Source organism: Erinaceus europaeus, chromosome 9, assembly GCF_950295315.1.
Source record: "Erinaceus europaeus chromosome 9, mEriEur2.1, whole genome shotgun sequence".
NCBI lineage: Eukaryota > Metazoa > Chordata > Mammalia > Eulipotyphla > Erinaceidae > Erinaceus > Erinaceus europaeus.
Genome location: NC_080170.1, coordinates 29,355,920 through 29,500,098, shown reverse-complemented (window position 1 = coordinate 29,500,098; position 144,179 = coordinate 29,355,920). Strand labels below are relative to the sequence as shown.

The 144,179-nt window shown below is 39.3% G+C and overlaps 2 protein-coding genes across 3 annotated transcripts; one reads left to right on the top strand and one right to left on the bottom strand.

The window, feature by feature from the left end:
* Nucleotides 1-21,129: 21,129 nt before the first annotated feature.
* On the bottom strand, nucleotides 21,130-24,562 carry PAQR9 (progestin and adipoQ receptor family member 9). Its single transcript, XM_007524073.3, has one exon. It carries the CDS (start codon nucleotides 24,088-24,090, stop codon nucleotides 22,984-22,986), a length of 1,107 nt encoding a protein of 368 aa, XP_007524135.1. The 5' UTR covers nucleotides 24,091-24,562; the 3' UTR covers nucleotides 21,130-22,983.
* Nucleotides 24,563-52,517: 27,955 nt separating this feature from the next.
* U2SURP (U2 snRNP associated SURP domain containing) lies at nucleotides 52,518-108,897 on the top strand. 2 transcript variants are annotated; one of them, XM_060197555.1, is made up of 28 exons: nucleotides 52,518-52,685; nucleotides 65,434-65,478; nucleotides 67,160-67,291; nucleotides 70,166-70,264; nucleotides 72,911-73,025; nucleotides 73,468-73,601; nucleotides 78,046-78,113; nucleotides 78,901-78,995; nucleotides 79,070-79,102; nucleotides 79,194-79,276; nucleotides 81,087-81,252; nucleotides 81,418-81,629; nucleotides 82,561-82,604; nucleotides 85,745-85,849; nucleotides 87,261-87,331; nucleotides 87,518-87,677; nucleotides 89,065-89,227; nucleotides 90,439-90,518; nucleotides 91,528-91,615; nucleotides 93,075-93,197; nucleotides 94,219-94,375; nucleotides 95,446-95,541; nucleotides 96,112-96,178; nucleotides 100,311-100,470; nucleotides 101,479-101,589; nucleotides 105,022-105,140; nucleotides 106,402-106,578; nucleotides 107,542-108,897. In XM_060197555.1, the coding sequence occupies exons 1-28, from the start codon at nucleotides 52,641-52,643 to the stop codon at nucleotides 107,678-107,680; spliced, it is 3,087 nt and encodes a 1,028-aa protein (XP_060053538.1). In that variant the 5' UTR covers nucleotides 52,518-52,640; the 3' UTR covers nucleotides 107,681-108,897. The 2 variants fall into 2 exon arrangements, with proteins under 2 accessions (XP_060053538.1, XP_060053537.1); XM_060197554.1 differs by having other exon boundaries at nucleotides 79,070-79,105.
* Nucleotides 108,898-144,179: the final 35,282 nt, after the last annotated feature.

The window sequence follows — 144,179 nt, the reverse complement described above, 5'->3', positions numbered from 1 at the left end:
CTGGATCCTTGAGCAACTGTAATGTGCGCACTTAACCAAGTGTGCCACCGCCTGGCCCCCCTTGGATCCTTTTTAAGTGTTTATGTGATACATTGGCCCTGTCAACTAGCAAACTTTACGTTTGGTAAGACATATGTAGCACAATGGAAAGGAGGGATTTTCCATTGAGATGTTATATTTGACATCTTTTATATTTGGCCTTTTCTCTAGGACTTAAAAGAGACAAAAGGATAACACCATTTTTTTTAATTAATGAAAAAAAACAGGAAATTAGGATATCTTTTTCTTGTCTTAGAGTTAAGATAGGGTCATGACTTTATAGTTGGTGTATTTAATATACACATATTATCCATAGAAATATGTATTTCCTTAAATTCATTTATTTTTATTGTACCATATTTCTGTGTAATTAGTAGAAGAATATGATATTCTAAACTGATACTTATATCCAAACCAACTGATACTTATATCCATAGTGGAGTAAGAATGAACTAATACAGTGAAGCACTGAATGAAGAATTAGAATAAACACCCACTCTGGACATCTTGAATTAATGATATAGTTCTTGGAGGATTATATTTGTAGGGGCCGGGTGGTGATGCACCTGGTTGAGTGCACATGTTACAATGCACAAGGACCTGAGTTTGAGCCCCTAGTCCACACCTGTCTCTCTCCTTCCCTATCTCCCCTTCCCTCTCTATTTCTGGTTGTCTCTATCTAATAAATAAAGATATTAAAATTTTAAAAAATTGTATAAGTCTTCTCCCTGGCTTTCCATTTTTCACATGTATTTTTATAGCAACATAATATCAAGAAAGTCAAGAAAGGGTGGAAATTATACGAGCAGGCAGAATATAGGACCTCTTTACTAATCGTAGAATTTTAGCAAGTACTTGTAAATTGCAAAAGTAATCAGATTCTCATCCTTTTTTCTCTTTTCCTTTCTCCGTTTTCTTCTCTCCTTTCCTCTTCTCTTCTCCTCTTTTTAAATACTTTTATTTATTATTGGATAGAAACTAAGAAATTGAAAGAAGGGGAGATAGAGGAGAGAGACAGAGAGACACCTGCAGCACTGCATCACCACTCGTGAAGCTTTCCTCCTGCAGGTGGGGGCCAGGGGCTTGAACCTGGATCCTTTCACACTACAATGTGAACACTTAACTAGGTGCACCACCACCTGGCTCTTTTTTCTCCCTCCTCTCCCCTCCCCTTCCCTCTCCTCTCCTCTCCTCTCCTCTCACTTCTCCTCCCCTTTTCTCCCCTCCCCTCTGCTCCTCTCTTCTCTTCTCTTTTTACCAGAGTGCTGTTCATCTCTGGTTTATGGTATCAGGGACTGAACCTGGAACCTCAGACCTTGAGACTTGAAAGTCTTTTACCACTATACTATTTCCCTGACCCATATTTTGCAGCTTTTTGTGTGTCACCACTCTAGGCTCACTTTTTCAGATAGAATGACAGAGGCAGAGAAAAAGAGAGAAAGGCACCATAGCATCAAAGTTTCCTTTAGGGTGTTAAGCACACGTGGCACTAAAGCTCAAGGACCACGCAAGGATCCTGGTTCGAGCCCCTGGCTCCCCACCTGCAGGGGGGTCGATTCACAGGTGGTGAAGCAGGGCTCCAGGTGTCTATCTTTCTCTCCCCCCACTCCCCATCTTCCCTTCCTCTCTCCTCTCTCCATTTCTCTCTGTCCTTTCTAACAATGATGACATCAATAACAACAAGAACAATAACTACAACAACAATAAAAAACAACAAGGGCAACAAAAGGGAAAATAAATAAAGTTATAAAAAAATTTTTCCTTTAGGGTGATAGGAACAGGCTTGAACCTGGGTTGTGCCCATCACAAAACAAGCAAACTGTCCTAGTGAATTATCTTGCTGGCTCCAGACTTCTTAAATTGCACCTTCCTTTAGAAATTTTTGCAGGTTGAGAAAACATTTTGGAGGCCAGCAACTAGTAGCGGAATTTTTAAATGATAAAGAAGTCACTCAAAAAACATTTAAAGAATTCCTATTCAGTCTTATGATTCTGTATATTATTTGTGCCTATTTAAGTTTCTGGTCATTAGGGACTGAGTCTCAGTATGAAATTTATAAAAACTGGCCCAGGGAGTTGGGCTGTAGTGCAGTGGGCTAAGCGCAGGTGGCACAAAGCACAAGGACCGGCATAAAGATCCCGGTTCGAACCCCGGCTCCCCCCCTGCAGGGGAGTCTCTTCACAGGTGGTGAAGCAGGTCTACAGGTGTCTGTCTTTCTCTCGTCCTCTCTGTCTTCCCCTCCTCTCTCCATTTCTCTCTGTCCTATCCAACAATGACAACAACAATAATAACTACAACAATAAAAAACAACAAGGGCAACAAAAGGGAATAAATAAATAAAATAAATATTAAAAAAAAATTAAAAAAAAACTGGCCCAAAGAGCATGGGAGAAATCATAATGGTTATGCAAATCATACTGGTACTTTTATGCCTGCAGCTCCAAGGTCCCCAGTTCAATCCCCTACACCACCATAAGCCAGAAGTGGTCTTTCTCTCTGTATCTTTCTCTCATTAAAATAAATAAATAAAATAATTTTTTTATTTTTTAAATATTTATTTATTTATTTATTTATTTTGCCTACAGGGTTATTGCTGGGGCTTGGTGCAAAAACTACAAACATAACACCCAACCAAAAAGAGGTGTGTACTCCTATGTTCATAGCAGCACAATTCATAATAGCTAAAACCTGGAAGCAACCCAGGTGCCCAACACCAGATGAGTGGCTGAGAAAGCTGTGGTATATATACACAATGGAATACTATGCAGCTATCAAGAACAATGAACCCACCTTCTCTGACCCATCTTGGACAGAGCTAGAAGGAATTATGTTAAGTGAACTAAGTCAGAAAGATAAAGATGATTATGGGATGATCCCACTCATCAACAGAAGCTGACTAAGAAGATCTGAAAGGGAAACTAAAAGCAGGACCTGATCAAATTGTAAGTAGGGCACCAAAGTAAAAACCCAGTGGTGAGGGGTAGGCATGTAGCTTCCTGGGCCAGTGGGGGGTGGGAGTGGGCGGGAGGGATGGGTCACAGTCCTTTGGTGGTGGGAATGGTGTTTATGTACACTCCTAGCAAAATGTAGACATATAAATCAGTAGCTAATTAATATGAGAGGGGGAAATCAATTGTATGTCTCAAAGTTTCTCGAAAGACAAACTGAATCTTTTTAATATATAGGCTATGTATTTGATATGCAGACTCTCTCAAAAGCCTAGACCAAGTAGATTAGAAGCTTCCAATAGCACAGCTATATACAAGATACCGGGTACTGTCCAGCAAACCATAACAAAGGGACTTTTCGAGATTCGACTTCCGGAGGCGGAGCTACGAGCAGCAGATCGCTTTCTCTCCTCTCCTCTCCTCTCCTCTCCCGGATCAACTAGGAATACCAAAGGAGACCACCCGGACCGAAACAAGACAGGACTAGAATGACCACAGAAACCCAGTAAATCACCCGTGAGTACAAACACGCGTGGCTGGTGACAGAGAGGAGAGAGGGGCCTAAGGAGAGATTAAGTGACTGCTAACAGTTCCACAGTTTGTCAGTGGAGACACCACCTCCAGTCTGCTCCACCAACAAGGGGACAGCTGAAGGGAGGAAAGGACTCCCCAGAGACTCACCAAGTGCAACTCTGAGTCTCCATTGCTACTACCCTCAGAATCTGGAGCAGCAACAGGGAGGGACACCAGGGTACAGAGATCTAACCGGGAAACTCAGGAGAAGACCTATACCTCGGTGGCATAGCTGAGGGGCTGTGAAAGTCTCTTTGCATAACCACTGGATTATCTCTGCCACACCCTGCTTTATCTCTTGGTCAGGAGTCAGTGATTAAGCTAAGAAGCCTATTGATAGTTTAAAAGCCCTCAGGCTCCCATAGCCTACAGGGGGAAAAAAAAAGGCTTTTACACCACTGAACTCCAACTCAGGGATTGAAAAAACTGTTAACTTATATAAAATGGTTAAAACAACAAGAAAAAATATTGGCGACTCGAACCAGGACAAGAGTCCAGCTAAAAGTCCTCCAGAGGCTGAAGCACAAAATAACGAGTTCAACATCCAAACATTAGCCAAGGAAATAATAACAGGAGTGAGTAAAGAATTTGAAAAAATTGTAATCAGAAATGCAGGAACAACAAATGAGAATATGGAAGAAAATTCTAATAATCTCATGGTTATTAGAGAGCTGAAAGCTGAAATCGCTGAGCTAAGAAGGCAACTAGTTGAACAAGCTAAAACAGTATCAGAGCAGGGCAACAAAATAGATGAACTCCAGAAAGCAGTAGAGGGCAGAGAGAATAGAATCAATGAGGCTGAAGACAGAATTAGCAAGATTGAGGATGAATTAGAGACAACTAAAAAAGAAGTAAGAGATCTCAAAAAAAGATTAAGAGACGCTGAAAACAACAACAGAGTCCTATGGGATGACTTCAAAAGAAACAATATACGCATTATTGGCTTACCAGAGGAAGAAAGAGAAGGGGAGGAAGAAAGCATTCTCCAGGCCATAATAGCTGAAAATTTCTCTAGTCTAGACAACACCAAAGACATAAAGATTCAAGAAGCCCAGAGGGTCCCAAACAGAATTAACCCAGACCTAAAGACACCAAGACATGTCATACTTAGATTGGAAAGGAATAAGGATAAAGAAAGGATCCTGAAGGCTGCAAGAGAAAAACAAAGAGTCACCTACAAAGGAAAACCCATAAGATTAGCAGCAGACTTCTCCATACAAACACTACAGGCCAGAAGAGAATGGCAAGATATCTATCGAGTGCTCAATGAGAAAGGCTTTCAACCAAGAATACTATATCCTGCTAGATTGTCATTCAGACTAGATGGAAGCATCAAAACCTTCTCAGACAAGCAACAGTTGAAGGAAGCAACCATCACCAAGCCTGCCCTGAAAGAAGTTCTGAAAGGTCTCCTATAAATAGTCAGACCACCACAAATAGGACATATATCAATACACTCTAAAACTCTACAAGAATGGCGTTAAAATATCTTCAATCTTTGATATCAATAAATGTCAATGGCCTGAATTCACCTATTAAAAGACACAGAGTAGGAAGATGGATCAGAAAACACAACCCAACAATATGTTGTCTACAGGAAACTCACCTAACGCAACAAGACAAACACAGACTTAAAGTGAAAGGATGGAAAACTATCATTCAAGCCAATGGCCCACAAAAAAAGGGCAGGAACAGCTATTCTCATATCTGACATGATAGACTTTAAAATAGATGAGATTAAAAAGATAGGAATGGACACTACTTAATGCTCAGAGGATCAGTCAATCAAGAGGACTTCACAATTATTAATATCTATGCACCCAATGAGAAGCCATCTAAATACATCAAACTTCTACTGAAAGAGCTACAGCAATATATTAACAGTAACACAATCATAGTAGGGGACTTCAGCACCCCACTATCTCAACTTGACAGATCATCCAGGCAGAAAATCAGTAAAGACATAAGGGAGCTAAATGAAGAGATAGATAAACTAGAACTATTTACAAAATTAAATTTACAAAAGTAAATTCCAAGTGGATCAAGGACTTGGATGTTAGACCAGAAACTATCAGATACTTAGAGGAAAATATTGGCAGAACTTTTTTCTGCATAAATTTTAAAGACATTTTCAATGAAACGAATCCAATTACAAGGAAGACTAAGGCAAGTATAAACCTATGGGACTACATCAAATTAAAAAGCTTCTTCACAGCAAAAGAAACCACTACCCAAATCAAGAGACTCCTCACAGAATGGGAGAAGATCTTTACATGCCATACATCAGATAAGAGTTTAATAACCAACATATATAAAGAGCTTGCCAGACTCAACAACAAGACAACAAATAACCCCATCCAAAAATGGGGGGAGGACTTGGACAGAATATTCACCACAGAAGAGATCCAAAAGGCGGAGAAACACATGAAAAAACGCTCCAAGTCTCTGATTGTCAGAGAAATGCAAATCAAGACAACAATGAGATATCACTTCACTCCTGTGAGAATGTCATACATCAGAAAAGGTAACAGCAGCAAATGCTGGAGAGGGTGTGGGGTCAAAGGAACCCTCCTGCACTGCTGGTGGGAATGTCAATGGGTCCAACCTCTGTGGAGAACAGTCTGGAGAACTCTCAGAAGGCTAGAAATGGACCTACCCTATGACCCTGCAATTCCCCTCCTGGGGATGGATCCTAAGGAACCCAGCACATCCATCCAAAAAGATCTGTGTACACATATGTTCTTGGCAGCACAATTTGTAATAGCCAAAACCTGGAAGCAACCCAGGTGTCCAACAACAGATGAGTGGCTGAGCAAGTTGTGGTATATATACACAATGGAATACTACTCAACTGTAAAAAATAGTGACTTCACCGTTTTCAGCCGATCTTGGATGGACCTTGAAAAAATCATGTTGAGTGAAATAAGTCAGAAACAGAAGGATGAATATGGGATGATCTCACTCTCAGGCCAAAGTTGAAAAACAAGATCAGAAAAGAAAACACAAGTAGAACCTGAAATGGAATTGGAGTATTACACCAAAGTAAAAGACTCTGGGGTGGGTGGGTGGGTGGGGAGAATACAGGTCCATGAAAAATTATGAATTAAATAGTGGGGGTTGTATTGTTAAATGGGAATCTGGGGAATGTTATGCATGTAAAAAAAAAAAAAAAAGAAGAAGTAGAAACGCAAAGCAGAAATTGACTGAGTTTGGAGTATGGCACCAAAGTAAGAAAGCAGAAGTACACTAGAGTTTGCAGTGAGTACCTCCCTAATACTTCCTCTCCACTTTTCCAAGCTTTGGGTCCAGGATTGCTCAACAATTTGTTTGGCTTTGTATGTTAACTCTCTTTTCAGTCACCAGGTTCCAGATGCCATCAGGATGCCGACCAGACTTCCCTGGATTGAAGACCCCACCAATATGTCATGGAGCTCAGCTTCCCCAGAGCCCCACCCTAATAGGGAAAGAGAGAGGCAGACTGGGAGTATGGACCGACCAGTCAACGCCCATGTTCAGCGGGGAAGCAATTACAGAAGCCAGACCTTCCACCTTCTGCAACCCTCAATGACCCTGGGTCCATGCTCCCAGAGGGATAGAGAATAGGAAAGCTATCAGGGCAGGGGGTGGGATATGGAGATTGGGCGGTGGGAATTGTGTGGAGTTGTACCCCTCCTACCCTATGGTTTTGTTAATTAATCCTTTCTTAAATAAAAAAATTAAAAAAAAAAGGGACTTTTCAAAGTTAACCCAATTAACAAATAATGTGATGATAATATTAACTATTGATTGTCTTTTTGAACCCTAAGACAGCAGGAACCTCACATCTTCACTATAGAGCCCCTACTTCCCCCAGTCCTGGAACCCTTGGATAGGGCCCACTTTCCCATATGCATCTCCCAATCCAAACCAAATAACATTGCATCTGCCGATCACAACCTAACCAAAGCAACGATTGCTACCTCAACATGCTTCACCTCAGAATGTATCCAGAGACTTCACGTGTGGAATGACAACCCTTCAGCTTCATTACTCGGGTGAGACCTTTCCTTTAATAGTACACTCTAATTTCATCTCAGGTAGTTCACTTTCTAACAAAGTCCCATAACCTAGATATAGACCAGTTTCTGTGAGAGAGAGCTTATGTGCACACGTATCCATAAACTACTGCAAAATATATACCTGAAAGCAGGACTACACTAGAGTTTGCAGTGAGTACCTCCCTAACACTTCCTCTCCACTATTCCAAGCTTGGGATCCATGATTGCTCAACAAATTGTTTGGCTTCATATGTTAACTCTCTTTTCAATCACCAGGTTCCAGATGCCACCAGGATGCTGGCTAGGCTTCCCTGGATTGAAGACCCCACCAATGTGTCCTGGAGCTCAGCTTCCCCAGAGTCACACCCTACTAGGGAAAGAGAGAGGCAGACTGGGGGTATGGACCGACCAGTCAACGCCCATGTTCAGCGGGGAAGCAATTACAGAAGCCAGACCTTCTACCTTCTGCAAGCCTCAACGACCCTGGGTCCATGCTCCCAGAGGGATAGAGAATGGGAAAGCTACCATGGGAGGGGGTGGGTTATGGGGATTGGGTGTTGGGAATTGTGTGGAGTTGTACCCCTCCTACCTTATGCTTTTGTTCACGAATCCTTTCTTAAATAAAAAAATTTTAAAAAATAAATAAATAAATAAAATATATTTTTTTAAATATTTATTTATTTATTTATTTATTTATTTTGCCTACAGGGTTATTGCTGGGGCTTGGTGCCAAAACTACAAATCCACTGCTTCTGGAGGCCATTTTTTCCATTTTGCTGGATAGGACAGAGAGAAATTGTGAAAGGAGGGGGAAGATAGGGAGAAAGAAAGATAGACACCTGCTTTGCTGCTTGTGAAACGTCCCCCTGAAGGTGGGGAGCAGGGGCTCAAACCCAGATCTTTGCGCAGGTCGTTACATTTAGTACTTTGTGCCCTCAACTGAGTGTGTCACTGCCCAGCCTCCAGAAAGAATATTTTTTAAATGTGGCCTGGGAGATGGCAGTGTCTAGAGTACTGAACTTGAAAGCATATGGTCTTGTGTTCAATGCTGAGTAGTATCATGTGTGTCAGAGTTACTGTGCTTTGCTTTCTCTCTTTCCTCCTCTCTTGTGTTATAATGTAAGTCAAATATTTCAAAAATTGCATAAGCTACAGTGATGCACAGACACAAGTTATTGCTGTGGGTACTTTTATTTTACTTTTTTTTTCTCTTGATATAGTCTAAGTTCCTTCACATAACATTAAGAGGGAGAAAAAAAATATCCTGTGCAATTCTCTTCTTAATGTTAGCTTTTGGCTTTGAAACAGAACCAACCTTTCTGTGTCTGAACTAGAATCTACTTTGCCTTCCAGTGGAAATTAAAGGTGAAGAAAATCAGAGGTGGTGTACCTGGTAGAATACACACATTACCATGAGCAAGGACCTGGGTTCCACTGTTGCAGATGTCTTTCTCTCTTTCTCTACCTACTTCCCCTCCCTCAATTTCTATCCTATCAAAATAAAAGAAAAAAAAAAAAAGGCAGCCAGAAGTGGTTGATTCCTAATGCAGGCACCAAGCCCCAGTAATAACCCTGGTGAAAATAAAAATCAATCAGTCAATCATAGGCCAAACAGACTGCTTGCTAATGATTGGGACCTAAAAGGCCTTGACTTCCTACTTCTTGCACTCCTGATCATCTTTTCTGCTTACTCTGAGTATAGTTTAGATTAGCTTTTAGGCAACAAAATCCATTCAAGTCAGTGAGGTTGAATGGGGCTTTACTAGCTACCGTTAGTTGGCTTACAAACCCACTGGAAGAATTGGAGGAACAGACTCAGGTCGAACTTACAAGAAAAAAAAAAATTGCAATGCTTCAGCCTTGGTTTAGAGAGAGCCATAGGAAGTGGCAGGACCAAACTGCTGACCAAAGCCTTCAAGGGCATGAATATAGATGATCTGTACTCACACTGAAAAAATGAAGAGAAGCCGGTAAAGAAGATTGTGAAACATTAGTCAGAGATGTCAGAGGGTATCCTGGGAGCACAGAGTCACTGAGGTCAAAAAGAATTGTAGGAGAAGAGAAATGCCAGTTAAAGAGGAGGTTTCTGGGAGTCTTGTAAGAGTCATTCTGGTGAGCTTCATGAAGACAGAACAGTAAGTTTGGGGAGTGAGTAGGAGGCATGCCAACAAAGACAGTGTACACCATTAAAAAAACAAAACTGAGCTGTGAAGAAGAGCAAGGGTGTGGTATTAGCTAGTGGCAAAGCACCATGAGCGACTTTTCCTCTTTCTAGAAGATAGGAGTGTCCAGTAAGATGTTTTAAATATTCCTGGGAAGAATCCTGTTGAGTAGAACTAATTGAACATACAGGAGAAAAATGTGTGGTTTCTGAAGACATCAGAAGTGGTGGGATGGGAGATTGGAGGAGAAGGCAGATGTGGGAAAGCCAGAGATAAGACTTGCCATAGAGAAGAGGAGAGAAAGTGATTCCAGAAACACAGGACAACTGTCAAGCCTGAGGCTCCAATGTCCTAGGTTCAATCCTCAGCTCCACCATAAACCCAGGTTAAGTAGTGGTCTGGTATAAATAATAATAATAATAATAATAATAATAAAATAAATAAATATAAAAAGTATACTTTAAAAACAAGGTTTTATGGGCTGAGAAGAATGCAAAATCAGTAGTGCAACAGCCTGAGGTCCTAGGTTCAATCCCCAGCACCACTATAAGCAGAGTTAATAGTGCTCTGGTAAAATAAAGTATTAAAAAGATCTAACATACAAATTCTGGGGGCCAGGCAGTGACACACACATTATAGTGTACAAGGACAAAGGTTCGAGCCCCTGGATCTCCACCTGCAGAGGAAAGTTTCATGAGTGGTGAAGCAGGGCTGCAGGTGTCTGTCTCTCTCCCTCTCGATCTCTCCCAACCCTCTCAGTTTCTCTCTGTGTCTATCCAATAATAAAATAAATATACTTAAAAAGAAAAAAATTCTGAAGTGTGGGACTTTGGTATTGAAGTTGGAATTAAGGTAGCACAGATCCTGCCATCCAAATCTGGAGATTGGCAAAACCATGTATCAGTTAAGATCAGTTATTTATGGGCTGGGAGATAGCATAATGGTTCTATAAAGAGGCTTTCATACCTGTAGCTCTAAGGCTCAATCCCTAGCACCACCATAAACCACACTGAGTAGTGCTCTGATAAGAAAAAAAAAAAGTTATCCCCCATGCCTGAGATTCTAAGAAATGTCTGATTATGAGCAATAAATACAACTTAAACCAGATCATAAAATGAAGGAAATTTATGGTCAGAAAATAGATGATGGATGGGGGAGAGAGCATAATGCCTGACGCTCCAAGGTCCCAGGTTCAATCCCCTACACCACCATAAACCAGAGTTAAGCAATGCTCAAGTAAAAATAATAAAAATACTACTACTAATAATAATAATAAACAAACAGCAGATGTTAGTTTATACCAGTAACAATGGCAGGAGAGCCTCGGGGGCAGTAGTGCCCACCTCCCATATATGGTCTCCTCTGCTCTGGGTGAACTTCTTAATGTCATCCCTACACACCTGCCTTAACTGGCAAATTTTTCTCTTCCTCAATCATCACCACTAAATGAACATTAAACAAAAATTAAAAAAAAAAAACACTGAAACACAAATGAATTAAGATACAAAGCTCTAAGTGTCGTTTTCGCTGGGTTATGTTGTTTTCGCCGGGCTGGCTTCATGGGCGGGTAACAGACGACCAGGGACTCATGGTTGAGCTGTAGGCAGTATCTCTTTATTCATGCAGGACGCAGCACAATCTAAGACGAGCTAAGCTAAACTCAAGGTACCCTAAAACTCACAATGCTGTCTTTATATATACTTGCCAAGTAGGGTGGAAACAGGATGTGACATAGAGAGGGTGGAGAGAAAAGTGACTGGTGAAAATCAGAGTGTGACAAGGAGGGGATCAGGGTGTGACAAAGAGGGGGCGGAGAAGGCGAGAATCCTATCACTGAACCACCAATGCCCTGGAGGGAGTGCTTTATGTAAAAGTGATTTATGTAAATAGACCAAAGCTTTGAATGGGATTAAATCTATCCCTATATAAGCATATGGTTAAGCAGAAGCCAGGGGGAGCTGGCATACTATCCAACATCTAAGTACTATCACAGGGTAAGAATTGAAGCTGAACCTCCCTCATTAAGGATAGAGAACTGGTAGATTCAACATCTGCCCAGCAGCCAGGGAGGTGGCAAGGTAGGAGAGTAGCTGCACAGGACTTACCAGCACTACATATACCAGAGTGAAGCTCTAGTGCCCCCCTCTCTCTCTCTCTTTCTCTCTAACAAACACACACACACACACACACACACACACACACACACACACACACACACACACACGTCTCACCAAGTTTCCAGGATAGGCTGAATTGCACTCTAGGGTCACAAGTCCCCTAGAAGAGTAGAAGTGGACAGGAGAGATAACACAGTGGTTATGCAAAAGACTCTCAAGCCTGTGGCTTTAACTTCCCAGATTCTATCCTCAGCACCACTTTAAACCAGAACCTAGCAGTGCTGTTAAAAAAAAAAAAAAAAAAAAAAGAGTATGAGAGATAGGAGAAGTTTTATTACTTGGGTTATAGAAATATTTTCTTAAAAGGTGGTTATAAAGGAACTCATAAATTTTCCACTGTTTAAAATTGTAAAGCCTAATTAACTAAGGGTGTTTCTTCAGGAATTACTTTATCTCCAACTGCTGATTTTTATGAAGGGAATCATGATTTTTCTTACCACATTTATTAGTATTTTACGTATTTTGTTGCCTTTTTTTAGGAATAATTTGTTTGCTGAAGGATATCTTCTGAACATAGGCAGAGGAATACAAATGTAGTCTTAAACAATATGCTTACAAATAATTTATTCCTATCCCTTACATTTGTTTTTCAGCTAAAAAGATGCATAGTTATAGTATTTGTACAGAATTTCATATTCAAGATTGGAGGGAACAAATATCTCTGAAAACCAAAATCATAGTTGAAAGCGAACTATACAATTGAAAGGAGTCACAATTTTCTTCAGCTACATACACAGAACTGAGCAAAATGTTATCTAGTCCTATGGATCATTTGGCTTTGTGTTACAAGTAATGTGGAAGTATGATTAAATAATGATTTTCGGGAAGAATACACAGATGACCTGAAACCTTATCATAGGATGTGCATGAATGTACAAATATCCTGAAAGAGCCTCTCTTCATGCTAGTACAGCTGGAGTGAGTGTACCCTAAGAGGTAATTGAACAAGCAGTGCGGGAGAACATTAGTTTCTTTCTCCACACCTACATTATCCTGTACTCTCCCTTCTTCCTCCACTATTACCATTAAGTGAGCAAAAACTTCCAAAACAAAAATGGTTCTGCAAAAGACATTCATGCCTGAGGCTTCAGAGGTCCCAGATTCAATCCCCTGCACCACCATAAACCAGAGCTCATCAGTGCTCTGAAAAAAAAAAAAATACAAAACAGAAAATCAGACTCTCAACCTCTCAATCTGTTCCCTATTAAATCCTCTCCAGCTTATGAGCTGAAGAGGAAATGAAGATGGCCCTTTGATTGAATGTCTTTGAGCACAATGGGGAAGCTACGATACATATACAGACACATACACATACACATACATATACACACACATACATATACATATACGAAGGGAAAGAGGGAGAGAGAGAGAGAAGGAGAGGGAGAGAGAGAGGGAGAGACACCTGTGGCTCTACTTCACCACTCATAAAGCTTTCCTCCTGCAGGTGGGGACCAGGGGCTTGAACCCAGGTCCTTGTGCACTGTAATGTATGTGCTTAATCAGGTGTGCCACCACCTGGCACCACTTACATATTTTGTACATCCTAGCACAGTCTTCATATTCAAAATCATGGTTTCTAAATGGATGATTCCATAGCCCCCATGTCCACTTGGTCGATTCCAAATTATATTCCTCCATGAGGATAATTTCTGGAACCATCCGTTCCACCCCGGTTCCATGGCTGCCAGTTCTTAGCAACATCGCCCCGCCAGATATTCGTCGGGATGCCGGCATCATCTAAGTTCATTTCCCACGTCTACGCTCGACCGGACCTGCCAATATACACGGATATCTTCGTTCACCCTGTTCAATGCTTGACGTCTCGTCACCCAATCTGGTCCCCTACGCCTACACTAAACTTCTCTGTTCCAGTCTCTTGGAAACAGAGCTGGGAGTCAGCTGAGGTAAAGAACAAGCACCTCATCACAGACCCCTGCAAGCGTCAACCCGGCTTTGACCTAGCACGTTATGATTGGGTCCTCCTCAATCGCTATCGAACAGGCCATGGCCAGTGCGCCGCTATGTTCCATCGCTGGGGAGCCAGAGACGACCCTAACTGCCCCTGCGGCTACAGACAGACTATGACCCACATAGTCAACGACTGCCACCTCTCCAGATTCAAAGGAGGTCTCGAAACTTTACATCAGGCTCAACCTGACACTGTTGACTGGCTACGGAAGAAGGGCAAACACTAGAAGAAGAAGAATGGATGAGCCACATAAGGCAGATGGTTGGAGAAGGCCTGAATACACATCAAGACCTTGGCCTTCCATCTTCAAGGCTGAACCTGTGGGAAATGAAGGCTTCTAGAATGTTGGATGTAGTCAATAAGAAGGCTAGGCTTGGAGGAGTTAAATGACATTGCAGGCTCTACGCAAATACAGAGCAGCCTGCACAAGTCTTATCCTGGCTGACAAAGCTAGAACTGCTCCAAAGGCCAGGGAGCAGAATGAGCAGGCTGTATGTTTTACTGGCTGTTATGCACTGTGGTTATACCCTTGCCAAAGTGAGATATGCTCATCCCTTATTGCCTTGGTATGCAGTTGCTTGCCTGGTGCAGTTGTGCTCAGGGCTTCCATAAAGAAAGTCATTAGTAGAAAAACTGGCCTTCTGTGCTTTGGCCTTGAGGAAAGTGAATTTAGTCAGGTTTCTAGTTAGACTTGTAAAGACTTAAATTTAGCAGTGTTTGGCTGGAGAGATAGTATAATGGTTATGCAAAAAAAACACTCATACTTGAGGCACTCACTGTCAGGCCCCAAATTCAATCCCTAGCACCACCGTAAACCAGAGCTGAGCAGTGGTCTGGCAAAAAGCAAGCAAACAAACAAACAAACAAATAGCACTATATATACAATTTAGCATTTTTGCATACTTATGCTCTCCCTGGTCTGCTTTCTTGTTTTTCAAGAACTTTTTTTTTTTTTAGCTATTCTTTAAACTGCACACTATTTACATTTTTAAAGAACTTCTAGATCTTTATCATTTGGGTAAGAAGAGCTCCAGGCAATTAAACTCCAAGGACAAAGATAAACCAAAAAAACAAAACAAACAAAAAACCTCAGGCTTTCCAAAAAGCATTAGTTCTTTCCTATGTGCTATGGTCTGCTTTTATAAATAGTGACCACACATTTTTTAAAGATAAACTGAGGTGATCTGTGAGGTGGCGCAGTGGATAAAGCATTGGATTCTCAAGCATGAGGTCCTGAGTTCAATCCTCAGCAGCACATATACCAGAGTGGTGTCTGATTCTTTCTCTCTCTCCTCCTATCTTTCTCATAAATAAATAAATAATTTTTTTAAAAAGATAAACTGAACATTTAATTTCTTTTCTTCTTACTCTTTTTTTGCATTTAAAAAATAAGTATTGCTTTCTGGGGCCGTGTGGTGGTGCACCTAGTTGACCGCACATGTTATAATGCACAAGGACTCTGGTTCAAGGCCCCATCCCCATCTGCAGGGTAAATGCTTAATAAGCAGTGAAGCAGTGCTGCAGGTGTCTATCTCTTTCCTTCTTTGTCTACCCTTTTCCTCTGAATTTTGTTGTTTCTATCCAAAAACAATAAATAAAATATAAAAAATGTTGCTTTATAAGGAGAGATAGAAAAGAAGACATAAAATGAATGTGGTCCTTTTAGACACAGGGATCACAGAGAACACTCTCAGTGAAACAGATAACAGAGGTGCAGGGCCATCCCTAAGATATAGTAAGCTAATTGACTAAAAAGCCCCTTCCCCCTGCTTCTATGCAAATGCTTATTGCATATTTTAGGTGGACTTGTAAGGCATGAGAAAGGTGAGGCAGAGAGTAGATAGCATAATGGTTGTGCAAACAGACTCTCAAGCCTGAGGCTCCAAAGTCCCAGGTTCAGTCCCCCATACCACCATATGCCAGAGCTGAATAGTGCTCTGGTTAGAGAGAGAGAGACAGAGACAGAGAAAATATGAGAATGGTGGACACTTTCATACACTTTTAGAATACTTTTACACATTAAAAAAATCTTTGAAAAATGCCATGTTTGGGATAGCTTCCAGAGATTGATTAAGAACAAAATACATTAAAATTCATGCATTAGATTTAAAAGCATAATACATTGGGCAAACTTTCAGAAGCTCACAGAAAAAGCAGCTTTTCCATTGAGTTCAATAGTAAATAAATGAACATTTTGTCACCCATCAATGTGCGTTCAGAGCTTTCAAAAGTCACATCCTGGCCTCTGATCTATAAATAAACACTTCTACAAATTGCTCACAGACTTGCAAGAAGCTGTTATAAAGCCAAAAAAAAAAAAAAGTACACCCCAAACCAAAAAATAAAAAAGCCTAAAAACTAGTGACAACTCTGCAAACTTGAAATACAATACATATTCCCAACAACAGCAACAAATAAACAAAAACTTGTATTGCTTTTTTGGAAGAGTGACAAAGAACTGACACCCTTTTTTACAATTAAGAAAGAAGTATGCACAATAGACAAAATCTAAGAAGGAATAAAATCTTCACTCGGTGCTCACAAAGGAACAGTTTCAACCAATGAAAAATGTTTCTTAAAATTTATTTGTTTTTTTCTTTTTCTTTTTCCTCCCACCCCCTGCTTTTTCTCAAGCATATATGCCAGAGAAGATTGGCAGTCCTTAAAGGAAATCATTCAGAAAGTGATTTACAATTGGTTGGTACTAGCCTCTAGTAGCCTTTTTGTCTTATGCCTTAATTTTACAGAAGCAAATTAAGCCAGAGTGAAAAGTGATCTACTCAAAAAAATACTAGTTCTCAGGTCAATTGCTACAGGATACAGATAGGCTGCCAGAGAGAATTCCTGGTTTGTTTAAATGCCAACACCATCAAGGTTCACATGATTTTCTTGGGATAAAATTTAAAACTTGAGCAAGACTGTCCATAGTTGAACTTGCTGTCTTATCCTGTTTTTGTTTTTTAACAGGTGGGTTTAGAGGCAGATATGGAATGTTGACCCAACCCAATATTTAGGCCCAAAATGGCTGAATTAAAAAAAAAATCATAAAATCCAGGATATTGGCCAGCATGTTGGAAATCTAGACTCAGTAAGAATTCAGAATGAATGTGAAAGTTTATAAGGTAGTATAACAAAACAATATCAGAATACTTATTTGCATTCTGGTTGTTTCAATTTAATCTATCTTGTCCTCTCCTCTTTATACCTTTTCTTACTGTCATTTTTCAAAACTTTTAATTTTACTTTAATTCCTCCAGACTTATTTAAATTTTTTTTTGGGGGGTGTCTTTTTGCCTCCAGAGTTACTGCTGGTGCTCAGTTCCTGCACTATGAATCCACTGCTCCTGGTCGCCATTTTTCATTTTATTGGATAGAAAAAAGAGAAATTGAGAAGGGAGGGGGAGAAAGAATGGGAGAGAGTTAAGAGAGACGCCTGCAGATATGTTTCACCACTTGTGAAGTGACCCCCCTGCAGGTGGAGAGCTAGGAGCTAGAACCCAGATCCTTGCGCTTATCATTGAGCTTGTGCTGTTAACCTGGTGCGCCACCATCCAGCCCCTGAGTTATTTAATTTTCTAAAGATATTCTTTCATAGTTTACAACACAAAAATCTTGAAAGAATATCAGTTCATCATAGTTAATATTTAGAGATTTAAGCATATGAGCTCACTTTTTAAGTCACTTTTTAAAAAATTATTTTTTGAGAGAAATATAGAGTGTAACCAAAGTACTGCTCAGCTCTGGCTTATGATGGGGAGGGAGTTTGAACCTGGGATTTTTGAGCCTCAGGCAAGAATGTCTTCCTTCCTTTTTTTTCTTTTTCTTTTTTTTTTTTTCCCCATAAACACTATGCTATCTCCTCAACCCTAAACTCACACTTTTTTACTTGATCATGCTACTTAATGAAATTCAGACAATTGATAGCGTCACATCTAAGCACTTTGGATGAACCCCACGTCCTAAGGTCATAAGTACCACTAACTTTTCAAAAGTGATTGATAAAACAGAAGTGATAAAAAAAAAAAATAGAGGGCCAGGCACTGATGCAGCCCTTTAAGTTCACATGCTACCATGTGCAAGGACCCAGGTTCAAGTCCCTGGTCCCCATCTTCAGGGGAAAAGCTTCATGAGCAGTAAAATTGTGTTGTAGGTATCTCTCTTTCTATCTCTTTCTCTCTCTCTGTGTGTGTGTGTGTGTGTGTGTGTGTGTGTGTGTGTGTGTATCTATCCAATAAAAACAAATAAAAAGAAGTGATAAAATTTTCAACTGTATGTGCTTTTATGCTTGCTGGCCCATTGAATTGTTATGAAGACATTACATTTTCAAGTTAATTTTAAGAATAAAATTAACCTAGGCTAAGGAAGAGACAGAAAAAAAGAAAGCTGATTATGGGTAAGTATGCATATCAATTGAAATGAGTCTAGTGTTGTTGTTAAAAGGAAGAAAAAAGGGGGCTGGATGGTGGTGCACCTGTTTGAGCACACATGTTACAATGCACTAGGACCCAGGTTGAAGTCCCCAGTCCCCACCTGCAGGGGCAAAGTTTCACGAGTGGTGAAGCAGGACTGCAGATGTCTCTCTGTATCTCTCCCTATGTCCTCCTCCCCTCCTAATTTCTGGCTGTCTCTGTCCAATAAATAAATAATTTAAAAAATATATTTAATTTTTTAATTTGAAAAATAAATGAAAAACAAAAAAGAAAAAGCTCAGTGGTTTAGAGCAAGTCTGTTCTCAACTGAAGTCAGTTTTGGTTGCTGGTCAGAGGCTTGTGATGGGGTTATTTCACCAGCAGACTAAAGGAGAAGGCTTGTAATAATATGCACAGATCCTTCCTGACATTATATATGGAGTAGTTGCTGAAAGATCACTAAAGGGATTATGTGAGTGAGTGAATGAATGAACAAAAGTCAGTCAACTCAAATGGGCAACAGAGTAGTTATCAGTGGCAGACTTCAACAGATGATAATCCAAGATGATAAAAATAATTTAAGGGCAGGAATAGATAGTATAATAGTTATGTAAAAAGACTCTCATGCCTGAGTCCCAAATTCAATGCCCTGCATCACCATAAGCTAGAGATGAGCAGAGTTCTAGTAAGAAAATAATAATAAATCAAGTGTTTGGTAACATTTTATGGATTGCCAAGTTTTTTTTATTTTGCAAATATGGTAGTCAACTAAAACCCCACATGTGCGTGTGCATGTGCGCACACACACACACACACACACACACACACACACACATTAATTTCTTCGGTTACTGTTTGTGTGCTTGACTAGGCACCATAGTCATGCCAACTAGTCGGCACAATTGAGTTTGCACCATCTTGATAGTCTATGCCAGTCTGAAAGCTAATTATGTCCCCTTGGATCTAAATTTGAAGTGGAGGCAACTCCTGTTGTACCTAATTCTTAAGATAGCTTTGTGATGATTAACTAAAGTGATGAAAAAGTCTGCAAACAAAAGTCCTTGTGTCTGGTCACTGTTATCCTCAAATTCAGCACCAAATCAGGAGAAAAAAATTATGAAAACTACCTCCATGCCCCAGGTTTTTGCATTTGTAGAACCGACACCCTAGAAATAGCAATATGAATCAGGTGAAATGTCTTCAGACTGGAAGCACTTTGGAGACAGGATTTATGAATGGAAACATGTGAAGGCCTCCCTGACCAGCTCTGAAGTCCCATACTTTCTTCCTGAGCTATTTATAGAACGTGTAAGGCCAGGGAAAGATCACATTTATTTTTGTAAGCCAGTCATACTGTGATTTAAGAACCCACTTCCTCTCTCTGAGAAGGGCATTCTCTTTACCTGAGGGTGTAACTGCAAGGACAGAAAGACAGGGAAAGAAGGATTTGCCCCCGGCTCTCCCAACTCAATCATCCTGAGTCAACCCAGAGACCAACCCACCAGTCAAAAGGCATTGTAGTACAACATCTTCATTTTCCAGGCATGCTTCTGTGATGTTGTTCCTTACGATGTCATCTAGATCATGATTAAGAAGAAAAAATAAAATACATTGCATAATAGGTTTCAAAAGTCCACTGCCAAGATAGGCCATGCAAAGATAATGAAATACATTCTTACTTATCTAGCACTTCAAATGGCTGAACTCAATAAAAGAAAACTGGACTTTAATTGTCCAGTTTAAATAGAGTGTGAAAAAAGATTTTTTAATGCTATTTCATTTTGATTGCTGTATTACCCCCTGAAATAAGTAATGTAGTTGTAAAGTCTATTACATATTTCCATACAATTGCAGAGGTTTGGTAAACATTTGCTGACTGTGAAATGTCATTTATCTTAATAGAAATCTAATATAATTTAGTAAATTATATCAATAGCTACACAAATCATTCCTGGCCTTATATAATGTATAGGGTACCTATTTGCATGTCTAAAATGGAGCCAAATCACTTATTTCAACCAGAATGTCTCTCTTCAGCAATGTCATAAGTGGTATATCAAAACTAAGATAGATGGGGAAATGGAAGTGGAGAAAATGCAGGAAGAAGGAAAAGAGTCTTCATCCCTCTTGAAGACACTAAAACTTTGAGGAAAAAAGTACGTCATCTCACTGGGCTCATGTATCATAATTACTTGAAAATGATATGGGTATAATTTTATCCTCAAGTGGCCTTCACTTCAGGACAAAGACACAAGGAAAGAAGAGAAACTCTTTGAGCACAGATCTCCAACAAAAGAATATCAAATAATAAGGCCAGGGAGATGGCTTAGTGGTACAACACATGCCTTATATTATGTGAAGCCTTGGGTTCAGTCCCTGGCACTGTATGTGACTGAGCAGTGCTTTGATCTCTATTGCTTCTTAAAATAAGCAAATAATTAAAAAATTTAAACAACAATTACAGGTTTACTTTTTGCTCTCAAACTCATCAGTCCTTTTGAGAAACCTGTCTCTTGACTGAAAGTTCCTTCAGAAAGAGGAGGTGGCATTTTACAAGGAAGCTACAAAACACTCAACTTGTTTGTCTAGTTTCCAAACAAGCATTCTTTAGGGTTCTGAAAGAGGCAACAATGACATGCAAATAATTCTGCATGTGGAAAAATCCTGATTCCCACAGTTGTCCTTGAATTTGCATACTGAGTTAAATTACAGCTTGGAGGTAATGTATGTGGCCAGCACAAACCCTCAGCCTCTGTAACCTTAACAGAAATCCCCTTGCATATTGCAAAGGACAAGACACTGATGCCCATCAGCAAATAAACCAAGTACAATATATTTGCAATAGTATTAAGAGGATTAAACAATAAACACATGGAAAGTGAACTTCAGTGTGCAAACTAACACACAAAGGGACTACTGGTTCCTCCAGGGACTTCTCTATTTACAAACACAGAGGTGATAACAAGCATAAATAAAAATAGAAATATTTTTAGGAGACCCAGCCTACCATAGCTAAGTATCCATTTACATTAAGTGCTTGATCTAAATAATATTAAGAACTCAACCGCCCCCATTCAGTGCCTAATTTGACTCTTATCCCAAGGATTTGTCAGAAGTGTGATAAGTAAATAAGCTACCTCAGTGGCCAGTGTTAATCTAGAGTTGGGATCTCAAGCACAGGTTAGTATTTTGAAGAAATGCCTTAAATAACACAAGCCAATGGATTCTTGGAGCTCAGGGGTGTCATCAAAAAACAGTTAACTATTTAGGGTGATTTCCATTAATTTCCACAGTCAGACTTCAGTACTTAGGCAGGCAATATAATAATCTTACCTAGCCCCTCCCTCCATTCAGCTACAACTCAAGTTACATGTCCTTGACTTTCATAATAAAACTGAAAAATTTACTCTGGAATATTATACTGTAAATCTGAAGTAAGGATACATATATCAGTCTAAAGTGGTTTTCTCTCGCCTTCCTGGATGGCTGCACTAGGAACCATAGTCACATGGGTTCTTGTATGTCCTGAAGCTACATCTGGTCCTATCAATGACTTAAAATCAATACCATCTTCCTTCCGTTTTGGCTGGAGTCAAGGGCTTGATTTATAGTAAAGTAAGGAAAGTTTACTACTACTGCTCTTCCCACAAGAAACTGTGTTTGAGGATCAGTCGTTTGGGTGTTGCTTCAAAAGGCACATTTATTCCAGTGGCAATTTAAATAAGTAGAGAATAAAAGGATGACACTGAAAACAGACAAAAAAAAAATAGGATGGGGTTTTGTGGAATACATTAAAGTCAGCAGGAATCTGGGATCCATACAAACCACTGAGCTCCCCACCAATAGTTTTAACCAGAGTCCCTAAAGTGTTATAATTCACAGTTGTATAGTGACACACACAGGCCATCAGAAAACACTGTTAAAAAATTAATAATAAAAGCAGTTGAGAACTGTCAAGCAGCTTGCCCTGATGTCCAGTTCGAGTGTAGGAACTGCAGAAGATCTGCAAACAAATCATAACTACATGACAAAGAAAATTCAGTGCATATCACAGGCTTTGATAAATTATGAAAAATCATTATATATATTAATATTTAAACATCATGAGAAACATTTTGAAATAATTGTGTTCACATTCCATGCATTTTCTAGCAGATGAAGCCCTGGGTTTGTGTCTTTGTGCAAGTTTCCTACCAAGCTCCTTTCTTTTGACAAATCTAAGCATTCTTGAGACTGAAATGGAAGTACCCAGGGATTCTGTCCACGTACCCACCCCACTGCCTCCCTGACCTCACAAGGGCTACTACTGGTCATTACCCATGCCACAGAGGAGGACTGGAAAATCACACGTTTGGGGTTTTATTTGCTGCTCTTGGAAAATCCCTGAATATCACGGACACCACTTGAATTTTTTTTCCAAGGGCAAGAACCTGTGGCCCACTCCATTCTGCCTGACCGACTTCCCTTTCCCAAAGTTCCAAGTGCACTGAAACACCCCCACCCCCAACCCCCTGGTCACCTTGGACTTCTCCCCTGTGGTTTTGCAGCACCCTCCTTGAGCAAAGAAGGAAACATAACAAAACTTGAAAACAAATTAACAATAGCAACAACAGAAATTCCAAACAAATAGGTGGGCGCACCAACAGCCTCCACTGAGGCCGGAGGCTCACTTTTTACTGCAGAATTCGCTGTGGTTGAGGAACTTCCTGATGACCAGCCCCAGACACACCACCAGCAGCAGCATGTAGCCCACGGTGCCTGAGAAGGTGGGTGCTGCGGGCGGCGCCTTGAGGAACTGGCGCAGGCCCTCTTCCACATAGTGCACCTGGTCATAGATGCTGAGGAAGGTGAAGATGTGGAAGAGCTGGTGGCTGTGGCCAATGATGTCGAAGAGGCCGGGCTGAATGCGCTCGGGTATCTTGCTCACGTTAAAGAAGGCAGCCACCACCAGCCAGAAGTAGCGGCGGTAGAAGTGCACGAAGAGCGTGGGGTTCTCGCCGCGCAGGTCAAAGAGCCAGCTCTCCAGCATGATAGGGCAGGCCATGCTGAGCGGCATGATGAAGACAAAGGTGCGCAGAGCGAAAGGGTAGGAGCACCAGTCGGTGCGGCTCTTGCAGCAGGCCACCGTGCAAGCCACGGCCAGCAAGAAGGCCACGGGCAGCACGAGCGCACGGTAAAGGGCGATCAGACGCGTGCAGTCCACGTGCCAGCCCAGGCGCTGTTGCACATAGGGGGTCATGACTCTCGCATCCAACAAACTCAAGCTGGGCAGCAGATAGTAGTAGTAGGCCACCGTGCTGCCGAAGCCATAGTAGCTAATAGACGCATAGTCCAGGTAGAAGAAGGCGGCGCGCAGGCGCAGCGACAGGCAGCTGAACACGTGCGCCGTGCAGCTCATGGCGAAGGTCAACAACACCCCCGAGGCGTAGCACCACAGCGGCAGCAGCCACGGGTGGTGGAAGGGCACGTCGCCTCCGCTCAGGAAGAAGAGGTGGCCGAACTTGCTCAGGAACAGCAGCAGCGGGATGAAGTGCGTCCAGAAGTTGAGTGTCTCGTTGGTAGGCTTCAGCACCGAGGCCAGGCACTCCTGCGCCGTGCACGGCAGTCGCCGGTAGCCCGACAGGATGAAGCACTCCACGAAGTCGTCAGGCACCTCATCCCAGCGCAGCAGCGGCTTGGCGGACGCCGGGGAGTCCTCGGAGGCGGCGGCCTTGGCCGGGGGGTCGGGAGGGCCCTTGGTGCCCGCGCCCCGGGTATGCAGGCGGCGCGCCATGGTGCCCCGGGCTCGGTTCGGGCGCGCACCGGCGACCTCTGGCGCCGGCTCCCGCGCGCTCTGCTGGCCCCGCCGGCCGCCGTCGGAGTCTTTGTGTTCGCGCCCGAGGCGTCGCTGTAGGCTCCAGGGGAGACCCGAGCTCCAGGGCAGCCGTTCCTGAAAGAAAGAAAGGGATGGGAGAAAATCAATGTGGATGCAGCGCGGCGACGGACGGGAGCGCGCGGGAGCTCGGCGGCCCCTTCCTGCTCCCGGCTGTGGGCTGTTGGCTCCCGGCCGCCCGCGCTGCGGCAGGGGCGGCCGTGGCGGTGGCGGTGGCGGTGGCGGTGGCGGTGGCGGTGGCGGTGGCGGTGGCGGTGGCGGTGGCGGTGGCGCGGCGGACTGCGGCGGCGGCGGAGGCGCTGCGGTGACTGGGCATCGCGCGGTGCGAGCGCAGCCGCCGCCGCCCCCGGCGCGGGAGGCGGGGATGTGGGAGCCTGGGCGCTAGAGGGAGGGACTGAGAGAGGGAGGACGCGCGCGCGGAGAGGGCGGGGCGGGGGCCTCCCCAGCTTGTGTTTCGCGGCCGCCTAGGGGGATAGGGTTGTCCGCGGTCTCGTGTTCCGTACCATCCCCCTCCCAGAGCCGCACAGCCAGCTCCGACCCGTTAATGATTGATGTGGGGGCCAAAGGCTGCTCCAGGACTCGACCGCTTGGCCGCGCTGAGGGCGAGGGTCGCCCGCGTCCGGGTTCCAAGCCCGACAGTCGCGCTGGCTGGCATTCGAGAGGACACTGGGGAGCCGCGTTCGCGGTCGTGGGGAGGGGGAGGAGGAGCAGGGGGAGGCCGCCCGACGCGCGGGGACTTGGGCTGGGCGGAGATGCGCTCCCAGCAAGCTCTGGAGGTGGCAGAAACCCGGGTGCGGTTGGGGCGCGGGGTGGGGGGGGTTACGTTGGGATCGCATCAGGGCTTTGCGGTTGTCAGGTACCTGGAGCTGCTCTTCCTCCCCCACCCCCCCCAGCCCTGTGGCACGCGTGCGTGTGTGTGTGTGTGTGTGTGCGTGTGCGCGCGCGCGCGCGCGCGCTGGCTTCCCACTCAGCATCACTAGAGGACGGATTCAGGATTCAGGGGTGTCACTAACTTCCTCTCTCTGGTCCCTGTCCTGTTCATACTAGCTGTACCTGAAGCGGCCGTGTTAGCCAGCCGCACTTCTCCCCCGGGCCGCAGCTCACCTCTCATCCTCTCATCCTCTCGTTCTTGGTTCTTTTAATTAAGAATTTTGCCTGAACCCCTAAGTCCAGGACACTCTGTTCAAATCCCACGTTCTTACGAAAAATCTCAGACAGAAACCCAGAGTTTACAAACGCCTCAAAAATGGTCACAGCTGAAGGCCTTGAGGACTTCAGGAAGGAGGTTCATTCTAGTACGAACTGAAAAGGGAACAATGAAGCCGAATTCGTAGAGATTCGAAGGGGTGACTTGGGAAAAACTTCTGCATAATTAACCAGGAGCACCTGGCAGGCAGGCAGGGCGAGGTGGGGTGGCTAGAAGCTAGAGGGACAACTGAAGAACCGAAAAAAATGTTGTGCTATATACTACGTTGTGAAAATAACCCCTTAATTATTATTCTTACTATTTGTGGTGAGATGGTGGGTGGCTAAGATTCTCAGTCTCTTAGTGGTGCCCTGGAGATGTGACTGAGTATGACTTGCATCGCTGGCCTGCAAGGCATGGTAACCAGAGCCAGAGTTCACAGTGCTTTTCTCATTTACATCTCTTAGGTATTGTTTTTCCCATTGGAAAGACACTGAAGTGGAGGTGCCACAGCAGTGAGTAGCAAGACCAGTTGCTAGAAAGGGGATTTGAACCCAGGCAAACTGCTTCTCAACATCAGGTACTTAAACCCCCAAGCTGCTTTTGCTCAATGGGAACTAGTAGGGAATGACAGACTAGTTTTAGGTGAAGGTTTTCATTTTCGTTTTTATAAATGAATGGCTAGCTTTCTCACTACCAGTAAATCCTCCAAGTAGGTCAACGAAGATTTACTCAGAGGTGGCTCAAGAAGCATTTAAGTTATGGATGAGAATTATTTATAGCAGGAATCATCCAGTATTGTAAATGTCTCAAATGACCTTTAGGAGTACTAGTAATTCTGTCTAGACAGTTCAACCTTCTTAAATGTTTTCCATTAGGAGCTGGCCTAGCACTTTTACACAACTAGGCCAAAGGTAAGTTAGTCTTGTTGTTTTCTGAACTTTCAAAAAAAAAAAAATCCTGGTTCCTGCATTTAAAATAAATGAGATTTTGCTGTAGCTCCCTAACTAGTATTAGTTCCCTAACTTGTATTTTGTTAGTGTTTTTTTTTCTGCTGCTTATAATCTTGTTGAAAAAGCAAAATTTAATTTTCTTTTACATCTGCAGAAGGACCTGTGCTAATATATAAAAGGGTGTATGAGCCATCTATTAATTAAACCTTAAGAATAAGACTGAATCCAGAGAACAGAAAATTTTTTTCATGTTCTTTTTGTTATTCCACAAATAATCTGTGCTGTAACCTCTATTTAAAAAAACAGATGTTGATCCTATAATAACACCCATATTTACCAACTTTGTAGTTGCATAATCAACTAACTTACACAATCAGGACAAACATAAAGCAAAAGTTCACATCTAGATATAATAATAGAAACGGACTGTAACTAAATGTGCAGAGACTCTAGTTAGACAAAATAACACTTGTCTTTATCACTAAGAATGATGAGATTGATTGTAATAAAATAAGACCTTTAACTCCTATTAACATATAGTCTCATAAATCACTAATTAATACAAAAAATACAGACCTTTAAAATATTTGATAAAGCAAAATAAATAAATAAATAAAGGGTAACATTAACATTCTTTTCACTTTTTAGGTAGAGGTGAAAGGAGAGAGCAAAAGAAACCACCCACCAAAGCTTCTTTCAATGTAATGGGGCCAAGCTCAAACCTGGTTTATGCACATGGCAAGGTGGCACACTATCCAAGTGAGCTATTTTGCTGGTTCTCATTGACATTCTTTTTATTTATTAGTTTTTTTTAAATTATTTACTTTAATGAGTGAGGTACAGAGAGTACCGCTTAGCTTTACTTTATGGTAGTGCAAGGGATTGAACCTAGGGCCTCTGAGCCTTAGGCATGAAAGCTTTTAGTATAACTATTATGCTGTCTCCCCTGCTTCTTTACCTTCATAAAAGTATTCAGGATGTCTTTGTGAGTTCTGCTGTTTTTATCATGTGTCTACCACATGAATGGGGTTCATGGAAGTCCTCTGGTGCTAACTTCAACAGCTGTCCTTGTGCCTTTTGAAAACTGAGTAAAAAGAAATGAAAGAAGCAGCAAAATTTATTTTTTAAAAATGCCAACCAGTATTAGAAATTTTCTTTAATAACTACCAATCTACATAATTAATTTTAAGCTTATTCTAATAGTTACTTTAAAAGTAATTTTAGTATGTAAGTGCTTTTAAATAAGTTAATATTTAAAATATGCTTCTGAAACTAATTTCTTTAAACTTGATTTTTCAAAAAAAATTTTTTTTTTGTTTAATGTTTCTGAGATCTAAAAGGTACTTTTCCAAGCTAGGTTTTATAGTTTGTTTGAACTCTGGTAAGCTAACTCCTTGTCAGAAAGAACCATGCTCACATCCCCTGGGTTTGGCTAAAGAGATAGAAGGCCTGGGCTGCTTGCCATCCCCTGAAGGTGCACTGGGAGATAAGGTATCTCTAAGGTAACCAGGACTGAGTACCAGGTTCTTGTCAGACAAGAATCATCAACATTGCACTGGAAAGCTGGTGCTGGGGTTAAAAGAGAGAAAGCAGGTAGTTCTCCCAAGTGAAAGCTTGTTGACCCAAGACCACACTTCAGTGATTCCATGGAGGCCCTCAACTTGAGGGTATTGAGGGGTCTTATCTGAAAAATACAGCATTTCTAGGAACTGTAGTATGTTGGATAATGCTTTTTCCAATGAACTGTAAAACCTGTCCGGGGGGGGGGGGGGGGGGGGTGTCGGGCGGTCGGGCGGTCGGGCGGTGGCGCAGTGGGTTAAGCGCATGTGGCGCAAAGCACAAGGACCGGCCTAAGGATCACGGTTCGAGCCCCCGCCTCCCCACCTGCAGGGGAGTCGCTTCACAGGCGGTGAAGCAGGTCTGCAGGTGTCTATCTTTCTCTCCCCTTCTCTGTCTTCCCCTCCTCTCTCCATTTCTCTCTGTCCTATCCAACAACGAATTGCGTCAACAAGGGCAATAATAATAACCACAACGAAGCTACAACAAGGGCAACAAAAGGGGGAAAAAATGGCCTCCAGGAGCGGTGGATTCATGGTGCAGGCACCGAGCCCAGCAATAACCCTGGAGTAGGGAAAAAAAAAAAAAAAACCTGTCCCCCCGGGGAGTCGGGCGGTAGCGCAGTGGGTTAAATGCACATGGCGCAAAGCCCGTGGTTTGAGCCCCCGGCTCCCCACCTGCAGGGGAGTCGCTTCACAGGTGGTGAAGCAGGTCTGTAGGTGTCTATCTTTCTCTCCCCTTCTTTTGTCTTCCCCTCCTCTCTCTATTTCTCTCTGTCCTATCCAAGAACGATGACATCAGTAACAACAACAATAAGGCAACAAAAGGAAATAAATAAACATTTTTTTAAAAAACCTGTTCCCCACTCTCTAATGTTATGGTAGGGCTGAGAGAGAGCTCACCCCATAGGGCATATGCCTTATGCATGAGGCCCTTGGCTCGAACCCCAAGCACCACAGGAGAATACCCATGGGTGCCACCCAAGGGAACTCCCCAGATGGTGGAGTAGTGATGTGGCCTCTATCCTCTGTGCATCTCTAAACAAACAAATAACAAAGAAAAGTGGTCTAGGAGACTGATAATCAGTGGAACTGTGCATACTTGAGACCCCTGAGTTCACTCCCAAGTTCTACTTGGGGAGGGAATAATATTTTCTCTACTTTGATTTCTAGCGAAACAAACTAATCAGCCAACCAAAAAAAAGATATTATGGACCAAACCTTGTTTAATTGCACCCAGGACATGATAGGAAGAGAACTCTGTCCCTCTACTCAGCAGATGCAGTCTAAACAGTCATGTTATCATCCGGGTTAGACGAGGTCACTACTAAATAATGGAGTCTGAGCTTCCTAATGGGACAAAACCTTCTGGCTGGGAGAAGTACAATCTGAAGGCCCTGACAGAGGGCTGACTGAGAAATGTGGTGACTGGGTTCTCCTTTGAAACAAGTCAAGGAGATTTGCTCAGGATGTGTTTACCTTTCGACATTATATGCAGAGAGTGACAGTTCTTTTTTTTCTAATTTTTATTTATAAAAAGGAAACACTGACAAAACCATAAGATAACAGGGGTACAACTCCACACATTTCCCACCACCAGAACTCCGTATCTCATCCCCTCCCCTGATAGCTTTAATATTCTTTATCCCTCTGGGAGTATGGACCCAAGGCCATTATGGGGTGCAGAAGGTGGAAGGTCTGGCTTCTGTAATTGTCTCTGCTGAACATGGGCATTGGCAGGTCGATCCATACTTCCAGCCTGGAGAGTGACAGTTCTATACTCTCTTCTCTCCCAGCAAGCTTATCTGTTCCTTGACAGGGCTGTCCAAAAATGTGGTGTGGAAGAAGACTGAATAATATGAAGAATAAAATGAAACAACTTCTGTTTCAAAAGATCTCACCTTTTAAAATAGCTATTCTCTGGGAAGGTCTTAGGATGTATTTAATGAAAGCAATTTATCATTATTATGTTGGGATATGGAAGAATGTTAATACATTTTGATAAGGGTACCTGGTGGAAACTATTCAGTGTACTTCTTTATGTAGTCGGCTTTCATCTCCATTTCTAGGCCAGGCCCAGACAAACTCCTATTCCTGTCTCTCACATTACTGGAAGGGGTGTTTCAGGGTCCCCATCTAGCAGCTAACATTCCCCAAGCTCTGATCAGACCTGCCTAAACCTTCACACTCTCCCATAGCTTCCCTGAGGTTGTCTTCATTCTGGTGTAATTTCTCCTAGTTTGATCCTTCCCTGGCTAGAGCCTATGTTGTCTTCTAACAAAGGCTTTCTGTCTCCATGTTATTTTCACTCTGACTGTGAGTTATATCTTGGGAAGAAGACTGTTCTTGCTTTTGGTGGGGCCCCTTAGGTAGACTTTATTTCTTTAACTTCAGGAACAGATAAATATGTAAACCAGGTTATTGGATTCCTAACCCTCATTATTCATTGGCAGTTTTTCTTGAAAAGCAGAGTTATGCATATAGTTAGTAGTCAACATATTTGTGTAGGGAGAGTGTTTTAAATATTAGGAGGCTTTTGGGGCCCGGTGGTGATGCATCTGGTTGAGTGAACATGCTACAATGTACAAGGACCTGGGTTCAAGCCTCCAGTCCCTACATGCAGAGGGAAAACTTTCCAAGTGGTGAAGCAGTATTGCAGTTGTCTCTGTCATTCTCCCTTTCTGTCACCCCTTCCCTCTTGATTTATGGCTACCTCTATTCAATAAATAAATAAAGGTAATTTTAAAAAATATTAGGAAGCTTTCAAAGGTCAGAACTTCAAACCTTTGAATCTTAGATTAGCAATGTTAGTTAATCCTCTAACTCATCTAGTTCCACTGTCTGAGTAGTTTACACTTATTGATCAGATATTAAATCCTTGAGGTAAATCTACTTTCCCTGTTCCCAGATAAAAAAAAAAAAAACAGGCTCTAGCAGTTCCAGAGATGGTGCTGTAGATAAAGCATTGGACTCTCAAGTATGAGGTCCCAAGTTCAGTCCCCAGAAGCACATGTACCAGAGTGATGTCTGGTTCTTTCTCTGTCTCTCCTACTATCTTTCTCATTAATAATAGAATCTTTAAAAAAAACAAAACAAAACAGAAAAACAGGCTCTGGGGGCTTGGTGGTGATGCATCTGGTTGAGTACACATGTTGCAATGTCCAACGATGACGGTTTGAAGCCCTGGTCCCCGCCTGCAAGGGGAAAGCTTTTTGAGTGGTGAAGTAGTGCTGCAGGGGTCTCTCTGTCTCTCTCCCTCTCTATCACTCCCTCCCTCCCTTCTCGATTTCTGGCTCGTGTCTCTATCCAATTAATAAAGATAATACAAAATTTAAAAGGAAAAGAAAACAGGCTCTGAGATATTAAGCAGTTGGAGCTGTCAGATGTCAGAGCTGCAGCTAAAGTTTGTTAATTAAAAGAAGAAAAAAAAAGCCATTTCTTCACTGAGCGTAGCTTCCTGAAAGATTTGAACTTTTCCAGTAAAAGGATATATTACTTTACATGGCCTCCCTTGCCATTTCATGTTACTAAAAAAAATTATTATTATCCAGAAATATTGTTGATAATTAAATGAACACTACTGACCTGGAAAAATAAAATCAAAACCTGGTTAGTTTTTGGTCCAGCACAGTCATAAGTGTTACTGGATGTGGTCACCAAGGGGATCTGATTACAGTGCTTTCCAGATGAGTGATGTGAAGAATGGCATGCATGCCTGTGGCATGTAGCAGCCATGGAGATTGATTAGGCATGACTGGGAGGTACGTTTATTCGAGCAGCTTCTTGTAAATTAATAACATCTGTTGTTACCAGGAGCGTTGCCATAACTTTGATTGATATAGAGGCAAATAGTGGGTTCCAGGATTTTATCAATGGTTCTTGCTCCTAGCACAGCATTGTTGATTACAGGGGTTGATTAATAGAAAACGGGAAAAATACTTTGCTAGGCTATCATTTTAAACTGAGTACCAAGGGCAAGGTCTTTCATTTGCTGAGCTTTGTTTGGCCCTCAAGTCAACTTACTTGCCTTTGTTTTTAAAACATTGGAAAAACTTTCCCTAAGTTTTTATTGCCATGTTTTTCCCTTCCTCTGTGTCAAATGTCTGTTTATTAAAAATATTTATCAACATAATTATCTCCATCCCAATCACTAAACTAATTGAAGGCCTGTGTGTGTGTGTGGTTTTTTTTTTTTAATTTCTTTATTGGGGAATTAATGTTTTACATTCAACAGTAAATACAATCAGTTTTCCTTAACACATATAATTCATTCCCCCCACAGTAAACAAGGAACTTTTCCCCCCTAGGAATATACCTGTTCTCCTGATCATCCACTGGCATGTTCCTTTAAGCCCTATGTTCTGAAGGTTCTGTGGCCTCTGTACCTCCCTGTTCCTCTCGCCCTGCTCCTTCAGCCTTCCTTCCACCTGCCACCAACCTCAGCTCTAGTTGCCTCATTCTCATATAAGTAACTCCAAGAGTCTTTGAATGATCCTAGAGACAGGCCTTGTTGTTTGTTTACCGTGTGTGTGGCGAGTAGCAATAACCCCAGTGTTGTACAAAGGTGGTGCTGGATGCCCGGCATGGAGTGACAGAGGAGCAAACTATGGAGCACCACCAATGAAAAAGTCAAAAAAAGCCTCTCAGTGTAGCACAAGTGAATTCACCATCTGTTCAGTGCAACCATTTGTAATTGCTTAACTCATCTGGCCATTTTAAAGTAGGGTGCATTTCAATGCTGTTTCAAATAAGCTATCAATGTTTCTAGTAATATGGGATGAGGACACCTGCACAGCACTGATCTCCACTTTACCCTGACCCCAACCCCGTGGGGGTCAGAGCTGGGTGAGAGTTCAGCACCATCTGGCAAGCAAACCACAGAGAACTGAGTCATGAGTCAGCCACACTTAACCTTGCTCAAAGAGAAGCATCAAGCTGATTATTTGTCTCTTGGCTTGCAGCTCGTGTTCTCCGATTTCCCCTTTACTCTAACGGTGCTCAAGCTCACTTGCTTTTAATTAATAAATGGATTCAAGTGCGGGAGCATAGGCTGTGCTTTGCTTTTCCACTTTGCATTGCATGAATGGTCATGTCTGTGCTTTTTGATTAACCTTATTTAACTGGGTCTATGTGGGGGAGGAAAGGGCACAGAGATTGAACAACTCTGTGGGTTACAATTCTATTAGCTATTCCCAGACTGGGACTGCACTGGAAGTCCTCAGTGAGCATTTCTAAAAGGCCCTTCAGCAATGCACATATATTCTCTCTCCTGTCATCAGGCTCCACTATAATAATCTTTTAGGGGATAGAGGTTAGACCAGGTCTACTAAATGCCCACAGCACTTCATTTTCTCAAATTGTGATTTTTAAACTAATGTAATTCAAAGAGGAGTGGAAGTGGGCTTGCCAAAGCAAGAGATTTGTGAAAATCAGAGTACAGCCTTCAGCAATTAAAGGGAAAAAGTTTCTAATCAAGAAGGGAGTGGAGATGGAAGCAGGGATGAGGGGCTTATATTTTCACTTGGATGATTTGTAATTTAGGAAAACAGTGGTAGTTTCACACTGTGTCAAAGGTTGTTTGGACTAGCCTGCACAGAATGTCCAGCATGGGTGCAATAACGGTATAGGAAGGAGAACAGAGGCAGAGGGAGGAGAAAACCCATGTGAGATAAGTGTGGAAATAGCCAGCCTTAGATTTCCAAATTGAAAAGTTACTGTCATTTAGGCTCGTGGCTTCTAATTCTAATTCTCAGGCTCCTGATGGACAGCAGAAAATCATCACTCCAAATGGGTATTTTTCCTAAATCTTGCACCGTGTGGTTGGTTAGTTCATGTAAGAAAAATTTTTTTACTCTAAACTCATTATTATTGTTTATTTTTATTGTCACCAGGGTTATCGATGGGGCTCAGTGCCTATACAATGAGCTCACCACTTCTGATGACCATTTTTCCTTTCTCCTTCTTTTTCTACCTTTCTTTTTTTTTTTAATTTTTTAAAAATATTTATTTTATTTATTTATTCCCTTTTGTTGCCCTTGTTTTTTTTTATTGTTGTAGTTATTATTGTTGTTGTCGTTATTGGATAGGACAGAGAGAAATGGAGAGAGGGAGGGGAAGACAGAGAGGAGAAGAGAAAGATAGACACCTGCAGACCTGCTTCACCACCTGTGAAGCGACTCCCCTGCAGGTGGGGAGCCGGGGTTTGAACCGGGATCTTTATGCCAGTCCTTGTGCTTTGCACCACCTGCGCTTAGCCCGCTGCACTACAGCCCGACTCCCTCTACCTTTCTTTTTTATTAAAAAGGACAGAGAGAAATTGAGAGAGGAGGGGAGATAAAGAGGGAGAGCTAGAGACCCTGCAGACCTGCTTCACTGCTCATGAAGCTTTCTCCTTGCCAGTGGGGAGCAGGTCCTTGTGCTTAGTAATGTGTGTGCTTGCTTAATCAGGTGTGCTGACGCTTGGCCCTACTTTATCACCACCACCACCACCACCATCATCATCATCACTATAATTATTATTGATAATGGTGGTAATGGTGCTGGGATCTCACTCCTGTGTGATCCCACTGCTCTCAATAATTCTGCCTTCTTTCTCCCTTTCTTTCACCAAAACATTGCTCAATTCTAATTTATGGTGGTGCAAGGAACAGGACTGGGACTTCTGAGCCTCCAGGATGAACACTTATTATATAAACTATTGTGCTATCTCCTACCTCCTGCCCTGCCAACTTTATTTTTTTAATTTCATATATATATATATATATATATATATATATATATATATATATATAGAGAGAGAGAGAGAGAGAGAGAGAGAGAGAGGGAGGGAGAAAAGAGAGGCAGAACAGAGAAAGGAGACACCACAGCACTGTCCACTATTCATGGAGCCTTTACTGGTACTGCTCAAAATCCAGTTCCCTGCACATGGTAAGGTGTCCATACACTATGTGTATGGATCTATCTCCCAGTTTCTTTAAGGCTGAAACTGAGTGACGTAGGAGAGGATATGGTGGGTAAAGCCTTGGATTCTTAAGCAGGACCTCCTGAGTTCAATTCCTGGTATCACATGTGCCAGAGTGATGCTCTGGTTCTCTCTTTCTTCCTCTCACTCTCATAAAAAGCTAAATAAATCGTAAAAACAGACACTAAGTTGCAGCTGCTACCATGATGCCAACTTGACTTGCCTGAGCAGATGACCTCACCAGTGCATCCTGGAGCCCAACCTTCCGAGAGCCCTACCGCACTAGGGAAGGAGAAACAGGCTGGAGGTATGGACTGACCTGTTAATGCCCATATCCAGAGAAGCAGAAGCCAGACCTCCCACCTTCTGATCCCTATAAAGAGCCATACTCCCAGAGGGATAAAGAATAGGGGAACTTCTAATGGAGGGGAGGGAATATGGAACTCTGGTGGGGGGAATTGAATTGTATGGAATTGTGCCCCTCATCCCACAATCTTGTTAATCATTATCAAATCACTAATAAAACAAAAAGAAATTGCAAATTTTTATGTGTCCTGGCACTGCTTCCCAGCACCAGGCACCAATCATTCATTCCAAGCTTGTTCTAGCCCCAAGGCCTTTATTTTTCTTTTAAACAAACAAAATAAATGAAAAATACTGCTAGTTAGCACTCTCCCTCATTCCTTCCTCTGGAACTGTACCCATGTGCCAATTCCTCTAAATAATGTGAATGTGTCAGTAGCAGAGGCTTTGTGTGACTGTCCCTGCACAATTACCTGGCTGAGGAAACAAGGAAATAATAGACACGAATGGGCCCTTAGTGCAGGTTTGGGCCTGTCTGCCAGAATGAGGTGGGCTGTCATCTGCCCCTGGGCCTTTGCACTTATTTCTTTCTGCCTCTCCTGGCCTCAGATGCTTTCCTCCCTGATAGTCTCCCCTCCTTTCCTTCTCTGCTCAATATCCCTGCCTTTCAGAGAGTGCCATTCCTCACCTTCTTTAAATGACTGCCCCCATCACTCTGCTTCCTCCCCTTGCTTTTCTTCACACCTTGTGACCTGTCAGTCTACACTATATGACACACTGTATGCATTTTCTCTTTCTTCCTCTCCTGCTGGAAAGCAAGCTCAGTGCACGCTGGAGCTTATCTCATGTACTCTCCCCAGCACCCGGTCACACAGTATGCACCTAATCAACATTTGTGGAATGTTTAAGCCAGCCCATCCCAAGATTTTCGAAGCCCAGAGTGATACTCACCTCAGAATATTAATGTTGACTCTGCTTAGGAGATCTTCTCTAATTAAACAGCCTCCCCAGCCCTGAACTGCTAAACCAAAAATAGAAAACACAAAAGCTGTTGGTGTGAACCTCAGTGACTGGGGTTTCTGCACATCAGAACCAATCACTCGGGGATTGTAGCAACAAAGCAAACCCTCCACAGGATGCATGACCCACCACCCATGCAGAGGAGACATGTTCATTGGTGGACTAGCAATTTACCTGGAGAGAAACCACAGATTAATGTGGGCTATTACGACAGATAAGACACAGAATGCTTGCTTGAACTTGAAAGGTCAATTCTACCAAAGTGGTTTGTATCAAGGGGAATTCCTCCAGTCTCTTCTATAAATAGCACCCTTCAGCACCCATGCTGCTCAGTGGGGACTGTTTAGGATTCTGTCCCACCAAGGGTTCCTGTTTGCGGAGAGACAAAGAAGCAAATGCCAGTGCAGACACAACATCAGAGGTGTGTAAAAAATGTACCCCACTTTGCCCTGGCCTGGGCTTTCAGAACTTCACAGGTCTTCCTCCTTATTTCCATGCACTTGAAATTTTGCAAATGTGATCATGTTGCACCCTAGTGCCTGCATATGATCCTTGTTCTTAGCACAAGTATTATTGATTACAGTGGTAGATTGCTATACAAACGAAAAGATTCTGCTATGCTATCTGCTCATTCTTAGCATCCGGGGAAGGAAGACTTGATGACTCTATTTGGGCCTCAGTTAAACTCGTTGATTCTATGTATGTATGTATGTATGTATGTATGTATGTATGTATGTATGTATGTATGTATGTATGTTCTTAATTTTTGCCACAGGATTACTGGGACTCTGCAGACTACACAATGGCTCTGTCACTCCTAGAAGTCTCTCTCTGTGTGTATTCATTTTTCTTTTGATAGAGAGTGATACAGAGATAGGGAGGGAGGGAAAGAAAGAATGAGAGACATGTTCAGCATGGCTCCATTGCTGGTGAGGCTACCCCCCCACAGCTAGGGTTTGGGGGGCTTAAACCTGGGTCCTTGCCCATGGTACTGTGTATACTCTACTGGGTGTGCCATCACCTGGTCCTCACCTTATTTTTAAGGTAAGTTTGTTTGTCTAGTTTATAAGGCAAAAGGAAGAGAGAAGGAACCAGAGTATCACTTTAGCATATGCAGTACTTGGAATCAAACTTAGGACCTCATGTTTGAGAGTAGCACTCGAGCACCTCCTCAGACCAGTTCCTTTAATTTTTAATGTCATAATTTTCCTGTCCTTTGAGGTAAACATAAATATTGACAGAATTATCCCAGTGCTGGTCACTTAACTAACTGAATGGTGTAATATATATATATATATATATATATATATATATATATATATATATATATATATATTTAGAGTGTATTTCAGATATTGTACATTCATCTTGCACCCTATGGATGTGGAAGTCACAAGGGTTTCAGGTTACTAATAAGAATCTTCTCTCCACATTTAGTTCATTTCTATGTCATTTACGAGGAACTTTTTTTTTTTTTTTCCTGAGAGCATACTTATTCTCCTGCTCACCTGTTAGCATTCTCTCTAATTGCGATCTACACTTGCTTTTGACTCAATATAAGAGTGGCTTGTCAGTTGCTTTTTATTTATTTAAAATATTTTATTTATTAATGAAAGGGATGGGGGGAGGAGGAGGAGAGAGAAAGAGAACCAGACATTACTCTGGTGCATGTGCTGCTGGGGATCAAACTCAGGACTTCATGCTTGAGAGTATAATGCTTTATTTACTGTGCCACCTCCTGGACGACCTTACTTATTTTATATATATATTTACCAGAGAACTGCTCATCTCTAGCTTATAGCCGTGCTGAGGATTGAACCTCGGAGCTTTGGCGCCTCAAGCAGCCTTTTATTCTTCCTCAATTTCTTTCTTTTACTTGTTTATTTTGAATACAGACAGAAAGAAATTGAGAAGGAAAATGGAAATCGAGAGGAAGAGAGAAACAGAGACACCTGCAGGACTACTTCATTGCTTGTGAACCTTTTTCCCCTTGTAGGTGGGGACTGGGGGCTGGATTTGATTTTTGACTAGAGAAGTCTAGAAAAAAAAAAGTTGCATTCTAAACCATTAGTAGTGTTCTAAATTATCTTCTAATCTCTCCCAATATAACTACAGATGTTTTATATAATTATAGTCCTTGTGAGAACCCCATCTTATGTTCTATTCCTTTTTTTTGCCTCCAGGGTTATTGCTGGGGCTCTGTGCCTGCACCACCATCCCCCACCCCTTGTTGCCCTTGTTGTTTTATCATCGTGTTTTATTATTGTTGTTATTGATTCATTGTTGTTGGATGGGACAGAGAGAAATGGAGAGAGGAGGGGAAGACAGAGGGGGGAGAGAAAGACACCTGCAGACCTGCTTCACCGCTTGTGAAGCTACTCCCTTGCAGGTGGGGAGCTGGGGGCTTGAACCGGGTTCCTTATGCCAGTCCTTGTGCTTTGCACCATGTGCGCTTAACCCGCTGCACTACCTCCTGACCCCCCTTATGTTCTATTCTAAGTATAGTCATTTCTATGAATTAACAGTGCAAATCTTTTCCATTTCAAAATTCTCTGTAGTGTTTTTGCCCATATTATATCACAGGTCTCCAGTGGAAGTATTTGGGGGTGAAAAGCATCTATCATGATTATCAATTGTACTTTTATGAGGATATCTTTGGACATTTAAAAAAGATTTTAATTTATTTTTACTAGTAAGATTGAGACAGACCAGAACACTGCTCACCTATATCATATGGTTGAGCTGGGGATTGAACCTGGGGCCTCTGGGGACTCAGGCATGCAAGTCCTGTGGTGTAGTGCTGAGACACCTGCCTGTCCCCATCTTTTTCTTTTAGATTATTCCCTTGGTTTAAATTCCTCCAAATGAATTGTGAACAGTTTAGTAGCTCCTGTTATGACTGACACACTTACTGGAGATGCTTCTGTTCACTTCCTTGTCAATCCAAAGTCCATTCAGGTCTCACACTTCACCTTTCTTAGGAATAGGCCCACACCTTTGCCCTGGGATCTGACTACACACATGGCTTATGTGCACTAAGGTTTCAGCAAGAGGCAGAGAGAGTCCAAGTTGGACAGACTGACTCATGCTGGCCTCTCTGCCCAAGGCTGTCCTCAGCTCCTGAGACAAGGCAGAGAGAAGAAAAGCTGCTTCTCTTTCTGCAGAGAAAATATATGCTGGGTGCTCATGAAAGAAGCGCCGAGTAAGGAAGGACTCCCCTATGTACAGTAGCTGAGTCTGCCAAGTAGACTGTTGCAGGTCTTTTTGTAATAAGAAGAGATAGTCTCTTTTTCATTCACCGACTGCTTTCTGTCTTATTGGTCTAGATAGTACCATGCAGAAGCCAGGACAGACTCATGTCCTCAAGTTGTGTATAAATCCCATGAGGGTGAGGACCTATCCAGTTGTGCTTCCACTCTGTGCCCACCACCTGATACCATGCCTGGCATACAAGAAGTTGTTATATTAAAAACTGAATGAATGAATTCCTAAAAATAGGAAACTTCCAATACGCAAGGCAACTCCGTCCCTTTTTTCCAGGGGACTTTCTATTTAATTCACACAGAGAACTTAAAATAATAGTTTAACGGTGGCAGCTTATTTAACAAACTGAAATTCCCTTGATGGAAAGTTCAGTGTGAACAAAGGGAAATTTAGCCCAGAAATTTCCTTGTGAATCATGACTCCATTGGTGACTTTCAGGGAAACTGCAGGATGGTTTTGAATCTATCTGGGGCATTGCCCAGGTGGAGGGAATGAAGAGCTGTTGAGTGATTGATGCATCCAGTGCTCTCACTCTAAATGGTCTTGATGAATTAATCATTAGAAAGCATGCAGAACTCCACCCATATTTACTTGCCAGCTCCAAGATTCTGTTTGAACCCCCCATCCCTTGAATAATACTGAAAATAGGTATTCTTCCAGATATTTTACTTAAAACGAATTTACCTATGCTATGAGTAGAGGGATTTTTTTTTCAATTCTTTAAAAAATATTTTATTTATTAATGAGAGGGATAGGAGGTGAGAGAAACAGAGAGAGAAAGAAAGGGAGGGAGAGAGAGAAAGAACACCAGATATCACTCTGGTACATGTGTTGCTGGCAGTTGGACTCAGGACCTCATGCTTGAGAGTCTAATGTTTAATCCATTACCTCACCTCCCAGACCACTTCATTTTCAATTTTAACAGGTTGTTATTAATATGTGGGAAAATCTATTGGTTTTTGATCTTATGGAATTTTGATACCTAGCCATTTTCTTTCTTTCCTTTCCTTTTTCATATTTTTAACATTTATTTTTCCTTTTGTTGCCCTTGTTTTTCTTTTATGGTTGTTATAGTTATTGTTGTTATTGATGATGATGTCGTTGTTGTTAGATAGGACAGAGAGAAATGGAGAGAGGACAGGAAGACAGAGAGGGGGAGAGAAAGATAGACACCTCAGACCTGCTTCACCACCTGTGAAGTGATTCCCCTGTAGGTGGAGGGCCAGAGGCTTGAACCAGGATCCTTATGCCGGTCCTTGAGCTTTGTGCTACGTGCGCTTAACCCGCTGCACTACTGCTCAACTCCCCTTTTTTCAATTTTTTTTTTTTTTGCCTCCAGGGTTATTGTTGGGGCTCGGTGCCTGCACTATGAATCCACTGCTCCTGGAGGTCATTTTTCCCATTTTGTTGCCCTTGTTGTTTATCATTGTTGTTGTTATTATTGTTGTTGTCATTGTTGTTGGGTAGGATAGAGAGAAATCAAGACAGGAGGGGTAGACAGAGAAGGGGAGAGAATGATAGACACATGCAGACTTGCTTTACTGTTTGTGAAGCGACCCCCCTGTAGGTGGGGAGCCAGGGGCTCGAACTGGGATCCCTGCGCTGGTCCTTGTGCTTTGCGAGATGTGTGCTTAAGCCGCTGTGCTACTGCCCAGACCCCCTCTTTTCAAATTTTTATTCTAGTAATTCTGTTGTTGAATCTCTTCCATCTTTTAACTATACTCTCATGTCATTTGCTAACATTTTAAAACATACTGCTCTATTTAACTTATATTTTATTTAGAACTTTTTATCTCTATATTTTTTAAAATTTATTATCTTTATTTATTTATTTATGGGATAGAGACAGCCAGAAATCTGGAGGGAATGGGGAGACAGAGAATTGAGAGAAAGCTAGCTGCACTCCAGCTCCATCAGCAGCCAGAGAGAGAGAAGGAAAAGGAGAGAGACATGTGGAGGTAGCTACAATGTGATGAGTGGCTTAGAGGGGAAGAGAGGATTGAATCAGAAAAAGAAGGGTAACTATGTATAGTTGTGGACAGATAGTTGTAGAGAAGATGGTTGGTCTATGTCCACAACCTTAGGGGAACTGTGGTGGGTTGCGGTGGGGAGAGTGAAGATTCAGAACTCTGGTGGTGGGAATGGTGTGGCTTCAAACCCCTGTTGACATGTAATTCTGTAATATAAAAATATAAAAAGGTAAAAAAAAAATTAAAAAAGAGATTGAGAGAGACAGAGAGATACCTGCAACATTGCTTCACCACTTGCAAAGCTTTCCCCCTGCAGGTGGGGACTGGGGGCTCAAACCTGGGTCCTTGTGCATTGTCCCATGCATTCAACCAGGTGCACCACCACCCTGCCCTGTGTTTATCTCTAGCTTCATAAATAATAGTTATATCATTTTTGTATTATAGATATTGCATTGTCTATCTTTTTCTGTGGTCTTGGGATAGTGTGAGAAGTGTAAGAAGAGGGGCCTGGTGGTGATGCACCTGGTTGAGTGCACATTACATTGCACAAGGAAGGACCAGGGTTCAAGCCCCTGGTCCCCACTTGCAGGGGGAAAGTTTCATGAGTGGTGAAGCATAGCTTTAGGTGTCTCTCTATCGCGCTCCTCATCTCTATCTCTATCTCCCCCTTCCCTCTCAAACTCTGGCTTTCTCTATCCAATAATAAAGAAAGATAATTTTTATAAAAGAAGTGTAAGAATAATCATGTAGTGATTATATCAGAAGTGTACAGTTTCATAATGCTAGGAAGTATATCAACATGATCAAGATGATCATCAGATAAAGGCTATAAATGTGACTGTGGCAAAAAATAAAATAATTTGATAAAATTAAGTAGGTTTTCTAATAAAAAATCCCAAATATAATAGGAACTGAAGGAAACTTCTGGAGTCTGTAAAGAATTATACAGTCTCCTTGCATATCTATTATACTATCTACCCCTATCCAAAAAGATAATTTTTTGCATCTGTGTGACTGTATGCATAGAATAGGAGTAAGACTCCATTCAAATACTTAGAAGTTTTTAACTAAGTTGTTGAATACTAGATAAATATGCAAAAATCATTAGCTTCTGGATTAGCAATTACCTGCTAGATATGGTAGAAATATACTATTCACAGCAGTGGCAAAAATGATAGAGTGGCTTCAATGATAAGAGTACAGAAATTACATTTTTAAAAGTGTTGACCTTTTTTTAAAAAATTTTTTTTATTTAAGAAAGGATTAATGAACAAAAACATAAGGTAGGAGGGGTACAACTCCACACAATTCCCACCACCCAATCTCCATAACCCACCCCCTCCCATGATAGCTTTCCCATTCTATAGCCCTCTGGCAGCATGGACCCAGGGTCATTGAGGGTTGCAGAAGGTCTTAGAAGGTCTGGCTTCTGTAGTTGCTTCCCCGCTGAACATGGGCGTTGACTGGTCGGTCCATACTCCCAGCCTGCCTTTCTCTTTCCCTAGTAAGGTGTGTCTCTGGGGAAGCTGAGCTCCAGGACACATTGGTGGGGTCTTCAATCCAGGGAAGCCTGGCCAGCATCCTGGTGGCATCTGGAACCTGGTGATTGAAAAGAGAGTTAACATACGAAGCCAAACAATTTGTTGAGCAACCATGGATCCCAAGCTTGGAATAGTGGAGAGGAAGTGTTAGGGAGGTACTCACTGCAAACTCTAGTGTACTTCTGCTTTCAGGTATATATTTTGCAGTAGTTTATGGATACGTGTGCACATACGCTCTCTCGCACAGAAACTGGTGTATATCTAGGTTATGGGACTTTGTTAGAAAGTGAACTACCTGAGATGAAATTAGAGTGTACTATAAAAGGAAAGGTCTCACCCGAGTAATGAAGCTGAAGGGTTGTCATTCCACACGTGAAGTCTCTGGACACAGTCTGAGGTGAAGCATGTTGAGGTGGCAATCGTTACGTTGGTTAGGTTGTGATCGGCGGATGCAATATTATTTGGTAAGTGTTGACCTCTTATTCAAGAGTATAGATGAAGTAGAATACCATATTCATAGAGACTAAATGTCAATGTTAACAGATTAATGAATCCAAATAAATATAGGAAAATACATTTTATTTTAAACTGAAGAGTGATGTAAATATTTACTATAATAGTAATACTAAAAAGTGGATCTGTTATATTTAGAGGATAGTAAGGTTTCCTAAGTAAGGAAATGTATGAACAAGTTCTGGAATAATTATGAACTTCCACAAAAGAACATATAATAATATATATTAACCTGGAGTAACAGAGTAACTGGAGTAAACTCCTGAGTTATGACATAATAGCTTGCATTTATTGAGAAGTTGCAACACACTAAATGATCCAAATTCAGTTTTCTTTTCAAACATCATTGCCAGGCCTTTTGCTTCCTAGCTTTGCATCTTCCTCCCTGGTGTGTTCTGGGGCAGGGCTTTCTCTGCTTGCTGTTCCAGAAGTGCACCTTCCACTGATGACTTTCTTGTCTGTACCTGTTGTTGTTTTAACTTTAGCTTCTCCTTCCCTTTTAAGCTATCTATAGTGAGCTCCCAGAGAGAAGGAGGTAAAATCTGAGTGGCTGGTCCACTCTCCAACCCAAAGCCTTTACTTTCCATCTATTTTTCTTGTGTATAAAACTTGGATGATTTTCTGAGTAACATCATGTCACTTAATAACTGTGGATATGACCTGAATTGATATGGTGTCATCTTTATTGTCATCATATTATTAAGCTGATTTACTTGCAAAGGGTAAAATCTCATAACTGCCAAAAACAAATCATCTTAATTAAGGCTTCAGAGCCAAAGGAGGTTTTAAAGATTGAGTAGCTAGAGGAGTAACTCATATTGCATCAGAGTTAAAAATCCCTCAGATGTCTATTTTAAATTCTACAAAGCTCTACAGAGAAAAACTTTTGGAAAAAGAAAACTACTTTTAAGAATATCTTTATGAGGGCTGGGATGGTAGCATAGTGGTTATACAAAGATCTTTCATGCCTGAGGCTCTGAGCTCTCAGGGTCAGTCCCCCAGCACCACCATAAACCGGAGCTTAGCAGTGCTCTGGTCTTTCTCTCACTCTTTATGCCTACCTCTCCCTCATAAAAATCAAAACCCAAACAAGCAAACAAAAACAAGAAACCTTTGTGACATATTTGAGAGTTTAAGTAGATTTAAAAACCACCTCAGTCTTCTTAGCATGTATACATATGTAATATTATTTTCTTTGTTAGTCACAGAGTGTGCTCCTTAAAAGTCAATAGAATGGGGATGGGCAGTGGTGCACCTGGGTAAGCACACACATTACAGTGAGCAAGGACCCAGGTTCAAGCCCCTGGTTCCCACCTGCAGGGGGGAGCTTCATGAGTGGTGGAGCAGGTCTGCAGGTGTCTCTCTGTCTCTATCCCTCTCTAACTCCTCCTCCTCAATTTCTCTCTGTTTTTGTCCAATAATAAATAATTTTAAAAAAGATTAAAAGAAGTAAATGGAACTAATAGGGTAGCACCAGGGATATAATTCAGCAGTAAAGTACATGTATTGCTTGTAGAAGGTCCTGTGTTCGATCCCTAGAACCACCAAAAAATATAATAGGCGGGATACTTAAAAAAAAAAAAAAAAAGAAAAGAAAAAAGGCAGGGCCAGGTGGTAGTGCAGCAGATTAAGTGCACATGGCGCAAAGCAACCAACCAACGTAAGGATCCGGGTTCGAGCCCCCGGCTCCCCACCTGCAGGGGGGGGGCCACTTCACAGGCAGGCAATGAAGCAGGTCTGCAGGTGTCTATTGTTCTCTCCCCCTCTCTGTCTTCCCCATCTCCATTTCTCTCTGTCCTGTCCAACAACAATAGCAATGACAACAACAATAATAACAATAACAAAGGTAAACAACAGGGAAAAATAGCCTCCAGGAGCAGTGGATTCGTAGTGCAGGCACTGAGCCCCAGCAATAACCCTGCAGACAAAATAATAATAATGTAAAAAAATTTTAAAAAGGCAATGGAACAGCATGTTCCATTGTCAGCTCATTAAACCACAGGTTTAACAAATATTCTAGCAAAAGCAATCACAATTATTAGTGACTCTATTGAGCTGTGATATAAAACAGTAAACTTAACCATAATAATTTGGTATCTTTTAATTAAATAATTCCACCATCTACTGTGGCTAGCATAGTTCAAATTCCCTGATAACAAGTGTGATGAAAAGGAAAAAAAAAGTTTTTTTTAAGGAAAAAAGAATGAAACTGAAGAAAAAATTGAAGATAAATGTCCATTAATTGAGAGTGGTGAAAACTGATGGTCATAACCTCAATAGAATTATAAAATCATAATGTAACTTCAATAGCAGACAACAGCTAAAGGCAATAAGGAAAAGCTACATGTACAGATAAAGACCTCCAAGATATATTATTGCACTACGTACAATAGCCAAAGTATGAAAGAATCCTAAATGACTAGCTAACGGTGGTATGAGATACATATCCAAAGGAATACTACTACTCTTCAATTAAAACAGACAATTGTGTACCATTTAGGACAAAGTAGATGGAATTGGGTGTAGTTATACTAAATGAATTAAGTGTAGAAGTGAAAGACAACTATTGGTTATTTCCCCTCACATGTGGGATATAGACAATTAAAGCAAATGAACTTACCAAAAAAAAAAAAAAAAAAAGTAACCAAACTCTCCCTTACTTAGACTTTGTGAGAACCATGGTGACTATTAGATATTGGGGGGAGGGGCATAGAAACTTTGGTGGTAGATTGGGTGAGACACGCAAACACACACACACCACGAGTGTGAAACTATAATTTTGTAAGCCACCATTAAGTCACAGGTAAGAAATTATTTTTAGGAAAGAAAAGCTCTCTTATTCTTTGACTCTTCCTCCCTTCCTTCCTTCCTTCCTTCCTTCCTTCCTTCCTTCCTTCCTTCCTTCCTTCCTTCCTTCCTTCCTTCCTTTCTTTCAACAAAAGTACCAAGGAATTACTTTTTCCATTAAATGACATCAGGCAGCTGTCACAACACAGGCAGCTGACTTTCTAATGAAGCACTCATTTGAATTATACAAGTGGAAGATAAACAAAACACCTGATGCAGTGTGCCCTCTAGTGACTAAAGGAAGCATTGTTAAATTCACCATCATCTCCTTTTTCTCAGAGACTTCCGTTTGAAAACCCCAGTGAAAATAGTAAATTCTAAAGTAAAAAACAAAAAGCCACAAGAAACAAAAACACAGTAGGTGTTTTAGTCTATTCAGACTGTTAACAAAAACATCTCAGACTGGTCAGCTTAAGCAACAAATTGTCTCTTGTGGTTCTGGAGGCTGAGAAGTCCAAAATTAAGGTTCTGGTAGAGTTGCTGTGTGGTGAAGGCTCACTTCCTGGTTCATAAATGGCGGTCTTTTTTGCTGTGTTCACATGCAAAAGGAGAGAGAGGGCACACTAGTTTAGCTCACTGGACTAACTCACCATTTAATCCCTTTCTAACAAATGATTACAGAATTAGGATTTCAACATATGAAAGGGAGGGGCACAAACATACAATCCACAGCAATTGGCGCATTTCTTTTTCTTTAAATTAAAAATACGTATAGATTTATTTCTTACCAGAGTACTGCTCAACTCTGGTTTATGATTGTGCTGGGGATTGAACCTGGGGCTTTGAAGCCTCAGGCATGAGTCTCTTTGCATAACCACCATGCTATCTGCCCGCCCTTTCATTATGTATTTTTAAATGAGGGAGTCAATACAGAAGGAAGCGAGAGAGGAAGAAAGAGACCCTGACCAGAGCATATATACATCAGAATTCAGCTCACAAGATTCCCAACTCTACCTCCTAATTCAGGACATTTCAAAAGTAGTCGTGAGGCAATGGGAATTGGAATAATTTGAGAAACAAAAGGTCTTTGATACCATATTGTACAGCATGTGTAAATAAACCTTTTCCCCTGTCAAATGAAGGTAAAGACTTTGTGAGGCACATAGCAGTCCATCCAGTTAATTTGCTTAATTTAAGAGGTGGAGGTCGGGTCTGGGATTGTCTTAGGAAAACCCAGGGTTTTGTATTTTGCATAGTAATTTGGGGAGATGCCTTACAAGGAAAAACTCTCTAAAATGAGGGGAGATTTTAGTTAAGGGAGGAAATTGTAAGCAGCCAGGCCCAGTAGGGAACTGGTACCAGGCCAAAAAGTGTATTATATCTATGTATAAAAAGACATACATCTTGTATTAGTTATATAGTGCTATGCAACAAATTACCCCACATCTTAGGCACTTCAAACAGCAAACTTTTGTTATCTTGGGTTTTTGGGTGCTAGAATATACAGTGGTTGACATGAAGGCTTGGAGTTTCTCCCAGGTAGCTGTTAAGCTGTCAACTAAGCAGCTTCCAACCTCACTGGGGGGGCTATAGGTAGGATTAAGTTCCTCACAGGCTATGTACTGACAACCTCATTTCTCCACTGGCTTTTAGTCTGAGCTCTTCCTTCCTTTCCTTTATGTGGGAATTTCCATGGTGAGCCTTGGCATGGCAGCTCATTCCAGCGGAGCATCTGAGAGAAGTACCAGAAAATGTCAAGGGATACAGGAAGACAAAGTGTAACTCAATCTCAGAAGTGATGTTCTAAGGTTGGGGGGTGGGGTAGAAAATGGGAGGGATAGCACAATGGTTATGCAACCAGGCCTGAAGACCTGAAATCCCAGAGTCAGTTCCAACACCAGGACAAACCAGAACTGAGCAGTTAATGGAAACAAGCAAATAATCTTGCTTTTGCAATATCTTGTTAAGCACACAGCAAGGTGAAACCCACACTACTTGGTGAACTATCCTTCATGTCTGCCACCTCCCATTTCCCCATTTTTCTACCTCTTATACACAACTGGCCCCTAGTTTATCAGACATGTATACATACAAGCACAAAAATTCCTTTCTAGTTACTATACCAAAGTAAAGATCGGAAAAGTATAGGAAAGTACAAAGTGAAGACCATGGAGATGGTTACTGTGGCAAAGTAAAGATATCTGAGTGAAAATTAAAATGGTGTCTGTCTGATGCACTATGACTTTAAGGATTTGAATGAAAAGCATGCATGTAATTAAAGTGGCCACATCAGTTTGTAGCTTTGCAGGACATGATTAGACATAGCTAATCCCAACTCTCTTTTCTTAGGGGATGATTTCACTTTCTTCTTCTTTTATTTTTAAAATTTTTTAATATTAATATTTATTTATTTTTCCTTTTGTTGCCCTTGTTTTTTATTGTTGTTGTTACTGATGTCATCATTGTTAGACACGACATAGAGAAATGGAGAAAGGGGGGAGCTGGGCAGTAGCGCAGTGGGTTAAGCGCAAGTGGCGCAAAGCGCAAGGACTGGCCTAAGGATCCAGGTTCCAGCCCCCGGCTCCCCACCTGCAGGGGAGTCGCTTCACAAGCGGTGAAGCAGATGTGCAGGTGTCTATCTTTCTCTCCCCCTCTCTGTCTTCCCTTCCTCTCTCTATTTCTCTCTGTCCTATCCAACAGCGATGACATCAATAAGAACAACAACAATAGTAACTACAACAATAAAAAAAAAGGGCAACAAAAAGGGAATACATAAATAAATTAAAAAAAAATGGAGAAAGGGAAGGCAGAGAGGGGGAGAGAAAGACACCTGCAGACCTACTTCACCGCCTGTGAAGCGACTCCCCTACAGGTGGGGAGCCAGGGGTTCGAACCGGGAACCTTGTGTCGGTCCTAGCCATGTGTGATTAACTCGCTGCGCTACCACCCAACTCCCGATTTCACTTTCTAATCTGAGATTGTACATACTTAAGAGCTAGTGTGATGAACTGCATGAGTAGAAAAAGTAGAGGTTCCTATGGAAACAGAGGCCTGTCTAGTCATTATCTTGAGCTTGATGGAGAAGGGAGATATGTAAGGCTTCCTGGTGGAAGTAGCATCTTCAGTAACAGTAGAAAACTGATTAGGAGGCCATGGCACGATTGACCGACAAAGCCCAGAACTGAAAAGCATAACATCTAAGATTGGAAATATATTTACATGGATTAGAAATTGCAAAACATCGCTTCAGTTTAATTTTCATATATAGTACATGTCATTTTATTTCTTTTGTAAAGAGTTTTATCTATTTAATTTTTTATTTATTTTTAAGGAGAGACACATCTGGACCAGAGCACTGCTCAGCTCTGGTTTATGGTGGTGGTGGTGGGGGATTGAACCTGGGGCCTTTGGTGCCTCAGGCATGAAAGTCATTTTGCATAACTACTATGCTATCTCCCCAGCTCACACTTTGTCTTTTCAGGAATAACTGAGAGAGAGAGTGCATGCAAGCTTGGGCACACCACTCAGGCGTGCAAGTCTTGGACTCCACCCTCCACACCACTTCACTAGTAGTCACTGTTTGCTTACTTATTGTGTTACTCTACATGTATCCTCACAGGAGCTTGCTGTTTCTGCAGTGCCTGACACTTAACTGTTAGCCATTCCTGATGACCAGCCATTGACGAGATCTTGTCCTAAATACCTCTATCACCCTTCTTTCTCTTCCTGTATATCCAACAGACAAAATTCTAATTCTTGAGACTTGGTGCAGATGCTTACGTTCCTGCAATATCCTCCTATCTCCCTGCTAGCTTCAGAATTCATTATGGTATTTCTTTCAGAGCTCTGACAGTCATTGGATCCTTTCTAGACACATCAGTTTGATTTTGGTAATGCTAGTTTATTATTTTCCCATTCATCCCCACCAACTCCTCATGTTTTTACATGAAGAAAATGTTTTTTTTTTTTTTTAAATCTCTATAAGTTTCTCAGTACATTGGGTAGACTTTTTTTTTTTCTTGCCTCCAGGGTTATTGCTGGGGCTCAGTGTTTGCATCATGAATCCACTGCTCCTGGAGGCCATTTTCCCCCCTTTTGTTGCCCTTGTTGTGGTTATTATTGTTGTTGATGTCATTTGTTGTTGGATAGGACAGAGAGAAATGGAGAGAGGAGGGGAAGACAGAGAGGGGGGAAAGAAAGATAGATATCTGCAGACCTGCTTCACCACCTGTGAAGCGACTCCCCCACAGGTAGGGAAGCCGGGGGCTCCAACTGGGATCCTTAGGTCTATCCGATCCTTGCGCTTTGCTCCACGTGCGCTTAACCTGCTGTGCTACTGCCCGACCCCCTGGGTAGACTTTTATACACAACATAGGGCTCAAAATTATCTTGAATAAATGAATTAGGAAGTGAAGTTAAAAACTGCTCTTTTTTTTCTTGCCCCAGTCCTCAGAGCAATTTTATTTTTCAAGTGTATTTATTTACTAGTGAGAGAGATAAGAGATTGAGATAGAGCAAGAACACCAGAGTATCACTCTTAACATATGTGATGATAGGGATAAAACTCAGGACCATATGCTTGAGAGTCCAAGACTTTATTCATTGTACCACATCCTGGGCCACAGAGCAATCTTAAAAAAAAAGAAAGTATATTTCTCTATCTCCATATATCTCCCCTCTCACATAGAAGCCTGAATCTACTGCTTCTGCATTGCCTGGCACATAATTGTTAGCAATTCCTGATGGTGAGTCATTGGAGAGCTAGGCCAGAGCATTGCTCAGCACTGGCATATAGCAGTGCTGTGGTTTTGAACCTGGCACTTCTGGGACATGCAAATCTGTAGAAATGTTATATATGGTTCAACTTTAAAATATTCTACTTATTACTGGGTAGACAGAGAGAAATCAAGAGGTAAGGGGGAGAGAGTGACATTTGCAGCACTGCTTCACCCTTGTGAGGTTTTTCCCCTGCAGGTGGGGGCTTTATCAGGCTTGGACCATGATCCTTGTGCATTGTAACAAGTGTGCTCAACCACAGGCCTGACCCCCTTTACTTTTAACCCTGATGAAGGTTTTTTTTTTTTTTTTTTTATCTTCAGAATAGAATACTACTCTTTAAGCACAGTGGTTATCCTAGAACCCTGATTAAACTTAATCATATTTGTGTCCTTCCTTATAACTAAACTATAAAACTCAACTTAAAAAAACAAACAAACTCAATTGTTGATGGTGAGTGTGTAATGCCAACTTTTTCTCTCAATTCCTTCTGCCTGGGCTCCCACTCCTATTTTTCTTGCCTGACTGGATTCTGGTCTTTTCAAGTAAGCTTTCCTTCTTGATGAAGAACGTTGGAAAAGTACTAGTTATAAAAAAGTTTGTGGTGCTTTGACTCCTCGCCATTTACATGAATAAAAAATTACAGGGGTGCAGACAGGCAGTGGCGCACCTGGTTAAGCAGTCGCATTACAGTGCGCAAGGACCCAGGTTGAAGCCCTGTTCCCCACCTGCAGGGGGAAAACTCCCTAAGTGGTGAAGCAGGGCTTGCAGGTGTCTTCGTCTCTTTCCTTCGCTATCTCCTCTCCTCTCAATTTCTGTCTCTATCCGTAAGTAAATAAATAAATAAAGCAGGAGGTTCAGACCCCAGCACCACCATAAGCCGATCAATGTTCTGTTTACTGTATCTTGCTTTCATATATATATATATATATATATATGTATATATATATATATATAAATAAAACGAAGCTGGTAAAATAGCTCACTTGGATGGTGTGCCTGTATTGAAGCTTCGGTTGGTATATTTTCCTCTCTCTTTTTGTCTCCATCTGAAAAAGTCGGCAGGAGCCGTGAAGCCCAGCAACCACAAAAAAAATAAAAACCAGTATTAAAGCACAAAATATAACTATTTAATGACGCACAAATTACACATACATGCTAGATTTAGAACGCTGTCTATGACTTCCTCTCATTCATCTCTGCATGTATCCTTTCATAAACGACCTGAAAAAACACTCGCCGCTCATTTCTCAGGTTGGATCAAATGCTTTCTGCATTCCAGGCGCAATTCTTTCTTAAAATGCGTAAAGTAATCCGGAGGAGACGGCAACATTGCGTTTCCATTGAGGATATCAGTTCCTGGGGCGGCACGAAAAGTGTCTTTGTTCCCCGGGAGCTCAGAGCTGCAGTTAAGATTCTTCAGCCGCAGGAGCAGCGCAAAGGGCGGAGCTGGGAAAGTAACTGGCACCGGAAGTCTCATGGCGCGTTTCCGCTTGAACTCCCGATCTCGGCATTCGATTCCTCAGCCTCACAGACTCCTCTGGCGGGCTCTGCTGGGATCCGCTATTTCGGCGCTCGACTTGCCCGTGCTGCTGCTGCTGAAGGAGGGGCAACACTCAAGATGGCGGATAAAACGCCAGGCGGATCTCAGAAGGCCAGTTCAAAGGTAATTTCTTAAAGGACTTTGTAAGTCATTGAGTCAGTCAGAAGAGTCTGGGGCCTCCAGCCGATTCTGTCTGGCGGGAAGCGGTTGGAGAGAGAGTTCGCTTTCTGGGGGCGACCGCAGGTCGGGGCGCCGATGCACCGTGGTGCGCAGGTTGAGAGGCCTGTTCTTTCCCTTTAGTTCCAGCCTGGATTTGGCTCGAGCCTGGCGGACCTAGGGAAGGTGGCTGAGCCGCCGGGTCCGCGCCGGGGTTTGGAGTTAAATCACGCGTTCAGATCGACCGCAGAAGCCGTGGACACACACCCTGGTCTCTCGGCTTGTTGGGCTCAGAGGCTGCCGGACGGTCTCTGGGAGAGGCGGGAAGCCCTTCCCGGTGCTTCAATGGCTGTCCGTGTTGTCTTTCTTGTGGTTTTGAATCCCACAGGCTCCCGGCCTCCTTCAGTATCCCAGATGCTCTGCCGGGTATAAATAACCTCAGCAGCCTCAAGTGGTTGAGGGGAGGCCGGATGGTGTCCGACCCGAGGTGGGGAAGTGCAGAGGCGGGAGCGTCTCTGCTTGCGGGGCTGCGGCGCCAAGGTCCATCCGACACGTGGTCTTACATCACTCGGGAGGAAGTCTCTAGGCAGCGCTCCCAGCGAGGGCGCATTATTAAAGGCTCAGGGTCTCTTTGGCACTCCCAAGTAGTGTGTTTCGCAGTCTTGGAGGCAACCGAAGGTTAGTAAATTGCTTTTTGAGTTTCAGGGAGCCCTGTGCACCTATTGTGAAAGCTGTGAACTGTGATAAGTAAGTTTAGCCAACTCGAGCGGTTTATCTTGATTTTGGGGGCTGGGGGTGGGTTTTTGAGTTAGTCGACTCTAACTCATTCTAGTAGGTGCTGCTCGGAATAGTCAAGCTTTGGGCTGCTGATGCAGGAAGTTGCGAAACAAAAGGGTCTAGGGACTGTTCTTACATTTTGGAGTGTTCAGTTAACAAGTGTGTGTTGTCAGGGACCTATCCTTGGATTTACAGGTGTGAGAAACATAATAACATCTTGAATTCTCAGTTTCTTTATTTTTTTTTTTTTTTAATAAGAGACAACAAAGCAATGTTCAGCTCTTTGTGGCAGTGCTGGGGTTTAAACCTATGATCTCAGGCTTGCAAGTCCTGTGCTTTAACACGTCGAGGTATCCCCCTTTCCTCAGCTCCTGTTAATTTTTATATCATCTGTGAAACGATATCCCCTATTAGTTAGAACTGACCGTATATAAAATCCATGGTAGAGGACCAGTTTTGATGACTTTACATTTAGGTTTTGTCATTTTTCTCTCCTCAGCACATTTTTTTTTCCTTTAGGAGGTGAAAAGTAACCTCACTGCCCACTCTCAACTACTCATTACAGAACCAACCCCACTTAGTAATTATTAGGGAACTATTACTAAAGTTAGCTACATTCACATAATTCAGACATAGTCTTAGACAATTTTTGTTCCCCCTTTTCCTCAAAGCGATATTTTAAGTATTTCCTAGCTGAGTTCTTAGATACATTGAATATACATATACAGGAGGGGGCATGGCAGTGACCATTCAGTTAAGTGCACATATCATTATGCACAGGGACCCAGGTTCGGTCCCGTTCCCCCCCCCCCCCACATCGGGGTCTCCTCAGGAGTGGTGAAACAGGTCTGCAGGTGTCTGTCTTTCTCTCCCTTTCTATCTCCCCCTCTCCTTTCATTTTTTTTCTCTCTCTCTTTTTACTGTCTTCGTGTATTTGTTGGATTGAGACAGCCAGAAATTGAGAGGAAGTGTGGAAATAGAGAGGGAGAGAGATACCTGCAGCACTGCTTCACCACTTGTGAAGCTTTCTCCCTGCAGGTGGGGACCGGGGTTCAAACCTGGGTCCTTGCACATTGTAACATGTGCACTCAACCAGGTACACCACCATCTGGCCCCTTCTCTCTCTTATTTAATATCACTTTTAAAAAACATTCTAATTTAATTTTACCAGAGCACGGCTCAGCTGTAGCTTATGGTAGTGTGGGTAATTGTACCTGAGACCTTGGAGCCTCAGGCATGAAAGTCTCTTTGCATAATCATTATGCTATCTTCCCCAATTTCTCTTTGTTCTGTCAAATAAAATAAAAGGAAAAAAAAGGAAAAATGACATCTGGATGTGGTGAATTTGTAGGGTTAGCGCTGAGCCCTAGTAATAACTCTAGAGGGGGAAAAAAGATATATAGTAAGTGGTAAGTGTACTTCTGGTTGTTTGTGCCTGTTCTCTGTACAAATTATCAGATCTTCCAATAGTGAAACTATTTGGTTTATGTAGTTTAAGATTATCAGTTGATTGCCCTTTTTTGTATTTTATTTGATAGGACAGAGATACTGAGAGGAGAGGGGGAGATAGATACCTGCAGACCTGTTTCTCTGCTTATGAGTGTCCCCCCTGCAGGTGTGTGTGTGTGTGTGTGTGTGTGTGTAACCCTGGTTCTTGTGCATGGCAATGTGTGCACTTAAACAATTGATAGCTATGGGATACACACACACACACGATTTGGAAATGTTAGGATAAATTCTAATCTGTAGATTTAAAATCTTAAATCATCAATTATCATACTGACTGCCCAGATACTATTTTTTGTTTCTCCACAGTTCCAGAATTTATTGATGAGTTCTAAAGATCATTTTGGCTAATACTATAGAATTAGAATTTCTAGCCTTTGGTCTCAGATTTTTCCATTCTCTGGGGGAGTAGATAAGTGGTTTGTATTCTGTAATACTGAGAGGGTTGAACAGATTCTTTTTTTTCTTGCATAGTGGTAGTTAAAATCCTACTGACATGGAAGGGATGCTTGTTGATCATATTTATTGATCTTGAGAAAAGCGCTAATTTTAAGACATACAATACAAAGGATTTTTGTTATTGAAAATAACAAACTAATTCAACGTGTCTTAATTCTAAAAGATTAAATTAGCCTCAACACTTCCTTCCGGATTTAAAATTGAATCTGGTGGTGCTGGGTGGTGGTGCACCTGGTTAAGTGTACATTACCATGTACAAGGACCTGGGTTCATGCCCCTGCTTCCCACCTGCAGGGGGAAAGCTTCACAAGAGGTGTTCACGTCTTTCTATCTCTCTTGCCCTCTTTATGTCCCCTTTCTCTCATTTTCTCTCTGTCCTATTAAAGTTTAAAAAATTGAATCTCATGTATGTATTATCAAATAACTAGTACATTGTATGTGTCTCTAATGAAGAGACTGTCCATATCACCATATATTTGGTATGATTTTTCCATACTTTTTGTTTTAAGGCCTGATGAGCAAATATAAAATAAATTTTCTAGAAATTTGCTAAGTTTTTCTTATGTGTTTATTCCTGCTTATCACCAAATTAAAATATTGCTTAGAAGAAGTGTTGGTTCCATGTTGTAGCTTTGAGAATCTTAACTGCTTTAAATTTGTTACAAATAGTTCCTTAGGAATTTATAAAAATTCTTTTGATCTTAAGAGAACTGTCTGTTCATCAAAGTGAGGACATAGTGGTTATCTTCCCCTTCCTTCCATTTCCTTGTTGGTAATAGTACTAATATGATAAACTTCTAAAAAAAAATATGATAAACTTCTGTGCCCTGTTTTTTCACTCTGTGAGAGTGCTTATTTTTTATCATATTGTCAAAAATTGTCTTTGAGTTCTAATCATATGATTAGAGTAGAGTAGTATGAGAATATCTCTGTCCTATCAAATAAAATACAAAGAAATAAATTTACGAATAAAATACAAAATACTACTGGCTTCCTTGGACACCCAGTGATGAATTGAGTCGTGAACACTTTTATAGACTGTTGATTAACAAAGCATTTCACATCTAAGAAGTAATGAAAAAGGATCCATAGCAGGGTTGTGATCTTTAGATACCATACTGCCAATAATAGGAGAGGGGGAGAGGGAGAGGGAGAGGGAGAGAAAGTTATCAGAAGATAACATAAGATTTAAATATGATGAAAAACTTTAAATAAAATGCAAACCTTGAAAAATTATGTTCTTTATAGTTTGCTAGGTTTTTTTTTTGTTTGTTTGTTTAAGTTGTTTATTAGGTAACTACTGGGAGTCGGGCTGTAGCGCAGCGGGTTAAGCGCAGGTGGCGCAAAGCACAAGGACCGGCATAAGGATCCGGGTTCGAACCCCGGATCCCCACCTGCAGGGGAGTCGCTTCACAGGCGGTGAAGCAGGTCTGCAGGTGTCTGTCTTTCTCTCCTCCTCTCTGTCTTCCCTTCCTCTCTCCATTTCTCTCTGTCCTATCCAACAACGACAACAACAATAATAACTACAACAATAAAACAAGGGCAACAAAAGGGAATAAATAAATAAAGTAAATATTTAAATATTAGGTAACTACTATTTGTTATTGAGTGGAAATCAACGTATGTTGATGCATCGTTTTGTTTGGTGTGTATTTATTCCATTAGCTTAAGTCAACAGATATGTTGAGTCTGTCACTTGCCAGCTCTCTTGCTTGACTTTGAAGAACACATTAAAGTTATACCCAGTGTATCTTGTGGAAGAAGAGTTCGTACACAATAGTACTGAGCAGAGCTCTCAAGTGTTTGCAAGTTTAGATAGGGACAGCTGTTAACTAGAGGGAGAGGGAAGGTTTCAAGATCACAGGGAAATCTGATTCCTTTTGAACAATGAACAGGATTTTGAAGGGTAGAGATAGGAGTGTAAAAACAAAAAGATGAGGAAAACTAAAATGCTGAGAAATGTTATTTAGTCTGGTTTAGTTGGTGTATAGGACACTTGGCATAGGGAATAAGAGGAACTGAGACAGGTGTGTTTTATTAAATGGGGTTTTTTGAGTTCTATGGAGTGAAAGTAGCGAACTGTGAATAATTGAGGCAGGAAAATCCTTTAAGGCACAGTTTAGGAAGGAATTTGAAGTGAGGAGGATCAGTCTGAGTATCATTTGAGTGCTGCTGAGATGAGTATTGCTTAAATTCTTACCTGGGGCTAGGTGGTGTGCAGGGGAAGCTTCACTGTTGGTTAAGCAGTTGCATGTGTGTCTCTTTCTCCAGCTTCCCTCTCAATTTCTCTCTGTTCTATCGAGTAATAAATAAAAATTAAAAAGAAGTTTCACCTCCGATTCCCCCCGGGAGGTCTTTTTCTAACATCTCCCCTCCATGCATGTTCTTTCCCCTCCTAACTCACTAAACTTGAGTGTCTCCTGTGCTTTTATGGCATAGCCATATTGTTTTACTTGTTTTTCTTAGGCTCTTAATAGCAGATAATTTTCTTTATATTGTTAATGCAAGCTTAGTGTGAGCAAAATGGTCACGTAGTAGTACATGGTTGAATAAAGGGAGAATATGAACCATTATGGAATCTTTGTGGTCCCCTCTCCCACTTTATTGGGGAAGAAATAATTATCAGAAAGTTATTGTTTCTTATCTCCCCATAACTGTCTGCATACCATATCCACCATCAACTAAAGTCTTGGTCCCTCACTCTCTGGGTACCCCTCCCCACCCACTTTTCTTCTTTTTAAAGATACGTTTTATGAGATAGCACCCTCTGGTATTTGCACTGATTTGCAGGAATTGAACCTGCACATGCATGTCCTGCACTGTACCTACCAGTGGACCACTTTCTTGGCTGTCAAGATGGCATATTTGGAAAGGAAAAATGTTACTATAGAAGAGTCATATAGAGGGGAGTGGGGCAGTAGTGCAGTGGGTTAAACGCATGTGGTGCAAAGCACAAGGACCGGCTTAAGGATCCTGGTTTGAGCCCCCAGGTCCCCACCTGCAGGGGAGTTGCTTCACAGGCAGTGAAGCAGGTCTGCAGATGTCTATCCTTCTCTCCCCCTTCCTGTCTTCCCCTCCTCTCTCCATTTCTCTCTGCCCTATCTGACTACAACGACTCAATTACAACAATAAAGCAACAAGGGTAACAAAAGGGAAAATAAATAAATATTAAAAAAATTTTTTTTAAAGGTCATACTAGAGGTAGATAAGCATAATTTGACTCAGCTGATTATGGGTTGAAGGATTATCTTGTTATAATATTGCTCCTGGCGAATACTTCCTGAGTAGTTATTATGTATCAGACACTATTCTAGTATTGCCCCTTATTTGACCTTCATAGCAATCCTGTGAGGCAGGTGCAGCTATACAGTCAGAAGAATTAGGCCTATAGTTACAAAGTACTAAATCCAGAAGTCTTGTTTTAGAATTTGGAATGTTCTCTAGACAGTATTTTTACTACTGTCTAGTAGTGATTGACAGTTAAAACTCAGTGTCAAAAATAAGGTCAACAGAGCTCTGAACTCCAACTCTATCAGGACCTGGAAGGAGAAGAGAGAAAAAGAAGGATATTCAGAAGTAGTAACAAGTGTGACTGAGAAGACAGGATCCTAGAAAATGGGCAAACATATATAAACATAAGAATAGTAGTTAGAGTAGTTAGTCCATATCTGTGACTTTGGGAAAACTATTGCAGTTTTCATTGGAGGGAATGGGGTTACAGGACTCTGGTAGAGGGTAGGTATAGTGTGGAACTATACTCCTGATATCTCATAATTTTGTAACTCAATACTAAATCACTAATTAAAAAAAAAGGGTCAAGAGAATCTAGTTAGAGAGGACTTTTAGTTATACTGAGTTTGAATCTGTAGTTACCCAGGCAGAGATATCCAGAACACAGTTTAAGGCTATGTTGAGACAAAGGTTAAAGATTAAGAATAATCCACTTAGTATAATAAAGATGTTTTTATGCTTCCTAAGGGAGAGATTTTTAAAATTTTTTTATTTTTCTTTATTGGGGAATTAATGTTTTATATTCGACAGTAAATACAATAGTTTGTACATGCAAAACATTTTCCAGTTTCCCATATAGCAATACAACCCCCACTAGGTCCTTTGTCATCCTTTTTGGACCTGTACTCTCCCCCACACCCATCCCAGAGTCTTTTACTTGGGTGCAGTACACCAATTCCAGTTCAGATTCTACTTGTGTTTGGGAGAGATTTTTTTTTAAATTACTTATTTTCCTTTTTGTTGCCCTTGTTGTATTTTATTGTTGTAGTCATTGTTGTTATTGATGTCGTTGTTGGATAGGACAGAGAGAAATGGAGAGAGGAGGGGGAGACAGAAGGGGAGAGAAAGATAGACACCTGCAGAGCTGCTTCACTGCCTGTGAAGCGACTCCCCTGCAGGTGGGGAGCTGGGAGCTCAAACCGGGATCCTTATGCGCTTGGCACCACGTGCGCTTAACCTGCTGCGTTACTGCCTGGTTCCCAGGGAGAGATTTTTTTTAAAAAAATCAATTCCATTAAAAAATTTTTTGTTAATTTTTATTTTTTATTTTATTTTATTAATTTTTTTATTTAAGAAAGGATTAACAATAATTTTTATTTTTGTGAGAGATGCAGAACGAAACACACAGAAACACCAGAGCACTGTTCAGCTCTGGCTTCTGGTGGTGCGGGGGATTGAACCTGGGATTTAGGAGCCTCCGACCTGATAGTCTGTTTGCATGACCATTATGCTGTCTACTCCCACCAGGGAGAGATTTTTAAATGGCTGTAGAATTAAGTTGATGCTTTAGAGTGTGAGAGAAGACATTCCTAACAGAATTGAGAAAGGAGGGCTGGTTAACTAGGTGGAGTATTGCAGTAGGACTCTTTCTTGATAAATTGATAAGTCGAGTATTGCAGTAGGACTCTTTCTTGATAAATTGGTAAGTCTGTGTTCCTTTTCAGCAGCTAAGATAGGACCCATAGTGTAGTTGACATCACTTTTACCTTTAGTCAACAGAATACTCATTTTTTTTCTTTCTTTTTTTTTTTTCTGTGTTCGCCATACCTGTATTGTTTTCTCTATTGTGAGATAAGTTTCTATTTTGTCTGCTTCTTTATTGTCTAAAACTTCCCTTATTACCCCCTTTCATTTCTTTTAGGTCTTTTCCAAGAGAAATAATGCTCTAGGTTTTAGAAGGTCTTACCATATATTTTTTTAAAGTTAAAAAAAAAAACAACAACAAGGGGCTGGGTGATGCTCCTGGTTGAGTGCACATGTTACAATGCTCAAGGACCCAGGTTCGAGTCCCTGGTCCCCCACCTGTAGGGGGGAAGCTTTGCGAGTGGTGAAGCAGGGTTGCAGGTGTCTCTCTCTTGTCTATATCAGCCCCTTTCGTCTTGATTTCTGGCTGTCTCTATCCAATAAATAAATAAAGATAATAAAAATTATAAAAAATTGTTGTTAAAAAGAAAAAAAACTCTTAAGACCAAGGTAAATAATGGTTTGGTTCCGGGTTGAGAAGCATGGCTTCTGAAGGAGTGTTGCAGTTCTTCCAACCAGGACCACGAGTTTTAGAATTGAGTTTTTCCTTTAAAGATCTTAACTACTGTTTGCATCACTGACTGGTCTTAAATCTAAAAATGCCCCCTTTTGAATGTTATGTAGTTATAGCTCTGTATCTGTGGAAAAATGTCTGGTTTGCAGTTAGGTCAAGTACCATCTTAGCTTAATTAAAATGACTAGATCTGTCTTCCTAAGTCATTCTGTACTTCCAACTCCTAGACATGATTTGGTATGGTGGCACAGAAGATGAAAGTTCCTGCTTTGTTTAGTCACTTGTGTGTTTATTGTTCTGGGTGGAATTTAGAATTACTTTTGCTGACCCTTGATTTTCTCCTGCAAAAGACTTTATTTGGGATTCTAAGTTGTTAACCAAAATCACATTAAATATTTAAATTTTGATATGGTCAACATTGTCTTAATGAGTTTTCCCATCTAGGAATATGATGAGTTCCCCCCACCCCCAAGGATGACTTGACTGACAGTTCTGAAAAAGTCTGTACTTTCTTCACACAAGTTACATATATTTTCTTAGTTGATTTACAGGTATTTTATAATTTTTTTTACTATTATGATTATGATATATATATGTGTGTGTGTATATATATATATATATATATATTTTTTTTTTTTTTTTACCTAGTAGGTTAGGTTATTATTGAGCTGTTGGAAGCCAGTAATCTTTTAATGTTTTAATTTTCTTTTTACAGATTTATTAATGAGAGGCTGAGTGGTGGTGAACCTGATTGAGTGCACACTTAGGGGCCTGGGTTCAAGCCCCTGCACCCCACCTGTGGGGGTTAGGGGAAAGCTTCACAAACGGTGAAGCAAGGCTGCAGGTGTCTTTTTGTCTTTCTATCTCCCTCTCCCGTCTCGATTTGTCTCTATCCAATAATAAATAAAATATTAAAAATAAAGCAAATTTATTAAGGAGAGAGATGTAGATCAGGAGGAGGAAAGAGAACCAAAGTAGTGCTATTGGCACCTGTGGTGCGAGTTTAGAACTCAGGGACCTCATGCTTGAGAGTCCAACATTTTATCCTTGCTTCTCTTCCTGGTCCATAACCTTTAAACTTTGACAGAATTTATTTATTTACTTTTTTTTTCTGCCTCCAGGGTTATTGCTGGGGCTCAGTACCTGCACTATGAATCCACTGCTCCTGGAGGCCATTTTCTCCATTTTGTTGCCCTTGTTATAGTTGCCATTGCTGTTATTGGATAGAACAGAGAATTCGAGAGAGGGGGAAAGATAGATTCCTGCAGACCTGCTTCACCAGCAGCAGGTGGGAAGAGGGTGGGGCTCAAACCGGGTTCCTTACTCCTCCTGGTCCTTGCACTTAGCTCCATGTGCTACTGCCTGGCCCCCTATTTACTTACTTTTAAAAATATTAGCTTATTTTATCTTAATGAGATAAATAGAAAAGAACACTGCTCAGTTTTGGCTTATGGTAGTGCTAGGTATTGAACCTGGGACCTTGGAGCCTTAGGCATGAGTCTTTTTGAATAACCATTATCCTGTCTCCTCTGCCCTTGAAAAAAAAATATCTAAGAGGATTTTTAATTTTCCTCCCTTTCCAATTTCTCCCCCCAACACCAGAACACTGTTCAGCTCTGGTTTATGCTGGTGTCAGGAATTGAAGTTGGTCTAGAAGATTTAGACAGCAAAGTGTTAAGAAACTGATGTGCTGTTTCCCCAGCCCAATTTTCTGATTTTTAAATTTTTAAAAAAATCTTTATTTATTTGATAGAGACAGCCAGAAATTGAGAGGAAGGGGGAGACAGAGGAGACAGACACCTGCAGCAGTGCTTATCCATTTGTGAAGCTTTCCCCCTTTAGATGGGGACTAGGGGCTTGAACCCAGGTCTTTGAACTCTGTGACATGTGCACTCGACCAGGTGTGCCACCACCCAGCCCCCAATTTTCTGATTTTTTAATGGGTTAAATTTCATACTATTATACAGTGTGTTTTATAGAATAAAATGCAAATATCTAAATAACTTCTGTATCATATGCCTTTTGAGAAAGATTAGGAGATAAAAGTAATGAGAAGAGACAAGATAAAAGTTGGGGGGGAGAAGGTTAGATAGACTGGGGATAGGAACTAGGTTGTTTTGGAATGATCTTGTCTTAGGGTCAGTATAATGAAGTTCAGAGGATTACATTGATTCAGTATGAAAATCTGACCAACTTTTCATAGCCTGATGTTTGGACAAGATAAAGCAATACTGTGTGGATCCACGTAAACTTTCTATTTTTTCTTTTTTATAGTATTCAAAACTAACTGCCAGACTCCCCTCCCCTTCCTTTCCTCCCTTCTTCCCTGCCTCCTTCCTTTGTTTCTTCCTAAGAGGACAGTACCATTCTAGGCACATGCAACACTGGAAATAAGAATTCTGGACCTCATACTCTTATATCTCACACTACTATACCACCACCTGGACTGCAAATCTTGTCTTTTGAATGTTAAAATGACATTTTGTACACCTTAATTAAACCTTGAAATAGGAATTAGTCAAGTGAGACGCATGTGATCTCAGGATCCTCAAAATAAGTCACTTGGATAATGCTTTTGTACCATGTGTACAAAGCAGGTTTGAGCTCAGTCCCCACCAAATTGAAGGAAGCTTCGGTGCTATCTCTTATCTTGGAGGAAGAAAAAGATTCTTGATTTCACTCTTCACACAAATATAAATGAAAACCAGTAAAATCTCACTACGGACTACCCTGAAAGATAGAAACAACCCAGTGACAAATTCTGAACTTGCACATAAGCATTTTAGAAAGATACCATGTGTGCTATTTGGTTTAACGACCTTGTAGTTTGACTTCTTTACCTTTATTTAGATGCACGGTAAAAAGCCAAATAAATTGTATGCCATATATGATCTGAAATGCAGCCAGTTAAGGATAATAAGATCTGATGTTTAACAGTTCAGCATTGTTGATGTCGACATTTATTTGACATATCAGCAACAAAGTTGGCATAAGCCACTATTAAAAGATTGATCTCTTGTGTAACAATCAAGTAAAACGAGTTGGTATGATATAACTACCTTAAAACAAGTTACAAATAGTGGCTTGTCTGGTATCTGATTGGGATACATAGTTTTATGCTTGTGTACATGCAACTCATCACACCTGCCACCAAAGTTGTGTGGATTTTCCTGTTAGGATCTGCTTTTGGAGAAAGGAAGGTTTCTTTGCTGTGTTGTATTAGTAAAATGTTTCTTATGGGGGAAGCAATTACAGAAGCCAGACCTCCCACCTTCTGCACTCCATAATGATCCTGGGTCCATACTCCCAGAGGGATAAAGAATAGGAAAGCTATCAAGGGAAGGGATTGGATACAGAGTTTTGGTGGTGGGGATTGTGTGGCATTGTTGTACCCCTCTTATCTTATGGTCTTGTATTACCATTTTATAAGTAAAACATTTTTTTTTAGTTCCTTATGATTTGAAGAGCTTTTTCAGTCTTTTAGGAAAGTTGGGTATCTATTCTACAGTAAAAATGTCAAAAGCCTTAGATATAGCCCACCGAACCGGGTGGTGGCGCAGCCAGTTAATCATACATAGCATTAAGTGCAACTATCTGGGTTCCAGTCCCTACCTCCTCACCTGCAGGGGGGACATTTCACAAGTGGTGAATCAGGCCTGCAGGTCTATCTTTCTCCTCTGTCTCTCCCATCTATCTCTCTGTTTCTCTCTGGCAAATCCAAAAAAATGGAAAAAATGGCTGCCACTATCCATGGATTCACAGTGCTGGCAGGCGCTGAGTCCCAGCAATAAGCTGGAGGCAAAAAAAGAAAAAAAGCTCACTATCACTTGTCATGTTTTGGCAAAAATACATTCTTAATTTTTAAAGAATTGTCTTGCATATATATTTTTGTCCAAGGTCTTTTTTAAAAGTCATGAATTGGATCTATGAAATAGCTCACTTGGATAGTGTTTTGGTTTTTTTTTTTGGGTCATGTACACCACCCAAATTCAAGCCTGGGGGGGAGGTGGTGCATGCATAGAAGGAAGCTTTTGGTGCTGTGGTCTTTTACTATCTACATCTAAAAAAAAAAAAATTTAAGTCATAGATTGTCCTTGGCTTTATTAGTAGAGATGAGATTAATACAGATCTGGAAAGATTAAGTCTGTGTCATGCAAGAGGCTGAAAAATAGTTTACTGGGTAGGTTGTGTGCCTTGTCAAAAGTAAAGGCCCAAGTTTGAGTTCTGGCACTGTGTGTATGTGTGTGTGTGTGTGTGTGTGTAATTTTACTGGGGTTGTGAAATTCTTTATGCTCATCTCTGTCACTGCAAAAAACATAAGTTATGACACACTGAGAGTTACGACTCCAGAAGCACTTGTTTTATTAACATAGTAGGGCATTTTATGATGTTTTAAGCATTGTCATTCATTTTTAATGCTTTCAGACCAGATCTTCAGATGCTCACTCATCTGGATCCTCAGATGCACATGTAAGTATAAAAGACAGTCTTATTCTAAAATATAATTTCTCTTTGTATTTGTAATATTTCTTAATAAATATTACATTATGTCTGTTTTTCATTTGCCTTTCTAATATCCTCTTTTTGTGTGGTTCATTCACATGATTATGTGGGCCAATTCAGACCATGTGTTAGAAGCTTAATATATAGTTCCTTGTTTTTATTTATTTATTTTTTACTATGCTTACAAAATTTTGTACCCAGATGTATGTACATGCTTGTACACTGACTATGAGAGAGCATTATACATATTCTTAGCACACGTCCCTGCAATCCAGCAAGCATAACTTTGATCTAGTCTTTCTTTTTTATATATATTTTTATTTATTTTCCCTTTTGTTGCCCTTGTTTTTTTTTGTTGTAGTTAATTATTGTTATTGATGTCATCATTGTTAGATAGGACAGAGAGAAATGGAGAGAGGAGAAGACAGAGAGGGGGAGAGAAAGATAGACATGTACAGACCTACTTCACCGCCTGTGAAGCGACTCCCCTGCAGGTGGGGAGCCGGGGCTCGAACCGGGATCCTTAGGCCGGTCCTTGTGCTTTGTGCCACCTGCGCTTAACCCGCTGTGCTACCACTGGACTCCCTAATCTAGTCTTTCTAAGGACATCTTAGTGCTCCTTAGGGGGAATAAAAAAATCTTAAGATATCTTTGTTGCTGGGGATAGACTTTTTGTTTTGTTTACAGTTTCTTTTTTAAAAATCCTGCAATAAAAATAAACAGACCTTGATTACAGCAGTTGTTCAGGTATAGTTTTCAGACTCGTGGAAGTCACTCATTTTTTTCTGGGAACTTAAGAGTTTCTTTTTGATTTTTCTTTTTGATTTTTCTCTTATTTTCTTTTTGATTTTTTGATTTTTCTTTTTGATTTTTCTCTTATTTTCATCTATTTTAGATAGAGACAAAGAGAAATGGAGAAGCAAGGGGGAGGTAGAAAGAAAATGAGACACCTGTAGCACTGCTTCACCACTTGTGAAACTTCCCTCCTACAGGTGGGAACTGGGGGCTTGAAAAGTGTCCTTGCTCACTGTAATATATGAACTCAACCAGGTGCACCACCCCTGGCCCCCCTAACTATTTTCTAACAATGTGAAAGCATTATTTGCCTCTTTTGCATTAGTGGTGCAAATGTAATTTATTGATAACCTTTCCTTGCATCTTAGCACAGCTCAGGGTGTCATCAGTTCATTAGCAATTATTTTTTCTTCTTTCATTGAGCACAGGAAGAATATGCTAGTTCCCCTTAATGTTATTGATGAAGCACTATAGTTATTAAATCTTGTCTTTGTGTCTATAATGAAAAGAGAAACATGTGTAAGGCAGTCCTGCTTGCTACTGTGTCATGTTTGTCTTGAAGAGTACTTTATGAGATTAAGTTGAGAAATAAAACTTTTCCCCCCCCCATGGAGTAACACACTTGTGTGAAGGAGCAACTGATAAATTAATTAAACTAGGGGGTTTGCCAAATGATTTCCTGGACATGAAGAAGTCAGTGTACTCCAAGGAAAATTAACTGATGAAAAATTTGAACTCCCAAGTGTAAGCTAGAAATACTGAAAACTTTTCTTGTATTTAGGAACTTTTCTAATGAAATAATTGATTATATTAGGTGATGTGATTTTTAAAAAATGTGTTTACTTTTTTAAAGATGGATGCATCTGGACCCTCAGATAATGATGTGCCAAGTCGAACACGACCTAAGAGCCCAAGAAAGCATAATTATAGGAATGAGAATGCCCGAGAAAATCTTGGTGATTCTCCTCATCAGAATGTCTCAAAAGTAAGTGTTGATCAAGAAAGGAGAGGTCCGGGAGGTGGCGCAGTGGATAAGCGCTAGACTCTCAAGCTTGAGGCCCTGAGTTCAATATCCTGCAGCACATGTAGTAGAATGATGTCTGGTTCTTTCTGTCTCTTCTCCTATCTTTCTCATTAATAAATTTTAAAAAGAGAGATAAAGAAAGGATAGTTACTGTTTTTTTTTAATCTGCCTTTAAATTTAGTAGTTGTGTATTTTTTAGTTTTATACTTATTTTATCTTGTACTATTTGAAAATAGGATTCTTTTTTGTTTTTATCAGAGCTCGGTTCAGCTCTGGCTTATGGTGCTGCTAGTGATTGAACCTGGGAACTTTGGTGCTTCAGGCATGAAAGTCTTTTTGCATAACCATTATGCTATCTCCTCAACAGGATTTTTTTTTTTTTTTGTATTTGGGTTAAATATAAACTCAGGTTCTTAATTTTTTACTTTTAATTTTTTACTTTGAGCTACATTTTGCATGTGGCTCAAAATGACTAATAATCAGATAGATTGTCTTGACTTTATACTAGGCATTTACTAAATCTAGTGCCAAGCACTAGTCATGAGGATGTAAATGTTTTTAGCTCTCAGGAAGCAAATAGGAGCAGGTGCTGTCCATTATAGTTAGTGCATTGCTCAGGCCAATAACATAACACATAGAGGGACCTTCTTTAATGCAAAGTACTATTATATTCTTTCAGTCGTTTCTGTCACCAACTAATTTGTATGTATGTGTCACTAATTTGGAAAATAAGAAAATTGTCAACCACCAGTCAACTCACTGTCAATTGATAACATTTAAAATATGTTTATTTAATTATTAACATGAGAGAACTGTAACATAACTCTGAGACTTGGTGGTGGTTCATGTTTTTTATTTCTCAGCATAAATGTATTTGTAGAAATGTATTCTTATTTTGCTGAGATTTACTTCAGAAGACAATTTAGTGTGGCTTAGGAGGTGGTGCAGTGGATAAAGTATTGAACTCTAAACCATGAGTTCTTGAGTTTAAGCCCTGTCGCTGCATGTGACAGTGATGCTCTGGTTTGACCCCCTCCCATTAATTATTATTTTTTTTAAATGAGAGTAAGATCCAGAGAAAGAAACAGAGTGAGAGTAGAGCACTTAGGCGTTAATTTTTTTTTTTCATAATTACTGTACTATCTCCCCAGGCCAAGAAACGTTCTTTAATTAGTTTGATAAGAAAGAGAAATTGAAAGGGAAAAGGAATAGAGAGGGAGAGTGAGACAGACACCTGTAGCACTGCTTCACTACTTGTAAACCTTTCCTACAAGTGGGACTGGTGGCTTGAGCCTGGGTCGTTATGAGTGGTAATATGTTCACTTAGCCATTTACATTGCTGCCCAGCTCCTGGCAAGAAACTTTGAAATATGATGTGATTGTATTTTGAGTAAATTTGCCACACTTTCTTTAATCATTAGTATTTTACGTGTTTAAGTTTAGTTCTTAGACTATAAATAAAATTTGAGCAAGAATTTGTTCTGTAGAATTGTTTTACATTAAATTTGTCTGTAATCTTAGTATTCTCCCACCCCATTTTCTTTAAACATTTGATGTTGAAACAAACATTGCTGAATGATGGTTAAGCATTTTTTATGTTTTGGAGGAAAAGTTTTGCTTTCAATCTATTCCTGAAGTCTTTATTGACTTTTGGGTTATAAACTGCCCACTTTTTTTTTTTTTTTATAGTTTAACTTTAAAGTAATTTACAGCAATATTGCTTTTCTATTCTGCATTTCTCCAGGACAAGATGACTTAACCATGGGATAAAGTCTAATTTTGTGATGGGATACTTTCTCAGTTTGGTAGATGATAGAGAAAACTGCATCATCAGCTGCAGATTAGTATTTTATTACTACATTTAATAAACATTACTAAGTCAAGGAATTTATAACTTTCAATTTGAGTAGCTGATTGAATAGCTAAAGGCCTCCAATTTATTCAAGCCATCCTTCAGAAGAAATTTGCTTCTATGCTATATAAATGAAGATTTTATTAAAATATTTTCTCATATTCAAAGTAATTGAAGGTCTAGGTGGTAGCACACCTGGTAGGGCACACACATCAGCATCTGGGAGGACTGAGGATCAAATTCTGAGTCCTCATTTGCAGGGGAAGGGATGGTGCAGTGACTTTACCAGTGTTGGAACAATGCAGTAGGTGTCTCTTTCCCTTTTCCCCATCAAAGAAAAAGACTGCTGGGTGCAATGGAGTCTTGCAGGCAGAAAGGTAATCCTTGTGCAACAGTTAACAGTTAATTGATTAATGCTTGCTTGTTCTGAAATCTGAAAAACTGTTAGCATCATTAGTATTATTGATAAAGAATGAGTTTGACTTATGGAATTAAGTTAGGAAAGAAAATGATGTGATTTATATTACTTAAAATAGGGTTTACTGGTAGTATTTGATTTCCTGATATAAAACCATGAAAATAATTTTCTCCCTATTTAAATATTTTCATTCACTGTTGCTTTGGCCAGAAACATCTTTCCCTTAATTTCTTTTTTTCCTATGAATAAGTAGGTTGAGTATATTGTAAACCTTGATATTTCTCTGTTTTACCTTTAAAAAAAGTCTTGTGTGTGTTTACTGGTCTTAAGCTAGCAATTGACAATCTTCAGTGAATACTTAAGTCAGCCTGACGTAGGTGCCTTATTTTTGAAGAAACTCTACCTTTTCTTATTTATAGTAAAATTTATTTTTAAAAAATTACTTTACCTGAAGACTTGGTTATTAGTTGAAGTATCTCAGTTAAATTATAGGCAGCATTTAAGAATATATTATATGTATATACATATATATATATAAAGGTATGCTATTTGTTTCTTTTTATAGCCTCCTGTAGAAAATAAGCTCAAAGCATTCAGTATTGGAAAAATGAGTACAGCTAAACGAACTTTAAGTAAGAAGGAACAAGAAGAATTGAAAAAAAAGGTAATGTTTGTGTTTGAGTCATCTTTGAAGAGAAATATGTATAAGGGGTAATAACTATGGGTGGTAGAGATGGTTTTCAAAGATTTTTTGGCGTCCAGGTATTTTCAGTTTCCACTTACAAGTCTAGTCTGTAAAACAAGGTATTTCCAGAGGTTCAGCTTATGTTCCTACTCCCTGTACCATTTCTTTCTTGTCTTGTCTTTTTCTTTCTTTCTTTTTTTCTTTTTTTTATGGAACAGTTTTATTTTGTGACCTATCTTTGTGTAGGCAATTCTTCTTCTAGCGTTTGCCCTTCAATTATGTGTTCTGATATATTGTACCCACTGCTCTTTCTTGGATGAACACTTTATTTTACTATACACGTATGCTTTTTTTTTTCTCTACCATTTTTCCCTTTCAGTTTTATCTTAAAGATCACTAAAAGGGGGAAAAGAGAGAGAAAGAGAGAAAGAAAGGAAGAAAGAAAGAAAGAAAGAAAGAAATCCATAGCACTGCTCAGCCCTGGCTTATGGTGGTGTGGGGGCATTGAACCTGGGATCTCAGAACCTCAGGCATGAGAGTTTCTATGCGTAACCATAATGCTATCTACTCTGTTCTGCAAAAAATACTGAGTTAAAAAAAAAAAGTAGATTGGAGCTGGGTGGTGGCACATGCAGTTGAGTGCAGAAGATATGGGTTCAAGCCCCTGGCCTTTACTTGCAAGGGGGAAGCTCTACCAGTAGTGAAGCAGTGCTTGCAGATGTCTCTCTCACTTTGTAACTCCCCATCCCTCTTGATTTCTCTCCATCCTGTCAAATAAGAGAAAAATAAAATGTAGACGTGCAATAGTTTATTCCACAAAAATTCTATTGAGGCCTCTGTATTTTGGTCTTTTGCCAGTACAGATAATGCCATTATGCATAAGACTTTTTGGTAGTATCTTTGGTATACTTACAGGAGTTGCTAACTGGGTCGAATGGAAAAAATGCATAAATGTAGCTCATCTTGCTGCTGTCAGTTATTCAGGTCATTTTGCATTCCTATCAAGTGCATTAGAGATTATTCCCCTATAACCTTCTAACAAAGGATGTTATAGGAGAAATTTTTTCAGTCTCCTTGAAGAAAATGGTATCACTGTAGTTTGAAATTTATAGTTCTCTTGCAAGTAAGGTTGAATAGCAGCTTCTCATGTATTTGTGTGAAGTATCTTCTCAGTTATTCATATCTAGACCAGTCTTTATTTAATTTTAATTTTATTATTTTTAAAATTTTTTTTCTTTTTTTTAACATTTATTTTATTTATTTATTCCCTTTTGTTGCCCTTGTTGTTTTATTATTGTAGTTATTATTGTTGTTGTCGTTGTTGGATAGGACAGAGAGAAATGGAGAGAGGAGGGGAAGACAGAGAGGAGGATAGAAAGATAGACACCTGCAGACCTGCTTCACCGCCTGTGAAGCGACTCCCCTGCAGGTGGGGATCCGGGGTTCGAACCCGGATCCTTATGCCGGTCCTTGTGCTTTGCGCCACCTGCGCTTAGCCCGCTGCACTACAGCCCGACTCCCTATTTTTTAAATTTTTTATTGTCACCAAGGTAGCGATGGTGTTCAGTTCTGACACTATGAATCTACTGGCCCCAGTGGCCACTTTTTCCTTTTTTCTTCCTATTTTATTGACCAGGACAGAGAGAAATTGAGAGAGGATGGGGAGGTAGAGAGGAAGAAAAGTAACTTAGCTCTGTGTAAAGTGTATTAACACATTGTGGTACAAGTTACAGTGTTTTTCTCATCAAGTTACCCCAGAATTTTTCATTGAAATCAGTCATCTACTTCTTTCTGACTTGAGATACTCCATTTTTGAATACTAGGTTTCTACATACTATTGTATTTATTTTCATATTTTTTATATTCATATTTTCTATGTTTTGTTGACCTTTTTCTATTTTGTACATGTTTTGGGGACATTTAAAATATTTATAGTTGACATTGTCAAGATTTTTTAGCTGTTTTTACAACTCCTGGAGATATTGCTGCTTCAACTTTTTTGTGTTGTTTATATTTATTTCTTTTCTAGTAAGGGGGTGGGGATAGAAAGGTACCAGCTTCACTTTGGCACATTCTATACTGAGGATCAAACTCAGAACCTTATCTTTCAGAATCCAGCACTATGCCACCTCCTGAACCATGCTGCTGTTTTAACTTTTTTTTTCTTTTAACATTCATTCATTCATTCATTCATTCATTCATTCATGAGAGAGAACTAGAGCATCATGTTGGCCCATGTGATGCTAGGGATTGATCTTTGGACTTGATGCTTTGAGGATCCAACACTTTATCCTTTACTAACTCTTCAACTTCTGTCTTCAGTGGTTTCTAAAAGTCAGCAATTAAATCATCATGCCTAGGAAAATTTGTAACATGAACAGAATTACATATATGTTTTGTGCTGTTACTATGCAGTTTGATCTTCGAATTGTCTAAACACTGTGTGTGTGTGTGTGTGTGTGTGTGTGTGTGTGTGTGTGTGTGCGTGTGTGCGTGTTTTCTGGACCCATAAATTGCTAATAGATGAGCAAAACTCCCTTAGATTCAATGTTAATATCTAATACCTACTCAGAATCAGATAGTGTATTTATCTTAAGCTATGCTTTTATTTTTGTGTGTATTCAGGAGGATGAGAAAGCAGCTGCTGAGATTTATGAAGAATTTCTTGCTGCTTTTGAAGGTAGCGATGGTAATAAAGTGAAAACATTTGTGCGTGGAGGTGTTGTTAATGCAGCTAAAGGTAAGCGTGTATATTATGATCATGAGAATACTCAAACATCTTGATTGAATAGCTGCCAGTAATTATGAAGTTTGGTTACTTCTAAATTTCATGTTTGCTTTTTATCAGCACCCTCTAGTGGTGATTTTTTATTTAAAAAATTCTGGCCAAATGTGGATTAGTGAAAAATTAGGACCAGATAATTTTTTAAAAAATAATTAAATATCTTCCAAGTTTCAAGAGAGCAGAGTGCTTTGAAAAATCCAAATATATTTTATAACTTACAATAAAATCATTAAATTATTAGTTTGTAGAGAAAGGCAGTGTGCTATTTGAACTTAATTTCTTATTTTGCTAATAGAGATTATAGCACTGAATGCATTTTACATTTTCAAAAATCTAAAATCAGTAAAAAAATACAAATAATGAAATTAGTTTTGAAAAGTAGAATTTTAAATTTCAGAAGAACATGAAACTGATGAAAAAAGAGGAAAAATCTATAAGCCATCTTCAAGATTTGCAGACCAAAAAAACCCGCCAAATCAGTCATCTAATGAAAGACCACCATCTCTTCTTGTGATAGAAACCAAAAAACCTGTAAGTCCTACTTAAGTAAGTGACCATCTATATTCAAAGATGACATTGCCAGTGATAACTTTTAGTACTTCCACTGGGAGTAGAACATTGCCTTCTTGATTTTGGGGGTTGATACTGGGTTCTGATGTGTAACCTTCCTAAATGAGAGATAATAAATTAATTAGAGTATGGCATGGAGATGATATTCTTTTTAAGCTCTTTGAATAGTGGGAATTAATTTGGTTTTGTTAGTAGCATACTGGAAGTCAAAGTTGACTGTACTTTAAATGTAAATGTAAAATAAGATTGTCTTTGTAAATATTTTTAGTCTGGAGTGCCAGTTTCTTTAAGGCTATTTGTACTCCAAAATGTGTAGGTTGTTTACAACAGTTTTAGAATTGTCAGGACTAGTGATTCCTTTAAATATTGTCTTAGAATGTTGCTTTTGACTGGGGTTTTATGGGAGATAGTACATAAATACAAGTCTTGTCATTTGGGCATGAATTTGATGAAGAAAAGGGGCTACTGAATAGTGAAGCTGGTTTTCCTTATGACTTTAAAGGTACTCTAGAAACAAAGCAGCTTTTCTCAGCTAGAACTTATATATCATAATGATACCTTTTTTTTTTTCCCCCCTCCTCCAGGGTTATTGCTGGGCTCGGTGCCTGCACCATGAATCCACTGCTCCTGGAGGCCATTCCCCCCCCCCCTTTTGTTGCCCTTGTTGTAGCTTTGTTGTGGTTATTATTATTGCCCTTGTTGACACAATTTGTTGTTGGATAGGACAGAGAGAAATGGAGAGAGGAGGGGAAGACAGAGAAGGGGAGAGAAAGATAGACACTTGCAGACCTGCTTCACCGCCTGTGAAGCGACTCCCCTGCAGGTGGGGAGCCAGGGGCTCGAACCGGGATCCTTACTCCGGTCCCTGCGCTTTGCGCCACATGCGCTTAACCCACTGTGCCACCGCCCGACCCCCAATGATACCTTTTTTAAAGTAACCAATTTAGTGGCTTTTTAAAAAGTATATGCGCAGTTGTGCAGTGATCATTGATCTCTGATTTCAGAACATTTTTGTTCAACATAACATTTCCTGTTATGTTTGAGACAGAATTTGAGAAGGGAGAGGGAGACAAAAAGAAATACCTGTAGCACTGCTTCACTGCTTGTGAAGCTTCCATCCTACAGGTAGGGAGTGAGGGTTTGAAACTGGGTAGTGTGTGTGCTCAACTGGGTGCACCACTGCCCAGCCTCCTAACATTTTTGAACTTCTTTTAAACAGTTATTTTATTTGATAGGCCACAGAGAAATTGAGAGGACAAGGGAAGACAAAGAGGGAGATATAGAGATAGACACACCTGCAGCACATCTTCACCACAGGTGAAGCTTGCCCCCTGCGGAGGTCTTGAATCTAGTTTTTTGTGCACTCAACTGGGTGTAATACCACCTGGCCTCTACCATATGGCTTAACATGTTTGAAGTTTCCTTTATGTTGTGATTTACTTAGTATTTTATTCCTTTTTGTGATTGAATAAAATTATACTCATTTAGCATTTGGCAGATACTTGGGTTGTTTCTACTTTTTTTTTTAAACTGTAGTTAATAATGCTGCTATAAACAATCATGTATAGACATTTGTGTGGGTATGTTTTAAGTTCCCTGTATGTGCTGAGAAGTGGAACTATTGTGTAATTTTTTTTTTTATCATTTTGGGAAACTGCCAATTATTTACTTTGTCCTCTTTTCAGTATTTTATTTATTTACTTATTTGTTAGATACAGAGATACCTGCAGACACTGCTCACGAAGCTTCCCCCCGTAGGTTGGGGGCTTGAGGCTAGATCCTTGTGTATGGTACCGTGTGCGCTCAATCAGGTGTGCCACTACTTGGCCCCTCCAAATTGTTTTCCTGATAAGCTATTTACTGTCCATCAACAGTTGAGAATGGTTCTGTTTTTTCTACATCTTCAACACTTGTCTATTTAAAAATTTTATTTTAGTTATTTTAGTGGGCATGAAGTTGACTCTTGTTGTCATTTTCTTTTGCTTTTTCCTAGTTATGAGGGTCTGTGTATGCTTTTGTTATCTGTAGAAACAGGCAGCAAAACAGATAAGTGGCCCATTTTAATTGGGCTAGCTCCCCTTTCCCCATTGTAGGACGCCAGGCCTTAAACCTAGGGTCCTTGTGCATGGTAAAATATACACTCATGCGGTGCACCACTGCCTAGCTCTGGGCTCTTTTTATTGAGTTACAAGTCTATTTCAACCTTTTGGAGTCAATTTTCTTATCAGCTACATTTGTCTTCCCTTGTACTTGGGTTGTGTTCACACTTTTTTTTTTTGCTCGAAATTAAAAAATTTTAAATTAGTGACTTAATAGTGATTTACAAGATTATAAAACAGGAGGGATATAATTCCACGTTGCTCCCACCACCAAAGTTCTGTGTTCCCCACCAACAGTAACCACCATAGTTCTCCCAAGTTCATAGTTTATGGGTTGACTGTACGCATATTTTTTCAAGTTCATGTGTTTTAATTCTCTATATTCTACTTGTGAGTATAATTATCCCATAGTTGTCTTTATACTTTTTCTTTATACATTTTTTTATAATATATCTTAAATATTTTTGATAAAGTTCAGTTCCATTAGTGTTTTCTTTTCTACTCTTTTCTACTTTTGTTACAGCTAGGAAACTTTTGCTCAAGTTCCAGGTCATAAAGATTCACTGTACATGTTACTCGGAATCTCAAAGCTTTAAGCTTGTACATTCAGATTCTTGAACCATTTCAGTTAACCTATATTTATTCATTCACGAGAGAGGGAGAGAGAGAAGATATACTAGATCAGCACTCTAGCACATGGGATACTAGAGTCTGAATCTGGACTTCATGCTTTTAAGTCCAAAGTTCTAGCCACTATGTCAGCTCCTCTGAGTCGATTTTTATTTTTAATTATTATTACATTATTATTATTTTTTACTATCTTTATTGGATAGAGAAGACATTGAGAGGCAGGGTGGGGGTGGGGGGATAGGGAGAATGACAGAGATACCTGCAGCCTTGTTTCACCACTTGCAAAGCTTTCCCCCTGCACATTTTAACATGTGCGGTCAACCAACTGAGCCACCAACTGGCCCCCTGCGTTTTTGTTTTTTTTTTTAACCAGAGCACTGTTCAGCTCTAGCTTGTGGGGGTGTGGGGGATTGAACCTGAGACTTTGGAGCCACACTCAGGCATGATCTGAGTTAATATTTATATGTTGTTTGGAGCTTGTCCTGGTACCATATGATTAAAAGACAGGTGATATATAGACACTTGCAGCACTACTTTACTGCATGTGAAACTGCTGCACTCAGTCAGATGCATCACTACCTGCCCCCTAAAAGACTTAAGTTTTCTACTACAGATTAAATCCAGGATCTACTCAGGCTTTACCACTGCGCTACCTCTCCAGCTCAAATTTGTATGTATGTAGTGAGTGAGAGCAAAGAGTCAAAAGTGAGTGCAAAGCACCACATTATTTCTGTCTATTTTGACCTCATGTGGTTTTGGAAATCAGCCTTATACATGCAAGCAGGTGCCTCACTACTGTATCACATACTCAACTCCCTAACTTTGGCATTTTTAAGAGAAGGATTTTAAGCAGTTTTGAAAGTGATTTAAAAAGAGACATTCTAAAGTTTTTATTGCTCAGTTCATATCCTCCTAAGATGTTTTGAAGAATATATGTTTTTGATATTTGTCATGGTAGCTTTCTTTATATGGTGGTTTAGTAACCTTAGAGTCATTAGCTTTGTCCCCTGAGGCAGGGGTGATAGCAAGGCGATTGTGCAAAAGACTTCACTTGAAGCCTAACATTCTGAGGTTCAGTACCTGAAACCACTATGAGCCATGCTCAGCAATGCTCTGGTCAAAAAGTAAAATGAGGTCCCCCCCCCTTGTTTCCATTTAGTAATATCTAGATTAAGCGCTGTATGTAGGCTTTTGGAGGATAAAAGTAGTGACTTGGGGCTGGACAATGAATTATTAGGAAAGTGAACAAATTACTATTGGCGAGCGAGGACTTGGGCTCGAGTCTCCAGCTGGGGGAAGCTTCACAAGTGGTGGAGTATGCTGCAAGTATAACTTTTTCTCCCATTCTATTGTCCTGTTTCTCTCTGTCACAATAAAACAGTAATACTTCTAAAAAAGGGAGAGAATGGAGTAGTGGATATTTAGTGCAGGCACTGAGTCCCAACAATAATCATGGTGGGGTGGGTAAACACCAACAACATAGTATCTTCTTTACTATAAGACTGCTGGTTATCATTTAAATTGTTTGGATGATATAATTGTTAACTGTTCTGTTTGAGAGAAGGGAAACACATATTCTCTTGAAATTTATGCATAAGTGGCACTAAGATAATTTTGAAGGATGTCTATTAAAACTTTAATTTTGTTTGATTTTCTTTTGTTTGAATTTGTCATAGCCACTGAAGAAAGGGGAAAAAGAAAAGAAGAAAAGTAATTTAGAACTTTTTAAAGAAGAATTGAAACAGTAAGTTTTGTAGAATGGAGAATGGTTATCTGAAGTTATATTGAGTTATATGGGTGCAGATATGAAGAGTGTTAGCATACCATAGTTATTACTATTATTATTACTAATATTACTATTATTATTATTATAGATTGTTTTATATGTTATAGTGGTATTTTATGTCTTTGAAAATGAATTAGCATTTAATCAAGCACCCAAGTTATTTTTATCAAGTGAATGTAATTCAGTTGATTGATCTAATGTCTAATTGATCTAGTGCAGGTCTATCTAGTGGAAGCATCCAGAGGTAGGGGCAATGAGTGGTCAGTCTTAGTCAAAGAAAAAATACAGTTTTGGGGCTAGACAGTGGTGCATCTGTTTGAGCACACATAACCATATGTGAGGACCTGAGGTCAAGTTCCCACCTACAGGGAGGAAGTTTCATAAGTGATCGAGCAGTGCTGGAAACCTCTTTCTCTCTCTCTCTTTCCCCCTTCCCCCTTTCCTCCTCCCCTTCTATCTCCTCCCCTCTCAGTTTTTCTGTCCTATCAAAATAAATAATAAAAAAGAAAAAATATTTCTTTAATGTTGAGTTAGCTCTTTCCCTTAAAAATGGTTTGTGTATCCATTGTTTGTGTGATCGTTTAGGTATTTGCCATGATGTAGCTAAGGGGCACTCTGTCCTTAATCATCAAGACCAGCACTTAATTACAAATAAGTTCAGTTTAAAGTGGTACCTGGTTCTTTTCTTATAATAAATGTTAGCAAACTTTAGCACATTACTAGTGATTGTAAATATTTTTAACAGAATTCAAGAAGAACGTGACGAGAGACATAAAACAAAAGGCAGGTTAAGTCGATTTGAACCTCCTCAGTCAGATTCTGATGGTCAGCGTCGTTCTAGTAAGTGACATTTTAATGTTTTTATATGTGACAAATTAATTCTGAATACTAAGACTTCTTTTCTTCTTTTAAAGTGGATGCACCATCAAGAAGAAATAGATCATCTGGTGGTAATACAGTTTTTTGCTCTTAAATTATTTGAAAATTTCCAAGCATTGTAATTTGCAGGTTGTAATTTCTTTTTTCTTTTTGCCTTAGTTCTTGATGATTATGCACCTGGCTCACATGATGTTGGAGATCCAAGCACGACTAATTTATACCTTGGAAACATTAATCCACAGGTAATGTTAGAAAATTAATTGAGGTGAATATTGGTCTACTTTTTAAAGATTTGTTAATTAGTAGATTTATTAATGAGAGAGAACTGGTGATTGCAATCAGAACCCCATGCTTGTGTGTCCAAATGTTTTATCTACTGGCTTCAGGGCAGCATTAATTAAAAAAAAAAAAGAAGCCAGAGCGTTGTTCAGTTCTGGTTTATAGTGATGCTAGGGATTGAGCCTGGGATTTGGATCCTCAGGCATGTACTTCTTTTTCTTTTCTTTTTTAACTTTTTTCCCTTTATTATTGGATAAGAGATAGGAACTGAGAGGGAAAGGAGGGATAGAGAGGGTGAGAGACAGATACCTGCAGCACTGCTTTGCCACTTGTGAAGCTTTCGCCCAGCTGGTGGGAACTGTGGGCTTGAACCTAAGTCCTTGCGCATTATAACATGTGCACTCAACCAGATGTGCCACCACCCGGCTCCTGTAATTCATTTTCCATAGCCATTATGCTATGTCCTGACCTTCAGTCAACTTGCTCTTACTCTTTACTGTCCTTTCTTACTTTTACTGTCCTTCACTAAAAAAAAGTCAATCCAAAGTAATCAAATTTGGTAGACCTACCTAAATAGTATCTAACGTTTTCTTATAAAGCAGAAAATTACTGGCATGATCCAAATGGTCTTCCTACAATTGTTTATTTTATTTTGTTTTGTTTTATCCCCTTTTCACTATCTTATCTAATAGGACAGAGAAATTGAGAGGAGAGGGGGAGATAGAGATAGAAACACCTGCAGACCTGCTTCACTGCTTGTGAAGCGTAGTTTTAGTATTACTTTGTTATGGGAAATGGGAGTGCTAGTTGCACATAAATGCTGTTTTTTTAGAAAGGGTTTGTGGCAGTGCTAGGTATTGAGTTAGTGAGTCAGGCATGCAATAATTGAGCTGTCTTCTTGGCCCTTTTTATTAAAAAAAAAAAACTTATTTTGGATAGAGACAGAAATTTGAGAGTGGAGGGAAAGAGACAGGCACCTGCAGCATCGCTTCACTGCTTATGAAGCTTCCCCCTGTATATAGTTGAACTAGGATTCGTGTGCACTGTATTGTGTACAGTCAACCAGGTACACCACTGTCCAGCCCACCTGAATCCTCCTTTTTAAATGAGTTAGTTTTTAGTGAAAGAGACAGGGAGAGGAGACCAGAGCATTGTTCACCTGTGGCTTGTAGTTCTGTGGGTTGAACCTAAGATGTTGGGGGCCTTGGGCATGGTAAATCTGGTGTCCTGCACGCTACACTACATCCCTAGCTCTTCAGCTACTCTTGTTCCAAGATCATATGGATTTTGGACCTTGTTACATATTTGCCATTTTCTGTTTTTATACTTACAGTAGTTGGTTGCTAGTAAAGGAAAATCACCAGGTCCTTTTATTTTTCTTTCATTGCAACAGTTATTTTCTCCTTTATTTAAATGTGGTAATCAGTGTTGCCTGAGAAAATTCTGTTAATTGCCTAAACAAATTGTATTAAAACAGTTTATTTTAGCTGCAGAGGAAAAGGGAGGTGAAGGAGTGCTTTTCATTTTTTTCCTCCCGTAGCTACTTAGCCTCATTAGTCAGCCACTTTTGAGTGTTTTTGGTATGAAAACTTTGTGTATGTTTCTTGAGGGCTGGATACGACTATTGCACAGTAAAGATCCTTGTATAGAGGTCCTACTATCCCAATGGAAAATTATTGATTTAGTATGTCTCTCTTCATTTTTCAAAAACTGCTTTGCCTTCTGTTGCATAGAAATCATTTGCATACCAACAACACTTACATCTTTTATTAGATGAATGAAGAAATGCTATGCCAAGAATTTGGAAGATTTGGCCCTTTAGCCAGTGTGAAAATTATGTGGCCTAGAACTGATGAAGAAAGAGCAAGGGAGAGAAATTGTGGTTTTGTTGCCTTTATGAATAGGAGAGATGCTGAAAGAGCTTTAAAAAATTTAAATGGTAAGAAAGATTTTATTGCACATTTGTAAAATTCAGACTCCTTTGGTTCTAAAAAGTGTTTCTTAAAACCCAAGAGAAATTGGACTAGAAAATGGAAATTCAAATCACTGGGGGTCTTAATTTTTTGTTTACTTATGAAGGTGACCTTTCTTTTCTTTTTCATAGGAAAGATGATTATGTCTTTTGAAATGAAGTTAGGTTGGGGTAAAGCAGTACCTATTCCTCCACATCCAATATACATTCCGCCTTCCATGATGGAACATACGCTTCCCCCACCTCCATCAGGACTGCCTTTTAATGCGCAGCCTAGAGAGCGGTTAAAAAACCCCAATGCTCCCATGTTACCACCACCCAAAAACAAGGAGGATTTTGAGAAGGTAATTTAAAAAATGTACATAGGCCGCATCTAATTTGTAAATACTAAATCTGTGGTAGTATTTCTTTTCAACAATTAAATAGAAAGTGTGTGTGTAAATCTGTTTGGCAGCTCTTAAAAAAGATAAGTAGATGTGTTCCCTGCCTTAGCCCATGGAAACCCCTTATATTGAGATACTAGGTCATTTTTATTTGTGACTACCATTCTTTTTTTTTTTTTTACCACTTAATATCTCCCCTTCCCTCACTTTGTCCACTATTGTATCCAGTTTTGCTTAAGTGCAGTTTCTAGATTTACTTTGTTCTGAGAGAGTCATACTTTGTATTTGGTTAAGTGACTTTTCAATAAGACAGATCTAAACTACTGTTTGGATGGCACTAAATGATTTAGTTCTCAAGATTAGAGGCTTTTAGAATATTTGAGAGTTTATGTGTTTAAAAAACATTTAACTACTATAGTAAAAGCAAAGGGTGAGTATTTTCTTTTTATTAAACATAAAACCAACTTAATTTCAAGCTTTAAGAATTTGTTGGTTCTATTATGAATTAATTACACTTAAAATGGCAGGGCTGGTTTTAAAGGCTTGGGAACAAAGTAGCAAACTGTATGGTCAGAGGCAAACAGTTAATTATTTCACAAATTAAAATCTTTATCTGATAATTCTCAGTGTAGTACCTATTTCAGTGCATTGATGTGCATTCTGGCAGGAATGTTCTGATTCTTTGCATTTAGTGAACATTTATTGTTCACTGAACACATCCATTTGCATTTATGTTATTGCTTAGTGTATGATTACTTCAAATGCAGTGATTGCCTGCAAAACTTGTGATTAGATGTGTAGTATTTTCAATGCATATGTATATTTTTGCTTGTTACTTGTTAACAATACTCACATATTCTATGTTTATTATCTGATGTGACTTCATATACAGACTCTGTCGCAAGCCATAGTCAAAGTGGTTATCCCAACAGAAAGGTACATGTTTTTCTTTATTATTACTGATCTAAATATAGACAATATCCCCTTCTGAATTACAAAAAAAGTGGTGTTGAGGAAAAGGTAATATCTTGACTGAGCAATGGTTTCTTCCCAGTACTTTTGGGGTGGGGGGGATATGTGAAATTATAATTAACTTTAGTATATTGTGCAATTTTATGTCTATTTTCATTGTTAACAGTAATGGGAAGTTCATAGTATTAGCAGTAAGATTGTGTTTAATGGATTTAATCTGGAGTTGTTAGTTGGATGTTAGACAATTGTAATGGGAAAATAGGTGTTTTAAAATGTCTTAAATTCTAGATAAATTTAAGTTAATTTAGAAAGTCACAGGCTGTTATTTTTTCCTTGGTTTCTTAATTATCTGTGTTTAATATAGAACCCTAGTTTTAGTTCTCTTCATTGCAGTTACAGCTCTCCCCTGCCCCCTCCCTAATTAAGATATTTTTTTTTTAGAGTAAATTATTTTTGTGAACACTGGACATTTTAGAAATTACTTTTTCATAACAAAAGTATTTGGAATTCTTTTATTTTCCTTTCTTTTATTTCCTTTTTTCAACATAATGTTAAAGCAGAAGAATTCATGCTCTAGGTGTGCTCTTGCTCAGTCAAGCTAGGCCTTTTCCCAAACACAGGAACACAACACTGGTTGAATAATAAATGAACACAAAGAATACCAAATTCTCTTTGACATTGGCCTTGGTGAGCAACACCAGCTGAACTGTCTGCGGCAGCGGGGGACCAGGAAAACATCATGGGATGGATTGGGAAAGTATACAGTTTTTGACCAGACATTGGTACGATCGACTCCAATAAATGTGATTTTATTATAACTAAACTAAGAGACCTTTTTCTTTTTTCTTTTTTTTTGTTGTTGTTGCCCAGAATAAGATAATTACCATTTTAAACTAAAATAATGCACTTAAAAATATATTATCTTTTTGTACTACACTGTTTTCATTCTGATAGAAGTCACCCTTTTAAAATAAGAAATTAAACACACAATCCTTAAGGAAAAAGTGTGATTATAATTCTTTAACAGACTTGAATTTAGGTTAGTAGAAATTAATTGTCAGATTTTGATTTTAAATAAAATGGAACATTTTAAAACTTTAAATTTTCTAAGAGATCTTATCAGTTACAAGCCTGTTTAAAACTATAATGGGTTTTTTTCCACTGATAAAGCATTCACAGGGAAGTTACTTTGTAGCATTTAAAAAAACATAAAACCATAGTAGATTTATTACACATTAATCAGCTTATTTCTGACCAAAATTTTGAGTTCATATTTTGCTGAAAAGTCTTGACTTACCATTACAATGAATTATTTGTTTTAAACTTGCTAAGTCATTTTTCATCTATCTTTAACATTTAAGTCAAGTTGTTTTTGACTTGATTCTTGTAAGATTCTAGATGTATAGCATTTGTCCACACAGTGATTGATATATATTATGATACATAAAATTTCCTTTCACATAGACACATATCAGTGGGAGTTTTGGAGCTGAATATTAACTTTATCTTATCTCCCTTCAAAATAATGTCATTAACTATATGGATGCTGAGAATACATTCTCATTTGGATATCACCAAATGCACATTTGCAGAGCAATTAGTACTTTTGTGAAAAAGCATTTTTAGATTTAAGCTAAATGATACTTTTGGTATTTTGTTTTAGCTATTTGAGGTTGAAATAATAGTTTTAAATATATGTAGTTCCCCTTGCAAACATTTTAAACCTTCCTGTAGTTTTTTTGACTTCCCTCAGGAGGTCAAAAAGATTGTCCCTCCCCCCTCCCCCAGCCCCCATGTAGATCTTGTTGTATCCACTTAAGTGGATTTGTTTCAAAATTGTGAGAGAATAATTATGATCAACATAAATTTAAATTATTTTACTCTTCATGTACTCTGAAGCAGGGTATTATAGAGCAAAAAAAAAAAAAAAAAACCAACATGTTTTACTCTATACTGTATATTTCCTTATATACCAGCAATTATATGTATTTAATTTGAGCTGGGAACGCTAAAGATGTGATCTAATGTGTGCCTTGTACCAAGAGCCAATATCCTTTTGCTTCTCTCAGTTGTTATTTTGTCAACTCTATATGGTGGTGGACTGGTGAAATGAGAAATAAAAAATTATCTTACAATAAGCTGAGTCCCTTTTTTACCTGATACTGTTATCAGTGTCTAAAATTGTTTGGAGTCTGAAAAGTCATCATGTGATTTTAGGACCCAGCATCAGATTTTTAAAATAAAGACCTTTAAGAGCTCAGCCAATAAAATGACAATATAGAAAAGTTACTCACATTTGTTTATTTTTGGCTTATATACTGGAATATAATTGTTAAGAAAAAATGGGAAGAGTTTCTCACCATGTCCCTTTTATTTTTGAATGTTATGGAAAGAAGACTTTATTTACAGCTTGGCATATACGTACTTCATGATTAACAATGCACAGGCAGAATTATATATGTCATGAATTGTATGAACTGGTTTGAGTTGTGGTCCAAAGGGATGTTGCCTCATTAAAGATCAGATTCAATAAAAACTCTATCTGCCATATGTGTAATAGAAAAAAACACAGGTTAGATGGATTTTTTATTAAATCAGGCTTTAACCTTGTTAAATAGTTCTACTTTTTTTTTTTTCCAATGAATCATAGTCTTATTTATGACATTCCAATAGCACTACAAGAATACTTGATTTAGAAATGCCTTAAATTTGACATAGTGGGCAGTTCTTAGGTTACAATGATAATATGTAAGCTTTTAAGTTACTGATTTTATATATTTTCAGCTTTCCAAATAGTTGTGATTAATAATTTTATATTTTGCATTTGGAAAATTAAGTGGCATTTAGAAAAAAATCCAATCTTTACTACTATAATACTATGTTGTGGTTTTTCCACCTCCCCACCACCTTCCTCTTCCCTCCCACACTCCCTCTGCCCCACTGTCCCACTCCTTAAAGCACAAGACATTAACATATGCTCCAGGTTACTTTTTTAGTATGCAATTCTGTATTAGTCTCAGAATTATCCTTTTAACTTAGGTGAAGTATAGTTTTATATAGTGATAGGTCTGAATCCATTTTCTTTAACTGTGTTGTTGTTGTAGGAATTTGCTCGCCCTGATACATCGAATGATAGAGTTTGTTGTACGTGAAGGGCCGATGTTTGAAGCTATGATTATGAACAGAGAAATCAACAACCCTATGTTCAGGTTTGCATTCCTCTTTAGCCTTTAATTTAATTTTATTGAACTATATGTCAAGTATTGTGTCTGCCAGTGGAAAGATTCTCCCAAGATAAAATCTCAAAAGCAGCGCTCCATTGTTTGTTTTGGAGATTAAATGGAGTCTCAAATAGCAAAGCATGTGTTCTATATTGAGCTATATTTTCAGCCCAAAGCAGTGTTTTTAGATCACTCAAGTAAGACTATCAGATGAATAGCTTAAAATAACATAGCTATTCAGAATAGAATCAGTTATCCTATAAACCTCCAACTATATTTTACGTGTAAAAACTTACATTGAAAAGCATTATACAAAATATTTTTTCCTGGAAAATGCCGAACACATGCTATTTAATTAATTACATCAAAATTAGAGAAAGAAAACTGATCTAAGCACATTCTACCAGCAAAATTCAAAGAAGGCAGGCGGGCGGGCAAAAAGTGTATACCTGCTCCAGTAAGACAGCACACCTGGATAGTGCACATGCCTTGTCAGTGGCTTGGCCCCCGCTGCTTAGGAGCTGTGGTGTCTATCCCATTTTCATATAATAAAAATTTAATAATTTTTACCTCATATCTCAGTGGTGTTGAATACATTCACACCACGCTATCATCCCTACTATTCATCTCCACATTTTTTCTCATCTCCTGTAACTGAAATGCTATACTTGTTAAGCAATAATCCTTGCTCCCCAGCCTCTGCCAACTGCTTTTTTACCTTGTACCTCTTCGAATTTCTAAGTTTCTCATAGAACTAGAGTCATATAGTATTTGTACTTTTGAGACTGGCATATTTCATTTAACATAGTGCCTTCAGGACTCATCTGTTTGCAGCAGCAGCAGTTAGAATTTCTTTTTTAATGCCAGTAATACTCCATTCTAGGTATACATAACATTTATTTTTCAGGTGTACATTTAAAAAAGTATTTTAACTTATTTTGGAGAGTTAAAGATACTTTTTTTTTTTTTTGCCTCCAATGTTATCGCAGGGGCTCAGTGCCTGCACTACGAATCCACTGCTCTTGGAGGCTATTTTCCCCCTTTTGTTGCCCTTATTGTTTACTGTTGTTGTTATTATTATTGTTGTCATTGGACAGAACAGAGAGAAATTGAGAGGGGGGGAGGGAAAGACAGACACCTGCAGACCTGCTTCACTGCCTGCAAAGCTGAGGCTTGAACCAGGATCCCTATGCTGGTCCTTGTGCTTTGCACCATGTGTGCTTAACCCGCCGCTAAATGTTTTGAGTATTAACGCCAGTCACAAATATCTTCTGGGTAAAATGAAGATTTCAAGTATCTTTACTTTTGGTTTTATTTATAACTAAATATGAATAACTTACTTATTTTTATTATTTGAAGATAGCTCTTCATTAAAGAATATGTTTTTTGTTTGCTTTAGGTTCTTGTTCGAAAATCAGACGCCAGCACATGTTTATTATAGGTGGAAGCTTTATTCTATTCTTCAGGCAAGTAGAAGCAGTTGCTGTAATTTGGTCTAAAGTGTTAGACCTTTCCCACCCCTACCCCTGCCCTCATCAAGTTTTAAATACAGTTTCATTTTGGTAAATGCTATGAACTAGGAGCACAAATATATAATGCATTATTTATTTTAATTCTTAGACTTTTCTAATAATATTGTGGGTGTTTATTAGGGAGATTCTCCAACTAAGTGGCGGACAGAAGATTTTCGTATGTTCAAAAATGGATCCTTTTGGAGACCACCACCATTAAATCCATACCTGCACGGGATGTCAGAAGAACAAGAAACAGAAGCTTTTGTAGAGGAACCTAGTAAGAAAGGAGCCCTTAAGGAAGAGTAAGATTTACTTTAATGATAGTTTTAATTAATGATCTTACTAAGATGTTACTCCTAAAATATTGTTTAAATACTTGTAAAGTATTTTAAATAGAAGTAGCCCTCAATGCTTTACAGTTTTAGGCATTTTAACAAGTATATAGCTTTGTATCTAATTGACCTTGACCTCAGCATACTGATAAAAATGATTGGTGATCTCTTGGTGTGGTTTATTTACTTATTTTTTAAATTTCATATTAGTAGTGGGGTAATTACTTAAGGACCTTGAGTGTTCCTGCTTCTCTGTCTAAAAAAGAGGAAAACTGTGTATGATTTAGTAGGATGACTTGGTTGTGCAAACTTCTTCCAGAGTTTGCACTGTATGACCACCTTGGAAAAATATGTTTGATTTGTTCTAGTTAGCACTGCTATATTGCCATTAGCCTTATTTAAAAAGCAGAAACAGACTCAGCTATAATAATTTCTTTTCTTCACACTTCACACCAGAAATCTGCTAACCAAAAATTAGCATATTTTTCATATTTCACTGCATAATCTATAAATCTTAATGCTAATTTCGTCAGTGCATTGCTTTTTGTGTGTGCATTTGCTAATGGAGATCTTTAATATTTGAGAATGTGTTTGCTTTCATTTCTTTGGTTCAGGAATCTGCATACCTGAGCCCACAGAATAAATCTGCAACTAGTAACACACACACTTTTTTTCATAAAGTTTAATTGGGCCATAGTCATGCTCATTCTTTCACACATGTTGTATGTGGCTGATTTGATATTGTAGCAGCAGAATCAAATAACTTCCACAGAGATAAAGTGATCCTAAAAAACTATATGATCCTTTATGAAAAAGCTTGTCACTCTCTATTTACCTTTCCCGTGTAGAAGTGTGAAAGAAACAACTTGCCAATTTTAAATGTGCTTTTGTTAAATATATATTCCCTTTTGTTGCCTTTGTTTTATTGTTGTAGTTATTGTTGTTACTGATGTCATTGTTGTTGATAGGACAGAGAAATGGATAGAGGAGGGGAAGATGGGGATAGAAAGAGAGACACCTGCAGACCTGCTTCACCGCTTGTGAAGCCACTCCCCCTGCAGGTGGGGAGCTGGGGCCTCAAACCAGGATCCTTATGCCTGTCCTTGCCCTTTGTGCCACGTGTGCTTAACCTGCTGCACTACCACCCGACTCCCCTTTAAATGTACTTTTTATAAGTTAAAACTCATTGGAATCATTTCTAGGAAAGAATCCTTCTGCATTCAAGTTTTTTAAAAAAAATAAAATTAATTTATTTGGAATAGTTAACACAATGTATTTTTAATAAATTAGTTAATAAGTAAGTCCTGTAATGATAGTTGATGTTTGTATCTCTAAACATTTGTTAAAATGTATTCAGGCAGAGGGACAAGTTAGAAGAAATCTTGAGAGGGTTAACTCCGAGAAAAAATGATATTGGAGATGCAATGGTTTTCTGTCTTAATAATGCTGAAGCTGCTGAAGAAATAGTGGATTGTATTACTGAGTCCTTAGCCATCTTAAAGACACCCCTCCCCAAAAAGGTATGTAAATGATTTTTTTTAATGGAATGCTGGGATCAATTATGCAATGCCATTATACCACTTCCCTGGCTACCCTTTTTTTCTTTTTGACAGAGAGGTCAACCAGAGCTCTACCTTCTGTGGAATTCCACTTACTTTTCCTCTCCCTCCCTCCTCTTTGCCCTTCCTCCCCTCCCCTCCCTCCCTCTTTTCCTTCCTTCCTACCTTCCTTTCTTGTGATTTAATATTGATTTACAAAATTACAAGATAATAGGGGTATGATTTTACACCATTCCTACCATCAGAGTTGTGTCCCCATCCCCTCTGTTGGAAAATGCTGTAGTTCTCCCAGATCTATACTGACTATACTGTCATCTGTATCTATATTTTCTTGCCCTTTTTTTTGTCACCCTGCCTTCACTTCATAAGTTTCTACTACTGAACGCCGCCCCCCCACCTTTTCCATATTTAGATAAGAGAAACAGTACCCAACCTTCTCTGGTGTTTTCCAAACTTACTTCCTTTTCAGTGATGGTATAAAGACTCTAGTAGATAGCATAATTGTTATGCAAAGAGACACTCATGCCTGAGGCTCCAAAGTCCCAGGTTCAACCACAAGAAGCCAGAGCTGTGAAGTGCTCTGGTGTTTCTCTGTCTTTCTCTCTCTGCATATCTCTCAAAAATAAAATTAAAAAAAGACAAGATTCCTAGTGACAAACAATTCAGGGTTTAATAATTTACCTTTTTTTTGAGAGATCAAAACTCCACCATCTGTGGAATTCCATTTATTTTGACTTTATTGCTATTATGTGGTATTGGAAATTGAATCCAGGACCTCAGACATATAAAACATGTGCTCTACCACTATAACTGTGTCCTTGTGAATTCTATTTTTATGGAGCATTTAATTAAGTAAAGGGAGATAATAGTTCACTTCTTTTGGGGAATGAAATTGGTTTCCATTACGTACAAACTAGTCTTACTTTCCTTCTATCTGGAAAAATATGCATTTTAACTGGTATGTTTCCAACAGGTTGGAATTAATTATAAATTTTATCCTTGTCAAAAGGGGTGTGGTGATGTTAAATTTCATATAACTTTTAAAACCAGTTAATCTTTATTAAATTATTGCTATAAACATTATTGACTACCTCAAAAATTTAGTAAAAAATATAGTTCCAGATGATTTTTTATTTTTAATCTTATTTTATGTTAATCTTTTGGTATTCTAGATTGCCAGGCTATATTTGGTTTCTGATGTTTTGTACAACTCTTCAGCCAAAGTTGCCAATGCTTCATACTATAGAAAATTGTAAGTATAATGAGAGAAGCTGGTATTCCTGAATATTTGGGGATAGAGCTCAAGAGAGAGTTTTTTTTTTTTTAAGATGGTGAGTAAGTCAGAGAAAGAGTGAAAGAGACTTGCAGCAACAAAGCTTCCTTCAGTGTGGTGGTGGGAGGCTGGGCTTGAACCTGCATTTTGCTCACGGCAAAGCAGTGAGTAATAGTACACTATTTAAGTGAGCTATTACTTTGTTGATTAATTAATACTCTCCAGTAATAAACAATTTGAATTTCTTTAGTTTTGAAAATTAGAAAATGGATTATAGTCATGGAGCTTTAATTACTTTTAAGAGTTGTAATCATTTTTTTTTTGAAAGTTTTCATTTAAGTTGATTATGTAAGTTTTGTAATTAGCTATTGATAACAAAGTAGGAAAATTTATTGTACTTAGCCACTTCTATAATATATAATAAAAGTAGTGTCAAACTTAAAAAAAGGAAGAGACCAAAGGCAGAGCATTACTTTTTTTTTATAGTCTCTGCCCCCTTCTGATTATCATTGTTGATATTTTCAGAGGCAATAGGAAGTGATATTGCTGTACTGTAATTAATATAAAAATCTTAAGTTCTTAAAATTAATTTTTCTAGTTATTTTTTGAATTAGGGTCTGATAAGATATTTTTGCCTTGGTTATACCACTTTCATCATACTGTTTTTATTATCCTACTTAATTAGACAGAAGTTGAATGAGAGGGTGTGTTAGGTTTAAGATTCTTCACTAATCAAGGAACAAGCTCTTTAGACTTAGGGATTTTGCAGGAGAAATTTTCAAAATAGGAATTAAATGGTTCAGTTACAGTTTTAGAACTTAAACAAAACTTTCTCGATTTTTTTTTTTTATTATTTATTTTTTTAAGGAGTTATATGATAAATTTAAATATTTTCACTCTAGGTGGGGTTTTCATTGGCTAGCATGCTAAAGTAAATAAGGATTTGTAAACAAGTTTTCTTCTAAAACCATATTTATTTGAATTTCAGTTTTGAATCAAAGTTATGTCAGATATTTTCAGACCTCAATGCTACTTATCGTACAATTCAAGGTCATTTACAGTCAGAAAACTTTAAGGTATGTTTATTTTATTAATTTCACTCTAGTGGTCCGGGAAGTAGCGCAGTGGACAAAACATTAGACTCTCAAGCATGAGAGTCCTAAATTCAATCTCTGGTAGCACATGTACCAGAGTGATGTCTGATTCTTTCCTCTCCTTCTATCTTTCTCATTAATAAATAAAATAGTTTTTTTAAAAAACTTACTCTCGCATTTTAAATGTGGTAGAAGTTGGGAAGAGCACTAGAAGATATAGGTATGTATATCATATTTCAGAAGCCATTGTTTCAAAATTTACTATTTTACCCACCTTCAAATCTAGTGTTACTTTGTGCAGTAATATTTTGTGAAATAATTTGTGTTTCTCATATATTTATTTCTTTATTTTAATGAGAAAGACCAGAGAGAGAGAGAGACCAGAACACTGCTCAGGGCTGGTTTATGTTGGTGATGGGGATTAAACCTGGGACCTCAGAGTCTCAGGCATGAAAGTTGTTCACATAATCATTATGCTGTCTCCCTAGCCCAAGTGTTTCTTTTAAATATTGGTCTTTCTACAAAACACATTCATACGATCACTTGAAATGGTACATATAATCTAACTGGATTAAGAACGTATTTTAGTTTAGAAAATATATTCCATGACTAATTTTTTTTTAAGAAGACATATTCCACCTGTAGGGATAGCTTTATGATTGGTGAAGTAGTGCTGCAGGTGTCTCTTCTTCCCTCTCAATTTCTCTTGTTCCTCTCAATTTCTCTCTAGTCAAAATAAATAAAATATTTAATAAAAAAAATTTCCCACCAAGCTCGATTTTGTTAAGTGACTTTGCTATTTAGGTAATTCACATCCACAGCTCTGATTTTAAATTCTGGCAGTCAGAAAAAAAAAAAAAAAAAAAAAAAGAATAGAGCCAAATTTAGAGGGAATAGGGGGCAGGGAGAGAGACCAACATCTATAGCACTGCTTTACCACTATGAAGCTTCTTTCATGTCAGTGGGACTAGGGACTTGAACCTGGGCTCTTACACATGGTAATGTGTACACTGCAGAGTGTGCCACCACTCATGAGTCAGAAATTATAGAAGGAAACATAATGGGACAGAGCTAAATATTAACCAACATTAGGAAGTACTTCATTGGACCATCAAGAAGTTTGGTTCAAAACATGCCTACCATGATATCCAACTTTGTTAAGTTTTTAAGGTTGTGTTTCCTGATGTAGTCTTATGTTTTTCACCAGATATTGATGTTATGTGGCCAGAATGTCACTTTTCCATTGCTTCTGTTTTTCTTAATTTAAAGGTGACATTGATTTTTTTCTATTTTCTTTTTTTATTTCTTTAAAACATGGTAATAGGTATTTAAAGAATGTCAGTTTAAGGGAAATTTCAACATATGGTGATGGTCATTTCTGAGATGAAGTTTGGTATGTATGTACTTCCTCTAAATAATGATGGGCTATCTTCCTATTTAGCAACGGGTAATGACCTGCTTCAGAGCATGGGAAGACTGGGCAATTTATCCAGAGCCATTTTTGATCAAACTACAAAATATTTTCTTAGGACTTGTAAATATTATTGAAGAAAAGGAAACGGAGGTAAGCACTCAGTGGTTTTCTTAATTATTTTAGAGTTTATTTCTGTGGACACTGCATGTTTGATAGGCTATAGCTAAAGCTCTATGTGTTGTGAATATGGGCTATATTTGTAAATATCTGCTTCTTAAACAGTGGCTTTTTGCTGGAATTATTAGAGTGCAAGTGTCGAAAAGTTGTCTTATTTATAACAGGAATCTTGTTTCTGTATGTGAAAATTAGTGACTTATTTTATTGGACAGTATGAAGAGGTTTATATTAATAGAAATAATCAAATAATAGAGCAATGTAGAGATGATTTCATTCTGTTAAACTAGAGACCACTCTATAAATTGTATTTGAAAAGATGAACCAAAGTAGTAACAGATTTTACTCTTCACCATTTCTACTTCATTTGTTTTTTATTTATTTTTATTTCTTTATTGGGGGATTAATGTTTTACAGTCCGTAAGTACAGTAATTTGTATATGCATAAGATTTCCCATTTTTCCATATAGCAATACCTCCTCAGTATTTCTACATGTTCTGTCTTTCTAGAACTTGCCTTTATCTGAACTTGTTCATATTTCATATTTAAACAGCACTACACAGGACTTTATCCCCTTGAGGTGGAATATATTTGTTATAGACTAGTAGCATTCTATACTTCTTTGTTGTAATAGTCACCATTGTTTATTATATGTATATCATTGTGTTTATTTGACTGCCTGACTTCTTTCCTTATCCCTCCCAAATTCTGGTAAACTATATGACAGGAGGAAGTAAGGGGCCAGATTCAATTTTGCTCATAATTGTATCCCTAGTACCTTGTATGGTACTTGACATCAATACTGCTTGATAAATATTTGATAAGTAACATAAAAATGACTACTTTGTCAGACTAGGTGATAAAATATATTCTTTTCATGCCTTCATGTTTAACCTGTGAATAGTCATTTGGTTGCTTTTTACTTTATTGCAAATAAATCTTAAAATATGACTGGCAAGTAAAAGATGTCCCAGTAGTTAATGTGTGTGTTCATAGGATGTACCAGATGACCTTGATGGTGCCCCCATTGAAGAAGAACTTGATGGTGCACCTTTAGAAGATGTGGATGGAATTCCCATTGATGCTACTCCTCTTGATGATCTTGATGGAGTTCCTATAAAGAATCTTGATGATGATCTTGATGGAGTGCCTTGTAAGTATAGATTTCTTCTCTCTCTCTCTCTTTTTTTTTTTTTGGAAATTAAACTTTTATTGAAAACAAAACATGTTAGGGAAAGAGAGAGAGGTAGAGTAAAAGAAAGAAGACTGAGAGCTGACTTACATGCTGCTCACATGGTAATCCCAGAAAGAGAGCAAGGGAAGAGAAAGACTTACGTAGTTGCAGTCTTGAGCCAAAGAGAGCAGTAAGTACAGATTTCAAACTGAAATCTAGTTAAAAGCTTTTAAATTGCTGTATGTACTAGTAAAGTCCATTTTGATTGAGGTGTTAGTCATTAACCTTTTTATTTTCAAAATGCCACTATGCAATAATATATTTTTTAAGGAACAAATCACTTATTTTAATGTTTATCACTTCTGTTATATACTAAAAAGAAATTTATAACACAGGAATAAAACCTCCTTCTATAATGTTGCATATGTCTTACAGTAATACATTTGATTGTGGCATGAAAAAATTTTTTCCCTGTTACACCTGTGTTGCTATTATTGGGATGTTCACCCTCATAATATTAACAAGTTTTTCTTTTTGTCTCAATTGTCAGAAAATTAAGGCAAAGTCTTGTGCTAAATTATATTCATAATTTCAAGTCCTTATTTGCAACAGTTCTGTTTCTTAGCTTCCGAGATAGACGAGATCGGGCGTGTTCAGGGTGGTATGGCCGTAGACAACAGTTCTGTTTCTATTATTATACTAGCTTACAGGTTCAGTTCTTACAGCCTAAAATCACCTTTGGGAATAATAAACATACATAATCTTCAGTACATTTAAATTACATGTTAAAATATTGAACAATATGTAAATTCCTTAAACATAAGCTGAAAATATTAAGAATTTACAAATTCGCCTCCAATTTGCTTAAAATAACCTATATGTTCTTGGCGTGTGTGTGTAACTTAGACCTGACATACAATTGGATTAGTTATAATTTTTGTTCTTGAACTAGCCATACTTATTTTTCAATGATATAGTGATACTTAGGTATTAAGTGTTCTAATTTAGGTCATTTTAGTCAGGATTAATTGTTTACCTTTTCTCAATAGTGGATGCGACTGAAGATTCAAAGAAGAATGAGCCTATATTTAAAGTTGCTCCATCAAAATGGGAAGCTGTTGATGAATCTGAATTGGAAGCACAGGGTGAGTGAAAATAAATGCTGAACTTTAAATATAGTGGCTAAGTTTCATTGTGCTTGTTAGAATTCTCTCAGATACTACAGTTTGGAAGCTTTGAGTAACTGGAGAAATAACTAAAATCCAGTTAGATTAAATATTTTAGTGGAAAATGTAGATGAGAAGCTGTACATGTTTGGAAATCTACTTTGAGGTCAGTTTCAGGGGAACAAAACTTTGACCTCACCATAATGCTGACTTGCTAGATGCAATTTAGATTTGCCTTTCATGCTTACTTGTGCATATATCCTTGTGCTCATAATCTGTACCTGTTAATATTTGTAGGCCCTGATGAAATAAATCTTGACATCCAACACAGAAAAAAGGATGACAGCCATTATATGGCTTAAATAAAATTAGATCTGAAGAGAGAAATAGATACAGTACATAGAAGTGGTTATTGAGAATAGATAAATGTAGATAAAAAAACTTCTGTAACAGAAACTTTTTAATTCAAAAGCAATGATTCTATGCTGCTGTAGCAAAAAAAAAAACAAAACTTATGGAATTACATCCTTTTTTCCCCTTTCCTTTCAGCTGTAACAACTTCTAAATGGGAGTTATTTGACCAGCATGAAGAATCAGAAGAAGAAGAAAATCAAAAGTAAGAATCTAAGTTTCAAATATACTGTTTCTTATTGCATATGCACTTCTTTTTTCACTAGTATAGGTATGCTGGAAATAATAGAGAAGAAGAAAACTTTATTGTTTAAAAAACTATAAAGAGGATCATTCTCAGTTCTCTGTTGTTTTTCTAGTGAATAAAGAGCTTTTGGTTTCTGGTCTTGATGTATCTGGTTTCACTTTGCTTTTGAGTTGATTTTTCTATACTATGTTAGGCATTTTCATTTTGTAGCTACAGAGAGACTGTCTACAAAGCAGGCACCCTTTCACACCAACTCTCTTGCTGGCTCACATGTTAATTTTATAGTAGAAAAATCATCAGTGAGGCATGAGTTACTAGAATCAAACTATTTTCTGTTTTTCCTAGAACCTTTAAATAATAACCTCAACATAGAAATAACTGAAAGAGCAAAGCAAGGAAAAAAAAAATATTTTTTTCCCCCTGCATACAGCTTTTTGGTCTTTGAAATTCTCTTATGCTTCACTACTGCTCTCTAGTGGATAAATCTGAAATGCCTTTTCCCCCCTAGGTATTGCTCGCTCTTTCTTCCTTTCTTTCTATGGGATTTGGTGCAGAGTACTGATCTGAAATACTACATACGGTGATGGGAATAAAAGTTGGGGCTTTACACATGCAAGTTCTGTTCTCTACCACTCAACCATCTTTCTAGCCATAGATGTTACTTTTTAAAAGCTAGTAGTTTTATTTGTAACTGAAATACTAGTGTAAGTGTGTGTACATGTACACATGTTTACTTTGTAGGAAAGCTCTAAATAGTAATTCATTTTCACCCGTGATGAATTAAATTGTATGGGTTTCATGTCTTGAGTTTTCATCTCTTTAAAAGAACAGGATGAAACTATGATGACATTTGAATTTACAACTGGTCACTTAAGAGCTGAAGTCAAAACCAATCAGAATAGATTGCTTAAGCCTTGAAAAGTTTTAACAGCAATTGCAAAATTACTATATTTTAAATGAATCAAGTGTTGTGTAGCTCATTTTAAAAATCTTAAATAACATGGCTATTTTTTGTTCGACCATTTAGATCTTTGTATATGAAAACATGCATAAATATTTTTAAAATTAAGTACCATACGTTGTATTCTATTACCTATTGTTTTTATTCTAATGTCAGTGGGTATTATTCCATCTCAACCCAGATATTTATCTGCTTTATATTTATTTGTGATTGAAAGCTAGCATTCATGCTTATGAAGAAATAATTGATATTATAATTTTATTTAGAAAAATTATAAATAAAAGACTGAGATTGAGAAGTAGTTTCCATATCATAGATACTATAGTTCAATTGTGTTTTATCCGTATTAATTAAATTTTTCCAAAATAATCTTTGAGTAAACATTTGTATGTGCACTTGCACACATTTTAGCTATTTGAATGCATGTAAGCCATCTTGTACACATTCCAGGCACCAAAAAAACCAAATTATTAATGTGATTACAGTAACCAAGCAGCCAGGGAGGTGACGCAGTGGTAGAGCATAGCACTTGCATACAAGAAGTCTCAGGTACAGTCTCCATGGTTGTACCTAGGTATACAGTACTAATGATTTATAGAACTATGAAAGTACAAAGCATGTAAAATTGGTCTGTGCCCTTTCCCCACCACAGTGGAGAAGGTATTATAACCCTCCTTGCCTCTCTATCTATTCCTGTCTGAGAAAGTTGACCTGAAGCACTGAAGTCTTCTGATGATGCCCCCTCAAACAAAAACCCAAAAGAAAGTCTGTAAAATTTAGTACTGTTTTGCAAGTAGTCTTTGGATGAGAAATCTAAACACTAGCAGCAAAATTTTGTCTTTAGTGCATATATATATTGCCTCCAGGGTTATTGCTGGGGATCAGTACCGGCACTATGAATCTATTGTTCCTGGTGGCCATTTTTTCCATTTTATTGGATAGGACAGAGAAATTGAGAGAGGAGGGGTAGGTAGAGAAGGAGAGAGAAAGAGATGCACCCGCAGACCTGCTTCACCCTTTGTGAAGCTTTCCCCTTACAGGTGGGGGTGGGGGGGAGTTGAACCCAGGTCTTTGTGCATGGTACTATGTGTGCTTAACCAGCTGTGCCCCATAACTAGTTTTTAAAATATATACTGAATGTGCTACTTAAGGTAAAAGGGCTTACCAGGTTCATAGTTTTAAAGAAAAAAAAAAAAAGACATTATCTAGGATGGGCTAGTAATGTAACAGTTCTGTTTATACAGCATTTTGTATACACATAAGCATTCTGAGTTTGTACATGAATGACTTGTTTTTCCCAGATTGCATGATACACACATGCAATCCAATCCAAGACGATTACCCCCCCCCTTTTGTATTAAAGTTCCTTCACCCTTTGTGTGTCAAGAATATTTTTCTCAATCTTATTCCAGCATTGGTCACCAATTTTTCACATATTTGCCTGCCCATCTGCTTACCTATTTGTATTAGATTGCTTTAGATGGAAAAGTTTTTCGTCTTTGTATGCCTACTCAAGGTAGTCATTCAATTTAGTATTTTCTTGTTTTTTTTTTTTTTTGTATTTCAACACTATTTTTAAATTATTTATAAAATGGAAACACTGACAAGACCATAGAATAAGAGGGGTACAATTCCACACAATCTCACCACCAGAACTCCATATCCCATTCCCTTCCCTCATATCTTTCCAGTTCCTTAAAACCCCTGGGAGCATGGACCAAGGGTCATTATAAGGTGCAGAAGGTGGAAGGTCTGGCTTCTGTAATTGCTTCCCTGATGAACAACAGTTTAGTATTTTCTTATTTTACATAGAACTAGCACAATTTTTCAATTAATCTATGAAATGGACACTAATGTGTTAATATTTTAAATTTATACATTGGCTGGGGCCAGGTGGTGAAGCACCTGGTTGAACATATTAAGTACATAAGGACCCAGGTTCAAGTACCCTTGTCCTTACTTGCAGGGGACGGGGGAAAGCTTCATAAGTGGTGAGACAGTGCTATGAGGTCTCTCTGCCACTCTCTCCCTCTCTCCCTTTACATGCCCCCATCCTTCTCAGTTTTCTCTGTCTCTATCCAGTAAAAAAAAAATAAAACATAGGGAGTTGGGTGGTAGCACAGCGTGTTAAGCACAGGTGGTGCAAAGTGCAAGGACCTGCGTAAGGATCCTGGTTTCAGCCCCCACCATCTGCAGGGGAGTCACTTCAGAAGCAGTGCAGCAAGTCTGCAAGTGTCTTATCTTTCTCTCCCCTTCTCCGTCTTCCCTATCTCTCTCCATTTCTCTCTGTCCTGTCCAACAATGACATTAATAACAATAATAATAACTACAACAATAAAACAAAGACAACCAAAGGGAATATTTTTTTTAATTTAAAAATAAAACATTTTTAAAAGTCTTATTAAAATTTATGCATTGCTTTATTCTCAAGATTATGTTATGGTTTTTATGTGCTACATTGATTATGTCATAGTGATCCTGTATAATTCAGATTTACACATCTTTTAGTTTAACTCTGCTGCAGGGTGAGCATCTGACTTTTTTTTTCCCCTTTAAGTTGCCACCAGAGTTACTGGTGGGGGCCTGGGTGCCTGCACCACACTATGAATCCACCGCTCCCAACCGTTTTTTCCTTCTTTTTCTTCCTATTTTTTATTAGATACGACAGAAGTGTCTCCCCTGTGGGTGGGGAGCTGGGGTCCATTTGACTTTCTAAGCATTTTATATAAAGTGTGTCAAATTCAGACACACTTTATGTGGAGGGCAGCAGCTTTATACTATTAATTTTTAAAAACACTGCTGGAAATTGAATCCAGGGTCTCATGCTTTCACATCACCACCGAGCTACCTCCTTGGCCCAACAGTTTGCTTTTTTGAGAAAGAACTTTCCATGGAGCACTTTCTTACTACTATACTGGAGATGGCATGCAGAACCTCACAAATGTGAGGCCATTCTACTTTTGAACCACCTCCCTGGCCCTATTGATCATATATTTCAGTAGTGAAGTGTGGTCTTATAGGAAGTTAAATAGTGATGACATTATTTAAGTGTAAGGCAGTGAAAAATAACCACCAGTCTGAAATCAAACACTTAATTTGTTGCCTTAGCACACATTGTTTATTTTACAGTCAAGAAGAAGAAAGTGAAGATGAAGAAGATACTCAGAGTTCCAAGTCTGAAGAACATCATATGTACTCAAATCCAATTAAAGAAGAAATGACTGAGTCTAAGTTCTCAAAGTACTCTGAAATGAGTGAGGAAAAACGAGCTAAGCTTCGTGAAATTGAGGTAAATATTGCAGTGAAGTTCAGCCTTCTTTTACTTTTCATGCTAGACTAATCTCCCCCTTGATTTCATACATTGGTATGTAGTATTCCCACTCTGTCTGGAAACCTTCAGACTCACTGAAGTCTTTCAGGCCGTTTAGTTGTAACATGCCTTCTCTTGAGGAATCCCCGCCCCCTCCCCTCCCTTACCCTCCCTCCCCTGTTTAAAGCATAGCTCTTGGCAGAAGAATCCTTTTCTTAACTTTACGAATTTGCTTCTCCCTTTTTCTCTGTTATGACTGGTGTTTATATACACTGATGGTGTTTTTTTAAGGTGCTCCCCCTTGCTTGTTTTTTGGTGCTAGTAGTCCTCATTGGAAATCACTAAATTGTGATTTCCACAGGGAGAAAGGGCCCTGGGGGTCTGTTATTTTGTTTATCATCATCTTTGTAGTACCTTGCTTATAGGAGACAATCTGACAGTACTGGTTCTAATTAATATATTACATCTGGCACTGACATCCATTACAGTATGTTACAAGGAAAAATGAAATAAATTCTGACACCTTCAAGTTATATTTGCATTTTTAAAGATTTATCTATTTATGAGAGGGTGGAAGAGAATATCACTGTGGCATATGGCACATGCTTGGTCACTTGAATTATGCAAGGTTGGGTTTTGTCTGACACATGACCTTTAGACAAAGGGTTTCTATTTCGACTGGCTTCTACCAGTTATACTTTCTGATTTGATTGGGGTGTGTGTGTGTGTGTGATGGATACCTATTTCAAAGAAAATAATTGTTTTTATTTGTTTGTTTTTCACCAGAGCACTTGTCAGATGTGGTTTATGGTTGTGTGGTGTGGTGGATTGAACCTTGATCTCAGAGTTTCAGGCATGAGCATCTGCTTGCATAACTATCATGCTATCTCCTCTGCCTGAAAACAGTTGTTTTTATAGAAGGAATAAGGTAGTGTTTGAGAAGATGTAACAGTGGGAGGAAAATCTATTTTTAAAATGTCTTTACAGCTCAAAGTTATGAAGTTTCAAGATGAACTGGAATCTGGAAAAAGGCCGAAAAAGCCAGGTCAGAGCTTTCAGGAACAAGTGGAACACTACAGAGATAAACTTCTTCAACGAGTAAGTTTACTCATTTTATGCATTTTTCTCCTTAACATGGATTTCCCAACTTTATGTGTTTGATTGACTAGAATATATATAGATATACTTAATGAAAAATAGATTTCAAGTGATATTCTTTGATGTGTTAAGACTGAGTACAGGTAAACAATTAGGAACATTTGGAATTTGTTTTTAAAAGTTTAATCTGGAAGAGTTTAGTGCAATAATACACTGTTTTACTCTGGCTACTCTCTGTGACTGGAAAACCCTGCTAAGGTCATTTTCAAAATTGGAGGCTCTTATAAGAATAGTCACATTTGCAAAGTAATATATGGTGAGTTCTAACATATGGCATAGAGACAGTATGAGGGTTTGGTCAATTTTGAGCTTGGAAATTCACTTAAGACCACTTTCCCATTAATCCAAGAATAGCAAAGCAAGTTGACAGATACCTTCTCAATGAATTCTTAGCTTTTGAGAGACAGTGCGTTGTTTTTTTTGTTTGTTTGTTTTTTTGTTTGTTTGTTTTAAGTGGGAATATGTAAAGACTTTTAAGAACAAAGAATGCCATACAGTAATTATGAGGGAACTCAGGGATTTTATTGGGACCATTGCGAATTCTACCTGTGCCTTTATTATCATTATAAAGGAGTTCCTTTAGAAAGAGAAAAATAGGACAGAACTAGAAGGGTGTCACTGTCACAGTGAAGCTGTTTATGATGCAGAACTGGTGGTGAGAGCTGCATTATGATAAAGCAGCATTGCTGCTCCACAGATCTGTGACAGCACCACTCTGTACACTGAGGCATGTCAGGGAAGCTGGGTAGACAGGCCCACTTTTGTAAGTCCCACTTCTGCCTTAGATGTGGCTACTACCCATTGTTGAATTAGAATGACTATAAAATAGTTTAAAAAAAAAAAGTTTCTATCTTCAAACTACAACTAGTAGATTGGTTCCTATAAATTTTTTAATTAGGAAGATAAATCCTATAGGTCAATAGAGGAAGTCAATTTCCTTACTACATCACTGCTTATAATTTGTATTGTTTGTTGCATTTGGAAGAGATTAATGGGATTTTTAAGATGATGCTTTGTATCTGAACCCCATAGGTTCCTTTGAGGATATGGTACTAGATGTCTGATCTGCCTAGATGATACCTCGATGTTTCTTGGTTCTTGTGATAGTAATACTGGGATTAACATCTTAATCTTCTTGCTTCCCCCATGATTGTAATTGAAAAGGATGTATTTTTTGAATGCGTATATATGTTCTCGGTCTATGTCTCTGTCTCTCTGTCTCTCTCTGTCTTTCTCTTGTCAGAAGGTCAGGGCCATTGTCTGATTTTTGTAAGTCTGATTGGTTTATATTAGAGCACAGGTCATGCTCTAATATGCCTCGTCAGTCATGTATTGTCCATGGTGTCTTTGGCACTCCAGTGCTAGAGTTGAATACTTTGACAAAGTATAAATGTGACCGGCAAAGCAGAAAATACATACCTGGCTCTACAGAAAATGGGTGCCAATATCTGCTCTGGGCAGATCATAGAGAAAACTTTTGTAGTGAAGAATTAAATTGGCTTTGTGGGTCTATTGTCTACAGCCATTCCATTAATTATATTATCAACAGAAGTTATTTGAGAATTGACATTTATAGTACCTGGATATAAGCCACTAAGTTATTTTTCTAGTTTCTGTGATTGTATAGTTGTGTTGTTGATTTGTACTTTTATAAATTATAGTTTAGGGTGGGGAAATAGCATAATGGTTATGCAAAGAGGCTTTCTTGCTTGAGGCTCCACAGTCCCAGGTTTAATCTCCTGTACCACTAGAAGCCAGAACTGAGCAGTGCTCTGGTTTAAAAAAATGAAATAATTGGGGTTTGAATTTTTTAATATGATTGGCACTTCTGTCATTAAATTTTTTGTTCCCTCCTTTCTTAAATTACTGCTTTAGTAAGAGCATTCTTGATTAAAGCAGCTTACTGTAGAATTAGATCCTTGCTATTTGAGGCAGCAAAATAGTTGACTTGAACTAGCGAGTTGCTTTGCCATGTGTGCAACCCAGGTTTGAGCGTAGTCCCTACGACACTGAAGGAAACTTTGGTGCTGTGTACCCTTTTCTCTCTGTTTGTACCTGAAAAGGTCAGTCTGGAATGGCAAAGCCCTAGAGATGACGTAAAAATAAAAATCCCTGCTGTTGTATACTGAGATGAAAAAGTCAGCTTTTTTGTTCATAGATTTACTTTTTTATTTATTTGCAAAGATATTACTCTATAGGATAGCAAAGAACACTGAGCGCTTTGGCTCAGATCTTTTCACTGTCCCATGGGTATGATACATAATCTTTCTGAGTTTCTTTTTTCATCTCTAGAATGAAGATAATAGTACTGCTATGGGAAGTTAAGTAGTCATGTAGTCAGTCACTTGACTTATGGCAAGTACTTAGTAAATATTTAGTTGCTGTTACAGTTGTCACTTTTATTGTTTGGTACAAGTAAAAGAAATGATTGATTTCCCTGGAAGAGTGGATTAAAAAACTGCCTCCAGTTGTCATTTAAAATAATAGTTAAATAGGAAAAAAGTATTCTTACATGAGATAAATAGAAAAAAGTATTCTTTTTTTCATTTATTTTTTTAAAAATTATTTATTTATAAAATGGGAACACTGACAAGACCATAGGCTAAGAGGGGAGAAAAAGTATTCTTACATGAGATACAACCCAGGTTGGTTTTTTTTTTTTTTTAATATTCATTTTCCCTTTTGTTGCTCTTGTTTTTTATTGTTGTTGTGGTTATTATTGTTGTTGTTGTCGTTGTTAGATAAGACAGAGAGAAATGGAGAGAGGAGGGGAAGACGGGGAGAGAAAGATAGACACCTGCAGACCTGCTTCACCATCTGTGAAGCGACACCCCTGCAGGTGGGGAGCTGGGGGCTTGATCCGGGATCCTTACCGGTCCTTGCGCTTTGCGCCATGTGCGCTTAACCCACCATGCTACCGCCGGACTCCCCAGGTTGGTGTTTTTTATTTACGTGTCTTTTTTAAATGTTACTAATTTATAAAATATAAAATATCAAGGCCACAGGATAAGAGGGATACAATTCCACACAGTTCCCACCACCAGAACTCTGAATACCATCCCCTCCCCTGATAGCTTTCCTATTCTTCAGCCCTCTAGGAGTGTGGACCCAGGGTCATTATGGGGTGCAGAAGGTGGAAGGTCCCGCTTCTGTAATTGCTTCCCCAATGAACATGGGCGTTGACAGGTCAATCTATATTCCCAGCCTGTCTCTTTCCCTAGTGGGGCGGGGCTCTGGAGAGGTAGGGATCCAGGACACATTGTGAGGTCCTCTGTCTGGGGAAGTCAAGTTGGCTTCATGGTATCTGCAGCTTGGTGACTGAAAAGGTCGGTGTTTTTTAATGACTAAATTCTCTCTCTTAAAACTAAATAGGAGAAAGAGAAAGAACTAGAAAGAGAACGAGAAAGAGATAAGAAGGATAAAGAAAAATTAGAATCTCGATCCAAAGAGAAGAAAGAAAAGGATGAGTGTACGCCCACGAGGAAAGAAAGGTATAACATTTTTCTTTCCTGTTGCTACTGATTTCAGAATTTGGAGTGATATTTTCATTATTGATGCCGAATTGGATGAGTAATTTTTCCATGGTACATATATTTAGCTCCTGTCTGCAAGAGGCAGAAATAGCTGAGAAATGAGCAGTTTACTTAGCACTTGGCTTAATTAACTCAGATGTTATCCCTTTACCTGGTCTATCTATATAGTACCTTAGCTGAAGTTCAGTGTAAGAATTCAATTACCATATTAGGTATCAGACCCGAGGCTTAAATAACTAAGCAGCTTACTAGATCTTCTTTGTTGCCTCCCATATAAGCGTTCTTTCCGGCCTGTATGTACTAAGGCCGTTACCTATAAACTTGAGTTTCTCATTCTCAAGAAATTGCGTACATAGACCACAGGGGCTTGCTTCTTACTACAGATGTTCATTTTAATCAAAATCATATTTGTCTTATAGTCTTTATTTTTTACTTCATAGTCTCTGATTAAGTAGAGAACATTGTTTCAGTTAACAAAACTTAAGTTTTCCTGATTAAAATTCAAACAAAAAAAAAACCTGATTTAGTCATTTTACAAATAGTTAAAAATAACATGTGAATGGGTCAAATTATAAATGGATCACTTAAAATATATTAATGAAATGGAGGGTGAGAGCATCACTGACACTTGCTGGGAACCAAACTTGGAACTTCATGCTTGATTGTCTGGCACCTTTATCACTGTGCCACTTCCCAGGCTGCTAAATCTATCAATTTTTCAGTTGTTATTTTAATGTAATTTCAAATTTGCTAAAAGTCACAAGTATGGTATAACTTCTACATGCCCCTCACTCATTCCCCAAATATTCATAGTTCTACTACTGCTTTATTTTTTTCTGCCCCTGTTCCTCTCCGACTTAAATAGTAACTTGCCAGTCTGACGCCCCCCTCATTTTTCTCATATAATCAGGAAAGTTTCTAAGTTAGGAAATAACTATTAAAAAGACCATACTGTCTAAACAAATACATTAATGAAATTTTATCCATTGTTCCAGTGTCTCCTGTTGAAAAAGGAAATTCAGTTTAGTTTCTGTCTTAGTCTATCTTTAAGACTTATTTGTTCTTGGTATAAAGTTGCGAAATGTCATTGATACATTAGTGAAAACAAAGTCAGAGTAAATTGTGAGAAATTAGTTGCTAATTTAGTAAATGAAACGCTTGAAAATGAACACTTGATCCTTTGCTCACCTGTGAAATATTTGGGGCCTTTGTTCCATAGGAAAAGGCGACATAGTACATCCCCTAGCCCATCTCGAAGTAGCAGTGGTAGGCGAGTGAAATCCCCATCACCAAAATCAGAGCGATCAGAGCGTTCAGAAAGATCTCATAAGGAGAGCTCCCGGTCCAGGTCATCTCACAAAGATTCTCCTAGAGATGCTAGCAAAAAAGCCAAAAGGTAAATACAAATTATCTTGTAATATTTCAAGTGCATAGCTGCTTTATTATTCAATCTAGCTTTTGAAAATAATTCAGTTGTCAGCCATTTTTTGAAAGTGTTTAGGAAACTAAAGATAACTTTGATTTTTTTTTTTATTCTTTCTACCTCCCCAAGTCCAGTCTCCTACTATCAAGACTTTCAAATATGATGCCCTGTCTTTGCTGTGCATTAAAGGCAACAGCGTAACTTTTCATTCTTCTATTTCTATAGAATTTTTTTTGTCAAGGTTCAAAGATGCAATTTTATAGAGAATTGAGAAAATGCTATTGCTTCAGTGTGTAATTCAGTGTGTAATATGCCTTGTTCCCTTGTAGTCCCAGAAAAGTGATTAAAAAATGTTTTATCTGGTTTTGTATGCAGGAATTCTTGTTTTATATTCATAAAAATTATGGTAACTATTATTCTAAGAGTTAAAATTGTTCTATATTCTTAAAACTATTTTGGTAAAATGTTTATATTATATCTATTTTGTTATATATATCTCAACATTATGCTGTCCTAAATGATTCCCTAGGATAGTATTACAACTCTCAAGAAATTAGGCTGCAAAGCTGTTGTGTGTGAAGCTTGTGTGAATGATCTTAAATACCAATTTATTTTTATCTTGTAGACATAGAGGTTCAAATGTTATAGTCTATCAGTCACTTGGGGAGCTTGTTAAAAATAAAAATTCCTTGTCCCTAACTCTTGAAATAGAGCAGTGATAATAAGACCCAGGAATCTAATCCGGCCTTTTTATGTAAGCACACCACTGAAGGGTTGTATGTTATGTGTGGGTGCGTATATGTGTACATTTGAGAAGTTTGCAACTTTTTATTTCAGTTATTTTTGCCTTGCCGTATTAAAGATTGTTTTAGATTGTTTAAAGATAATTTTGATCATATGAGCATGTTGATAAATAGTTTTTGTTTCTTTCCTCAGATCACCATCTGGTTCAAGGACACCTAAACGGTCTAGAAGATCACGGTCTAGATCCCCTAAAAAATCAGGGAAGAAATCCAGATCCCAGTCTCGATCTCCACACAGGTCTCATAAAAAGTCAAAGAAAAACAAACACTGACATAAGTTTTTAAGATGCTGTCACTTGTTGGAAATGGAGTTTTGTTTTGTGCCTGAACCGTCTGTTTTTTAAGAAAAAAAGAAAAAAAGAAAAAAAATCACATGAAAGAGCATTCCTGGGGTTTTTGTTCATTTGTGAATGCATGTGTAAATTCATGAGTAACTGCATCTGTAGACCTGTCATTGTTTTATATTGTACAAATTACTTTTGTTGTGGCTGTTTCTCAAGATGAAATTTTTATTGTGCTAATGAATTTCATCAGAAATGTGTATAATGGATCTGCTGGCAGTAGTAGTACTTTGTTTTTAGGATGTTGTGACTTGGCAAAAATAATACAGATGTCTTCCCCCTTTTGTAGCTTTGACAATTTTAATTAGATTTCAAATAAAATATGAACAGAAAACTATAATGTTGTTTTTTTGCCCTATTGGTGACATCCAGTCCCTTAAAGTCCTAGTAAGTGAATTTGGCATTTGTTTTGTTTTTGTTTCTTATACCTAGTGTACTTTACAAGCTCCATTGTCCGGGTAACTAAAGTTTTACTGAGATAACTATCAAAATTAAGGGACCGGAGACTATTTGCTAGGTTTGCCAACCTATTTGATAACATTATTTTTGGGTAATACTAAAACTGAGAGATCAAAAAACTAGGTGAGTGTGGAATGGGATGGTATTTTGTTAAAGGAATGCCTGACTAAAACATTTTTTCTTTTTTCTTTTTTAAAGAAATAATGTGATTTCAGTGTACTCAACCTGTACTTGTGTGCTGAGCAGCTGCTTAGTTTTAGGAAAATTACATATTCACTTTATGGTTTTATCTTCTATCATGAACGAAGTTTATTTATAAAAGACGTTTTCTAACAAGAGTTGGCTATAGAACTTTTTGTATGATAGTTCCCCTTTTATAGCCCTCTGTAGGCTATTTTTCAAGCACTGGTATCAGTATATTTTACAAGGTTCTGTTTAAAGTACCTTTTTTTTTAAAAAAAAAAAAATTTAGTTTTAAATTTAAGTGAAATTTAAAATAATTTTCAGGAAACATCAATGGTTTGTAAATTCATGGTGCAAAAATGTTGATTTAGGCCATTTGCACAGTTGAAATCTGTTGTATATATAAGCAGGAATAAAACTGCAGAATGAAGAATAAGAAAACTTGTATAATGTCAATGATAATATTGTTGTAAATATAGTGTAATAAAAGGTTATGTCAACTTGAATTGACACTACTACTTGTGAATCATGTTTTCAGTTTTCTTTTTAGTTACTTTATACTCTTTTGATGGTTTGGTTTTAGAAAACTATGCAAGTGGATTATTTTTAGCTAGCTAGGTATTTTAAAAATACCTATTCCAGTCATTTTACTTACTCTTGCCTTGTCACCGAATAAAATATACTGTACCTGTGATTTGGGGAGTGGGTATGTTAGCTGAAGTATACTATTTACAAACTGGGAAGACTACAGTAGTTTTTAGAAATAAGCCAATCAAATTCTTTAACTTTATGGTTCTTACCAACATGACATTACTTGACAATTATTTTCTTACTTTTTGCTCTTTTGTCCATAATATTAAGAAATGTTAATTGCTATGTTGCTCAGAATAATTAAACATTTGGTGCTGATTTTTAAGAGCCTACAAACAGCAGTATTTAAAATAATGTGATTTTTCTCTCATATTTGTTCCCTGGGAGAATGGAATTTTATACAGTCTTCTTCCTTTGCAGAAATAAAAATAGTGGATTCCTGATATTTGGAACATTTAATCATCTGTTGGTAGCTAGTATAGACTTAGAAATAATTGATCAGGGGAATCGGGAGGTAGCGCAGAGGGTGAAGCGCAGGTGGCACGAAGTGCAAGGACTGGCATAAGGAACCCGGTTCGAGCCCCTGGCTCCCCACCTGCAGGGGGGTCACTTCACAGGCAGTGAAGCAGGTCTACAGGTGTCTGTCTTTCCCCCTTTCTTTCTTCCCCTCCTCTCTCCATTTCTGTCTGTCCTGTCTAACAATGACAACATCAATAACAACAACAATAGAAAACAAGGGCAACAAAAGGGAAAATAAGTAAATAAATATAAAAATAATTGATCAGGTAATGATTTTGCCAGTCAAGTTGCAAGGGGGTGCTTTTTTCTTTTTTTTAAAAAAAAATCTAGTGTAGCATGGATGATTAGAAATTGTTAGGTCAGTGGTCCGGGAGGTGGTGCAGTGATAAAGCTTTGGACTCTGAAGCATGAGGTCCCGAGTTCGATCCCTGGCAGCATATGTGTCAGAGTGATGTCTGGTTCTTTCTCCTCCTTTCTCATAAATAAAGAAAATCTTTTAAAAAAAAAAGAAAAGAAAGAAAGAAAGAAAAATTGTTAGGTCAGTTTTGGGCACTTAAATTGGAATTTAGCAGATCTTAATCTGGATCAAGACACAGGGAAGACCATTTATCCTTACATGAAAGTAAGATGTGGGTAAGATGGTCTTCGGTTTAGGGTGTGTGTGTGTGTGTGTGTGTGTGTGTGTGTGTGGCCTTATGCTTGATAGAATTCATGTTTTGTAAAGTTATTGTATTGAATTTCTTCCCTGAAATTTTAAGTGGTATGGTTAAAAATAGGCTATTTCCAATTTTACTTAATGGGAAAGTACCTGGAATAAACCTACCTAATTATCTATGGATCCTATGAAAAGTTTAATGGGACCAGAAATTGGTGAAATTAAGGAGGTGTTCCGTTATATTTTGTAATGGCATAGTATTCATCTATTTTCTCTAAAGAACACTCATAGGTCAGATAACAAAATTTCTATAGATTGTGTGAAATTTTCATAGCCATGGCCTATAATTACAAGAGATAACCCTGCCCCAGCTGTGCAATAGCTAGTAATTATCTTCTACTGTAGCTACATGTTAGAGGAACTACTCTCTTGTCTACTCTTATAAGGGATGTGGCTTGAACTTTGCCTTTCAGCTAACATTTATAGATAAGATTCCTTACCAGGTTAATACCATCTAATCTTTCCACTTTCTCCCATCTACAGAATAAACAGTGGTCTATTTCTTACCAAAGAAAGTCTTATAGTTGAAAAGATTCCTTATTACTGTAAGTATATATATCTGAACTGTAACATCTTGAGAAGTTAGAGGTGAAAGAAATGAAAACGACTACAACAAAAAAAACCCGATCTAAAAGAATGCTTTAATTTGGCTTTGAGTCTTCCTGCCTTTTTGCTGCTACAGTTTGCAAAAATTACCCTGACCTGATTTTTCTTTATTGCAGAATGTTTCTGTGGGTTTACCCTAAGACTTTTATCCCAATTAAAGAATATTTTATTGTGGAAATACTTGCTTATGACATTTTCTCCCTAATTTTAATATTTTCTAGCACTAAAATATCTTAAGAACTTTCAATCATAGTCTAATAAAATTATGAAAAGTATTCTGTACACATTTGCCTTTGTGATGATATAAGTTCTGAAAAATTATATAACTGATAATTCATCATTTTAATTATTAAAAATGAGAGCAAATAAATCTGTATTGCTGAGTGACTGAGCCTATTCTGATGACCGTAGCTGTATGATTTCTTTCATTATGAAAGTTCTAAAAACAAACAGTACTATGTTTCTAAAACCATGTATTTGAAAATAAGAGCTTTTCCTTTGTTTTCTTGTGCTACATTTTAGTAGAAGAGCTAATTATAGAAAATTCAGTGCAAATATTAATGAAGCAATACTAAAGTAAGCTTATAGAAACAAAAGGTCAAGTGCTTGCTTGCTTCATATTTCAAATATGTATGTTTTAGAATAGATTTTGGGAGTATAGGTTTAATTCATTATCCCATGTGATTTTTTTTTTTCTTTTTGTTATTGAGGTTTCATTAATTAGATACACACACACATACTAATACCAGAGGGAGTACTGTAATGATAGACTAAGAGGTGGGAATGTGTTGCTTTTCAGCAAGTCATGCTCTTTTGTTGAAGATTAAATATCTCCCTGTTTACTCAGTACTACCTCATGGAGCTTCAGTGTAAAGGGATTTTATGTATAACTAGTTATTTACATAGTTTTGTAGATCAATAGATAAGCTTCCCTCGTTCATTTTGACATGTAATTGTGCCTGAAGTTTGTGTTGTATCCTTTTATCTCAGTGTGCTCTTGTACATTGTACCTTTTAGTGATTTGAAATATCAGGAAAGATAGTTTATCAGAACTGAGAATAATATAATTGAAATCAGCTCATTTAAAATACTTAACACATAGCAAGACAATTTGTTTTGGATGAACTGATTCCATATCTAGCTACTCTTGATGTGTAAGGATTAAGTTTCTTGTGGAACTGCTTTCCAGACCGCCACTTTATAGTTCTTTTTTTACAGTTTTTTAAAACTTTATTTATTCGATTTGATTGAACCAGAGAGAAATTGAGAGGGAGGGGGAGGTAGAGAGGGAAAGAGACACCTGCAATACTGCTTCACCACTCCTGAAGCTTTCACCCTACAGGTGGGGACTGAGGGCTTGAACCTGGGTCCTTGTGCATGGTAATATGTGCATTTAAGCAGGCGCCACCACCTGGTCCCCTGTAGTTTTCTCTTTTTTTCCCCGTTAAAGTTTTCTACATAAAAATCGTTGAAAAAAAGGTTGTGGAATTTGCTTTTCGTTGTTTAACTTCTAGTCATGTAAGTAAAAATGCCTTCTTTTCATAGCAAAACTTTAGATGGTTAAATAATTTTCTCTAGTCTTTCCAGTAGGAGACTAGTAAACTTTCTAGTTTTCAGCCTCTTTCCTTCCTTTTTCTCTTTAAGTATTTAATTATTTAGGATAGAGACAGAAATTGAGAAAGAGGGGAAAACACACACACACACACACACATACACACACACACTCCTTTAGCACTACTTTACTGCTTATGAAGCTTCCCCACTGTGGGTAGGAGCCAGGGACTTGCCCCAGGGTTCTTGTGCATTGTAATGTGTTTGCTCTACCAGGGTTCTTGTGCACTGTAATGTGTTTGCTCTACCAGGTGTACCCCTGTCTGACCCCACTCATAGCTGCTTTCCTTTTTCCCATGTAAAATAGGTGGGACAGAGGATGGCATAATGGTTATGCAAACAGACTCATGCCTGAGGGTCCAAAGTCCCAGGTTCAATCCCCCACACTACCATAAGCCAGACCTGAGCAGTGCTCTGATAATAAATATAGGTGATGTGCTACATATATCAGTTGTAGCTAAAGTTTTGCACACTTCAATTATATTGAAATATATTCATGATAGATTCTCTTAATTAGACACTTTTAACCTTATTGGCTCTCTTAATTAATCTATTCATATTTATTTTTAGCTAGAACACAGCTCAGCCCTGCATTGTAGTGGAACAGGATTGAACATGGGCCTCAAAGCTTCAGGCATGAGAGTCTTGTACGAAGATTATGCTATCTTCCCTGCTCTGACTCCCCTTTAATTTGTTAAGGGGTTTTAAACATGCAGAAAAGTTAAACAGCAGAATGAACATCAATATACTCATCAGCTGGCTAGTATAAATTAGTATGTATCAATGTTTGGTTTTTAAAACAATCTCAACATCATTAGCACATTACAATAATTGATCTTTTTAAGTATTTTTCATTGTAGTAAATGGCTCATAACAATTCGAAATCTAAACTTGGGGTATAAAACAGTTTATAGTAGTTCTGGTGTATTAGCATTGTACAACCATACTCTGGAATTTTTTCACCTTATAAAAGAAATTAGAATTAGATAGCTCCTCCAGCCACTTTACTTTCTGTTTCTGTGTGTTTGATGTAATTACATATCAGTACTTCATAGCATGAGATGCAAAGTAATTTCAAAGCAAGTTCTCTGTGATTTTGAAATTGTATTGTTTTATTTTTCTCTATTAGAAAACTTGTTACCAAACTGCTAAGAATAAAGAACTTATTGGATTTTATATGAACTTTGGTGTGGTATAAGAACTAAGAATTAATTTGGACTTAAATGCCACTTCTTCCCTTCTATTTGTCTGATTTGGAATTTTATCTTTTTGCCTTTAAAGATGGGGGCTAATAACTATTATAAGGATGAGATCATATTGCAGACTTGTCATATAGTAATATTTAAAGTTAATAAACATTCTGTATTCCTGAAAACTAATGACATCTTTTTTAAAAAATTTTTTTCATTGGGGGATCAAGAGAACATCTTTTAACTAAAAGGGTAATACTACAACTGTAACATGCCTTTAAAGACATTTTCTTGTGCTTGCTTTGTAGTTGGTTAGTAGATTTTTTGAGGAAAAGATTTTTAAGTAGATTTCTAGAAATACTTTTTATTAGTTGTCATTTATTATTGTAGAATTCTACTAACAGATTTCCTGGAAGGAAATTAATAAGGAGACTCTCTAAATGTGAACAACTGAAATTGGTTTATGTGGGAAGAGCCTGAAGAACAGTAGGGAGTATGATAGGCTGTGTTCTTTGTTCCGTCTCAAAATATAGAGAGTTCTATACAAATTACCAAAAATTAGCATTGATGTGTAATTTTCATAAAACGAGTGGACAGAGGACAATATCCTGAGAGAAGGCTGGAAAGAGTGTAATTGAACTCTTGTAATTTGTGTATATTTGTAGTTATAGTTGGTGTTTTCAGGTTATGGAGGAATAAGAAAAGAGCTACCTTAAGAATAGCTGAAACTTTACAGTCAACAATAGTTATACACCTTTCCTTTATTTGTTTGGGAGCTACTCTCTTCCCTGATCCAGCTTTCTGGTCGTTTTTTCCAGCCATGACATCATCTCCCCAGACAATAACTTGGACCCACCTGCATATCAGATTTCAGGCTCAGGGAAAAAAAAAAAAAACTAGTATAGCCACAGGCCCTTTGGAATATAACTAAAACATGCCTACTAGCTATCTACAAAGCAGACCCCCCCCCCCCCCAACTCTTCATCTGCACTATTCCAGCCTTTAGGTTCATGATTAGTTAATTTGTTTGGCTTTGTATGTTAACTCTCTTTTCAACCACCAGGTTCCATGTGCTAGCATGATGCCAACTTGACTTCCCTGGACAGACAGCCCCACCATTGTGTCCTAGAGCTCAAATTCCCCAGACCCCTGCCCCACTAGGGAAAGAGAGAGACAGGCTGGGAGTATGGATTGACCTTTCAACGCCCATGTTCAGCAGGGAAGCAATTACAGAAGCCAGACCTTCCACCTTCTGCATCCCACAATGACATTGGGTCCATACTCCTAGCGGTTTAAAGAATAGGAAAGCTATCAGGGGAGGGGATGGGATATGGAGTTCTGATGGTGGGAATTGTGTGGAGTTGTACCCCTCTTATCCTCTTATCCTATGGTTTTGTCAGTGTTTCCTTTTTATAAATTAAAAAAAAAAAAAAAAAGCTGAAACTAGAGAATTTGAAAAGGAAATTGCACATTAAACCCTTCTCAGAAATAGCAGCTTTATAGTAATGTCTCCAGGACATGTATAAAGCTCTTTGGAGCTCTCACAGTTGTACAGTCAAGAATCTGGAATAGCAAAACTTTGATTAAAAGTACTTTAGCCCCCCCTCCATATAACAGAACCACTGAAATTGAAAAGAATAAGCACCTTACTACTCCTTGACTATTACAGCAGCTTAGTAGTTCTGTTACATCAAGTGCTATTATATGATTTTCCTTATCTCAGTGTATTTTTTTATTGCTCTATAGTAGCTGTTGGGTGTAAGCAGGTTATTAAGTACATTTAGGAAAATGCTTTTCAGATGGCTTTTGGCCATGCTAACATTTCAATAAAGGATCTGTCAAACTCTTCACTTACTTCCAGGAAAGTGAACAGTCTTGTCCTAATAATAGGCCTCCTTACTGACTGGCAAGGTTTTAAAAATCAAAGGGTTTGCTAAGATTTATTTTAATCTTTCTTTTCTCCTATCAAATTAGCCGATATGGATGTCGGTTCTAAATTTCAGCACGTGTATTTCGTGTATTTAACAGGATGAGTATACTCCTGATGTAGTCTAATTATTTTAGTTCTTGCCCCTGGAGCTTTGTGCCACCATTATTTTACATCTCCCAGTAGACTTTTTCCAGGTAGAGGTGAGAAACCGATGCTCTACCATTTTTTAAGCTTTTCCTTTTGTATGGCATTCCCAAATGGTGGTGAGGGAAGGGGGGTGGGCTCACACTTCGTCCTCACTCATGGGAAAGTGTACTCTCCTTGGTGAACTATTCCCTTCTCCCTTTTTAATATTTATTAGAGCTCTTTGATATGGCAGTGTAGGGGACTGAGCCTGGTGACTGCCATTCTAGTCACGAGCTGTAATTTGGAGATAGGTCCCTGTCCTAGTCTAGTAGATACATTATTTTTCTTTATTGGGGGGGGGTTAATGGTTTACAGTCAACAGTAAAATACAGTCGTTTGTATATGTGTAACATTTCTGTTTTCTGTGTAACAATTCAACCCCCTCTAGGTCCTCCTCTGCCGTCATGTTCCAGGACCTGAACCCTCCCCCTCCCCTACCCCCAGTGTTTCTTTGGTACAATATACCAAACCCAGCCCAAGTTCTGCTTTGTGTTTCTGTTTGCATTTTTTAGTCTAATATTTTAATGAGACCTCTATTAAAAAATTGCAGCATGTCTAACTCTGCCAAATAATACATATGTGTATTAGTGCCACAAACCAGATGTCAAGTATGAAATAGAGGCATCAGCATCTGAAAATACTGGATTGAGCTGGGCGCTTGTACACTCACCTAAACACACAGCTCCAAGATTTAAGCTCCTAGTTCCAATCTGCATGGGGAATATGTACCACTGCTGAACAGAGCTGCAAGTGTGTGTCTCTATCTTTTCCCCTCTCCATTTCTCCTATCAAAGGGGAAAAAATGTATATATTGATGAAGCCTGATCTACTGACCTGAAAGTATACATAATTGAACCTAAATAGATGTATGTCTTTAAACAGCAAATGTTTTTCTTTGCTTGTTCTCCTGACATGGCAATTGTCAAACCTCCTCAGAATATTCTTTATGTCCATGTATTTTTCAGTAAACCCTATAGTGTATTCCTTTAAATTTTGTCTTATTATATAATAAAGCTTTGACTACCATTGTATTTAATGTCACCTGTATATTTCAGAGCTTATAATGCTATTCACAATTACTTGCATCTATCTGGATTTGCCAGAATAAAAGTACTATATGCCTTTAGAACAGTTTATAATATTCTTTTAACATGTCTTTGTATAGGTTAGATTTATAGGGAAAAGCCTTCAAGTTGTGTGTACTGCCTGAGTGTACTAATACCTACTCTTATTTATACTAAGTTTGTGTTTTTCTTTTATTATGTGTCCTTTCATGCACCCATTGGGAATCGGTCTTTATACGGTATGTATGAAGATCTTCAAATTGGATATTTAGTGTGGAATGTAATTTCTAAAGATGAATCTTGATCATCTTCAAATAATCTAAATTAGCTCTTATGGGGTCCAATTGACAGAAAGTTTACAGAAGCTGACTACCTCCCTGAAAACCTAGCTTTTTACTTTGTGGTCCAATAGGACTTAGCCAACTATATAGTATAATTAATATCTGGGTGCTCCAAAGTGTGAGTGTTTTAATAAAGGGTTGGGGGGAAGGGACAGTGATGTGCTGAGGAATGGGAAGCAGTTGGTGTGGCCTGAGATGAGGTTAAGCAAGAACTTGACAGTTAAGAGCAAGGGAATGACCAGTGTCATTTCTGAAAACTACTCTGGAAACTGCCAGATGGGGAAGGGGCAAGAGGAGAAGTCAAGTATCTAACATTATCCCAAGCACACAGCCCCTCCCTAATAATTCAGCCTCTTATAATCCTCTACCCCCAACAGAGGCTAACTTTTCACCCTAAGATTAGCATCAGATTTTACCAGATCAGGTCAGGCAGGACACTGCACCTCTGTGGCTCCTGGACTCAGAAGAAATTATAAACTGTAGACTGCATAAGCACTTTCATATCTTCAGTTTACTGCCACCCACTGATTGTACTACCTACTGCACTGCAGGTTACTAGTAGGTGTTACTAGGAAAAAAGAGCTGTGTGGTCAAATGAGTTGGGAAACTGGGCTTAGTATGTTTCTTTATATCAGTACTTCTCAAAGCCTTGAATGTACCATGTTTCCTCAAGTAGGAGACATGTCCTATTTCCCAAACAACTCACAGAGTCAAAATCCCACTTGATTTTACTTTGGAAAACACTGAAACTGATTGGGCAGTTTTGTCAGAGTTGATTTGATTAGTGAGTTGCTTTGATGTGTCAGGGCTCTTTAGCACAAACAATAGAGAAATCTCTAAATTAAGCAAGAATTCAGTGGGAGCCTACGAAGACTCAGGAATTGACAGTGTAACCAGAGTCAGATGTGGGCGGAATCCTGAGACTAGAGCAAGTTGAGAGGGCCCAGGCATCCTGGTGGGCAGTCTGGCTAGACCCCACTAGGAAGGAATCATAGCACCAACCTTTGTCTCAGTTGTCCTGCTGCTGCAGGTATGGATTCTAGGACATAGCTACTGAATGGGCATCACTCCCTAGGTTATAGACTGTGAGAAGATGCAACTTCAATGATTACCAACAGTCATTTACTGTGATTTGCCAAGACCCTGCTGTTAGCAAGTTGGGTTGTTTGCACTCTTCTCATTAATGTTGTGAGGAACATCACTGTGCATATCATTTTTGTGTTCATTTTTTAAAGGAAAAAATTTGATTACTCCCAGATACAGGATTTTTTGGATCAAAGTATATAAACATTTAAGACTCATCTGATGCATGTTGCAAAGTTTCTTCCCCAAGTGGACTATTTTTAGGTTTTCTGTAATGGAGGATGGGTATTTCTACACACCTCTGCCAATAAAAGAAGTCTGTGACATGCTATTCTAAAAAGTAATTGAAGTTGGAAGAAAGTATTTGCTCCCAGTTGAGAAGACTTCTGGAATTTATGAAACAGCGATTTTGGCAGACTCCCTAGCTGAGTGAGGTAGTGAATCATCTGAAGAAGTGTGTAGACATAAAGCAATCTCAAGTGCATAAGCTGCACCGAGCAGCAGCCTTGACCCTGGATGCATGGTGATTTCCCCTGGCAACCAAGTGAAATGAATCTATTGTTACTCAAATTAATTTACTAGCAAAAAGAGAAGACACCACAGTACCACTCTGGCATATGCAGTACCAGGGCTTAAACTCCCAGACCTCATGCTCTAAGACACTTGCTACCTTCTAGGCTTTTATCACTTTTAAAATATTTTATTTGAAATAACAAAAATTAAGAGGGAGAAAGATGCCTGCAGCACTGCTTCACTACTCATGAAGCTTTTTGTTTTCCAGAACTCTGCTCAGCCCTTGCTTATGGTGGTGTGGGGGACTGATACTAGGACTATAGAGCCTCAGTCATGAAAGTCTCTATATAACCACTATGCTATCTCCCCCAAGCCAGTTTTGTTTTTTTAGAAGGAAGTTTAGGAGGGAGAAGGTGAGATACAGCACTGTTCTGTCATTCATGGAGCTCCTCTGGTGCACTGGTGTGTTCCCAAGTGGTGCCAGGAATAGAGAAGCCTCATGTATGGTACACTTCAACAGGTGAGCTATTTCCTGGCCCCTCAGTTAAAAAAAGGGTGGGTGGGTGGGACCGTAAGTCAGAACTGAGAGGGGTTGTGATCTTCCTTTGCCTTTCTCTCTGTATCTCTCTCTCATTAAAATAAATTAAAATATTAAAAATAGAAAATGCTTTAAAAATATTTAAGTAAAATAAAGTGAAACTTGAAAACAAACAAACAAACAAAAATGGGTGGGTGGGGTGGGCTGGCAGGATAGCATAATGGTTATATAAGCAACTTTTATGCCTGAGGCTCTGAGATCCCAAGCTCAGTCACTAGCTCCGCCATATGCCAGAGCTGAACAGTGCTCTGGTCACTGTATTTTGCTCTTTGTATCTCTCTCACTAAAATAAACTTTAAAAGCATATATATATATATGTATATATATATATATATATATATACATATATATATATATCACTTTTTAAAAAAGACAAATTGATAATAACTAACATGTCTTTGGGTGACTACTTGTTTTCAATATTTTTATATAAATTTTGTCAGATTATTTTTTTATGTGTGCAATTATATAGGTGTTGTATATTGCAGGATGAGGATTGAAGAAGATAGAAAGGAAGATATTTTTTGATACATTTTACAACTCTATCCAACCCATGCTTGCTATGTCCTTTTTTTCTCCAAACAAGGGGACCATCTAGGTGGATTTCTATATCCTCCATTTGATCAGGGGGGAACTTCATTTCAAATGGCTGGAGATGGGGTGCTTTGCCATCCTCCTGCCCGAGGAGCTGCAAGAAAGTTAAACCTTGGGGCTCTTGCCTTGCCATGATCTAACTCCGCGGAGGTGCTGTGTCACCTGAGAAAGCTCTATTGCTGTGGTGTGCCCACCCTCTTCCCCCCCCACCTCCAACTGAATGAAAAACAGTGAAGGCATGTCTGTGTGAGGTCTAGAGTCCATTTAAAAAATGAAGAATATTAGGGTACTTACTCTACAAATCTTACCTTGCGTTTGGTTAAAGAGTAATATTGGTAGCGCAGCGGATTAAGCGTGCTTGGCGCAAAGCGCAAGGACCAGCGTATGGATCCCGGTTCGAGCCCCGGGCTCCCCACCTGCAGGGGAGTTGCTTCACAAGCGGTGAAGCAGGTCTGCAGGTGTCTGTCTTTCTCTCCCCTTCTCTGTCTTCCCCTCCTCTCCATTTCTCTGTCCTATCCAACAACAATGACATTAATAACTACAACAATAAAACAACAAGGGCAACAGAAGGGAATAAGTAAATTAACAACAACAACAAAAAGAATAGTAATATTGGAGTCAGGTGGTGGCACACTTGGTTGAGCACACATTACAGTGCGCAAGGACCCAGGTTCGAGTCCCCACCTGCAGGGGGAAAGCTTCACGAGTGGTGAAGTAGGGCTGCAGGTGTCTCTGTCTCTCTCCCTATCTCCCCCTACCCTGTCAATTTCTGGCTGTCTCTATCCAATAAATATATAAAGATAATGAAAATTTAAAAAACAATAAAATACTTAAAAAAAGAGTAGTAATAGTTAATATTAAATGTGGTAGCCAGATGAGATGGTAACCCTGAAGCTTTCTACCTCCATCATCCTCTTCTGGAGCCAGTACTTTTGGTGTGGATTTACTCCTTTCACAATAGGGGTGGGACTAAGAGGAAAATGTAAGTAAACCTATACTTCCATTAACAAAGATCAAGATGAGAAAAAGCAAAGACATTCAACAACCCACCCTCCCTCTCTTCCACCGCACAGCTTTTCAAGGCTCTTCCTCCATTATCTTCCTGTAATTTACCAAGTCCTGCTCTACCAAATCCTTTTTCCCAGGTTACATCAGTTTAAGAAGCCCTAGACTCCCATGCCACCAACACAACTTCAATATTCTAATACCCCTCAGACTGAATACCTCCTCTTTTATCCAACAGATATCCCTATGTCCTCAACTTCCTTTCTGAATGTCCCCATTGCCTTCCAAGTTCCATGAATATAGAATATACAGACTTTTGGGAGTCGGGCTGTAGCGCAGCGGGTTAAGCGCAGGTGGCGCAAAGCACAAGGACCGGCATAAGGATTCCGGTTCGAACCCCGACTCCCCACCTGCAGGAGAGTCGCTTCACAGGCAGTGAAGCAGGTCTGCAGGTGTCTATCTTTCTCTCCCCCCTCTGTCTTCCCCTCCTCTCTCCATTTCTCTCTGTCCTATCCAACAACAACAACAATAATAACTACAACAATAAAACAACAAGGGCAACAAAGGGAATAAATAAAATAAATATATATATAAAAAAAGAAAGGCCTGCTTTAAAAAAAAAGAATATACAGACTTTTAGGAAAAGAGACTGAGGATGTTGACTGAGAATTCTAATGTTGGATTTTGAACTCTGGAAGGCAGCTAGAGAAGGTTTTTGATCTCTGTGTACAGTCTCATTTGGAAATGACATCAGAAGCCTCATATTTGAACCTCTGCCTGCAGGCATGGTTAAAAGGCCCATCCTGTTCCCCCCACCCATAACAGATTCAGAATCCTCCTGCATCAAATAGCCCTGAGGGACTAGATTTCTAGGTGATAAAACATGCTCCAGAATGTCCAGGTGCCTTCTGGAGATTTGCATTTAAAGTGGGTCAAAGTGTCTCATTACCTAAGAGAGGAATACCTGCAGGGCACCTGTCTTCAAGAGGCTTAAATACCCTTAAATGATCCTGGGCCAGTCAGGCTACTTAGGTTCTGTGAGCTAGTTGTGTGAACTCAGTCAGGAAACAGTTTGTCCACAGGAGGTGGTATTCCAGAAGAAACTTAGGGTGAAGAGGGGCTAAGACCTGGGTCAACTGCCTCTCCCTAACTGACATCAGCTTAAATGCACTTGTTATCCCAGCCTGTCTTCCTCATGGAGAAAGGGCTTTAGGAGAGCTAAGGACAGAAAGGCAGTCTTGGAATTGTAGACTTGGAATGTCAAGCTGAGAATCGAGTTACTCTTTCTTTGTTGGAACTCCCGTGGCTTTTAAATAAGAGAGTGATATAATCTGACTTCTAATTTAGGAAAACCAGCTGAATTGGAGAAATTTTGATAAGACAAAGAATGGGGGCATAGGCAGACAGCTTGAACAGGTGGCCATGGCAGAAAGGATGAAATAGACTGATGAAAAGGTTTCTACTACTTAATAAACTGTTGACTTTCCCTCCTGGCACATAGCTGGATCACTTGTATTAATTAGTCCTGCTACTGCTATTACAAAGTCCATAAACTCTGAGATATAAAATGATCAATACGTGTATTCTTTGCAGACCTAGAGGTCAGAAATCTAAAATGGAGGTGTTGACAAAGCTTCCTTCATTCTGGGGACTCCCAGGGGACAGATCCACATCCTTGCAGCTTCTGAGAACCCACCACACCCTTTACTTACCTTCCTCCATCCTGAAGTCCTTCCCTCCAGCATTTGCAGAATTGGATATTGAATTCACGACCTCACACATGTATTTGACTAGAGTGCCACCTCCCCAACCCCTCCTACTTCATTCATTTTCTTTTCTTATTGCAAACACTGTATCAGTAAACATCCTTTGAGCCTGTGAGAACACTATCCACTAGAGGACAAATACATCTTGCATTTGTCAAGTTGCTACATCAGAGAGTAGGAACATTTTATAATATTAACAGGTACTTAACTTTGCCTCCAAAATCTGCCCCTTTTGGAGGGGCAGAAATAGTGGAGGTAAGGTGGGGTATAAAGGGGGGATGGATTCTTATATGAAGGAAAGAGGAAACTGGGGAAGAACTAGATCTGGCTGGTATGCACTAGGAGTATGTAGCACAAAATCTGGAATGAAAGACCCTGGCTTTGCTGCTGTTGTATTGGAATTCTTAATAGTGCTTGAACAAGGGTTCATATTTTCATTTTGCACCAGGTCCCATAAATTATGCAGGTCATGGCAGGGAAAAAACAGAATAGAGTCAGCATGCACTTGACCTTGTGAAGAAGGAGTTAACTATAAGACAGTACTTGACACTGAGGTCCAAGAGAATGGGGCTCCAGGTCTGGGGAAGGTTAGACTCTCTAGGAGGACTTCCCAAAGTCCTATAGGACTAGAATAGAAGTCTTGGTGAAGGAATGTTCTATAGATGTATTAATGCCATTTCTGTTTTGCTTCCTCTTATTTACTTGGACCTGAGTGGTGCTGCTGGTGTTGGTGGGGTGCTCAAGAGCCACTGGATTGGGTATTTATAAGAGCCCTTGCTCACTGGCTCCCTCAGATAGTCATAAAATGGTGATCTTGGAACCTTAGAGTCTGCCTACCAGATCAGCTGTAGCAGCAGCTTGGAGACTTAGAAATGCTGATTCTTAGATCCTGGACCAATAGAACCAAAACTCCAAGTGGGGTCCCAGAGTCTATGTTTCAACAAGCCTCCAGGTGATTCTGACAGGTGCTCAGGTAGAAGTGCTTTCTGGATCCGCAGAATACCAGGAAACTTTTCAAAGCTGGTTTCCAGAATGGTCCAGGAGCCTGATTTCCTAGATCAGGCTGGAGCTGCTCCCTCTTGCACCAGACAGGAGAAGAAAGATTTGAACCATTACAGGCCTTCTGGGCCCCTTAACTTACTTGCTGTCCCTTGCCATCATGAGTCTAATCTGTTGGACTAATAAAATGCCCCACAGTCCTCATTTCCTTGGTCCTCTGGTGGATCCAAGATATAGTCTATAATAAGTCCTTCCCCCACTGGGGCATAAAGGCAAGCCACACAGAGATGAATATCCTCAAAGTCTTATTAAGAATGTTGTATTCTGCTTTGGAGAAGCTGAAAGCCACCATGTGAGCTAGTAGCTTTATGATCAGATTTGAGACTCCTGGAAGTTACACATATCTAAGGTAAATATCTTTGTCAGGAGAGGTAACCCCTGAGATTCAGTGAATATGAGAATATTAGAGTTGGAAAGGGCAGGCAGAGATGGTAATAAAGTTGTGTCATGTGAAGAAATACTGTTGAAAAATGCTAACACAAATTGCTTAAACTCTCTGAAGAGTTTTCAGCACTGTGGCTGGCAGAATGGGCTGTGGACAAAGGATACAGTGGGCACTGGGACTGAAGTCAGATCTGCACCCCTCGATCCATGATTTCAGTTGACTGAGGAATACCCATTGAACTTGTAGTGGTTGAAGTCAGAGAGATGCACAGTTTGAAATTGTTTGGGCCTGAGTGGTGGTGCAGCTAGTAAAGCAGACATATTACAGTACAAAAGGACCAAAGTTCAAGCCCCCAGTCTCACCTGCAGAGGGGAACCTTCACTAGTGGTGAAGCAGTGCTGCAGAAGTCTCCCTTTCTTCTTTAATCTCACCATTCCCTCTCAACTTTTTTCTCTGTCTCCATCCTAAATAAATAAAAGATTGAAAGAGAAGAAGAAAGAAACTGTGCAGAGGAAGTATCCACCTCTGATTAAAAAGGAAGCCCTTTCTGTGCCCTGTTGAGGGGAGGGCCAGCTGAGGGCAAACCTATAAGACGGGTCTGGTCTGAAGGAGCCAATGGTTTGTAGGCCTCTCTAACCTGTGGCCACAAAATATATTCCTTTGGTAGCAGTTTACCTTTAAAGAGAGCCCAGTGCTGGCTTGGGACCAGGTGGCCACAGCCACATCTTTCCCTGCTGGGATTGGGCAGCTCATAGAATTTTCTCTGAACTGCAGGTGTGAAAATGGAATGAATTTAAAAGCATCATAGAGGATGCAAAAGGCTGGGCAGGATAGAATCGGCTTTGACCTGGGGACCTCTTTGTTCTCTCTAGAGCATTTGCATGGTGGGTGGGGTATGGCATGAAAGTGTGTGGCATGCTCAGCATGGTGGGTCCACTGACCTTACAGGGTTAAAATGTGAATCTTAGGTTTTGTGAAATATAATAGCTCACTTGGATGGTGTGACGCTTTGGCATGTGTGCAACCCAGGTTCGAGCCTGGCTCCCACTGCACTGAAGTAAGTTTTGGTATTGTGATTGCTTTCACTCTCCCTCTCTCTGTCTCTTGGTGTCTGTCTTAAAGAAATAAATAATAATACAATACAAACCCTAGTGAAGAAACATCTAACAGATGCATACACCCAACACCCGTTTTTGTTTCCTCCCTGAAAACAAGTGACCTGTTCTTTTGAGACCAAGCCTCTGAAGTGGTGGCTTTCATAGTTATTTTTTATTTTCGCCTTCTGGGTTCAGGCTTTACAACATGATGACCATCTTCTGGCCTCTACCTTGGGCACATATTGACAGCTGGAAGTTAGATAGCTGGTGAAAAATATAAGGCTTGAACGATGAATCCTTAAGGGACCAGGCTCTTGCCAATTCCATTTCAGGTAATGCTTGTGGTTTTTTTTTTTTTTTTTTCGATCTTGTTTTTCAACTTCTGCCTGAGAGTGAGATCATCCTTCTGTTTCTGACTTATTTCACTTAACATGAATTTTTCAAGGTCTATCCAAGATCGGCTGAAAACGGTGAAGTCACCATTTTTTATAGCTGAGACTACTTCCATTGTGTATATATACCACAACTTGCTCAGCCACTCATCTTTTGTTGGACACCTGGGTTGCTTCCAGGTTTTGGCTATTACAAATTGTACTGCTAAGAACATATGTGTACACAGATCTTTTTGGATGGATGTGTTGGGTTCCTTAGGATATATCCCCAGGAGAGGAATTGTAGGATCATAGAGTAGGTCCATTTCTAGCCTTCTGAGATTTCTCCAGACTGTTCTCCACAGAGGTTGGACCAATTTACACTCCCACCAGCAGTATAGGAGGGTTCCTTTGACCCCACACCCTCTCCAGCATTTGCTGCTGTTACCTTTTCTGATGTGTGACATTCTCACAGGAGTGAAGTGATATCTCATTGTTGTCTTGATTTGCATTTCTCTGACAATCAGAGACTTGGGGCATTTTTTCATGTGTTTCTCGGCCTTTTCGATCTCTTCTGTGGTGAATATTCTGTCCATGTCCTCTCCCCATTTTTTGGATGGGGTTATTTGTTGTCTTGTTGTTGAGTCTGGAAAGCTCTTTACACATGTTGGTTATTAAACTCTTGTCTGATGCATGGCATGTAAAGATCTTCTCCCATTCTGTGAGGGGTCTCTTGGTTTACATAGTGGTTTCTTTTGCTGTGAAGAAGCTTTTTAATTTAATGTAGTCCCATAGGTTTATGCTTGTCTTAGTCTTCTTTGTAATTGGATTCGTTTCATTGAAGATGTCTTTAAAATTTGTGCGGAAAAGAGTTCTGCTAATATTTTCCTCTAAGTATCTGATAGTTTGTGGTCTAACATCCAAGTCCTTGATCCACTTGGAATTTACTTTTGTGTTTGGTGAAATACAGTGGTTCAGTTTCATTCTTCTGCATGTTTCAACCCATTGTTTCCAACACCATTTGTTGAAGAGACTCTGCTTTCCCCATTTAATAGTCTGAGCCCCTTTGTCAAAGATTAGATCTCCATAGGTGTGGGCTCTCAATTCCACTGGTCAGTGTGTATATTCATGTTCCAGTACCAAGCAGTTTTGATGACAATGGCCCTATAATACATTTTGAGATCTGGGAGTGTGATGCCTCCGGTTCTGTTCTTTTTTCTCAAGATTGTTTTGGCAATTCTAGGTCTTTTCTGGTTCCAGATAAACATTTGTAGCATTTTTTCTATTCTCCTAAAAAATGTGGTTGGGATCTTGATGGGGATAGCATTCAATTTGTAGATGGCTCTGAGTAGTATATTCATTTTGATTATGTTAATTCTTCCAACCTATGAACATGGAATATCTTTCCACTTCTTTGTGTCTTTCCCAATTTCCTTGAGTAGTGACTCATAATTTTCAGTATACAAGTCTTTCACTTCTTTTCTTAGGTTTATTCCTAGATATTTTATTGTTTTTGTTGCTATAGTAAAAGGAATTGATTTCTGGATTTCAGTTTCTTCTAACTTAGTGTTTGCATAGAGGAATGCCACTGACTTTTGAATGTTAATTTTGTAGCCTGACACCTTACTGTATTGCCTGATGATTTCCAAAAGCTTCTTGCTGGATTCCTTAGGTTTTTTCTATGTATAGTATCATGTCATCTGAAAATAAGGAGAGATTGACTTCTTCTCTTCCAATCTGTATCCCTTTAATTTCTTGCTCCTGCCTGATTGCTATGGCAAGAACTTCTAACACTATGTTGAATAGTAATGGTGATAGTGGGCAGCCCTGTCTAGTACCTGATCTGAGGGGAAATGCTTCCAGTTTTTCACCATTGAGTATGATGTTGGCTGTAGGTTTGCTATATATAGACTCCACTATCTTCAGGAATTTTTCCATCTATTCCCATTTTTTGTAGTGTTTTGATCATAAAGGGATGTTGTATTTTGTCAAAGGCTTTCTCTGCATCTATTGATATGACCATGTGGTTTTTGGTCTTGCTTTTGTTGATGTGGTGGATCATGTTGATTGATTTACGTATATTAAACCAACCTTGCATGCCTGTCATAAACCCCAGTTGGTCATGATGAACAGTCTTTTTAATAGACTGCTGTATCCAGTTGGCTAGAATTTTGTTCAATATTTTAGCATCTATGTTCATCAGAGATATTGGTCTGTAGTTTTCTTTTTTGGTTGTGTCCCTGTCTGCTTTTGGTGTCAGAGTGATGTTGGCTTCATAGAAGCTGGCAGGGAATATTCCAGTGTCTTCAATCTTCTGGAAGACTTTTAAAAGTAGAGGTATTAGTTCTTCTTTGAAGGTTTTGTAGAATTCATTTGTAAAGCCATCTGTTCCAGGACTTTTATTTTTGATAACTATTTCAATTTCATTAGCTGTGACGGGCCTGTTCATGTTATCCACTTCCTCTTTACTTAGTTTTGGAAGTTGGAAGGTATCTAGGAAATCGTCCATTTCTTCCAGGTTCTCTAGCTTGGTGGCATATGGTTGTTCATAGAAACCTCGCATGATATGTTGAATTTCTGTGGTGTCTGTTGTCATATCTCCTCTTTCATTTAGTATCTGATTTATTTGGGTCTTCTCCCTTTTTTTGTTTTGTGAGTCTGGCTAAAGGTTTGTCGATTTTGTTTGCTCTTTCAAAGAACCAACATTTACTTTCGTTGATCTTTTGTATGGTTTTCTTATTCTCAATGTTATTTATTTCTGCCCTAACTTTAGTGATTTCTGTCCTTCTGGTTGCTTTAGGGTAGTTGTATAAATTTTGAAACCCACTTCCTGCCTTAAGGAAAGGGCCCATAGACATGGGACAGCGTTTTTGCACCAACTCTCTTTTTAAACTCCTCTGACTCTGAAATGTGTGTTTTTTTGTAGTAAAATGCACACACTCAGCACTATCATATATGCATGTTTTCATCACTTAACTCCAAAGAACAGTCACATTTTTACTGATGCTGCTTTTTAAGACTTCAGCAAAATAGGGGCTGGTGTGGAGCCAGGTGGTGGCACACCAAGTAAAGCAAACATGTTACACTGCACAAGGATCTACATTCAAGCCCCCATTCCCCGCCTGCAGTGAGGAAGATTTAAGAGTGGTAAAACAGTGCTGCAGGACTCTCTCTTCTCTCCCTCCCTAGGTCCAACTTTCCTATTGATTTCTCTCTGTTGTTGTCCAATAAAAAAATGAATAAAAATATTTTAAAAAATAGGGACTGGTGTTGGCAGTTCCATCATATCAGTTGGAGACATAGACTGCCCAGTACAGAGTCCCTGCGCACTTGACTGGAGGCAGAACCAAGCAGGGTTCTTAGTGGCCTGCAGCGGCAACTGAGATGGGTGACAGAGGCAGGAAAGAATCCCTGGGAATTACCAGTGAGGCCAACTCTGAGAATGGGTGGAAAAAGAGGTGCCAAATCCACTAATCCCCAGCTGTGGCTATCACAATGAGATCTGTTCAGATCCAAGCTGAGCCCATGGGCCTGGGCCCTGCACACAGTCTGAGAGCTTGCATGGCAGCCCTAACAACGGATGGACACACACTGGGGATGTTTACAAATACAGGAAAGGGTTCCTTCAGTTGCTGGTGAAGTGTCTGTTGATAACCTTTCTGAAAACCCCTTCTTTAATTTCTATCTTTGGGAAGTCTCTGAGGAATAATACAATGCTTAAGAAACTGAGAGCTGGTCTATTCCAACACTATAAATTAAAAATAAAATAGATTTATTTCTCAGGTTTTAACAATTATCATCATCAGCATGCTAGATAGGGTTATTGGCAAATATTTGGTGTATAGGATTAGTAAGGAGCCCTGGAATCATTCATTCTCTCTCTCTCTCTCTCTCTCTCTCTCTCTCTCTTCCCCCCCCCCCCTAGCTATCAGACACAATTGAAGAAAAAAGTGTCTAAATTTGTTTTGGTTTTGATTTTCAGAAAAGATGATGTTTTAAAGCAACAACCTTAGAAAAGCAAGGAGTAGTTTATTTTGAGCCTATGATTTGAACTTCTTAGTTCTTCTGTAATTGTAAGAAAACATTTCACCCAGAGTACATTGATCTAGAGTTTCATACCACTTGGTTTAAGCAGCACAATCCATTCTCCCTACCACACTTGTTAACATGTATTGGACAGTCAGTACAATCTCTCATTAAGGAGATGCTGAAAGAACCAATCTTGAAGCATCTACCATTTAGGTGAAGTGTGCTGGTTCCCTGTGAGAGGGCTTCCTTTCTGGAAGGAGCAGAGATGTTTAATGTCCCAGCCTATAGAGAAGTCAGACCAGCACATTACCCCTTCATTTCTGGCTTTTTGGTGGGCTGCTCAAAATATTTCACAGACTTTACTGAGGATTTTGTTTTGGGATTTCTCTGATGCCTGGGTCACAACCATTCAGAATAGTGCTCCAGTTTCTCGCTCTCTCATCCCTAGGCAGGCTCTGTACATACTCAGTAGTCCAGGAAAGTCCCTCTATCAGCTAATTTTGAGAAAAAGAAGACCTAGGGTTTTTTTTTCATAATTTTTTTGTAATTTTTTCTTCTTTTTTATTATTATTTTTTTGCCTCCAGGGTTATCGCTGGGGCTTGGTGCCTGCACTACAAATCCACTGCTCCTGGAGGCCATATTTTTCCATTTTTGTTACCCTTGTTGTTGACGTTGTTGTTGTCAGTGCTGTTGTTGTTGTTGGATAGGAAAGAGAGAAATCAAGAGAGAAGAGGAGACGGAAAGAGAGAGATAAATAAAGACACCTGCAGACCTTCACCGCCTGTGAAGAGACCCCCCCCCCCCACAGGTGGGCAGCTGTGGGCTCGAACTGGGATCTTTATGATGGTCCTTGCGCTTCGTGCCTTGTGCACTTAACCCGCTGTGCTACCACCAGACCCCCTAACTGTCTAGGTCTTAACATGCACTGACCTGGTCACATGCAAAAGAGGGGGAAACTTGGAAATCTCCCCAGATCATAAAAGCAAAATCCAAAGGCCCTCAGGTGGAATATAGATATCCAGATGGGGTGGTATTTAGATTTAGAACACTTCTATGGTCCAGTCACAAGTAAAAAATTTCGTTTAGTTGGGTAACAAGTCTTCCTGTGAAAATGGTACAGATTTGCATCTAGGGACCATTGGCTAATGCTGTGTGAAGAATTCATTCCTATGATCTCAACTAAGTGTATTAAAACTGAATGCTCAGAGCTGTTGTGTCTAAAGTCCTGTGGACCCTGAAGAAGTCACTTGCTCTTTTATAGTACCATTGACCCTTACAAACATCCCTTCATCCCTTCTTCTCTCTCTCTCTCTCTCTCTGCCTTCAGGGTTATTGCTTGTACTTGGAGTGGCTACACTATGAATCCACTTCTCCTGGCAGCCATTTTTTTTTTCATTTTATTGGCTAGGACAGAAAGAAATTGAAAAGGGAGGGGGGAGATAGAGAGGGAGAGAAAAAGACACCTGCAGACCTGCTTTGCCACTTGTGAAGTATCCTGCTGGTGAGGAACCAGGGGCTTGTACCAGAATCCTTGCACAGGTCCTTGCTTAGTACTATGAAACACTGTCTCTTCTCTTCCCACTTCTCACAGAGGGAAGGAGAAGAAGCTTTTTCATCTCAATGTTTTTTTTCCCTCCCTCCTTCCTTTTTTTTTCTCCTTCCTCCCTCCCTTCCTTCCTTCCTTCTTTCCAACAGATAAGGAGATCATGGTGCCAAAGCTTTCTTCAGTGTAGTGAGGTTGTTGACAAACTTGTGCCAAACAGGCAGGGACATGGCAAAGTGGTGCACTATCCAAGTGAGCTATTTTGCCAGCCCCTGCTGTTAACTTTCTTCATAGCTTCACAGCCTCTACCCTTTAGTACTTTCAAGGTGGTTTTGGATTTAGGATTGAAATTCAAACATGACTGGTCTTGTACTAGCCTGTGAAGCACGGGGCTTCCTGACACCTGTTGATTTGTCCCTGGCCACATGGAACTGTGGCCCAAACCAGGACTAGTAGAGGCCCATTTTAGTCTACTCTAGTGTGTGTAGCTATGACACCTTCATCATCATCAATCTCCTCATCGCCCAACTTGTTATACATCATATGTAAAGTGCCTTTAAAGATTTGAAAACTACACAATGTAAAATAATTATACCCTATGATTTCATTCATATAGCAGAGAAATCAAACAAATGAATAAAATAAATTTAAAAAATTATGGTATATAATAATAGAATGAATCAAAAATGATATTTACTCATTATCTGAGAGCCAAAATTTGACCCCAAGCTTTCTAGTACAAGTAGGAGAACCCAGTGGTATTATAATGTGTGTTGGAAGGAATCTGAACTTTTTGGTGGGGAAATTATTCTGCAGATAATAATGATTAAAGTATTTTAAATCTGTTTAAATGAAAAAATTTAAAAGTTGTATATATTTTAAGATCTATTTATTTTTTAATTAATTAATTAGTTAATTAATTAATTTGTTTTTCCTCAAGGGTTATCACTGAGCTCGGTGCCAGCACTATGAATCCACTGGTCCTGGTGAACATTTTTCCATTTTTATTGGATAGGGCAGGGAAATTGAGAGAGGAGGAGGAGAGGGAGAGACAGATAGACAGATACCTACAGACCTGCTTCACTGGCTGTGAAGTGACCCCTGCTGGTGGGGACCTGGGGGCTCCAACTGGGACCCTTGTGCATCACCCTATGTGCACTTAACCCAGTGCACCACCACCTGACCTTCTATTTTTAAATTTATTTTATTTGATAGGACAGAGAGAAAGTGAGAGGGGAGGTGGATTGAGAGGGAGATAGAGACAGAGAGGCATCTGTAGCATAGTTTCAGTACTTGTGAAGATTTCCCTCTGTAGAGGGAACGTGCATTTAACCAGGAGTACTATCATCTGGCCCACAGAAGTATTTGTTTTTATGAGACAAGAGTACCACTTAACTCTGGTATATGCTGGGGATAGAACCAGAGGTCTCTGGGCATTCGAGTAATTTATTTTATTTTATTTTATTTTATTTATTTTTTTGTTACTGATGCTTGCAACTTTACCTTTTTTTTTTTTCCTCCAGGGTTATTGCTGGGCTCGGTGCCTGCACCATGAATCCACCGCTCCTGGAGGCCATTTCCCCCCCCCCTTTAAAAAAAATTTTTTTATATTTATTCTATTTATTCCCTTTTGTTGCCCTTGTTTTTTTTTTATTGTTGTAGTTATTATTGTTGTTGTTGTTGTTGGATAGGACAGAGAGAAATGGAGAGAGGAGGGGAAGACAGAGAGAGAGAGAGAGAGAAAGATAGACACCTGCAGACCTGCTTCACCGCCTGTGAAGCGACCCCCTGCAGGTGGGGGGCCGGGGTTCGAACCGGGATCCTTATGCCGGTCCTTGTGCTTTGCGCCACCTGCGCTTAACCTGCTGCGCTACAGCCCAACTCCCCTTTTTTCCCCCTTTTGTTGCCGCCTCGTTGGGTTATTATTATTACCATTGTTCTTGATGTTGTTCGTTGTTGGATAGGACAAAGAGAAATGGACAGAGGAGGGGAAGACAGAGAGAGGAGAGAAAGATAGACACCTGCAGACCTGCTTTACCGCCTGTGAAGCGACTCCCCTGCAGGTGGGGTGCCGGGGGCTCGAATCTGGATCCTTACGGCGGTCCTTGTGCTTTGCGCCACGTGCACTTAACCACAACTTTACCTTTTAAAATTTATTTGTAAAATGGAAATACTGACAAAATCATAGGCTAAGAGGGGTATTATTCCACACAATTCCCACAATCAGAACCCTGTATCCCATCCCCTCCTTTGAAAGCTTTCTTATTCTTTATCCCTCTGGGAGAATGGACCCGGGATCATTATAGGGTGCAGAAGGTGGAAGGTCTGGCTTCTGTAATTGCTTCTCCACTGAACGTGGGTGTTGGCAGGTCCATCCATACTTCCAGCCTGCCTCTTTCTTTCTCTAGTGGGGCAGGGCTCTGGGGAAGCAGGGCTCCAAGACATATTGGTGAGGTCATCTGCCCAGGGAAGTCAAGTTGGTATCATGGTAGCATCTGGAACCTGGTGACTAAACAGCATTAAGATATAAAGTGGAACAAATTGTTAGTCATGAACCTAAAGGCAATATTATTGCAGATGAGATTTGGGGTCTCCATTATGGAAAAAGCTAGAAGGTCTATCTTAGGTATATTCCAAGGGGCCCATGACTTTACTAGTTTTTGCCTGAGCCTGACAGCTAACATGCAGATAGACACAAGTCTGGGGAGATGGTGTCATAGTTGGTATTTATTTTATTTTTTATAGAGGCAGAAATTGAGAAGGAAAGGGGGATAGAGAGGGAGAGGGAGACCTGTAGCACTGCTTCATTGTCTATGAAACTTTCTCCAGGGACTTGAACCTATGCACATGGTAATGCATGTGCTCTACCAAGTGCACCAGTGGCATACCTTCTTGAATGTTAAATCAGTCATTTCTAGAAGATAGTCAATTATTGTGCTACCAAATGTCCTCTGATGCCCAATCTTGCTCCTGAAAAACTCTGATACTTATTATTGCATCAAAGTAAAATCTCTGGGGTTGGGGGTGGGCAGGTTCAGGTCCTGGAACATGATGGCAGAAGAGGATCTAGTGGGGGTTGAATTTTTTTAAAGCTTTTTAAAATTTATTTATTTTCCCTTTTGTTGCCCTTGTTGTTTAACATTGTTATGGTTATTGATGTCATTGTTGTTGGATAGGACAGAGAGAAATGGAGAGAGGAGGGGAAGACAGAGGGGAGAGAAAGACAGACACCTGCAGATCTGCTTCACCACTTGGGAAGCTACTCCCCTGCAGGTGGGGAGCTGAGGGCTCGAACCGGGATCCTTATGCCAGTCCTTGCGCTTTGCAGGGGGTTGAATTTTTACGTGGAAAACTGGGAAATGTTATGCATGTACAAACTATTGTTTTTATGTTTTTTGTTTTTTTTTTTTGCCTCCAGGGTTATCGCTGGAGCTCGGTACCTGCACTACAAATCCACTGCTCCTGGAGGCTTTTTTCCCTTTTGTTGCCCTTGTTTATCATTGTTGTTATTAATATTGTTGGTGTTATGCTGTCATTGTTATTGGATAAGACAGAGAGAAATCGAGAGAGGAAGGGAAGACAGAGAGGGAGAAAGATAGACACCTGCATACCTCCTTCACTGCTTGCCAAGTGACCCCCCTGCAGGTGGGTAGCCATGGGCTCAAACTAGGATCCTTATGCTGGTCCTTGTGCTTTGCACCATGAAACTATTGTATTTTACTGTCAACTGTAAACCACAAATCCCCTAATAAATAAAAAAAGAAAGAAAGAAAAATACCAGTACTAAACAAATCAATGATATACAGATCTCTTCAGGGAGTTGGGCGGTAGAGCAGCGGGTTATGCGCACTTGGTGCAAAGTGCAAGGACCAGCATAAGGATCCTGGTTCGAGTGCCCAGCTCCCCACCTGCAAGGGAGTTGCTTCACAGGTGGTGAAGCAGGTCTGCAGGTGTCTATCTTTCTCTCCCCCTCTCTGTCTTCCCCTCCTCTTTCCGTTTCTCTCTGTCCTATCCAACAACAGTGACAACAATAAAACAACAAGGGCAACAGAAAGGAATAAATAATAAATATTTATAAAGATCTCTTCAAAGAACTGAATCTCTTAGAAAGACACCAACTTATTTTTATATTCAGTGTATAGTTGGTGAAATACTGTACCCTTGAACATTTTTTGCTGGGGCAGATTTCGAATAAGAAGCAAAGGAGAGGGTAGCAGTTTGTTTAATGGAACAGCATCTGTTCTCTAACTGCATCTGAGCCAGTAGCTAAGGGGGCAGGCCAATTCCTGAGTAGGCCAGTGAGAATTCCCTCCTGGAATCTGGATGAGAGTGCATGTGATCCACTCTGAGATATGCCAGACTGGGGCTGGGGCCCAGCAGCTCCCCATAGCCTAAGCAGGCCCACTGGCCTTGACCTGTGGGACCCTGTGACTTTAGCTTCTTTCTAGTCTATGAGACAGTCCCTATCCCTACAGCTTTCTAACAAAGCTTCTTTTATTTTCAGTGATCAGACTCCTGTTTCTTGCAGCCCAAGTTACCCAACTGGCTCACTCAGTATAGATAATCGTGAAGCATAGTCAGTGGGATGATTTGAGGTGGCACTCGAGGAACATTTAAAATTCTTAGTTATGTAATTATCTCAGTGCATATTGGGAAAAACTATAAACAGCACATCAAACCCGCAATGTCATGGGTATTCCTGCTCAGGATGGGAGGGGGTGCATTTGTCTGAGTCAGAAAGTGACTCATTTTATAGACAAGCACTAAGCTGTAGTACAGGTTTTGTGACTCTGGGGAAAAAGTTCTTTAAATGGGGGCTGGGTGGTAGCGCACTGGGCCGAGTGTACCAGGTTAAGTGCACATAGTACAAAGCTCAAGGATCCCTGTTCGAGCCCCTGGCTCCCCACCTGCAAGGGGGTCGCTTTGCAAGCAGTGAAGCAGGTCTACAGGTGTCTATCTTTCTCTCCCTCTCTGTCTTCTCCTCCTTTCTCAACTTCTCTCTGTTCTATCCAACAACAATAATAACTTCAGCAACCAAACCAACAAAAATGGAAAAGAAGGGGGGGAGGCGAGTATTGGTGCACCTGGTTAAGAGCACCTTACAATGCATAAGAGCCCAGAGTTCGAATCCCTGACCCCCACCTGCAGGGGGAAAGCTTTTCGAGTGGTGAAGCAGTGCTGCAGGTGTCTCTCTCCCTCTCCTCCTCTCTATCTCGCCCTTCCCTCTCAATTTCTGGCTGTCTCTGTGAAATAAATAATGGTAAAAAATGTGAAAATAAAGAGAGAGAGAGAGAGACAGAGACTATTTGGGAAAAAAAAAAGATGGCTGCAGGAGCAGTAGATTAGCGTAGGCACTGAGCATAAACCTTGAGGGAAAAAAAAATCTTTAAGAGGGAAAAGCCTCCGAGGTAAAGGTCATGGGAGACCTATAGCATTTTTACTGCAGAGGGGAACACCAACCAGCTTAGAATCGGAGGCATTCGACGTGCCATTATGAAGGCAGATTAGAAAAAAGATAGGCTGGAGGTAGCCAGAACTGGGAAGAAGCTTCTTGTTGTCCAGGGAGGGGGTTGGAGACAGTATGGCCAGGCCCAGCCTGGAGAAGAGGGACAGAGCCTTCCATGTCACTTCCATGCCCTTCCTTTTGGCTTGCAGTCAGAGAGACCCGTGGAGGCAGAGTAAGGTGAGGGTGCTCCAGGAGCGCCCCCTGACTTTTTTCTCCCTCTGCTTGCCCTGGTTCCTCCCCTTCTTATTTCCTCATTTCCTCCCCTGCTCACATAGCCCAGGTCTGTCTGGCTTTGCTGGCTGTGGCAAGTGTTAGATTTCAGAGACCACTTTGTGCCCAATGAGGGGTTGAAAGTCACCCCAATTCTGCAGCCTTTCAGATGAGGGAGAGCCCTTTGATGCCCCTGATGCTGCTTTCATTTGCCAGCCTCTGAGTTTGGATTCCACAGGCAAGGTGGGGTGACCTTTAACATCTGGAAATAGGCCCCAGTGCTTGCTGCCCCACTTCCTCAGAATCACCCAACTCCCCAATCAACTTGGAAGCTTCCTGGTACTTTGCTAAATTAGAAAAGGACTAGAAACTGTACCTCTCTGGCTTCCCAGCTGATCCTTCCTGGGTACAGAATGCAACCACCACAGTCCTAGTGGCTCCCTAAATTCACACATGGCTCTGTCTATAGCAAGATCCTAGCCTGTAAATTCCAAGGGCTTTCTTGATTCCCTTAGCAAAGCACTGCTCAGCTTTGCCTTTTGGTGGTGTGGGGGACTGAACCTGCGATTTTGGAGCCTCAGGCATGAGAGTCTCTTTGCATAACCATTATGCTATCTACCTCTGCCTGGCTTTTTTTTTTTTTTTTTAAAGATTTATTTGTTTATTTTTATTTTATTTTATTTTTAAAAATTTATTTCTTTATTGGGGAATTAATGTTTTACATACAACAGTAAATACAATAGTTTGTACATGTATAACATTCCCCAGTTTCCAATTTAACAATACAACCCCCACTGTGTCATTTATCATCCTTCATGGACCTGTATTCTCCCCACCCACCCACCCCAGAGTCTTTTACTTTGGTGCGATGTGCCAATTACATTTCAGGTTCTACTTGTGTTTTCTTTTCTGATCTTGTTTTTCAACTTCTGCCTGAGAGTGAGATCATTCCATATTCATCCTTCTGTTTCTGACTTATTTCACTTAACATGAATTTTTCAAGGTCCATCCAAGATCGGCTGAAAACGGTGAAGTCACCATTTTTTTTTACAGCTGAGTAGTATTCCATTGTGTATATATACCACAACTTGCTCAGCCACTCATCTGTTGTTGGACACCTGGGTTGCTTCCAGGTTTTGGCTATTACAAATTGTGCTGCTAAGAACACATGTGTACATAGATCTTTTTGGATGGATGTGTTGGGTTCCTTAGGATATATCCCCAGGAGAGGAATTGCAGGGTCATAGGGTAGGCCCATTTCTAGCCTTCTGAGATTTCTCCAGACTGTTCTCCACAGAGGTTGGACCAATTGACATTCCCACCAGCAGTGAAGGAGGGTTCCTTTGACCCCACAGCCTCTCTTGAATTCTCACCTGCCTGGCTTTCTTAATTCAAACAGTAAGGCCTGGGGGGTGGGGTGGGGATTGCTAGCCCTCTAATTCCTCAGATGTAAAATTAGTGGGCTGTGCTCTCTGACCTCTGTGTCAGTCGTGTTGGCTGCTGACACACCCTCTCCCACCACCACACATGTAGTGCTGATCTTTCACATCTTGATAAATAATGTTCTGTAAAGACAAGGGAAGCATATAAAATGAAATTAAAACTCTCTTTCAACTACCAAAGCCTATGTTCAGAAGCAACCCCTGCCAATAGTTCTTGCCATCAATTCTTCTGGCATATACCATTGTGACACAATGTAGCTATTTCTTGATTTATCAACATGAAATGGAACCTTTTAACTTTTTAAAAACATTTTTAATTATCTTTACTTATATATATAGTCCAGAGACAGCCAGAAATTGAGAGGGTAGAGGGAGACTGAGAGGGAGAGAGACAGAGACAGCTACAGCACTGTTTCACCACTTGTGAAGCTTTCCCCCTGCAGGTGAAGGCTAGGGGCTTGAACCTGGGTCCTTGTGCATAGTAATATGTGCGCTCAACCAGGTGTGTCACCGCTAGGTCCTCTTTTAACTTTTTTTTTTTGTATTAAGAAAGTGGGCTTGGAAAAGGGGGCTGGGTGGTGGCTTACTTAGTAAAGCATGCATATTACCAGGCATGAGGACCTAGGTGCGAGCCCCTGGCCACCACAGGGAGTGTGTACAGGGGGGAAGTTTCAAGACAGTAGAGTGGTACTGTGGTGTCTCTCTTTATCTCTCCCCCCTTTAGCTCTATTTTTCACTTTGTAGAAAATGGGAAAAAATGACTTCTGAGAACAGGGATAACTTTGGTGGAGAGAGAGAGAGAGAGAGAGAGAGAGAGAGAGGCTGTTCTCACATTATTGCTTTCTTCTCACTCTCCAAATCGGCTGCATGTTGTTTATAATTTTGCCTAATTATCCTAATGATTTTCTCTCTCAATTGACAGGTTTCTTTTAAAAGTATGTTTTATTTATTTATTATTTATTGGATAGAGACAGAGGAATTGAGGGTAGGGGGAGATAGAGAGGGAGAAAGACACATGCAGCACAGCTTTGCAGCTCATGAAGGTTATATCCTCCTGCACTTGAGGACTGGGGCTTGAATCTGGGTTCTTGCGCATTGTAACATGTGCATTCAATCAGGTGCACCACTGCCCGTCCCCAAGAAGCCAGGTATAGACTGCACATTTACCCTTCCTTCCATCTCTTGTAATATCTCTTCAACCTTGACTCCAACTCCCAATTTATGGTGCTTAGAGTTTCCGTGCCACAATTTACAACTGCATTTTGTCTATGGAAAGTTTCCATTCTCTTTTAGGCTAATTCTAAAAATTAGAAGCCTATTTGCAACAGAATTTATGATGTTATTAAGTTGGTGTTGGTCATTGTATAAGTATGATTTAAGCTATACAATAGAAAATATAATCCTTAAGAAAAATTTGAATATCAAAGAATTTTCCAATATCTCATTCCAATGCTTTAGTTGATGCTAATAATTTACCCTTAAAATTTTCCAGTTTCTTTCACTTCTATGAAGTCACATTCAATCCTTTTAATACATAGAATAGATTTATTTTGCTTCATTTACTTACTCTTTTTTAATTATTTAAAAAATTTTTTTATTTATAAAAAGGAAACATTGACTAAACCATAGGATAATAGGGGTTCAACTTCACACAATTCCCACCACCAGAACTCTGTATCCCATCCCCTCCCCTGATAGTTTTCCTTTCTTTAACCCTCTAAGAATATAGACCCAATGTCATTGTGGGATGCAGAAGGTTGAAGGTCTGGCCTCTGTAATTGCTTCCCTGCTGAACATGGGTGTTGACAGGTTGATCCATACTCCCAACCTGCCTCTCAATTTCCCTAGTGGGGAAGGGCTCTGGGGAAGTGGAGCTCCAGAACACATTGGTGGGGTTGTCTGTCCAGGGAAGTCTGGTTGGCATCATGCTAGCATCTGGAACCTGGTGGTTGAAAAGTTAACATACAAAGCCAAACAAATTATTGACCAATCAAGGATCTAAAGGCTGGAATAGTGCAGATGAAGAGTTAAGGAGTACTCCATTTTGTAGCTATCTAGTAGGCATATTTTAGTTATATGACAAAGGGCCTGTGGCTATACTAGTTTTTTTTTCTTTTGTTTGTTTTTTTTTTCCTGAGCCTGAAATCTGACATGCAGGTGGATCCTAATTATTGTCTGGGGAGATGATGTCATGGCTAGAAGAAGGACCAGAAATCTGGATCAGGGAAGAGAGTAGCTCCCAAATATGGGAAAGGTGTATAAATATTGTTGACTGTAAACCCCACCGATTTGATGTGATCTGGGGTCCATATTCACCTTAGGAGCCTATGTTACCTCTGCATCCCTATAGATCTGAGCTCACATTCTGAGGTCATAAGTAATAACGTTCCAAGCTGCCCCAATATCCCCATCTTCCTCAGGTGTAGCATAGAGTATTTTGTCCAGCCTCCCTTTGGAAGATGGAACATTCTCTACATTGTTGATCCAAGTTGAGGGCAAAGTCCTATGGGGTCCACAAAGGGGTCTATTGTGTTGTTCCTGATAGAGATGACCAGTAACAATGGAGAGAGGGATTTATTCGAGGTCTAGGCCCATCATGTCTGTTTGGAAATCTCAGGACCCCCTGAATAGGGCCCCAGCTGATGGGATAGCCTGATAGTGACTACAGACTCATCATTAAAGTATGCCAGTCTCTTGCCCTTATTCAGCTTTTGCAGTCTTTGCTTTGATGAGGTTAGCTTTGGAGTGAGTGAGAAAACTGTAATAGGAAGTAGGTGAGGAGGGTATCTAAGTCTAAGAAGACACTATTTCATTATGAACTTGATACTAACTCACTACAGACTATTGTGTATTTTTGCTTTCAGGTATATATTTTGCTCCAATTTATGGATACATGTGAACATATGCTGTATCTTAAGGGACCTGTTCTATATTTAGGTTTTGGGACTTTGTTAGGAAGTGAACCTCCTGGAATGGAAATTGTGAATACTATGAAAGGAAAAGTCTCACCCGAATAATGAAGGAGAAGGGCTGACATTGCATGCCTGACGTCTCTGGGCACAGTCTGAAGTGAAGTATGCTGAGGTGGTACTCCTTGCATTAATTAGGTTGGGATCAGCAGATGCAATATCATTTGGTATGAATTGAGAGAAGCATGCAGGAAAGTGAGCCCCACCCTAAAGGTTCCAGAACTGGGGGAAATATAGGCTCTATAGAGGAAGCGGGAAGATCCTGCTGTCTTAAGGTTTTAGAAGACAATAGTTAGTTATCGCTATAATCACATTATTTGGCAATTGGGTTAACTTTGAAATATCCCTTTGTTAGGATTTGCTATATCATACACAACATCACCATAATTTATGTCCTTTGACATTATTTGTATATAGTTTTGCAGCCAGTTGCTTCTGTTCTCTCTGGTTTAAGCTTTTAAGAGAGTCAACATATCAAAGACTCAGCCTATGTATTAAAAAGACTCAGTCTGTGATTTAAAAAGTTTGAGACATTCAATTTTTCCCCTCTCATATTAATTAAGTAGTGATTTATACTTACTTTTGTTCAGATCTTTAAGCAATAGGAAATATGTAGGTGATAAATATTTTAGTGTTTGTGTGATTGGAAATAGTTTTATTTTACTTTAACATTTCACTGAGCTTCCTCTGACAAAAAGTTCTAGGTAAAAAGATACTTAAAAAATTAGACTATTAAGTACATTGCAGGATTTTATTTTATAATCCAGTGGCATTTAAGAAAAATATTCTATTTTCTGCCTTTTGGCTTTCTCTCTCCTCCACATGTGCTTAGGATTTTCTCCTTATCCTTGAAATCAGGAAATGTTAGTGGGGTATGTCTATGTATCTTTTCATGTAATCTTGTAAGTTTATTTAAACTTGGTGAGTTTTTTTGTTGTGAAAATTTATATCATTCTTCATTTCAGGGACATCTTATTTTATTACCATTTTGATTATTTTTTCTGTTAGGATATGACTGTATACTCCTACTAGAATTACTATTAGAAATATGTAAGACTCCATGAATATATTCTCCTTCACAATGACCACATTTGACTCTGGAAAACAGCTGAAGCACTAAAATACTGTAGAATCAGTGATGGATGAGTGACCAAGTTCATTGGTAGCTGGCACTGCCTGCTCGGAGCCTGAGGAAATACAGAGTGCTAAGGCCTTCAAGTACAGACCAGGTCAGCCCACTGTCTGCATGGTTTCTGTGTCATCTTTTATTTCGTGTGCACGAGTGTGTGTGTGTGTGTGTGTGTATTTCTTTTATCTTATATGTTCTAGTATATTTCTACCTTGTCTTTGAAATTAGTAACTTACTCTTCAATCCTCTGTTACTATTCCTACTATTAGAAACATTTGGGGGGGCAGTGATCATACTTTTTTTTAAAAGATACTGAGAAGCAGAGAAACAGAGTGAAGAAGACTGTAGTACTGGAGATTCCTTCAGTGAGGTGTGGGCCTGGCTTTAACTTGGGCTTTGCACATGGCAAAGCAGTGAATGATGTTTCTTATTTATTTTTATTATTTTATTATCACTGGAGCTCAGTGCCTGCATGATGAATCCATCACCCCTTGTGGTGCTTTTTTTTTCTCTTCCGTTTATTGACAGGATAGAGAGAAATTGAGAGGTGAGGGGGAGACAAAGAGTGAGACAATGAGAGAGACACCTGCAGATCTGCTTTACCACTCATGAAGCTTCCCCTCTGCAGATGGGGAGCGGGGCCTTAAGTCTGGGTCCTTTTGCATGGTAATGTGTGCTCAGCCAGGTGTGGCATTGCTTGGCTCCGAATGATATATTTTGTAATTACTAAGATTTTTCTCTCTTTTTTCTTTCTGGCTATTTTTCATGCACTCAGGAGTTGGCATGAGTCTTCTTTGCAATGTATAGATCTGTGTTTTCCTGGAATTAGTGCTGGCACTTTCTTCTAAATGGGGCATGCTGAAAAGCCAGTCTGAGGGGTACATTGATAGGGCAAGCCACCTTGAAACCCCCAGTTGTTAGCAGTAGGAGTATTCTGGTGTGACCACCTGGCCCAGACTCTGGGGGAGTGGACACAGCCCAGGGCTCTGGCTGTAATCCTGCTGGGTGTATTTGGTAGCCTTCCTGCCTCTCAGAGCTTCCTTAGGCCAACCTGCTTCTACACTTAAACTTACTCCCTGGCACTGCTGTTTGCTCTGTATTTCTCCCCTGGGTCAGATCACTTCTCAGGATGCCTCAGAAAGTCTATCACTGATACCGCCTTTCTTGGGGACTGGAGATGAGGGGGACCTATGTTCTCAGGCCACAAGTTGGAGCCAGAGACTGTGCTCAAAAGTCTGTTATAAAATGCTCCCACCACCCTGAAACACTCTTCCACAAAGAATCTGCCAAGTGTATTTACATGAGAAATTCCTACAACAGCTACTACACTTGGCACCAAGATGCCCGGTTAGCAGGAGGAAGATGCTGCTCCCACCCCTTTGCTGGTTAATTAGATCTGCTTTGAAATCACTCACTTGATGACCACCCTAATGGCACTAATAAAAGCCTCTTTCGAAGCGCTGTATTCTTTCCTGCCTTAAGTACTGTACCTGCTTAGCTCCACTGGCAGCGACCTAACAGACTCATTATCTTCCGAATTCTGATGTCTGCTTTCACGCTCTGCTGATTTCATTAGATATAAAATAAAATCACTACCTATTAAAATCGCATTAAAGCCTTAACTTAAGTGGCACGAAGCTCAGTAATGGAGAGACAGAACTGGGTCTCCCATCTCTGGGTTGTGCCTGCTTTTGCATTTGATGGCATTTCCCCAGACTGGGGGCAGGGGAGCCAG

What these genes read in the sequence shown, in the direction of transcription:
- PAQR9 (XM_007524073.3), bottom strand. Translation starts at nt 24,090, where the DNA reads ATGGCGCGCCGCCTGCATACCCGGGGCGCGGGCACCAAGGGCCCTCCC.
- U2SURP (XM_060197554.1), top strand. Translation starts at nt 52,641, where the DNA reads ATGGCGGATAAAACGCCAGGCGGATCTCAGAAGGCCAGTTCAAAG. An exon ending in CTCATCAGAATGTCTCAAAA is followed by an intron (nt 67,292 to 70,165) that starts GTAAGTGTTGAT and finishes TTCTTTTTATAG; the next exon opens with CCTCCTGTAGAAAATAAGCT. An exon ending in TTTAAAGAAGAATTGAAACA is followed by an intron (nt 78,114 to 78,900) that starts GTAAGTTTTGTA and finishes TATTTTTAACAG; the next exon opens with AATTCAAGAAGAACGTGACG.